The sequence below is a fragment of the Medicago sativa genome, chromosome 8, assembly GCF_051527215.1.
Source record: "Medicago sativa cultivar Bolivia chromosome 8, Bolivia_mono, whole genome shotgun sequence".
In the NCBI taxonomy this organism is placed as follows: domain Eukaryota; kingdom Viridiplantae; phylum Streptophyta; class Magnoliopsida; order Fabales; family Fabaceae; genus Medicago; species Medicago sativa.
The window spans coordinates 76,877,976-77,022,154 of NC_140756.1; the positions used below are offsets into that span (position 1 = coordinate 76,877,976).

A 144,179-nucleotide genomic window follows, 5' to 3' on the forward strand; every position below is an offset into this window, starting at 1 on the left:
TAGTGTTGGGAAACAATTGTAAACACCTTGGGAGAGTGAAAATTCATGAGTGTCTTGTTCATTGGTGAGATTGGGAAAATGGGTAGAAATTAGGGTTGTTCTTTGTGAGCTTGTTGAAGCTAATTTCTTGTAACCCATTTGTATCTCTTTGTAAGAACTCATTGATAGTGGATTGGAGAGATCAATCTCTCCCCCAGAGTAGGTCAAGTTGGACCGAACTGGGTGAACATTTCTTGGTGTTGTTATTTTTTTTTTCTTTACTCTCTTTATCTTGTTTATTCCTTGGTTGGATTGTGGTTTTGCTATGCACTTGGTTTATAGTTGTTGCTTGTGGTTAATTTTGGTTGTTGGTTGCCATTGATACTTGCTCCACACATCATAGTTTGTATTGGTGTGAAATTTGAGTCCCGAATTCACAACAATATGTACCACCAGTTGAGGCTAAGGGACGTCTAAACTCTAAAGGGTATGTCAACTATCGTCTGAGGCTTAGACCTCATTACCAAAAATGGTGTGTATGATCTGACCTCAAGTTAACAACACTGCATTTTCGAGGTATTGTCTATGTTGAACCTCGTGTGAGCTTTAGAGATTTTGTCCTTTATAAAATACGTTACATTGAGTTTAGAAGTGTGGGTAGTGTTTATATGAGTTGTGTTCACAACAACTATTCTAACATTTTTTCTTCTTCAAAATTTACCTTGTTATGAAGTATATGTGGGTCTTATCAGTGCTTGTGGTGTGCACAGTTCCAAAATGGTGGGAGTTAGCTGAAGTTGTTTTACACTAATTTCATTATCTATTCTATTAGTAATTCACCTCCTTATAGGGAGTTAGCTCATTACACTAAACTCAAGTCAACCACCGTTATGGAGTTTGGCAAATTAGACAGTAAATGGTTTGAAATGCACACAACATGTCTTGTCCGAATGAATCCAGGATCGGATGAGAACTGATCAGCATATCGCGGCCATCAGTAGACTAAGTGGAGTGTAACATAGATCCTTCTTTTTCTGTCTAGTTTAGTCATATGTGTGTGTATTGATCTTTAGTTTAGAGATGAGTTTTGGTTTATTTATGGGCTAAAGGCAATTGAATAGATGCGGGAACTTAGCTTGAGGAATGTTATTTTTGAGATGCATGTTAAGTTATTGCCTTATTGGTAGGTCATTTTAAGCACTCTCAAGAGAATATCACCAAGTTTGCTAATTTGATTGTTGAGTGTATAAGAGACTTTCGTTATATCGATTAAATTTTATGGTTAACTAATATGATTCGCCATCAATTACAAAAAGCGGTCATTTCTAATAGTAGTCGTAGTTGTTAATGTTATCAACCTGTTCTCATTTTTCCATTGATAGTAAATAGTACTATGAGTGAATAGTAGTATGGTTCTTATACCTATAAATAAAGGCTTCTACGATCGTAGAAAATAAGTTGTAAAAAAATCTTTGTAGTATGAAGTTTCTCTAAGAAACTTAACCTAAATCCATTAGGATTTAGTTTTGACACTGCTTTTCTTGTAACATTATTATTTTTTCCTTTTCAATTTCTAATCCTAAATAAAAATTAATTTTATTTTGAGCTATAATGACTTTTTTCTTACTTAATAGTAATACTACTCCATGCTCAAAACATCTAGTTGTAAAAAAAAAAAAAATCTAATAGGTACTAATTCTACTTTTCGAAACAATCATCTAAATCTTTACTTGAAAAAAACAATATATCATCAATATGAATTAGAGAGAAATCCTTAAATTCCTTATGTATTATATCCATTCTACGTTACCCATTTGTATTGTGCATCTTATTTTTATGAAATGCATTAGCAATGCGACAAATATGAGTGAATTGTGGTTCGCTTGCTTGCTACGTCCACCCAATGCAAAATGAAAATGCATTTGTGTTTGGATATGCAAAAATATTAAACACATTTTTTTTTTGTCGTTTTTTATTTCTTTGTAGTTGTTGGCCATTTAGCTGTTTTAAGTTAATGTGAATATCTTATCTTACTACAAAATAATAATCAGCCGACAATAGTATATGGAAGGGTGTGGGGGCTCCAAGAACATATTGACTCCAAAAATAAAATGACTCAAATAGTTGCTAATAATTCGAGAGTCCAATAATAAAAACATTAAGCCTCTCAATTTCAATCCACGCTACTTCCCCTCATTTTTGGTCCCAATGTATGATACTATATTCTCTATCTTTGGCACTTTTACTATTTTCTACAATTTTCATTACTAAATCTTTCCTCAAGGGGTTTGGCCATTCGTGGGAAATTATTTTTTTTTATAGAGAAGTTCTTCTTGAAGCAATAATAGATCATGTATGACAATACTGCCCAACGCAGATTGTTATTTGTTAATGTGTTTAATTGATATTTTAGTTTATAATACAAGTTGTTGATAATTCAATGATTCTAAATTTTCAAATGAAAGCTTCGATATCTTACCGAGAAGATTTTTGTCGCTATGCATGGAACAAAAAATTGAACATTTTTTTTTCTTTCATAATTAGCCTTGACAATTGGCATAGAATAATTAGAAAAGATTGTTGTCAATGTTGCCAAAATATCCTATTTTTGACGCTTTATTAGGAGGAAAAACTTACTCTAAATTTATTTTCATTTATTATAAAATTAATTTCCTCAAAAAAATTATTATAAAATTAATATCCGTCATCAATTTTTATAAATATCAGCGGGTCCCAAGAGACTTTTATGTGTCATCAATTGTGTGTTAGCAAAAGTATATAAACCACCTTTTCCATAAACATTTTATGCATGTTATAATCATTTAGGCTTTCTCTAAAAAAAAATGGGAAATGCTAACCGGTGCCCTCGGGCACTTGTTAAAGATATAAAAAAGGAAATTATATAGTAGTTAATGCATTAAAATTGTGTAATTAATTTATAATAAAGTCAAAAACAGTTTCCTTTTATGGTAATAATTCCCTTTTATGGTATGTTTAACCAGTGCCCCAGGGGCACCGGTTAGCAGGACCCAAAAAAAATAAATCATTTAGGCTTATTTCGATTGATCGAATAGAAGAGAATAGAACGGAATGAAATAAAACGGAATGGAGCTTTGGGAAAAGATGTGTAATTAATTCTTCATCCATGTTTCACTTTAGAGCATTTCTAATGGTTCTCTTATTAAGATGTAGCTAAAGTGGCCTCCACACCAAGGTTAACGAGAAGATAATTACAAGCCTTCCTAGCACTAGGTGTGCTAAGAAAGAAACACCAAGGTTCAAACAATATATGTACAATAATTACAAGTCACCACAAGATTAACCAGAAAGAATAACTATTAACCAATGCCTAATATCGCAAACGGGCTAAGCCACCAACCATGGTAGTTGAAAGGCAGACTAACATATTTCCCTTTCAACCACATAAAAGTCGACGACTTTATTTTGTCCACCACTTGCAATATAGAGGAATTTTTGTTCTTGAAAATCCTGTTATTTCTTTCCTTCCAAATTTCCCACACTATTGCACACAAAATAACCTGAAGGATGAACCGCCTTGACTTGGCCGCTCCCCCAATAAATATACACTGATGAAAAAAACTTGATGCATCACCAGGCATAACATTAGCAACATTAATCCACCTGTAGATATGATTCCAAACAGACCCACAAATATTACAATGTAAAAAAAGATGAGAAGATTTTTCCACCTCCCCACAACCTCCGACACAAAGCTGATCATCGACACCAATCACGTTACGACGATAAAGGTTGTCCTTAGTAGGCAACCTATCTCGTAACAAACGCCAGACAAATAACACCACCTTCAGGGGAACTTCCTTGAGCCACAAATTATGCGTAGGCACCTCAGTGCCGACAGTAGCATTATCATTAATAGTCAAAAAATTATAGGCACTTCGGACAATATAAACGGAAGATGTTTCCAACCGCCAAAGTCTTCTATCGACCCTGTCAACCTGCAAAGTGACACTAAGAAGTAAAAGCCTAAGTTCCCCTAGAAGCTCCTCTTCCCACGCAAACAACCTACGCCTCCAACTCCACGCCGCCCCCTCCGCCCCCCACCCTAACAAATGTATGTCAAACACTGACACACTCTTCACCACCGCCAACTCATATAATCTATTAAATCTAACATTGAAAGACACTCCCCCCACCCATACATCCGTCCAAAAGAGTATTTTTGCCATTGCCTAAAGAACGACAAACGTTACCACGGAACCACTCTTCCGAGCGCATGGAAGAGATAACCTGCCACCATGCAGAGGCCGCTCGACCACCCTCACACACCTGGCCATCCTTCACCCTGTACCTAGCCGACAACACCCTATACCATAAACTATCTCTATCAATCAACAACCTCCAACACCACTTCCCTAATAGTGCAAAATTAAAATCCCTAATTCTCCTTACCCCTAATCTGCCAACCTCCTGACTCCGACAAATATAATTCCAATCAATCCAAGATATTTTCCCGTGGTCTACACCCCCCCCCCCCCCCAGAAAAAATTATTAAAAAGAGATTCAATAGAGGAAACGATACCTGACGGAGCTTTGAAAAAAGAAAGGGCATAAACAGACAACGAGGACATGATGGACTTCAAAAGAACCAACTGGCCACCAAAAGACAAGTATCTCGAACTCCACCCTGACAGTCTAGAGTTAATATGCTTCAAAAGAGGATCCCAAAAAGCCAAACGACACGAGTCTCCACCAATAGGCAAACCAAGATACAAAAAAGGAATAGAGCCAACTTTACAATTCAAAACCGTAGCTGCTTCAGCCAACCAAGAACCAGAAACATTCATCCCTACCAATAGACTCTTTGTAAAATTTACCTTCAACCCAGACAAGTCTTGAAAGAGTAAAAGATTTGCGCGCATAGCACGGATATTTGCCCACGACTTTTCACCCAATATTAATGTGTCATCCGCGAACTGTAAGTGAGGGACCGAAACTGTAGCATTCCTCCCAACCGTGTAACCATGAAATAAATCGATATCAGTCAAAGTTTTCATTAAAACATGAAACCCTTCTGCAGCTAGGAGAAAAAGAAAGGGCGACAACGGATCACCCTGCCTCAACCCCCTTCTCAAAGGGAACTCATCTTTGGGAGACCCGTTAACCAATACCGAAGTTGTTTATGTCCCAATACATTCCTTTATCCACTTCCGCCAAAGCGACGGGAACCCCATTTTCAACATAACCTCATCCAAATAGTTCCAATCAATTGAGTCGTAAGCTTTCTCGAAATCAACCTTAAAAAGAATCAACTCTTTCTTGTACCTTCAAGCCTCATCCACAACCTCATTAGCCACCAATATCCCATCAAGGATATGACGACCTTTAACAAAAGCTGACCGAGTCTCAGAAACGACTGAACCAATCACCAAACGCAACCTATTTGCGAGAATTTTTGCCAATATTTTATACAAACTCCCCACCAAAGAAATGGGACGAAAATCAGTCAACCGTTGCAGGTTATCGACCTTGGGAATAAGCGAAATGAAAGTGCTATTAATTCCTTTAGCCAATTTTCCGTTCCTAAGAAACTCCACCAAAAAACGCATAACATCATCTTTCAGAATATCCCAAAAATCCTTTATGAAGCCAAAAGAAATTCCATCTGGACCCGGGCATTTGTAACTATCACAATCCCACACTGCAACCTTCACTTCATCCATCGAGAAAGGCTTAATTAAGACCGCCCCTTGCCGACTAGTGAGAGTCCGAAAGGGCACCATGTCCATGGTAGGCCGATTCACCTGACAAGCTTGGAAATGATTAGAAAAATGGTTGAACACAGCCGCTCGGACATTGTCAACTCCTTCAACTACCACGCCATTCACCATGAAAAATTGGATTGCATTCCTGCGAAGCCTAGAAGACATAATGCTATGAAAAAATTTAGTGTTCGCATCCCCTTCACATAACCACTGAGTCCGCGACTGTTGCCAACAAATGCTAGAATTAATGCGAGATAACGAGAACAAATCTTCAGAGTACCCATGAAGCTCTTCTACTTCCTCGTCCGACAATAACGTTGACTCTCCCTTTAATTCAAGTGTGGAAATTTGATCCTTCAAAATTGATATTCTAACTGGTATATTTTTTGAATGCCGTTGGTGCCAATCTCTTAAAGCCAATTTGATGAGCTTTAATTTTTCTTTCAAGACATAACCACCCCAACCATCCACCTGAAAGCTACTCCACCTATCACGGACAAAATCATGATAACCTGAGAACTTCTCCCAACACTTTAACAAACGCGTCGGTCTCGGACCCCAATTCTCCTCAATGGGTAGCTAATAAGCTCTACATGCTATTAGGCAAAAACGTCTTCCATTGAAAATGCTATTAGGGAAGACTTGTAATTAATTTTGTTGATTTTAATAAAAAAAACGGCTAACATTCCAAAATTATTCTTTATTAATAACATTTGTAAACTAAATTTAAAAGAGAGGTTTAAAAAGTTGAAAAATAATCAAATGTAATAAAATACAAATTAACATTTCATTGAGATACCGTAAAAACAAGTTAGATTTTTTTTTTTTTTTTTGCTAAAATGGATTGAATTTTAGGAAGGATGTATTGTATAATATGGTAGAAGTTTTTTTTTTTTTATTGAAGCTTCTACAAACTTTTTATTGAGATACTATTTTTTGGTAGTGGTCTGTGTTTGAACCCCGGACCTTACATATTTTATGTATTGTCCCAACCAACTGAGCTAAGTTTACGAGGACTTTTATTGAGATACTATAAAGCAAGCTAGATATTTTTGCTAAAATGTCATTTTTAATTTAAAGTAGTAAATGTAATTTCCTGTTGAAAAAATGGTTTGACCCAATTTCTAGGCGAAGTTAAGAAAAAGGCCAAACATACCCTAACCCCAAAAAAGACCTAAAGTCCAAAAATAATTTCTTCCCCTTCAATTCTCACCTCCCTTACTGCTTACGGTCATTGTTACTCTCAAAGTCTAAGTTGGGATTATATTGAAGATTTTTGCTATTCAAAACACGTAGTTACTAAGAATTTTAAGAGAAAGATATAAAATGGAGAAGGTGGAAGAAAGAGTGAATGGGAGAAGGATAGGATTCAAATATAAGATTTTTGTTATTTAAAACATGTAGTTACTACAAACTTTAAGAGAAAGACACAAAATAAAGAAGGAGGAAGAAGAAGGAGAGAATGAGTGAAGGAGAGGATCTAAATTCGTAACTACGAACTTATATCATCTCATTCTCTCCTCTCTCTCTCTCTCTCTCTCTCTCTCTCTCTCTCTCTCTCTCTCTCTCTCTCTCTCTCTCTCTCTCTCTCTCTCTCTCTCTCTCTCTCTACTCCCGGAGATCTTGTCTTTAAAATTTAGAGAGAGAAAAACACCAAATGGAGAATGAGGTAGAAGGAGATGATCCAAATCAAATTGCAAGATAAAAAATGACGCCACATTCCCAACTTATATAAATTCACATATTATATGTTCACAAGAAAAATACAGATTCACATATCATATCATTTTACATTTATCAACTAGTTAAATTGTTAATTTTACTATTTAATTAGCTAATCAATTATAAATCATAGGCTATCAACCATAAATTTTCACTATGAGTAATCTCCTATAAGCTAGTTTATAAAAAAAAAAAAATATATAGGTTCACATATTTTCTAGTATCAAAAACAAATATAGGTATATAGATTCACATATTATGATTTATCCTCCTTGCAGGTGCGAGAAAACAAGAAAGAATGTGGATGGTCCTATCTCCCTCTCTTCAAACACAAATCCAAAACACAATCACAACACAAACCTATCACCATCATCTCCAATTCAAACCCAAGACAACAAGAATCAATTTCCCTTACAAACCAAAATGCCAACAACAAAAACAACCCAATTCCTCTCTCAAACCCAAAACCCAAGAAGACTTCATCCCATTCAAAGACGTAAAAACATTAGCAAAATTCAAATCTAGACACAACTACATCCGCGTTCTAGAAGTTTCTAGAAAAGCCGACCACCCATTCCGCGGTTCCCGCCTTCTCCTCCTCGATAATCCTGGAAACATCCACAGCATTTCCTTTCTATTCAAAACCCTAACAGACACTTACTTCGACGTCTTCGCGACACTCCCGCCAATCCTACCACCAGGACCCATCGCTGTTCTTGGCTTCGGCGCCGGCTCTACTGCCAGTATCATCCTCAAGTTTTACCCTAATGCAGTTGTCCATGGTTGGGAACTTGATACTTCTGTAATTGATGTTGCACGAGAGTTTTTCAATCTTGAAAAGATTGAAAGAGAGAATAAAAATAGACTTTTTGTTTATGTTGGAAATGCTTTAACAGCGAGTTTGGTAGGTGGGTTTTCAGGCATTCTTGTGGATTTGTTTTCGAAGGGAAGTTTGATACCGGAGCTACAAGAGGCTGCTACGTGGGAGAAACTACGCAAGTCTTTGAGAAAAGGTGGGAGGATAATGGTGAATGTTGGAGGGAGTTGTGTGGAGGCTGAGGATAAGGGTAGAGATGGGAATCTTGTGATGGAAGAAACGTTGAAAGCTATGAAGATGGTTTTTGGTGAGAAGCTTTTTGTTCTTAGACTTGGGAATCGTGGAGAGGATAGTTCTCTTGCTCTTACAGGTGATTTTCCTGATATTGATTCGTGGAAGAACGCGCTTCCGAATTCATTGAGATGTTATGTTGATTTATGGAGACCTTATTCTGGTTAGTATAATTGTTTGTGCTGAAATAACCATGCTCACCAAGTGTTTGTGTTTATTCCTATGTGAAATTTAAACTTCGTTCCCTAATTTTTTTAGTGGTTTGAGGAAGGCCACGGATAAATCATAAATCCCATTTTGTGCAGAATATGATGGTTGTAATGTTAACATGCAATTAAATTATGAGCAAAATGCTTAATTGTTTCACATTTAATTTTCGACTTGCAGATTGTTTTAATTTACAGAACTTAAGTAGTGGTAGTAGTATAATCTTATGGTCAAGTTCAACGAACAATATTTACTCCCAAATGTTCTTGTGGGAATAAGAACAGTACTTGTACAATTGTCTATATGTTTTCCTAAGGTGAATCCAGGTTGGGTCCTTGGCTTGGACCCTATTAATGGAAGTATGGAAAGTCCACCCTCTTCCATCCTTTAATCAAGCTCGAGACATAGCTAAAGAGAAAATGGTTCAAACCAAATTTAGATTATCTAAGCTGTAGCTGATTACTTTGTACTCAAATTCAAATATATATTTCTTGGATGAAAATCTCTCATCACGAAGCATATGTTGGTTGTGTCAAAAAACATATATGGCGTTGTTGGAGGGAGTTTTTTCAGTGAAGTCATCCTACACTAAGTTGGAGCATTTGGTGTTGTTCGAAGACTTGTGGCGAGAGGAGGAAAATGGTGTTTGTCAATATGTGGAAGAGCCCGTCACCTTCAAAAGTGGTAGCGATTTCTTGGAAGCTACTACTTAATCGTGTCCCAGCTAGAGAGAATCTTGCTTTGAGGAATGTTTTATGATCAGATGCTTCGAAATTGTGCGTGATGTGTGAAAGGGTGGATGGATCGTTGGTACATCTCTTTTTACAATGTGATGTAGCGTGTAGTGTTTGGTCGAAGGTGATGAGGTGGTTGGATAGGTCTTTTCTAATTCCTCCTAATCTTTTCATTCATTAGGAGTGTTGGAGTTGGGGGTGAAAGAAATAATAGAGTCCGGTATGGATTATGGCTTATATTATATGGCATCCAACCAATTGGTTTTTGTGGAAAGCAAGGAAAAATAGAATGTACAACAATACTAATTTTGATGTTGAAGATATTGTGGAAGAAATCAAGGTGTTGTCTTGGCATTTGACGTTGAATCGTATTTATATCCCGGCATGCCTCTACGAATGGTGTTGGAATCCAAATGATTGCCTTGTGAGGGTAGCTCGGAGGAGTTTGGAAGTAGCTATAGGAAGGTGGTGGTGAGGTTGGGTGCGGTTATAATGGCCGTTTTGCTGGGATCGGTAGTTTTCGTGTCTAGGTATTACTGATGTTTTGGAGTAGCTATAGGAAGGTGGTGGTGAGGTGAGGTTGCTGTGTTTTGGAGTGTTTAGATGGGGGTGCTGTGTTGGTTTTTTGTTCTGGGCTCTGTTATTGGGTGCAGATATTACTGATGTTTTTCTGTTGCAGCTGCTGTTTTTGGTGGGTGGTTTTTTGGGTGGGTGGCTAATTGACTTTCTGTAAAGCTTTGTAGTATTGTTTTTTGCTGTGTTGGGTCTTGTTTTTGGTTTTTTAGACCGTTTGGGTGGCTGCCTTACTTGGCATTGTTACAGTTGTATAGCTGATTACTTTGTAGCCAAATTCAAATACATACTTTGTAGCTGAGAATCTCATCACTAAGCATGTGTTTGGTTAACATATGTGAAATGTGCTGGAAAAGAAATATAATAATAAGAAGAGCACTGCTATTTAACACCAATTTTCTCAATGGAAAAGCTACGATCTTGTTTTAACAAATCAGTGTGGGTTGTAACAGTACATGATGGTTGGAATTGGACTACATGGAAGATAATTAAAAGTAAACCACATTTTCATGCAATTTCAAACTAGATTTATTCTTGTTGTTCAACATTTTTTAAGTGGAATTATGAGCGAATGGTGTGTGTTCAGGTCCCCGTCACTATAAATTTATTTATAATCTGAAGACAAATGAGGCTAGGACTCTTTCACAATTTCTTCATTTTCATCCAGATCGAAAGTGTTTGAAGCCTTTCATTTTGCTCTCTATAATCAATCTTGGAGTAAAATCCGATCTAAATTTGGCCAGCAATTGGCATGTCCTTAAAATAATGAGTTAAGCACAATTGGAAATATTACTTTACAGAACTTTTAATTCCTACCACATACTCCACTAAACAGTTTTATTTTTCTCATGAATTTGGCACAAACATGAAATCGATATCTATTATTGTTTTTTCTTTTCTTTTCAAATAGTTAGTGGTAAGATTTCACAGTTAAAGTGAATAAATAGGGTGTCCAAGGTTCGAATTTGCTCCTGCATATTATAGTGCATTGTCTCAATCAATTGAACTATACTCACGGGACCAATACCTATTATTGTTAACATCTCCTTCTTTAAAGAATCTAAATGTATGTTTGATTCCAATTCTAGAGGGACTAAACTTAATTACGTAGATGTATAATTGATTATAATATATTTGGTTGTTTTCGACTTGAACAGATTTTGTCTCTGAAATTGATTATACTTGAAGCTATGGTTTGTAACTTTTAATTCAAGAGTTGATTTTGTTATCCAAATTTACAATTCAACTCACTTGAATATATCCAAACACGAATTTTTTTATTTTCAACTCACTTTTAGTCAGAATCAATTTTATATAATCAATTCTTCTAACTACGTAATACACTAAATAATCATATTTCTTTGATTCCTTTCCTCCGAGGAGAAACCAACATTCCTGATCTTGAAATCAGCCACTTTAATATTCCTATTAACATTTTGAACTTTCACAACAAGACTACCAAAATATCCAAATTCCACTAATCTCTTAATTTTTCATATTTCTTTCAACACAAATCCTTTCTTGCTAGAAACAACAAATTTAGCCCAGAACTCACTAACCACATTTATAAAATAAAAATGACTAGCCAAGCATTATTAAACCTAAATAACTCAGCCTTACACAGAGGAGCGTTACGTCACAATCGGCTTTAAGATCAACTACGTAATAAAATTTAACACTACATTTTCACCTAAAATCTTAAGCTGGGTTGTTTATGGTTCAATTTGGTAAGGAAACCAACTGTTAATGGTTCAATTGCCATTATTAATTGACTAATGGAATGATGATGTATCCGTCCACCCGCTTTTTAATTACGCTTAATTGTTTATATTATTATCAAATATTGTTTAGTTATTCATATTATTATCAAATATTGTTTGTAAATAAGGTTAAAATAAACTATTAAAATGAGATTTAACTAATTTTTTAGTGATAACTTACATTTCTATTGAAGTGGTGTTACTCTTGTTTTAATGAGATATACTTTTTTTTAATTAATAATTTAAATAATAAAGTAAAAGAGATAAAATGTAAATATAATAGTTTGAATGGAGGATATAATTGAAAGTGAAAAAGCAACCTAAAAAAAACACTTAAAACAACATTTTTTTTTTTCCTTCAAGAAAAGCTAGTTTAAATGTTAAAATACATCTAACAGCCTTTTTGGCTCTTGAAATCGTAGCAAGAGCCACAAAAAAGAAGTAAGATGGAGATGACTTTTTTTTTAGTTTTCATTAAAATAAAATTTAGAATAAATAATGGTTTAAATGTTATTTTTTTGTAAGAAAAACAAAGCTTAAGCGGACCAAACCGTAGACTTTCTGATATAAAGAAAGGTTTAGATAACTAGAAGATGATTTAGTTTGGTTTTTTGGTTTTATTGAACAGCCTTAAAATTTAGACATTAATTATTACGGTCATCACTTATATATCATTCTACAACCACTTTTTATTTAATGCGAGGCTTTAACGTGATTGATTAGGAAAATGCTACTTCTCAAGAAAAATAGCTTCAAGAATTTTTCAAGAAATAGTTGGCAAATTTTAATTGGATGATTTATTTGTCCACTTCCTATTTTTCAGCCACACCTCCTTGAATTGTGGCAAATAGTGCATTGTGATTGGCTATTCTTTATTCTTGAAGAATTCTTGATGTTATTTTTCTAGAGATATAGCATTGCTCGATTGATTATTATGAGAAGTTTAAAAATTGAAAGGAAAATGTTACTTCTCAAGAAAAATAGCTTCAAGAATTTTTCAAGAAATAGTTGGCAAATTTTAATTGGATGATTTATTTGTCCACTTCCTATTTTTCAGCCACACCTTCTTGAATTGTGGCAAATAGTGCATTGTGATTGGCTATTCTTTATTCTTGAAGAATTCTTAATGTTATTTTTCTAGAGATATAGCATTGCTCAAATTGAAAACGTTTTACTTGGATAATTCACATGTGACAAGAGTTCTCTACTGTTTCTAATAATTTTATGCTATACAGCTGTTGCTAAATTTGAATTGTTGATTATGCTTGAACCAAGGTGTCTGGAAATTGTTGGTTCAGCTAAAGAATGCGACACACACATGGATTCTAATTCTCTGAAAACAGGAATCAGAATCTTGTTGAGTTAAAACTTATCTGCCTAGCTATGATAAACCTTACACGTTTTTGATTGCTTAGCTAGTCTAAAAACTAGTTGCTCTTATTCCTTAACACCTTCAATTAATCACTTCACTCATAAATCTTTTCATGCACATTCTGTAAGCTTGCATTGGATCACTCATAAAGGTACTGGTACGGGTGACTGGAATTGAATTTACTTTTGTTATGATGATAAATGATGTTTTTGTAGATTTGTTAAAATGATACTGTTTAAAATCACTCTCATCATGTGTTTGTATAGTGAAGATATCTAGTCGATAGTGTTTTTTTTTGGAAAGGAACGAGTAGTAGTAGTAGTAGTAGTAGTAGTATTAGTATTATTATTATTATTATTATTATTATTATTATTATTATTATTATTATTATTATTATTATTATTATTATTATTATTATTATTATTATTATTATTATTATTATTATTATTATTATTATTATTATTATTATTATTATTATTATTATTATTATTATTATTATTATTATTATTATTATTATTATTATTATTATTATTATTATTATTATTATTATTATTATTATTATTATTATTATTATTATTATTATTATTATTATTATTATTATTATTATTATTATTATTATTATTATTATTATTATTATTATTATTATTATTATTATTATTATTATTATTATTATTATTATTATTATTATTATTATTATTATTATTATTATTATTATTATTATTATTATTATTATTATTATTATTATTATTATTATTATTATTATTATTATTATTATTATTATTATTATTATTATTATTATTATTATTATTATTATTATTATTATTATTATTATTATTATTATTATTATTATTATTATTATTATTTTGATCATTATTATTAATTATTACATAGGAAATTTTCATCTAATGTCTCCCGGGAATGTATGAAAAGGAAAGATCAGCAATGACATCTCGTATCATGCGATCTCATACTTCTTCTAAACTTATTATAACATTGCAACAAATTCAACATGATCAAATTAAAACTGTTGGTAGACATGTACATAGAAGCGGGGTTTCCAAAACATTCAGTAGTAAAGTCAGCCAATATATAATTAATTGAAATATATACATGTTCATTTTTTACTTACAGTAGTAAAGTCAAAAGACTGGAGGCTCTGATACCAGTTGTTGAATCACTAAACTAATAGACGAGTATGTATCTATCTATAGGGGTGAGATACCCCCTCCCCCCAATAAAAAACAAAATTTGAAAAAAGGTTTAGCACGCGGAAAGGCTTTTATGCGAGTTTATCGTATTTGATTGATTTACGAAAATTTGAACCTACATGAGAATGATTGCAAAACACACAAACTTGAGGTAATGATAGTCACAATGATGCAATTAAATTATTTGATTGATATAATAAACAATACAAATTAATTTGAATAGATACTTGATAAACCCTAATTACCAAACTTATTCAAATATTATGGAAATTGATCAACTAATAACAAATTGATTCAATTGAAGGTTTGTGACTTTAGAACCCCGTTGAGAAAGTTTCAATATTTAACAAGATTCAAAGCTCACTGTAATATCCCGCCTGTCAGTATCAGAATATTACCAGTCGACCGTGCCAGAGGATTAAAGTTCATGGAAAGTAAGTGTAATGGAAAATAATTATTATGGAATGTCAGCTTAATATGAGTTAAGTATTAGAGTCGTATTAAACACGCTTAAGTCAAGGGCAATTTGGTAATTACACACCAAAGAGATATTTATTTGATGTTTGGCCCAAAATATCTCACTTTCTCCTTTCCTTTCTCACTCTAGGTTTTTGGGAAAGACTTTCCTCCTCCTTCTCTCTACTCAATCGCCACCCTCTCTTCCTCAAATCTTCCAAGACTTTGATGCCAACACTATCCATACTTGAACAATATTTCTTCGAGATCCTAGAGAAGTATGAAAGCTTGGGTTTTGTTTGAATCTCTCCTTCACCTCTCTAGAAACTCATTCCATCTCTTCCTCTCCATCACATCAATTCCTCCAAGTTTGTAGAAGAGATGAATCAAGCATGAATTATGGTAGCTTAACAAGCAAGAAACATTTGAAGGAAAGGATTAAGGCAAGGTTTGGTTGAAAAGTCTAGAATCAAGGATGAAGCAAAAGCTAGGGTTTGAGCTTGATGCTTGAAGAATTGCAAGAAACTTGTTTAGGTGAATTCTTAGATAGTTTAACCTTCCTTTGGGTTGTGAAATTTTAGCAAGAAATCAAGATTTATGTTAGTTTAGGCATAAAGAGAATTTTAGTACCCCAAAGAAATTCTTGTTGATTATGTGTTAGATTGCCATGAAATATGTTTATAAATGCCTATATATGTTCCTGGATGTTCATAGTGCATTGCAGGATCGAATTTGACGTGTTTTGGGTCAAAATTGCAAAATCAGCACCACAGACCCCGAAGAAACTCGCTATTAGCGAAATTATTTCGCTAATAGCGAAATTTGCCTGAAGAAAGTCGCTCCAGGGTCGCTGATAGCGAAATCCTCTGGACCAGCCAGCATGCATTTGGCTTGTTGGCTCTTTGTGGGGTCGGTGGTGCATTCCGAAGCCTTTCTTTCGTACTTTTACAACTTTATAACCCCAAAACAACATCTAAGCAATGCACATAACATCAATTGATCTTTGAATCAAGAATCATGGCAATCTTAGCATGTACATCAAGGAAGAATAAGAGAGATTAAGCCGAATTACTTGGGTAGCGATGAACTAAGAGGGGAAATAAATGTAGAGCCTTGACATAACGTGTCAAGAGCTAGAATAGCTTGTCAAGAACTAGAATAGTATGTAAGAAATAGAATGTTAGACATGAGTTTTATGCTTGATTAGATGCGAAGTGATATAGATTGTCTCCTTCGTATATAAGCTAGAGTGCCATACGAATATGACAAGAAGTGAATTGATTAGATATCTCTTCACATAGAAAGTTAAGCAAGCATATAGTTTACCTCTAGTGGGATCGTTTAAGGATCCGAGGTAGAAGAGTTAGCAAGTTTAGATCTAATACTCATACATGTATAGACCAAGACTTTAATAATGATGTAGGTGTCGTGTCCCTTGTGGTTCACACTAGGTTGGCTCAGGGGTTTTCCACTAGAGGAAATGGGGTTAGCCGTAAGGATCCCGCACGCCACTGAGGGAGTGCCGTTGGTTATACCTTAGATAGGTTTCCATCGGTTAGATAGGGATTGTGTTCGAGTTTACTCCGCCCGGGGCTTTTTGTAAAATGAACTCAGATATTATTTGTTTGTTAAACGCTAACCTAATGAATTTGACTATGCATATTTATTAGACATGTTTATGATATGTCGTAGAGCCTTGGCGTAGATCATCAAGAACTAGTAAGATAGCAAGATAGAATATGTTGTTAGACACAGCGTATTTATGCAATAGAGCAAGTAGAGAAAGATATGCCGAAGATGATCTTAGGTTTCCCCTAATCATCCGGTCTAGAGTCGTGTCATGATTATGTTATGCTTAGGCCTCGATACGTAGAGCGTATTCTTGGCAATGCGATTTTAGATTCCCCTTAACCACCATGACACGTATAAGAAGTGAAGCCTATAACAAGGTAAGAAGAATCTTATGACGGCTCTAGTATGCACGACCGTCTAAGTATGCAAGTCCCCACACACGTATAATCAACCGGCAGGTTGTATTGTAGACACGTGGTAACCGAGCTAGTAGCCGAATGGATGTCTCAGCAAGTGTTCATTCGTACCCGCTGCAGGATGTTATGGATATGCAATGATGCATTTATTATACTTTAGAAAAGTAGAGTTGTAATCTTTTTGTACGAACACATTTGGTTGTATATTATATTCATTCGAAGTTTTATAAGTTGTAAATTTTTAATGTATCCAGTACTAAACTAACGCACATGCTAAACTTTCTAGATACGTTTAGTATGGGTGTTACATTTGGTATCAGAGCAGGTCGATTCAGATCGTGCCTTGGGTCATTAAGTTACAACTAAGGTAGTGGGACCATTGGGTTCTGGGTAAATGTTCTAGTTGTTGTTGTTAGTTGAGCCTGATCAACTCAATTTAGCATTCGACGATTAGAACGGATGCCTGAGAGCTGAATAGGACCCAGGAGGAACGAAGTATGTGATGAAGATGCCATGGAAAGTGTGAACTCAGAAGTAAGGACTTGGAATGAGTATTAGTAAGGGTTTGATCGTGCCAGTAGGTGGCAGGTGAACTAAGCAAGTAGAAGTGTGAATCCTCCGGGAATGTAAGGCAATGTTAAGAAGGAACGTTTCGACAGCGTTGGATAAGATGTTAAAGATACTTCGTATACCCATAAGTGAAGAATTTGGAAATATCTAAGTATGACCAGAAGCTTCGGTAAGAGTCGTTGTTGGAACGGGATTGTTGTATAGAATGGAATTTTATTCTGGAACGTAAGTGCAAGGCTACAAGATAGGGAGAAGTCGACTTATGTTGAAGAAATCAGTAGGCTCTCAGGAATAGCGTCATGTGATTGAAGCTAAAGACTTGTATGTTCAGAGTGGACAAGGTTCTAGTGTTCGTGAAGTTGCGTTAAACGGCAACGTAACGAGGTAAGCTACTCGTAGTGTAAGAAGTTAAAGTTTTATGTTATCAGGACTAAAGCATTACTTTCTGACGTGCCGAGAATTGTATCGAATTAGGTTGATGCTTGCCATGCATATGTTATAGAATGTTTTATGATGTTGGAATGAATGATGTGCATTGGATTACTTGAGAAATAAAAAATTTATGCAAAGTATGTTTTCTAGAAAATTGAGTTGAAGAAACTCGCCAATAGCGAAATTTTCGCTATTAGCGACATTACTCCAGAGGATTTCGCTGATAGCAAACCTGGGGCGAAATTTTCAGTTTTTCCGAAAACTGTCAGTTCGTCCGTAGGGTCCGCAGTGACTATTGGGGGTTGTCTTCACAATCTTTTATGCAATAAACACTCTTTACAACATCAAGTAACGAATGCATATCACATCCTAAGGTTTCCAAAGGAAAAAGGCATGAGCAACCATTAACGAAATCGATTCGGTTCAAGGTAACTTTGGAAGTTAATGTATCAAGAGTCGAGAATGAGCTTGGATCCAGAGTTTAGAGGTTCCGGTATCTAGAGTGGACGTCACGGATGTGGAGACATGAAGAAAGGAGTTATAGTAGTGTGAAATCGCAAGGTTATTGGATTTTACGGAGTTCTGAGTACCCCTCGAACCTATGTTTTGTTTAATTGACTTGCTAAGTTAGGATGTTGATTCATAAAGTTTACCTGAGTTTAGAAAGATGTACGCAAATGGGTGATTGAAGTTGACATTTTTGAAATTAAAATGAAAATTTTGTAGGTACCGGTCTGTTACGACTCGCGTAGAGTGGGCCACTAGAACCAAGATTTGATGGCACGTATGTGTTATCAACTCGTTCTGTGATTTTAGAGTAACGACGGGGGCCTAGGTTCAGTATATGATTATATATATAGTGGAAAATCATCAACGTCAATGACCCGTGTGCTAATTTACGAAATTTTCTTTAAAAGAAAAATTAACGAGCAAGCATAGAAATGATTAAGCAAAACATAGTATGCGAGAATGCGAAGATACAAAGTTAGATGTTTAAGGAAGGTATGCCCGAGTGCAAGATGAGTCTACCATGGGAAGTCAGAAGAACGATTCATGGAAATGGTAAGTAAGTAGTACGAAGGATGTATACTATGATTTAAAATTGCTCAAGAACAAGTGTAAATATGGCATTGATATGTCCAGAGGTAAGTCTACCCTGAGATTAAATCTTACAAGCAAAGGGTAGTGCAAGGTTGCAGATTAGATTGCAACATAGAAAGTCTTGAGCAAAGTTCAAGAAGATATTAATGTAATGATAGAAAAGGGTGAAGTTCACTCGTCTCAACGGATCAGAGTATTGGTTAAAATCAATCGGTGGGAATCAGAATAGCGCAACGGAAGTTAATTAATGAAGTCGTGAAAAATAACCATGGAACATGGAATTTGGTAGTAAGAATCTTCGTGAAGAATGTTCAGGATAGTAATGCAGTTTTAGTGAGAAGTATTATGAGACAAGCAAGGAGTTCTCGATATGATAAGAAAGTATTGATGCTCATACAGTCAGTGATGATTAAGGTAAAAGTATAGAGGATGTATCTACACTTAAGTAAGACAAGGAAGACTAGAGCCACCACAATGAAGTAATTGAATTGCCTAATTATTGATGTCGAATGCGTAGAAGAGCTATTGGTTAGTCAGAAAGAGTATGTGCTATGATAAGGAAATCTTGCTTATGAGATATGTATGATGAAGTACATACCCTCTTATACCATCTTTGTTAAGTGATAACGATACTTGCTAGAATAATGTCAAACTATGAATTATAACTTTTAAAGTTAGGATTGGTATTAAGGAACTTGGGAACGATGTTGTTTTAAAAACATGAAATTTTACATTGTTATAACTAATGAGACGCGTCGTAAGCGAGCAAGCTCACTTAAGATGTACAGACTTCAGGACCAACTTGTTATAGTCAAGTTTGGGGCGAGTTGTAAAACCTTTTTCAAGATATGGAGACTCGTCCTGTGTTTCTGCAGTACCATTACAAACTTGGTTTTAAAATGATATTTTTCTAGTCATGTATCTATTCGTTCCAGGAACCTATGTACCAATGTTTAGAGATTTCTAGAAGCAAATGCTAGAACGAGTATCGTTATTAACTAACAAGAAACGATATTAGGAAGTATGCAGAAACTATAGAAGATAAAGTTTTATGAAGAAATGACAATGTCTATGTGATACCAATATCATACGGGATGCACGGATTTGTGCTTAGAGTGTTCAATGCAAGTGCAAATGGACTTAGTAGAAAGTTTCAAGAGCATGTGAACCGCAAGATTGGCTAATAGATTGTCAGATGAATCGGTGTAATTGATTTCGCCTCTCCAAGACAAGTTATGTGAGTTACCCTTGAATTCGGGTGCAAAGAGATTATGAAGAGATAGAAAGGCTTATTAAGATTATGATAAAAGATAAGAGATGAGTAGAATCATCAAGATAAGTATCATAAGTAAGAGACAAAAGTCGCAAGGTGCGGTAAGAAAGATTATGTATGCATGATAAGATGTATGCATGAAGGATGTTTTAGATGCAAGTGAGCACTGCAGGGCAAACCTGGATTCCAGTAGGACCTCAGTCTAAAGGCAAATCCTGAGTGTTTTAGACAATGAAAGGTTACTTAGATGTATGGTTAATACTAAGCGGATAAGTTATGGACCCTAGACAACCAATCCTCATGTAGTAGAGGTAAGTTCAATCACTATGTTCTGAGATAGTTCTGTGATTTTGAGGAAGATATTAAGAAAGAGAATGAGTTACGTGTTTGATAAGGAAAGTATACATCGAACTCTTTGGAGTGGTTTTTGATCAGATATTGTATAGCTGAAACCAAAGGAGGCAGATTTTAGTTACGGTAATTGGTAGATGATTTCTAAATTTCGAGGACGAAATTTCTTTAAGGGGGTAGAATGTAATATCCCGCCTGTCAGTATCGGAATATTACCAGTCGACCGTGCCAGAGGATTAAAGTTCATGGAAAGTAAGTGTAATGGAAAATAATTATTATGGAATGTCAGCTTAATACGAGTTAAGTATCAGAGTCGTATTAAACACGCTTAAGGCAAGGGCAATTTGGTAATTGCACACCAAAGAGATATTTATTTGATGTTTGGCCCAAAATATCTCACTTTCTCCTTTCCTTTCTCACTCTATGTTTTTGGGAAAGACTTTCCTCCTCCTTCTCTCTACACCGTCGCCACCCTCTCTTCCTCAAATCTTCCAAGACTTTGATGCCAACACTATCCATACTTGAGCAATATTTCTTCAAGATCATAGAGAAGTATGGAAGCTGGGTTTGTTTGAATCTCTCCTTCACCTCTCTAGAAACTCATTCCATCCCTTCCTCTCCATCACATCAATTCCTCCAAGTTTGTAGAAGAGATGAATCAAGCATGAATTATGGTAGCTTAGCAAGCAAGAAACATTTGAAGGAAAGGATTAAGGCAAGGTTTGGTTGAAAAGTCTAGAATCAAGGGTGAAGCAAAAGCTAGGGTTTGAGCTTGATGCTTGAAGAATTGCAAGAAACTTGTTTAGGTGAGTTCTTAGATAGTTTAACCTTCCTTTGGGTTGTGAAATTTTAGCAAGAAATCAAGATTTATGTTAGTTTAGGCATAAAGAGAATTTTAGTACCCCAAAGAAATTCTTGTTGATTATGTGTTAGATTGCCATGAAATATGTTTATAAATGCCTATATATGTTTCTGGATGTTCATAGTGCATTGCAGGATCGAATTTGACGAGTTTTGGGTCAAAATTGCAAAATCAGCACCACAGACCCGAAGAAACTCGCTATTAGCGAAATTATTTCGCTAATAGCAAAATTTGCCTGAAGAAAGTCGCTCCAGGGTCGCTGATAGCGAAATCCTCTAGACCAGCCAGCATGCTTTTGGCTTGTTGGCTCTTTGTGGGGTCGGTGGTGCATTCCGAAGCCTTTCTTTCGTAGTTTTACAACTTTATAACCCCAAAACAACATCTAAGCAATGCACATAACATCAATTGATCTTTGAATCAAGAATCATGGCAATATTAGCATGTACATCAAGGAAGAATAAGAGAGATTAAGCCGAATTACTCGGGTAGCGATGACCTAAGAGGGGAAATAAATGTAGAGCCTTGACATAACGTGTCAAGAACTAGAATAGCTTGTCAAGAACTAGAATAGTATGTAAGAAATAGAATGTTAGACATGAGTTTTATGCTTGATTAGATGCGAAGTGATATAGATTGTCTCCTTCGTATATAAGCTAGAGTGCCATACGAATATGACAAGACGTGAATTGATTAGATATCTCTTCACATAGAAAGTTAAGCAAGCATATAGTTTACCTCTAGTGGGATCGTTTAAGGATCTGAGGTAGAAGAGTTAGCAAGTTTAGATCTAATACTCATACATGTATAGACCAAGACTTTAATAATGATGTAGGTGTCGTGTCCCTTGTGGTTCACACTAGGTTGGCTCAGGGGGTTTCCACTAGAGGAAATGGGGTTAGCCGTAAGGATCCCGCACGCCACTGAGGGAGTGCCGTTGGTTATACCTTAGATAGGTTTCCATCGGTTAGATAGGGATTGCGTTCGAGTTTACTCCGCCCGGGGCGATTCAAATTTGAATTGTTGGTCACAGCTAACAATAAATATTGTTAGAGATAAGTGTTTATTCTCATATATTAGAGATCTACCGTCTTTCTTAAGCACACTGCTTATATGGTTGTTTCAATGTTTTAGATTCGTGACAACCACTTTTCCTTCATGCTCTATATGCTTTGTTTTGGTATCGTCACATACTTTATGTTATGATTATTTGTAGATAATAAAGTTTATGAGATTATTTTAACCGAAAATATGTTGTTTTTGCAAATATTAAATTCGCACTTAAGCAACTTCAGTTTGATCTTACCAAAAACTTTAGTTAAACCAGTTGTAAATAAACATGATCTAGAGATCACATTGCATATAGTTTTCATACCACTCATTTAAATTAATTTTTGTCATCAAGTGCTTTGATGTCGTAGTCGTCGGGATTTAGTCACGTTAGACATTAGTTACAACAACATGGTCGTCTCGTTATTGATGTATAAGATGGATCATGTTGTAACCTAAAGAAACCATCTTTTTAATAGTGATATAACAAGAAGCTAAGATCAACTAAAAAAATTGCGGTTAATCCTCACCTACTTAGCTAAGGAGAATGATTAATATGTATGAAATGGGCCATTAGTTTCATGCTAAACAGAACCATTTAATTAAAAAGTCAGATTTGATGTGTCCCCCAAAAATGTTTGTAGGATCTGTTTGAGTACATAGTTAGAGAAAGACTGAGAATGCAAGACATCCTCACATTCTTGATATTATTATTAGATACTATACAACAAGGTCATAGGTTATTCTCTCTAGTCTATATACCTCCATTTATTAGCTTTGTCTTTTGCATCCATTCCTTCTCCATCCACTCACTGCTGTTTCTGTTTGCCCTTCTACTAGCTATCACCTTTTTCCACTAATTTATATCACCTTTCACATCTCTCTCCGCCTCTCTACCTCTCACTATCACTCCTCTAAATTTCCTCTCTTCCAATTAGGGTTTCCTCATAGAGGTGCTTCTCCTTAGCTTAGACTACTTTCTCAAGGGAGGGGAAAAAGAGGAGCTTCTCAAGGATAAAAGGTACTTCCCTTTTAGTTAATTTGAATCTAAGAAACCTACATCACAAACAGGTAAAATCATGTTTATGTGTCTTCCTTTTTTTTTTTTTCTTTCCCTTTTCTCTTTTCCTTATGCATGTATAGTTCTTTTTCTCTGATTTTGTTTCTTTCAAATAAAGTAATAGTTGATACACACAACAAAAATGATATACTTTTGTGGGACTTTTCCATTTTTAAGTTTTGTATTGTAGCAATTGAACTATAATAAGCCAGATCCCTGACTCAAACTGATTAAATTTCAGAAGGTAATTATAACCTGGTACTTCTGATCATGCAGCAAAATTCTAGCAGAAGAGGAAAGGCAAAGTGTTGTTATATCTGTACGGTAGTGTATGTTTCCTAATATGGAATTAATGAGATGAAAACAACCTCTTAAACTTAAAAGACAAATTCAGATCAACACTTCACAAAAAATTTCATGTTTGAATGTTGAAACTACTTAAGAATTCTTTGATGATTTTCTCAGGCAAATGAATCTAAAATGGTAAAGAGAAAGAGGAAAGAAAGAAAATATATTATTTAGAAAATTTAAAAAAAAAACTAGGAAAGGAAAAAAAAATACTATTAATTAAAGTGATATTAATGACCATTTCGTCTCACTCCTGAGTGGATTTGAACTTCGTTTATTGAAGTTAATAGGTCAAACTTTAACCGTTGATCTCAAACCTCATGGACAATTTATATAAAAATAAATAAGAAAAGAAATGATAAATATAGTAGTACAATATGTTCCTCAAACGATTGTATCGGCCAGCATAATCTCTTTGCATGTATAGATGTATGTTAAAGATTAAGGAGGGATATGTAAATATTATTCTAATTCTAATTCATTAGGAAAGTTTTTGATGATTGGTAGTCTTATTATACCAAATACCAATATATATTTTGAAATTAGTTTTATTTTGATATATTCTAGTATAAACAGTTTTGATTTTTTTTACCTTCATCAAGATGATGTTTAAATCTAAAACTGCTTAGTGAAGAACTTGGCATGTTTTTAGATTGATAAAGAGTTCAAAATCCATATATGATGAAGTCTCTCAATATCTTAATTATGTGCAGAGAATTAATATAAATAAAAATGGCATCATCATCCAGCGCATACAATTCACCTTGTGCTGCCTGCAAATTCTTGAGGAGAAAATGCATGCCAGGTTGCATCTTTGCACCTTACTTCCCTCCAGAAGAGCCTCAAAAATTTGCAAACGTACACAAAATATTTGGTGCTAGCAATGTCACAAAGCTTCTCAACGAACTCCTCCCTCACCAAAGGGAGGATGCAGTTAACTCACTTGCTTACGAAGCCGAAGCACGAGTTAGGGATCCAGTTTATGGATGTGTAGGAGCCATCTCTTTTCTACAAAGACAAGTTCAAAGGCTTCAAAAGGAACTCGACGCTGCTAACACCGATCTTCTTCGCTATACCCTCACCGATATCCCTCCACCTCCTCCAGCCTCTCTTTCTGTGCCTCAAGGAATGATATCAGTCCAACCAATTCCACAAAGACAGTTTAGTGGAAGAAATGAAGGGCTTTATAGACAATCTCCTACTACTACTTATTCTTCTTTACCTTATTCTCTTCCTTGGACTGATACTTCCTCAGTGGATATGAGTGAAGGTGGAGGAGGAGGAGGAGGAAATCATATGTGAATTAAGTTTTGTATTAATCTATAATAACCCATCCAAGGGTTTATACTTTTTGAGAGGCATGGTCTGCAATATTCTTAAGGCTTGATTATCTTATATATGCATCTATTCTGAACTTTGGCTATAAATATGTAGCCTTAATTATTGGACTCTTTTATCTATGTGATTGAAGGTCTATTGTGTGTCATTAATAAAATTTATTTGTTTGCTTCTCTTTTCTACAATAGGAGATATATATCTTTAACCAAATGTCACTGATTAATTTGTTAGTGGGAAAAAAATTTGTTACAAGGCAGCAGAGGTTGAACTATAATCTTTTCGTATAATCAAAGTGGCTTTAGAGACTAAATAAGGTAGTATACATGCAAACTAATAATGTATGGCTACTAGTAGACCTCTTATTGTGTGTTCATAATGCAAACACTATGCATGTGCAATGTGAAGTGGATTGAGTTGACAAATTTGTTTGTCATTGTTTATGATGAAGCCTGTGTTTGGAGCATTCAGGATTACTTTTGTATGTATCCATAAAATTGATTTTGATAAGTTCTTTTTGTCGGAGTTTGAATTCCGAACCTTGCATATATACGTTGTTTCTATCAACTGAGCTAAGCTCACAAACACGATTTTGATAAGTTTGATTGTTCTAAGTAGAATTCATTTTGTTTTTTGAATTAATGTTTCTTTAAAATTAGAAAATCAATTTTACCGAATAAATTTACAACATGTTTGGTTTGGCTTTTCAGAATTGCTTTTATCCTCCAAAAGCAATTCTCCATGAAGCTACAAATTCTAGCTTCTAGCTTTTCTAGAATCAATTATAAACAGTAAATTGTATATTTTATTATTACAACCTATTATTTTCTTTTATTACCCTTTATCAATTATCCTTCTTTATCAATTCTCCTTTAGCTATGTCTATTTTAGTAATTATACATTCAAAAGTAATTTTGATCAAAATCATCCAAACAACATTCAGTTTGTTTAATCAATTCTACATAATTGTATCCAAACATAAATCAATTCTCTCAGAATCAATTCTATCAGAATCAATTTTGTCAGAATCAATTATATTCAAAACTGAACCAAACACACACTTAGTCGAAATCAATTTTCGTTATCACATAGCCAATCATGCACTAAGAATATGAGACCAATATATAATATTACTTTAATTGATTGAAAAGCCTGACCCTATGGTTTAGACCTAAGCTGTATATTCTACCTCTTCTTTTTTGTGGACCAGCCTTACTTTCATTTTCTGTTTTGAACATAATTAATAAATACCCTAATTAGATAATTATAAATCTAAACTTCTGTATTTTATCATGTGTAGAATTGTATGAACTTAATTTCATGTTAAAAAAAAAGGTCTGTGTTTCGTATCATAATCCGACAAAATATATATTGTGTTGCTAGATTTTTTTTTTTTAAGTAGTATAGTGGTTAGAGCTCACATATTTTAAATGTGAAGAAGTTGAGTGTTTGAGATTCGAATCCCGAGTTTTACATATAATATATAATATCTCTATCAACTGAGCTAAATTCACGGGGATGTTGTTGAATGAACTATTCAAAAAACAGGAAAAACGAGGAGTATATTTCTGAACTCATGTTTATGCTGCAAAGCAATCCATAGTTTTGAATTGTAGCTTTCATGATGTCCAAAGAAATAAAAAGGTAGGGAGTTGAATTTTGTCTTCAACATTATCTTCTGGTGAGAATACTGAGGCTGATCTTCATCCCCACATTTTCTTTAATCATAAAAAAAAAATATCTCAAATAGTAACCACAGTTTCTATCCTTGTTTGATTCCTCAACTCAATCAACACAGAAAAAATAGTAGTAGACAGTTGTTCATCCTTAGGGTTTTCCTTCTCTCTTCAAATATGTACCCTAGCTAGACCTTCAAAACTGTTACTATCTTCAACCACCAACACTCATTCTTCAGACAATACAGTGCAAATAGTATGCCCCTCTCATCCTTTTCCAAGACTGTAGCACTGAATTGACAACAACTTGCATACATTACACCAGAATTAATGATTGTGAAATATCAATTATTTTATCCGGGTAATCATATGAGAAACAAAGTGGCGTGGTTTCATTATGTAGGCAAATAGAACTTGAAAACCTTCTTAGACTTTCAACATATTTTTCATTGAAATTGACTTTTTATATTTTGTTATTTGTAAACAGGTGAAATTCTAAACAAACCCTGGTGAGGTCAGAGTCCCACACAAGTTGCAGTGTTAAAAAAACAAAATATCTTAATCAGAGTAAAATTAAAGTAGGAATGGAATTAGGGTTTTTTCCATGGAGAAAGTAACAGTGAAATGAAGCCTTTTATCTTTCAAAAGAAAAGACACATGTCCCTCACTTTATTATAAATTAAGGTTAATTAAGTTTTTAGTCCTTATAAATATTCACAGTTTTGTTTTTAGTCCCTACAAAATAAAATCACACTTTTTAGTCCCTGTAACATTTTCCTTAAGCATTTTAGGGACCAAAATGTTGATGGAAATTTTTGACATGAACTAAAAATGCTGATGGAAAATTTTTATAGAGACTAAAAATGCTGATGGAAAATTTTCTAGGGACTAAAAAGTGTGATTTTATTTTATAGGGACTAAAAACAAAATTCTGAATATTTTCAAGGACCATTTACTTAATTAACCCTATAAATTAAAATGATCAAGTTAAAGCTTTAACATTACCTTATTGTATAAATTTTTTGTTTAAAAGAAAGAAGGAAAAAAGTATAGAGGTTATATATATATTTTAATCATATTAATATAGCCATGATCATAATATGTATTTTTTAAGCAGCAAAATAGTATGCAATTAATTATAGTATGTGGGTACTCAAACTCAATGAGATATCTTAAACAATGAAGTCCCACACTAGCTTTCTACATCCTTAATAAACAATTCATAACCTCAACAAACCACTCATACATGGGTGTTCTTTTTTTGAACAAGATACATGGGTGTTCTTTCTTTTGCTCTTTTGGTACTAGTTGTTGTTTTTGGTCATTTTTTATGTTCTTTATCTTTGAACATTATTTTTCATTATTACTCAAAAATACGAAGGAGTAAGTTAGCAAGCATACTCCCACTTGTTTTTGAGTTTTGATCAAATAACTAATTCTCTCTATTTTTTTTTGACAAGTAATTCTCTCAACTTAAAATATGTTTTAAGCAAAGGATAAATTTATTTTAATTTTTAAATAAAATATTAGAAACTTGTTTCCTTAATGTTTTGTTATGTCTTACGTTTCTGAACTATGTAAAACAAAATTGTGCTAGCTTCTTAATTTATTTATTTTTGGAAAAAAAAAAATTTTCGTGAAGCAAGTTACTTTTTTTGTAGATGAAGTTACTTCTAGGGACCAAAAACTTAATTAATCATTTGTTTTTTTGGTGATGTTTAAATTCTCTAGCTTAATAAAAACGTAAAGCAGCACTTTTTTATAGCTTAAAAAAATACTTTTTATATAAGATCTAAGAATGCTGAGAAAATTCATAAAAAAAAAAAAAAAATCATTGAAAAAGTGTATGGGTATAAGGACATCACCGAAAAACAGCAACATTTTGAGGGGTGTAATAATGTTTTTGGGGGTGGACGACGTTGTCATGTTCCAACAAGAAACTTGTTTCTAATTAAAAAACAACATAAAATCCAATTTATAAATTTATCCTTACACTTAAAATTGTTTTAAATAGATAATAGTTGGGTTTTTGGTATAAAACAAAACCAGTGAGAGTAGGTTGTTAACTTAAATTCTTAAGTGAGAGTAGACTTGCTAACTTATTTCTTCATGTATTGTAGCAGCCCCCATATATATGGGTTATGATAGAAGACACCTTTTATGAAAGTGTCTTTTATCAAGTTACTCTATGAGCATTTGCGAAAAGACACCAACTTACTTTTACGAAGGTGTCTTTTATCAAAGTTATAACTAAAAAGTGAAAATCACACCTTAAGGTGTGACTTGATAAAAGACACCACCAAAGGGTGACTTGTAACATAACTCTATATATATATATATATACTCTTTCCCTGTGACAGCTCCAAGTTTCTAGCTCAAGCAAACCAAACCCTAGCTCTTGATCACTTGTTTTCTTTGATCACAACATTCAATCTTGTTATTCTATATATATATATATATATATATATATATATATATATATATATATATATATATATATAACTCTTTCCTTGTGACACTCCCTTCTTCCCTTTGCTAGGGTTTTAGGGAGAATGGTGTATAGCGCCTCCCATATCCGTTTTGAGATCTATTGCATCTATTGGTGTTTTTTCTCATTTGGTGAAGGACGCTCTTGAGTTTTTCATGGATATGCCCATTAAGTCAACACACAAACCATTGTGTGTGCAGAAAATCGTATGGCCGAATCTTTTTTTGGTTACTCTCCTACAATGGTTATTTATCAAGGTTTAAACCAAAAGTTCCATCTAATTAAACCTTAGAGAGGACTAAACTCTTCCACTATCCTACCAACATCGATATTCCATATCAACTGCTAATTCCTTTTCTTTTATAAGCAAAGAAATATATAAATAGAGGTACAAGGAGTACACTAACCCATTAATTATAAAATGGGAGAGACAAACATTTTGATATGAGGTGTGACGTAGATAGATTCGAGCAGAACAAGTGTACCCTTATTTTACTCCCTCCGTCCCATATTACTTGACCTAGTTGACTCCGTCACGTATGCCAATGCACAATTTTAAGCTTAAATTTCTTTAATAATCTAGTAGAAAAAATTAAGAAAATTTGATATTTTGAAAATATTAATCGAGACGAATCTAACAACATCTTATATGCTATATTTTGTTTTTATATATTAGTAGAAAAATAGAGTCAAAACATGTTACATGAATAGTGCAAATATTCTAAATAGGTCAAGTAATATGGGACGGAGGGAGTATCAAACAACATATTCCCTATGTGAAAGATATAGATAGACAATGAATCATATAATGTATCTAACCGTGAATAATCAATCCCTAAAAAAACGGTGATTTATAAATAATTTGAGTCGGACAATGTGTTGGAGTACACAATGTGAATTCTCATTTTTCAATAAAATTGAATCCTAATTCATGCGTGTTTGCGATTAATATGAGAAAGCAAGTATGCAAATTCAAATGTTGAAGGCTATTATGTTTGTCAGCACACAGCAAAAACAACTGTACATGTTACAATCACAGTTCAAAATGATAAAAAGTCAGAACCCAGCTCTTCTAACAATACACACAAAAGAATATGGGTATGAGGATACATTACACGAGGGCCTGGCAGAAGCTACCCCGGTTGATACAGTCACGTCCATATTAATTAACACTTCCAATTCATCACCACCCTGACCCTCGAAATCACCAAAATCCTTCATCCACTTTTTCTTTTTAGGAAATTTTTTGTAAACAAAACCTATTCTCATAACTTCCCCCATCAATTATATATACAAGGAGTGATATGAACACTCTTTTTCATAATCACTCTAACATTTATTTTCTTATTAGATGAGATTCATGCCGGTAACCCACTATAAAAAAGGATATCACATAAAGTGGTGAGACTCACATGAGTTTCATTTAATGAGAGAGTGAATGCTAGATAGTGTTAGAAAAAGAGTGTTCGTAACATTTATCTTATATATATATATATATATATATATATATATAGGGGTTTGCTAGAACACACCCACTAGTTTTTATGTGGGAGTGTTTTAGCAAAGCTACACCTTAGGGTGTAATTAACCACTTTTTAGTTATTTACTTGCTAAAACACTCCCACATAAAAACTAGTGGGTGTGTTCTAGCAAATGCCTATAGGATTTGCTAGAACACACCCACTTGTTTTTGTTAGAAGGTGTGTTATAGCAACATACACCTTAGGGTGTATTTAACCACTTTTTAGTTATTTACTTGCTAAAACACTCCCACATGAAAACTAGTGGGTGTGTTCTAGCAAACCCCATATATATATATATAAACACGCACAACGACTAAAGCTTAGTTGAAAAGTTGATGCATGTAAACTAAATTTTTAACTACATACATTGCCTTTCAACTAAGGGTGGAAATAGTCTAGGCCTAGCTAAGCATTAAAGGCCTAAGTCTAACATGTCAAAAATGTCAAGTTCTACGTCTGATTTACGGCGTCTTATATAGGTTTATTTTTAAGGCATGAGTTTGACATTTTGAAACTCTGATCGATATGACATGTTAGCATGTTTAAAAACTTATTTTATATCAACATCTTTAAATAAGTAGTGTGATTTAAGTCTAAATAGACTAACGAACTAATATATCAATATGAATAAACTCTCCTTTGTTTGATATTTAACATGAAATTTTAGAGAATTTGACTATACATTATTTAATTCCAGTTTATAATAATAAATTTAAATATGTAAAAAAATTATAATTAAATTCAAAGTTCACAATATAATATAATAATATTAATAATAAATAATATTACTCATATTTACTTAAGTATGTTGGTTGATAAGGCTAAGAGACATTTTTTTTATGGCTCGTGACCTAGTCTTTTTAACTAAATAAACTTTTAGAAAAGTCTAAATTTTCTTTATTTAAGAATAAAAATGCGGTCTGACCTAACCTATAGTATGCTAGGTAGCATGCTCTTGTACTTATTCATATCCCTACCTTCAACTATCATTTTTGTTTATATTTTATTCTAGAGGAAATATATATATATATATAGAGAGAGAGAGAGAGATTGTATTAATTGGTTTATTAGTTAACTAGAATACTATAATTTAATAAATAAAGGGTGAGATAGTAATAGGGGCAGATCCATCTCATGGCCATGTGTGGCTATAGCCACACATGGATTTAAAAAAAAAATAGAATTTTTTTAGTTAGCGATTGGAAATAATGAATTAAAATCAGTCGCAAATATGTCTAGCGACAGAACAATGACTAAAAATTCAGTTGCTCGAGTAAAAATCAGTCTCTAAAATATTTAGCGACAGAAATAGTGAAAAAAATTCAATCGCTAAAGTATAAAATATTAAAAATTCATCATTTTTTCGGTTGTTACTTATTTAGCGACATTTGAAATTGAAATGTATTCCTAAATCCGTCCCTGAATATTAATATGGGTCGGGGAAAAGGTGAGTATGGCATTCTGAACTCAATGTTTGTGTGAGAATGAATGAATGCAATTTTGAGAATCCATCAAACACATCAATCTTGTGTACACTCTGCTGCAGTAAGACGTAGAGAAGAAGCAAAGAGCAGATAAAATATTGGCAGGGCAGGGCAGGGCAGGGCAGGGTGAGGTTATTAAGAAAAGGACAAGCCATGTGAGTGTGAGGGGAGGGGTCCTGTAAGTATATACTATATCTCTATTTATTTATGCCCTTCATCAAATTCTTTATGTCCTCGTGGACCTATGAAAAGCCAACAATGGGTCCTGCAGGGACTTGTATCTTTTGCGTTGCATACTGGTGGTGGTGCTATAATGTACATGTACTTATAGCTTGTGTCATTAATCACATTAAGTATTATATATAGTCAAGAGAGACAACAAGTCTGTTGTTATGATGGTTTTTACTATTTACAGACAAGTATACGTGCACATGTGATGTGTCAATTTTAATTGTGTGTACCCAAAATATTCTAGACTCTGAAAAAGCTTGACTCTTCTATTATTTTCTGCTAATCAAATTAATTTGTCATGCATTCAAGATGTAACCGTGAGTCGTGATAACAACTTATCACCACCGGATTTTTTTCAACTTTGCCATGACTTTTTTCACTTTTGTTTGTCTCATTTAGGACGGTCAAATGGATTGGTGTAGCTTGCTTTACCCTAATTTGATGGATTTCTTTTCAGTAATTTTGAGTTTGATGACTTTGTTTTGTCTCTTTGTTAAGCAATCATTCTCTTTTATCAAAGTGATTTAGTTTAAAAGAAATTCTACGGTGCAGTTATCCAAATGACTTTTCCAATAAAGTCAAATCTTTTAAATCAGTTTGTTCAAAAACCGGCCTTAAAAGTCTAAAGTAAATAATGGAAATGTATTTTATTAAAGGACCAACAGGGAAGTGTATTTTACAACCCTTTATATTATGTCCAAATTATCAAGATATTACACTAGTAAAAGCACAGATTAGATGGTGCGATAAAACGGCTGAATATTTTTTAGATAAATATTTATATGAAAGCCATGAAAATGAAGATCATTTTTTATATAATGAATATAAAGGATTAGCTCAAGATTTAAGAGATAAACTTAAAGAATTAGCTAGATGAGTGAAGAAAACAATACACTCACAACCAGAGTCAAGGCTTTGCTTGACGAAACCAAGAAATTAAATGAGAGATTTGAGAGACAAATTTCTTTTCTTGAAACCTTACCTCAAATCTTTAAACAAAATAGTTTATTCACAAAAGATTATGAGCAAGGATTGGAAAGACCCCATGAAACTTGGGTAAATATGGAAAGAGATTTTCCATGTTATAACAAAAATGATAATCATAAATATCCTCATATATATCATTCTTTTAATCCTCAATTAAACAATATAACTGACATGATTAATTATCTAATAAAAAATTGTTGTAAACAAAATCTTTCTCTTCAAGAAGGGGGGAAGAATAAGGAAAAGATTGAAGAAATTGAAAAAACTCTATTTTTTAACTATAAGAAATGAGTATAGAAGAAAATATAGAGTATCAACTCGAAAAATTAGACCAACTTATGGCTACCTTAGACATAAGTGAAAAAGATTCCATTAAGGAAGAACCTGAACCTAAAGATTTAGAAGATTTTGTCTACGACTTTAGTTCTGATGATGAATCAAAAGACGATGAAAATTTCGTTAAAATAGAACAATTAGAAATGGGCGAAAGCTCAGGAACAAAAAGAGGACCCTCTTATAATTGGAATACAGAATTCCATAGAGAATTTTCTCAAGCTAAATTCCAAAGAATTCCTATGAATTATATTCCCAAACATAGTATAAATGATGGAAGTGGAATTCTAAATATTGATTGTGTTGACAATCTTGTTCAAGCCATAAGAAATTGGTATAATAAAAATACTATCCAAATACAATTAGATAGTGATTTAAAAGGTTTAAGCCCAAAACAGATTTTTAATTATCTTTTATGCAGAACAGAAGGTAATGCATATAAATTTCTGGCTGAAAAACCTGAAGAAGAACAAACTGCAGAAAATAGTATGGGAATGATCAATAAAATCTTTGAATGGCTTTTAAATGAATTCAAAGGATGGCAAGATACGGTAGATTCAAATACCGCCTTTAACACTGAAAAATTATGGAGAATAATGAATTTATCCATATGTAATCCTTGTTACATAGAAAATTATATTTGTGAATTTTCACAATTATATTATGATCTAAATAAGGACATTAGAGAAAACCAAAAGGTTGTCGAATTATTCTACCAAAAATTACCTATGTCAATGTCCCAAATAATTCAAACTGAATTTAACAGTGCAGTATCCTCAGGAACGGTTAAAAATACTTTAGGAGCTAGAATTTCTATCCTTAGAAATTGGATGCAAGAACAGTGCCTAAAGAAACAATCAAAACGAGATGCACGAATAGGATTGTGCTGTGATAGAATCCAAGGGAAAATTGGAGCATATGGTTGTGACAAAAATAGGAGAAAAAGAAAATATCCTAGAAGAAAGAAATTTAAAAGATTTTCCTATGATAAAAAGAAACATAGGAAGAAAAGATTCTATAGAAGAAAAAGGGAGTATCCTAGAAAAAATAAAACCTGTCCTAAAGGTAAAAAATCATGCACATGTTGGCTATGCCATGAAACAGGACATTATGCTAATGAATGTCCAAAGAAAGTTTCTAAAGAAAAGAAACAAGTTTTAAACATGATCTATAGAATAGGTTATGAACCAGTAGAATCAGATTCAGATTCTGATTGGGAGCAACAAAGTTTCTATGAACTTTGTACAGATTCCGAAGATGAGCAAAACCAAGATTTTGAGTAAAGGAAACCCTAGTGCTACCTTTATCAAAGTAAAACTTCGCAAGAAGGAAATTTTAGCCTATTTAGATACAGGCGCAACGTTATGTTTCGGAAAACGAAACATATCAAGAAATTGGGAAGAGCTACAAAAACCCAAAGAAATAATTGTTGCAGATAAGTCAAAACATCAAATATGGTTTGTTTTGAGAAACATCTCAATTACTATAGAAGGTCATGAATTCTTCATACCAACAATTTATCTCCATGATTCAAGATTAGATCTAATCATTGGGAATAACTTTTTAAAGTTATATGCACCATTTGTGCAAAATGTAAAAACTATTTCTTTACTTTGGAAAAATTTAGCAAACCCCAAAGAAAAGACAAAAGTTATAACTACAAAAATTATAACTAGAAATGAGATTATTCAATTAATTTCTGAAAATCTTATAAACCTAAAGAGTATTTGGGAAGAAGGAAAATTCTTTTTAAATCTTGAAGAAATTGAACAAAAACTTGATGCTGTATGTTCAGAAGATCCTTTGGATAAACTGAAAAATACAAATCATAAACTTGTTACAATTAAATTACGAGATCCCAATAAGGAGATTAATGTAAGATATAAAATGCCTTATTCGGTACAAGATAAATTAGAATTTCAAAAAGATATAAAAGAACTTCAAGAAAAGAAGTTAATTACTCCATCTGCAAGTCCACATTCAGCACCCGCTTTTTATGTGACAAACCACAATGAAATAAAAAGAGGAAAAGCAAGAATGGTGATAAATTATAAGAAACTCAATGATGCTACAATCGGAGATTCTTACAAATTACCACGAAAGGATTATATTTTACAAAAAATAAAAGGTTGTGATTGGTTTTCATCTTTTGATGCAAAATCAGGATACTATCAAATCAGACTTTCAGAAGGAACTAAGCCTTTAACAGCTTTTTCATGTCCACAAGGTCATTACCAATGGAATGTCCTTCCATTTGGACTAAAACAAGCACCATCTATATACCAAAGATTTATGGATAATGCTCTTAGAGGATTAGAACATATATGTTTGGCATATATTGATGATATTTTAGTTTTTACAAAAGGAACTAAAGAACAACATCTTAAAGATGTAGAAATTGTTTTAAACAGAATTTCAGAAAAGGGAATTGTTATTTCAAAAAAGAAATCACAATTAGCCAAAAAAGAAATCGAGTATTTAGGTCTTATTTTTAAAGAAAATGGCACTCTCGATTTATCTCCACATGTTCAGGAAAAGATTCAAGCTTTCCCTGATGAATTGAAAGACCGAAAACAAATTCAAAGATTTTTAGGATGTTTATATTGCCAATGAAGGATTTTTCAAAAATTTGGCAACTGAAAGAAAGATTTTACAGAAAAAGATATCTGAAAAGGTTCCATGGTCATGGACTGAACAAGATACTCTAACTGTAAAAACTATTAAAAGAAAAATTAAAGTTTTACCCAGCTTATACAATCCAACAGAAAATGATTTTTTAATTGTTGAGATTGATGCTGATAAAACAACCTGGGCAGGTTGTATGAGAGCTCTACCTAATGGTAAAACGATACTGAATCTTGATGATTCGGGAAACTATGTTGATGATGTAACCCATCAACAAGGAATGAAAGATACTGGAGCAACCCAGTACGCTAAGTCTAGTAGCTCGAAAGAGAAATTGGACAAACTATTTGATTTATCAGAAAAATTAGTATCAAAAGATACTAAGATTGATTATTCTTATGAAAATATTAAAAATAAGATAAAAGATGAAGATCTTTTACTTTGTAAATATGTTTCAGGATCATTTACAGATACCGAAACAAGGTATCCAATTCATGAATTAGAAACATTAAGTTGTGTTAAAGTTTTAACAAAATGGCAAATGGAATTAATTCCAACCAGATTTTTATTAAGAACATATTCCAAATATGTAACCGGATTTTGGAAATATGACCTTCGTGTCAATTATAAATATGGAAGACTTATAAGATGGCAGATGAAACTCCAACCGTTTCACCCATATATTGAATATATAAAATCTGAAAAGAATTGCTTTGCAGATGCATTGACAAGAGAATGGAAGCAGCTATAAAGACGCTACAGAATTCTCTCAGATAAAAACAGGAGCAAATTGCCTCTGCAAAAAATCGTCTAGAAACTCTTCTTTCTGAAGAGGGGGAGATGATATTAACAATTCAGAACCTTGAAAAACTTTGTAAAAAAGAAACATCAACAGTTTCAGAATCTAAAAATAGTGAAAACTGGGATCTGCTAGGTCAAGATTCTGGAAAATTCAACTACTATGTAAAATACTCAGCTTCAAAAGAGTCAAACACTCCAATTGAGTCAATAGAACCAAAAGGATGGAAATCTTCAACAACCCCAACAACTAACCTTGCAGATTTACCAAAAACATCTTGGGCTGATAAAGTCGAAGAAGATGAAAGAAAAAATGGAAAAGAAAAAGAATCCATTGATCAACAAACAAGCCAAAAGATTGACAGTCAACTTGGAGGCAAAAAGAAAGCTTATGTGATTTTTGATGGACCTATGAAAGGTATCTACCAAAACTGGGAAACCACAAAGTTACATACAAACGGCAAAAATGTCAGATACAAAGGTTATGAGACCCTTGAAGAAGCAAAAACAGCCTACAACGCTGTTTACAAGGAAGTTGCAACAGCAAACAATATAGTCCAGCCATCAAAAATGGAGACTAAGAAGAAAATATCTGTAGATAGAATTATCTATGGAGAAAGCAAATTTGTTAAAGAAGTCACCATTGGAGACTACTACAAAAACTGGAGATGGTTAACCAACTACTCAGAAGAATTAAAAACAGAATGTTTTTATCCACTACAAGAAATGTTGCATATTGCCAGGGAACAATGCCAGGAGCAAGAACTCCTGGCAAATTTGCCAGGAGCAATGCCAGGGATGCCCCTGGCAAAATGTCATAGGAAAATACGGGACCACTTTTTCGTAAACCAGGGGTAAGCCCCTCACAAATTTCCATAACCCCTGGCAAAATTTAAGGCCCAAAATCAAATTCAAAGAGGGAACAGGAAAATGCAGGCGTTGCAGTGGAAAGAACATGGGGTTGCCCTTGTTTATTATTATTATTACCCTTGTTGTCAAAAATATTCTGTCCTTATACTCTTCTCCCTGCTGCTGCTGCCTTGCGACTTCTTCTTCTTCTTTTTGCTTGAACCCCACTTCCCAATTCTTTCAGCTACCACAACTTCACCATCATACCTCCTTCCACCACACCACAGCCACCATTGAAACCCTCTCCTTCCCCTCTTCAAAAACTACCCATTTATTTTATCGATTGGTTAGATTTGAAAAACCCCAATCATCACCTTCTCTCTTAATTTCTAGTCACTATGATCCTCTTTTTGAGAAACCAAACCCACCATCTTCTTCCTCATGATGTTAGCAACAAAACCAAACCCTCTGTTTCTTTAATAAAAAAATTTGTATAGGTAAGAGGCAGTGTGAGGATGAAGATGAGAGGCAAGTGATTACAAAGAAGCAGAAGATAGATGAGGTTGTTGAAATGAAAGAGATTAAGGAAGAAACTGATTCAGATTATTTGAAAATTGGTAAATTTTTTATTTTTCCCCTTTTTTATTTGCTTCATTTTGTCAATTTGGGTTTAGGATTTAGATTTTTTGCACTAGGGTTTAGTTTATCATGTACTGTTTCTGTTTCATTTAAAAATAATTATGTAATGTTACATGGGTGAGGATGAAGATCGGAAGGAAGTGATTACGATGAAAGAGATTAAGGAGGAGATTATTTCAGATGATTCTGAACATGATAAGGTAATGTTATGACAGAAATCATGGCGATTGCGATACAAATTAATATGATTGGCTATTTAACACAATTATCTACCGTGTTTTCCACCAAATCTGGGAGTAAAACGGGTTGCTTTGCCTCGTGAAAAAAAACGTATATTTAGCATTTCAATTTCTAAATTATCAAAGCTTCAATATCATTTAGAAAAGAAGATCTTGTGTAACTGTTTTGTTAATTCTGGGTCTGATTTATTTTTTGCTTGTGTTCAGAAAATTGAAGCTAAAAACGATTCTGCTACTGGTTGCGGTCCTTCAGAATCATTGGATGATGGTATCTCAGATTCTGATTCTCACAGAAGCTCTGGCTAGGATAATGTAAGTACTGAGTTATTGACTAATGTTAGTGGTTGATTCTTGTGCTGTTATATATGTGTAAAGAAACATTGGTTAGTGCTTTGAAAATGAAAATCAATGGTTTTCAATGTTCATGCATAATTCAATGATGTGCTACTTAAACCCATCTGACTTCATCAAGAGTCACACAAGACTCATTAATGTGGTAATTTTAGCTTTTGGCCTAACTATGTTATTATTCCATCAGTCACTGAATTTTGAGTTTGAGGTTGGTTCGCTTACATTATACTTTCACTTAATCATCTTCATAAAAACCTTAAGCACACAAGTCTTTGCAGCATAGGGCTCCAAATTCTTTATAATAAACTTATAGGTTTCATAGTGATGTAACATGGTAGGCACGTTTCAATATTGCAGAGATAGATCTGATTTATATCAGATTGTGCTAACCTCTAAATAATGCACTGCTATGTACAAAATTGAATTTTTGTGAATGTCTTTTGTCTTATCTTGTATTTTGATGCTCATGAATCACTGAACTTGTGTAATTTTGCATTGTTTCATGTCATTTATCTATGTGTACCTGAATTTCCTGTGTTAAACTTGAACTAAACATATGTTATACCATCTTCCCGCATAGAACACATCGCAACACAGTTATGCACCACTGATGCACCACAGTTATGAGGATTCGAAGAGTTTTTGTATGCAATTGGACTGATACGGACATCTAATACTCAAGAGTTGAAGCACTTGATTTGGTACACATCCAATGGCAATGATTTTAAGTTAATATTTTCTTCCTTTTTCTGTAGCTATTTCAATTAATAAATCAACTTTGTTATTTACCAATGGAGTTCTATAGTCCCCATACATTTGTGTTGTTGCAATCATATATAAAAAAAATTGAATATGTTTGATGTCTCCGTTATCCATAATTTATTTTATTCATAAATGAATGATGTTATACTATTGTTTATATCTTGTAATTTTGTAATATGTATTTAGGTTTGTATTTTTGTTTTGTTGAAGTTAATTTTAAAATTATTTTAATTATTAAATTTTAATATTTTGATTTTTTAAACATTTAAAAAAATGTTTTTAAAAAAAAAATTCGTACACATTTTGCCAGGGGTTAACCCCTGGCAATTTCCCTGGCATGGTTTGAAAATGACTGATGTGATCATCTGCAAAAGCCTGCATTGACCAGAATACGTCAGTAAAGCATGCAATCATGCAGACACAGTTTGCCAGGGGTTGAGCCAGGGCCTGTGCCAGGAGCGCATTTGCCAGGAGCTAAAGCCCTGGCAGGGTCATTTGCGATGAGCAGATTTGCTGGTATTCTGCTCCTGGCAAAACTCCTGGCAAACGTCCATTTGCCAAGGCTTTCTGCATTTTGCCAAGGCTTCTGCCCCTGGCAAAATGCAACATTTCTTGTAGTGATCCTAGCAACAACGGGATAAAAGTAAAAGCTGTAACAGTTCCAGGCATAGGCAAGGAATTGGTAAGATCATTCTATGATTGTGGAATGATTAAAACAATGTATCTTCAAGAAGATGCAGGAAGAAAAATCCATGAACTAGAACTTCTTCCAAAAGATATAGGCGAAATCGCTTATAAATTCAACAATAGCTTCGCAAAAGGTAAAGAGTTCTTTTTATCTTTTACTTCAACTTATCCATGGTTTGAAGACGATGAAGTTATTAAAGCCAGACACTTAATCAAGATTGGCATTTCAAATCATTCATATCCAACAAATGATGGAAGAGATGTAGATCCAAGACCAGAATGTTTTCTGCATCAAATGGAAAAATTCTATGATACTCTCATTAGATTTGGATCAAAATTACCTAACTTCAGGGTAATTACTGCAAAAGAAAGTTTTCTAGTCTACAGTGACTCAAGGAAACAAGCAAGAGAAGAACACCTTCAGCAAATTCTAAAGTTCGAAGAAAACTTTAGTGGGCTTGAAGCAGACTTGGGCCGTCTACCCGACCCAATCCAACAGGAGTGCTGCCGACACTTTCAAAAATACAAAGGACACCAATGCAAGTGGTGTGCAAAAGACATAAATAACGTGGCAGACAAAGAATCGTTGTATGACAGTGATGTTTCACCAAACAACGAAGAAAATGTAGAAAATTAATGGGCATGGGACCCATTTAGAGATAAGCCTTATCTCTAAGGCAATTATGTAATATAATTTTCTTTGTCGTTTTCTTCTTTCTGTCATGTCATTTCTTTTCCGTGTGCTGTAAAGGAAAGAGACGTTGTGCCAACTTTGAAGGCCAACTTGTGAGTCTCTCATCCTATAAATAAGGGCCTCGAAGCTCATTTGTATTCACCATGAATTGAAGCAATATAAGTTATATCGTTTGATATGAGCTTGCCTCTTAGTTTTAAGAACTAGTGGTCCTATAGTGGTAAAACACTATAGCTGAGAATTCTTGAGGTAATACTCTGGAGGAATTCGCCCTGAGTTGGGAAAAACTCAACACAAGCAGAAAAAACTGCTGAAGAAATCAACTTGCTGAAGCAAAAATCAACCATATTTCTGAAGAAATAATCAGGTATGACTTTATTGCATATTAAACATGACTGAGATTTCATATTTTGAAGGAACATCTAGTTATTATGCTGATAGCATAATAGATAATAAAATAGAAGAAGCAGATTTATCATTAACTGCTGAAGAAAATTTTAAAAGAAAATTTAGTAAATTGAGAGAATTTCTTTCAAGAAAAAATATTCTGAAATTTGGAATAGTAACAGGAGAAGAAGCAATTCCTATTGAAACAACTAATGGGAAAATAGCTATATCTACTATAAACAAAGAACAAATCATAAAGAGACTTGAAACGTTTTCCGAAAACGAAAGAAGAAAAATTGGTTATATTCATATATCAACCATTCAATTCTTAATCAAAAGTACCTTCATGAAATGTATTAATTCACCTTTAGAAATAGCCCTAGAAGACTCTAGGATTTTAGATAAAAACCATGCAATGATTGCAAAAGGAAAATGTAATCTTAAAGATGGAAAAATAAAATTTGATATAAATTTACAAATAGGATTATCCCTAAAAGATATAGATCTAGATAGATCCATAGTTTTTCATTATAAAATGGAAAATCCAAAATTCATGAAAGAAGGTAATCATCCTTTTACAATTTATTATAGAATTAATTATGCTCTGAGTAATTCACACCATAGCATAGAATTCCTAGGAAAAGATACAATTCATATTGATGAGTTGTTTAAACCATTAGTTTCTTTGGAATCACCAATCTATAAAAATTTCGCAAGAAATAGCTTTTCATTAATAAAAACAGAAAAGAATCTGTTTGAAGAAACAGAAAAACCATTGCTTAAAAGCCAAAGTCTTCGAATGACAGATTTTAATAAACCATTAAGTTCTCAAAACATATTTGAAGATGATGCCTCATCCTTAAATAAAACTTCATTCGAACCTCCTAGGAAGGATTTCGAAATAAGCAGAGAAAAGGAGCTTAAGGATCTGCATGATTCTATAAAAACTCTATCGATACAGGTTAATAAGATTAATCAAAGACTATAAAAAGTCAAAATGCCTGGATTAAATCTAAAAACAGAGTTACAACTTTATAAGCAAAAACTAGAAGAAATAATTTCTGAAATAAATTATCAAAATACAAGAATTATGTTAAAACAAATTCTTTTTGCTTCACAAGATTTAATAATCTACCATGTAGATTCTATTTCTAAGTTATTAGAAGAAATAGAAGATTTGAATACTCTTACAAGTATTCAGCAAGAAAAAGCAAAAATGCTTTTAGAACCCTTTCAAGGTTTAACAAAAATCGAGAAAATGTTAAAACAAATAAAAACCGAACAAATGTTAGAACAAGAAAATCTCCACTGGAGAATCCACCAATAAATATGCCTGGTTTAACTCTTAAATCAGAATTAATACTTTTTAAAACTAGGTTACAACATCTAGTAAGTGATATAGAATAGTATTATGATCTAATAACATACAAACAAATAATATATAAAGCTCAAACTTTAATGAGATCTCATATAGATTTAATTGAAGATCTGGTAGAAGAAATGCAAGAAAATCTCACGGAGATTCAAAAGAAGAGAGCAAAAATTCTTTTAGAACCTTTTTGGGGTTTAGAAAGAATTGAACAACTTATAAATGAAGCTCGAGCTCGAGAAAATTCCGCGAAAAACCCCACTCCAAATCTGGTATCAGAGCCAGGAACACAATCCTAAGGGATAAAAATGAAAACAATAATAAAAAAGAAATTAAAAATATCTTTTTTCTTAAAACAAAAGCTTTTTAAAATCGTTTTTCCAAATAACCGATTTAAAAAGACATCCACGTGGCACTCTCCAATTAAGCCACATAAGCGACTTTTTCAAAAAAGTCACAAAAGTAACTTCACCATAGAAGCCCCCTTATTTTATTCATTCATATATCAATTAAATGCATTAAAGTCATGTTTTTCTTATTCGATTGGTCAAAGGTCAGATTGATCTCACATGCTTGTTAAATGAAGCTACAAACATTAAGGGTGTGTTTGGTTTAGAAGAGAAGTTGTGAAGAGAGAAATAGATAAGAGAGAAGTTGTGAAGAGAGAAAAAGGTGAGAAATAGAGTAGATTTGATGGGTTGTTTGGTATAAGAGAAAGAAGAGAGAAATAGAAGAGAAAGAGATGCTACTTTTTTTTGAAAAGACAAAAATACCCTTAAATTAAAACTAAAATATAATTTATTATGTTTAGTTAAATTAATTTATTGGTTCTATATAATTAATTTTTTTAGGATATAATTAAATTATTATTAACTGATGTAATTATTAATTTACTTTAATTCAATCTTTGACAAAATTAGTTTATTTCATTTAATATAATTTAATTTAACAATTTAATTTAAAGTATATTATATATTTTCAAAACACAAATTTGAGAGCAACTCTGTCTTGTTGCTAGTCCAGCCTCATTTATTTATTTATTTTTATAATACACACGCAAAGTTTTCTTTTTTCTGTATTTTTAGGAACAAAAAAAAATGGGCTTGGCATGTTTAGCCAAAAATTTATTGAAAAGAATTAAAATTGCACAAGTATGAATTTGCAGGGGCATAAAGGTGCATTTGCTATCTCCACGTCACTCCCCTGCATTTCTTCCCTTAATTGAAGAGAAACAAAAAGGTTGTAGGGCCCACCTATTTTTATTCTCTCTTCACAAACTCTTTGCTCTAAACAAGAGAAGTTTGATACTTCTCTCCTATTTCTCTCTTCACTAACTCTCTCTTCTTTAACTCTCTCCAACCAAACAGACCGTAAGGGTTGTATGTGCCAATGGACCATTGCAGACCATTTTTTAGATTACCATCTTTTATTTAAAAAAAATGTAAAGTGAATATTAGGCTTATAATACTACTCTTTCCGTCCCTAATTATAATCACTCTTTAAAAAAAAATTGTCTTTTAGTATAGACTTTTATCCAACTTACTAGATATATTTATTAGTTTTTCCTAAACATACCTCAAATTAATATTAATAACTTGTCTTCAAATACAAAAAGTCAAATTTAATACACATACAAAAAAAAAAAACAATTTGATAATATTCATACACAAATAGACACATTAATTACAAAAAGAGTTTTTCTTAAAAAATAGGCTAAAGTGCAACTTTGGCCCCCTATCTTTCAAAAAATTGCGATTTTGGCCCCCTAAGTTTGAAAACTACAATTTTGGTCCCCTATGTTTTAGCCCCTTTGCATACTTGGTCATTTTGGTCAATTTTGACCAAGTCAACGCATGCGTGGCATGCCACGTGTGTAATTAATTAATTAAAAAAATAAAAAATCGAAAAAATCAATTTTTAAATTAAATAAATGAAAAAAATAATAAAAAAATATTAAAAAATTCTGGAAAAATGAAAAAAAAAAATTAAAAAACGAAAAAAATATTACAAAAAAATGAAATAAATTCTTGAAAAATAAAAATATTAATAAAAATGATTAAAAAAACGAAAAAAAATTCACATAAATTCATGGACAATTCCAAGAATCACTTATTCGAAAAAGTAATGTCATGGAAACATTCATTTCCCTAAAGAAGAAATATGTACCAAATTTGTGGCCAAGTTGTATTCTCGTCGGTGTTTTTGTGTATACTTTTTTCGTTTCCTTGCGCCTTTAGAATGTCAAATTTTCAACATTAGAAAATTCTGTAAAAGATTCTGGAAAAAATTTGAAAAAAAAATTCTGAAAAAAATTCGATGACATTACTTACTCGAAAAATTAATGTCATGGAAACATTCATTTCCCTAAAGAAGAAATATGTACCAAATTTGTGACCAAGTTGTATTCTCGTCGGTGTTTTTGTGTATACTTTTTTCGTTTCCTTGCGCCTTTAGAATGTCAAATTTTCAACATTAGAAAATTCTGTAAAAGATTCTGGAAAAAATTTGAAAAAAAAATTCTGAAAAAAATAATATCAAATTTTCCAGATTTTTTTAAAAAAATTCTGTATTTTTTTTGAATTTTTTAAAAAATCTGGAAAATTTGACATTATTTTTTTAATTTTTTATTATTATTTTTTTCATTTATTTAATTTAAAAATTGATTTTCTGGATTTTTTTTCATTTATTTAATTTAAAATCTGGAAAATTTTTAAATTTTTTCATTATTTTTCATTTTTCCAGAATTTTTTAATATTTTTTTATTTTTTTCATTTTTCCAGAATTTTTTATTATTTTTTTATTATTTTTTTCATTTATTTAATTTAAAAATTGATTTTTTTGATTTTTTTTAATTAATTAATTACACACGTGGCATGCCACGTATGTGTTGACTTGGTCAAAATTGACCAAAAGGACCAAATATGCAAAGGGGCTAAAACATAGGGGACCAAAATTGTAGTTTTCAAACTTAGGGGGCCAAAATCGCAACTTTTTGAAAGATAGGGGGGCCAAAGTTGCACTTTAGCCTAAAAAATATGGAAAAGACAAAGGTTGCTTATACTATACTAATGGTAGAGTAACCATGAGACCAAGTTTTCTAGTAACTTTAAAAACAAAAACTAGTCTATCGAGCTAACCATATTCAATTGGCAAGAAGAGGGAATTAATATGATATTGATAAATGTGAATAGATTTTATTTGGCTTTCATAACATAGACATTAATAAAAAAATATATATATATTCAACATACTTTTGATAGCTTAACCTTAATATGAGATGTTTTTTTGTTGAAGGAAAACCTTAATATTAGATGTTGTTGATTTAACAAAAACAAAGGGAATTACAACTGTTTTATCTTGGTTTTCGGGTGTCAAACATTGATTACGTTTGAACCTTTTTAACCGGTGATATCTTATTTTTTCTTGGGAAGGGAAAAAGTAAGCAAAACCCTTGAGAATCGAGGTCCGGGAGTTGTTTTCGCTACGGGAAGGTGTTAGGCACCCATAACGACTATAGTATCCTATAGGAACCGTCTTTAATTTCTACGCGCGCGCTTTACTTTTAAATGCTATTTTGAAAGTGTTTATTTAAACCTAAAGGTGTTCTAAGTGAAGAATTGGAGGGAGAAGAATGTTTTTGAATTTTTATTTTAGTTGAATTGAAGGAATTTTGTTCCTTGCCTACGTACCCGTTTAAGGGATCAAATCCACCGTAGTTCTCTTCCAAAAATGTTTTTGTTTTTGTTGGTTGGTTTTAAAGTTGGAAATTGGAGTTTGAAGAATAGAGATTGAGAGGCCTCAAGGGCATGAGATTATGAAAAGAGTGAGGTTTGATTAGTTATTTGCAAAAACAAGTCAAAGTAGGATTATTTTTCATTGAAGTTTGATTAAGAAAATGAAAAAGGAAAATACAATGGGATTTTGATCCCAAGGTTTATTATGAAAAATGTTTGAGTGAAGTTTGTTCATATTTTTTTGGAAATTGATTTTTCTAAGTATAAAGCCTAAACATACATCTAAACATACAATCCTAAACATACATCTAAACATGCATATTCTAGCTATATATCTAAAGTGGTGTGTGTGCATGTGTCGGTGCTTGTGTCGGTGTACATTATTAGAGTCCATTGTCCTTTACATCATGCCCTAGTTTACATTCTATGGTCTTGCAAGAATTTAAAAGCATAGGAAAAATATTACAAAATTCCTAAGTTTTACATTCTAAGTATTGGTATGAGAATTAAAATGCAAGAAATGAAACTAAAATGGAAGGATGAAGTATGCTTATGAAACATGAAACAAAAGGGTTAGTAGAATAAGATGTAAAATGAAATGGAAGCAAGCAAAAAGAGCATAGTAAAGTAACTAGAATTTAACAAGGAAATAGCCAAAAAATTTAACCAAAAGACATGATGAAATTGTACTTGAAGACTACTAAAATTCTAAGGCAAAACCAAGGCCTATAATCCTCACATTAAAGGGAAAATTCCAAAGGTTTTAAATCCATCATGATGTGAGAAATTAAGGGACATTAGCATGCAATACAATCATGGTAGTTCCAAGCCTATTTGCACTTTATTTGACACAAGAAATACGCATTATTCACATAGTACAAAATCCATGATAAGAAACCAAATCAAACAGCAAGTGTATACAAAATCAAGAGGCCAACTTACTCAAAAAAATGCATATTCAAAGTCACTATTATGTGCTAAATTCAAGAACCAAAATCACTTCAAAATTGCACAAAGTTTTACAAGAAAAAGTGAGCCGAAAGCACAAGGAAGTTGCACGTAATCTTGAAGTGAATTTCAACATGAAATCACATCCCAAAAGATGGGTTTCAAAATGCTAAAATTACTACTAAAGATTCACAAAAGCTTAAAAAGTCTTTACAACAAAAATTTAACAAGAATCAAGATATTGAGCTAACAAGGACACAAAATATTTTCCACACTCTTTCAATCAAAATTCAACTGGAGAATAGCATCAAGATTCATCAATAATCACAAGAAAAACGTTAGAAATTTTGTGGAATTTTCAAAGAGTTTTTAGGCATGGCAGGGGTGCAGTAAGCATGCAGATGGGGTGCAGCTAGGAAAACTGTAGAGCAAATGCAAGTAGAACAGAAATATGGCTGGGCCTAGAGCAAATTCACAAACGGGCTGGGTGATGGATTAATGGATTATGGGCATGGATAATGGGTATGGGTCAAACCATGGGTTAAACAAAAATTGAAGGAAGCATAAAAGGGAAGTTGCTGTGTTCAAAAAGAAGACAATTTCAATTGTCTTTCTCAACTGTTCCACGTTCCATTCTCTCTCTCACACAGTGCCGCCTCTAACCTTCTTCTCAGGCCGGCAATGATTTTCCGACGCGGTGGCCGGCGGTGGCACCACCGCGTCGGAGTTTTTAAACTCCTCCTTTTCTAAATTTTTTTACACCAAATTAAAGCTCTCTTCCTCCTCTATTACTTTCTCAAAACATTTTTCACAAAGAAGTCATAGAATCCTCTAGATCGGGAATTTTAGATTCGAAATTTCTTCAAGAAATAAGAAAGAGAACGAAAGTGATTACCTCTACGATGCCTTCTCCTTCGTCGATGATTCTAGCCTCGAAATTCACATCGCTTGCTGCATCTTCCTCACTACGATTCTGTTCCAACCAATTCCGTTACCGCTGCGTTTGATTCGGTGCAAGGCTGATCCAATTGAAGCTGTTGTTGCAGGAACTTAGTGATTTTGATTGCTCGATCTTCTCTGTTTCACGTTTCCGCTTCTGATTTGTTTTTCGCGTCGGATTCGGTTTGGTATTGGTGGTGAAGTGTTCACGTGAATGAATGATGATTGTGGCTTGAGGATGGTGAATTCGAGTTTGTATGTGATGAGTGTTGTTAATTTATGGAAAGAAACGAAAAATTGGGAGGTTTATGGTGGTTATGGAGGTTGAAGGTGGCGGTTATGGAGGTTAGGGATGAAGATTGGAGGTTGTTATGGTGGAGGAAATTAGTTAGGGTGGTGATGTAGGTGGAGAAAGTTAGTTATGGTGGTGGAGATAGAAAAGAGGGCGGTTAGAGAGAAGAGAAAAAAAAGAGAAAAATGATTTTGTGGTTTTTTTGTATTTTTGTGGAAAATGATTGAAAATAAAATTGGTGAAAGAAAAAAAATGATTAGTTGTTTATTTTGACCAAGGCTTTGACCTATTTATAGGTGATGTGGGAATGTATGGACCAATGAAATAATGCCATGTGGCACTTGACTTGTAACAAACTTTGACTTGACTCTAACAAACTTAAAAAGGGATTAAAATGCAAATAACAAAAGTACGAGGACCAAAATGAAAATTAAACTAAAATCGAATTAAAAAAGTAAATTGAAAAATAACGTAAAGCGAGACGATTAAAAACAACGAAGCAGACAAGAGATTTTATGTGAAATGACCAAAACGCCCCTGGGGCTAAAACGACTAAAAAATGACTCAACTGATATTTTTTGAAATGAATTTTGACATGAGATTGAAACAAGGACTTATTCAAACCAATTTAAAAGACTCAAACAATTTTCAAGGATTAAAATGAGTTGAATGCAGGAAATGACTGAAATACCCTTTTTCATGAATTTTGCAAATAACATTGAAATAAAATGCAGAGAAAGATGCAATTGATCAGAGACATATTAGATGACTTATAATGCAAGAAAAGAAGAATTAAACAAGTATTTTTAGGTCCAAAATTAGGGTATAACAGCTGCCCCTATTTAAGTTTCTTTGTCCGGGGAGTCAAGAGACGAAGTCTTAGAGTTGACGGGACGAAGATACTTAAATATTAACATTTGCACTGCTTTTGGACATAAAAATACGTTTTCAGATTTTCAAAAAAACACGAATGCCATGCAACATTTCGTTTATGAATACAAGACAATCGAACCGGAATCTACGGGCTGTGTCACACCACCAAGGGATTTATAGACATCAAGGTAGAAAGAACGGGCAACAAATAGACAGGTACAAGCTGTTCTTTGGATCGAACTTGCCACTTGACCGAGAGATACAAACAAGAGACGGGTACAAGCTGTTCTTTGGATCGAACTTGCCACTTGACCGAGAGATACAAACAAGAGACGGGTACAAGCTGTTCTTTGGATCGAACTTGCCACTTGACCGAGGAAATACAAACAAGACACGGGTACAAGCTGTTCTTTGGATCGAACTTGCCACTTGACCGAGGAAATACAAACAAGAAACGGGTACAAGCTGTTCTTTGGATCGAACTTGCCACTTGACCGGGAATATAGACAAAAGGTAGATACAAGCTGTTCTTTGGATCGAACTTGCCACTTGATCAATACCACAACATGTAAGTTGGTGCAAACTGTTCTTTGGATCGAACTTGCCGTTTGACCGATAACAAAACATAAGCAAAGGGTACAAACTGTTCTTTGGATCGAACTTGCCGTTTGACCGGAAACATAGACATATAAGCAGGTACAAGTGGTTCTTTTTGGATTGAACCTTGAACTTGACCAGTAACGAGATACAAATTGAAAGTCTGGTTTAACAAGATACCAATTGAGGGTAAATTGTCATTGACTTGATTTGAAAATAGACATGACCATTTTTATTGGCCCAAAGGTAAATTGACATTAATTTGAAAGTTGAATTTGACATTGACATTGACATTGGCTTGGAAATTGAAATTGACATTGACATTGACATTGACATTGACATTGACATTGGCATTTGACATTAACACTGACATTGACATTGACATTGACATTGACATTGGCATTTGACATTAACATTGACATTGACATTGACATTGGCATTTGACATTAATATTGACATTGACATTGGCATTTGACATTAACATTGACATTTGATATTAACATTGACATTGACATTGGCATTTGACATTAACATTGACATTGACATTGACATTGACATTGGATATTGACATTAACATTAGCATTTGACATTAACATTGACATTGACATCGACATTGGCATTTGACATTAACATTGACATTGGCATTTGACATTAACATTGACATTGACATTTGACATTAACATTGACATTGACATTGACATTTGACATTAACATTGACATTAACATTGACATTTGACATTTGACATTTGGATATGCAACATGTATGTATAGTATAGCAAGATTATTGGATGTATGAGCACATAAAATGCATGATTATGCATGTATGGATGCTTGAGATGCATGATTGGTTGGCAATTTGGCAGAGAAATTTCACAAAGGAAGACAAGACACTGGAAGATTGGGCACGTAGTGGCTCGTGCTACAACATATTCACAGGGGGAAACCTCTTTGGAGAGACCGTCGTTGAGAGACGTATCAAAACCATGGCTGAGGGCAATAAAACTTGTAAAGGAGGGACCCTTGGTAGGTTCTTGGATACAGATCGCCGTTGCTAGGCGTGTCAGTGCTGGGTAACATTGGATGTTCGCATCTGTGGTCAATGCTTTTCAATATTCCATTCTTTCCTTTTTCATTTTCAAACCCCACTTTTGCCTGAACCGCCCTTACGGGTTTTCGATTCGCCGGGGAGTAAAGATTCTTTTCATTGCCCCATTTTTGCCTGAATTGCCTTCATAGGTTGTCAATCAGCGGGGTGCTCATTTTTGCCTAAGCCGCCCTTTCGGGTTTTCAACTTAGCGAGCTTTTTATTTTCATTTTTCATTTTTTTTTTCACTTTCATTCTGTTTTTTCATTCTTGCCATTGACCACAGATCATCCTGGGGGGTAACCTGCTTGTAACATGTATTGAAGTAGACATTGACACTCATTCATTCATGCATGTTTCATTGAAATGTACCCTGTTGCTCAGGTTTACTTTTCAAAATAGACAGGAAAAGGTTTTTTTTTAATTTTCAAAAAATGTTTGTTTCAGACATTGACATTACCAAATAGAAAAGAAATATTTTGTATAAAGCATTGAAAGTAGAAAGAAAATAGAGTTTCAAACAATAGAAAGGCTCAAATTGATGTAGAAGAGTGAAAGTCAGCCGAAGGCATGACTTCACGGATTTGCAAAGCTTGGAAAATGGTAATTTTATTGGTTGGTGATACATTGAACACGATAACCGCTACATTTCATAGAAATTTTGAATTCACAAGTACAGAAGCCTTTGATGAAGACGATCATTGACAGTTACAGATGCCCCAAGGGGTGATGGTGATTTGCCAGATATAGTTACTTGTCTTTTATCAACCTCATTTTTGCATGAACCGCCCTTTCGGGTTTTCGGCTCATCGAGGCGCTCATTATTGCCTGAGTTGCGTACAATCTCAGCGAGCTTTTTCATATTCATTTTTTTTTTGTCCCTAACTTTTGCCTGGATCGCCCTTTCGGGTTTTCGATCCACCGGGAAGCGCATTTTTGCCTAGGCCGCCCTTTCGGGTTTTCGACCTACCACGCTGTTCTTTTCTTTCTAGACAAAGTATTTCTTGACTATATCGGCATTAACAGGATTTGGAAGCTCAACACCATCCATGTGTGTCAGAATCAAAGCACCACCAGAGAAAGCCTTCTTGACAACATAAGGACCTTCATAGTTAGGTGTCCACTTGCCCCTTGGGTCGGGTTGCTGACTTATTCTTCTTTTCAATACAAGTTCGCCTTCCTTGAATTCTCGAGGTCGGACTTTCTTGTCAAAAGCATTCTTCATTCGTACTTGATACAACTGTCCATGAGTCATAGCATCCATGCGTTTCTCTTCAATCAAATTCAACTGATCATACCGACTTTGACACCATTCAGCCTCAGTCAACTTTGCTTCCATGATTACTCGAAGAGATGGAATTTCCACTTCCAGAGGGAGAACTGCTTCCATGCCATATACCAGAGAGAAAGGAGTTGCCCCGGTTGAACTGCGCATTGTAGTACGGTAACCATGCAGGGCGAAAGGTAACATTTCATGCCAGTCTTTGTAAGTAGTGACCATCTTCTGAACAATCTTCTTGATGTTCTTGTTAGCGGCCTCAACTGCACCATTCATCTGAGGTCTATAAGGAGAAGAGTTGTGATGTTCAATTTTGAATTCTCCACATAAAGCTTGCATCATGCTATTGTTCAGATTGGAACCATTGTCAGTAATGATCTTGTTGGGAACACCATATCGACAGATGATGTTATTCTTGATAAACTTGACAACCACTTGCTTGGTCACATTTGCATAGGAAGCAGCTTCAACCCACTTGGTGAAATAGTCAATTGCCACTAGGATGAAACGATGTCCATTGGAAGCTTTTGGTTCAATTCTTCCGATCATGTCAATGCCCCACATAGAGAAAGGCCATGGGGAAGAGATAACATTGAGAGCGTGTGGAGGCACATGAATCTTGTCAGCATAAATTTGACATTTGTGGCATCTCTTAGCATGTTTGTGGCAGTCACGCTCCATAGTTATCCAGTAATAGCCGGCTCTTAACAGTTTCCTTGACATGGTGTGACCCGAAGCATGGGTCCCAAAGGTACCATCATGTACATCGTGCATTAATTTCTCGGCTTCTTGCTTATCAACACATCTCAACAAGACCATGTCATAGTTCCTCTTGTATAGGATTTCTCCGTCCAGAAGGAACCTGCTAGCCCATCGTCTCAAAGTCTTTTTATCCCTGTTGGAAGCACCAGGTGGATATTCACGATTCTGCAAGAATTGTTTGATGTTGTAATACCAAGGCTTTTTATCATTCACATCTCTATCAGCTTGATCTGGTATATTTTCAACAGTAAACACATGAGCGGGTCTATCAAGACGCTGTACTTTGATTACGGGCACATCATTCCAGTGATTGACACGAAACATGGAAGACAAAGTAGCAAGAGCGTCAGCCATCTGATTTTCACCCCGAGGGATGTGGTGCAGCTCAACCTTTGTAAAGTATGTCAACAGACGTCTTGCATAGTCACGGTAAGGGATCAGCTTCTCATGACGAGTCTCCCATTCACCCTTTATCTGATTAATAACAAGTGCAGAATCTCCATAGATGTCAAGGTGTTTGATTCTCAGATCAAGGGCTTCTTCAATGCCCAAGATGCATGCTTCATATTCAGCTATGTTGTTTGTGCATTCAAAAGTTATTCGAGCGGTGAAAGGAATGTGGTGCCCCTGCGGAGTTACAATGATGGCTCCAATTCCTTTACCATAAACATTAACAGCACCATCAAACACCAATCCCCATTTGCTATTGGGATCTGGCCCTTCATTGATCAGTGGCTCTTCACAGTCTTTTGCTTTCAGATACATAACTTCTTCATCAGGGAAATCAAACTTAATCGGCTGGTAATCATCAAGAGGTTGACAAGCGAGGTGCTCAGCAAGGACACTTCCTTTGATTGCTTTCTGAGCTTTGTACACAATATCATATTCGGACAATAACATTTGCCAACGTGCGATCTTTCCAGTAACAGCAGGCTTCTCAAAGATGTACTTGATTGGATCCATTCGGGATATCAACCAAGTGGTATGATTCACCATATAATGACGCAGGCGTTTGGCAGCCCAAGCTAAAGCACAACAAGTTTTTTCAAGCATTGTGTACCGAGTCTCACAGTCGGTGAACTTCTTGCTCAGATAGTAGATAGCATGCTCTTTCTTACCAGTCTCATCTTGTTGACCGAGAACACAACCCACTGAATCATCCAACACTGACAGATACATAATCAAAGGCCTTCCTTCCACTGGTGGGACAAGGATAGGTGGTTCCAACAGGTATTCTTTAATGCTATCAAAAGCTTCCTGACATTCATCATTCCATACAACAGGCTGATTCTTTCTGAGCAGTTTGAAGATTGGTCCACAAGTAGTGGTCATGTGAGATATGAATCTTGAAATGTAGTTTAGACGTCCGAGGAAACCTCTGACTTGCTTTTCAGTTTGAGGGGCCGGCATCTCTCTGATGGCTCGGACTTTGTCAGGATCAACTTCAATGCCTCTCTGGCTGACAATGAAGCCTAGCAACTTCCCAGATCGTACACCGAATGTGCATTTGTTAGGATTCAACCGCAGCTTGTACTTTCTTAATCTTTCAAACATCTTTTTCAAATACACAACATGCTGCTCTTCATCACTTGACTTCACAATCATATCATCAACATATACTTCAATTTCCTTGTGAATCATATCATGAAACAGAGTGGTCATACCCCTTTGATAGGTAGCACCAGCATTTATCAAGCCAAACGGCATTACTTTATAACAGAACGTTCCCCATGGAGTGATGAAGGACGTCTTTTCTCTATCTTCAGGAGACATTCGTATTTGATTATAACCAGAGAAACCATCCATAAAGGAGAACACTTTGGATTGAGCAGTACTGTCAACAAGCACATCAATATGAGGCAATGGGAAGTTATCTTTTGGACTGGCTTTGTTCAGATCTCTGTAATCAACACACATTCGAACTTTCCCATCTTTCTTGGGTACTGGTACAATGTTGGTAATCCACTCAGGGTATTCAGCTGTCATGAGGAAACCCGCATCAATTTGCTTCTGCACCTCATCCTTGATCTTAAGAGCCATGTCTGGACGAGACCTTCGCAATTTCTGTTTGACAGGAGGACATTCAGGCCTTGTCGGTATCCGATGTTCCACAATCTTGGGATCTAGACCCGACATATCTTCATAGGACCGTGCAAAGACATCTGGATAATCATGGAGAAGCTGAATAATCTTCCTTTTCACTTCTGGCTCAAGTGCAGCACCAATCTTGATCTCTCACTTGTTCTCTTCAGTACCCAGGTTGATAAGCTCAATCTCTTCCTGGTGAGGCTGAATGGCTCTTCTTTCTTGCTCAAGCAGTCGAGTAATCTCATACGGTATCTCTTCCTCATCATCATCCTCATCTTCAGCTTCGTATACAGGGAATTCAAAATTTGGAGGAACCATAGGGTCACTGTGTTCAACGGGTTTATTATGGTTCAATCTGCATAATATGATTGGGATGATTTTAAAAAAAAGTTTTTCATGCAGATTTTTGAAATTAATAAGAAAATAACAAATGTTTTGGTTTTTTCTGGCATTACCATTATTTCCAAGAAAAAGGCACTAAAAAGTAAAAAAAAACAAAGAGTCGTGAGAAAAACGACAACTTTTATTGATAACGGCAATGCCGAAACAAACACGCCCTTACAATGATATCACTTTCGCCTTGGGCAGAGCGAAAGGATTGTTATTTTGTAAACAAAAAACATGAGCAACAAGACACATTACACGGAAGCATGCATGACTAAAGGAACATCAATGGCTTCCCAATTTCTCACAGTGCCTCCTGGTGTAACAAACGTAGGCACATGGCTTCTTTCAGCAGCATCTTCAGTAATAGCATTGATGAACCCAGCACTGTAGAAGGTTCCCTTTGAAACAGCAGATGTCGGGGAGAATCCAAGGCCCTCTTTACGCTTGTTTTCCAGAATCTGAATCACTTTGCCCCAGCCAGCAGCCTGCCCTTCTTGACCCGGAGAATCCTGAAGCACTGGCACAATCACATATACATCACTGACGGTCAAGCGTTTGTCATCCATCAGACTCTGGATATCACCCTTCACCACACAACAGCCCATAGGGTTTTGGAGACATTCTGAACAAGAATCATGATCATGTTTGAACAAAGAAGCCTGGCAGAGCTTGACATGTAGCGGTACCAAGGGAGTAACAACATTGCGGACATCCAACATGGGATCCTCTTGAGGAACGGGGACTCTTTCAAAAGCCTCAATCATGTTGACAACAGCATGGTTTGGAAGCGGGTTGTCAAGAACATGAGGAGCACTATTCTCAAAAGTCAACCGTCCCTTTTCTATTAAATCTTTCACAATATACTTCAGAGCAAGGCAACCCTCAACATCATGGCCTTGAGCACCCTGATGAAATTCACATGTTAGATCCTGTCGGAACCTGGGAGGCAATGGATTAGGCGGAGGCCTGCCTGGTCTAGTGACACAGTGTCCCTTGGCCAGTAGAGTTGGGAGCAGCTCACCATACCGCATTGGTATTGATGGAAAGGAAGGTTTGGGTCGGGGACCCTGTTGTTGCTGCTGTTGAGCAGGAGGCTGTTGTTGCACTTGCTGGGCGATGGCATTGACGGGCACTGGTGGTTGGCCCGGTGGCAGAGGATATTGCTGGTAGAATGGCGGGAAGAAAGGATGCTGAGAGTACTGCATGTAATGATAAGGCATAGGTAATTGTGTGGCAGCTGCAGATGGGTTACCAGACACCATCCCCACATCAGATTCTTTCTTCTTATGATGACCATTACCATACTTCTTTGATGCACTATTTGAAGATTCACCTTTCTCTAGGACAATAATACCATCTCGGACGGCCTCCTCTAGACGCGTTCCCATTGTAACCATATCAGAGAAGTTGTTTGGGGCAGAGACTATCATTCTCTCCTTATATTCCTTCTTCAGAGTCTTCAGGAATGTCTGTGTTAACTCTTCCTCATCAAGTCGAGGAGAAACACGGGCAGCTGCCCCTCTCCACCTCTGAGCATATTCTCGGAAGGTTTCATCTGATTTCTGAGACAAGGCTTTAAGAGAGTCTCTATTTGGCCTCAGACGGGTATTGAATTCATATTGACTCTCAAAAGCAGCATCCAGATCCTCAAAAGTATGGATGTTGTCTTTGCTCAAACTAGTGTACCAATCTGCTGCATCATCTGTCAAGCTACTCTGAAAGCAGTGGATCATCAGTGCATCATTGTCGGCGTAGTTAGCCATCTTTCGGACATACCGGATAACATGGTTGTGTGGACAAGAAGTCCCATTGTATTTGTCAAATTCTGGCTCTTTGAATTTCCTAGGAACCTCAAATCGGGATACCAAGCATAGATCACGAGCTTTAGCAAGAGCACCATTGTTTCCCAGGCTAGCCTTGACCTCACGGAGTTCTCCAGCCAACTCCCTTAACTGTCTTTTCATAGCTTCCATTGCGGGATCTTGTCCACGCGGAGTATCGACATCAATCACTTGTTGCACAGTGTGGACAATAGGGTCGGTGACGACAGTAGTTACCTGAGGCATAGCAGTGGACACAGGAATCTGTCCTTGACCAGCAAAACCAGAGACACCAGCAGCAGTATTAGGAGAGTAGTAAGCTGAGAGGCCATAAGGACGGCCGTTGGGCATAACAAAACGAGCATCAGTAGCCACAGTAGATAGTGGGATAGACGGAATTGCTTCAGTAGAAACTGGGACAGATGTGGCTGGTTGTTCTTGTGCAGCCATCATAGCGGACATAGCGTCATGAGCCTTAGCCAGGTCTTCTTTCATAGCAGCCAATTCGGCACGGAGCTGAGCATTTTCTTCTTCAAAGTTAGCCATCATTCTTCTCTTGTGAAATCTTGTTTGATGAATTCTATCTGGTTGGTAGACTTTGCGAACACGAGCCACTTTTCAGACTGCGGCGGACAAAACCAGGAGGCAATGAGCACGAGAGAAGTTTTTTGTGACCGATGAATGCATATGATGCATGAAATGTGTTAATGCATATGCAAAAAGACTCTTTTTATGTCAGAAGACTTGTCAAAGTGATTGTGAACATCACGGAGAAACATGGTTTTATTTGAAGAATCTTGAGCAAAACTAGAAGTTTAGTTGAGATTGTATCACTTGGTGTTCACATTCGTGATGTTCAAAAGATGACTTGCCTAAGTCCTCCGATAAATGCATGGAAAAAAGTTTATGCATGTATGCATGAATGCATGATTATGTTCAAGTTCGGAGAAAACATGGTGGGTTGAAGTTCAAAGTCGAGGAGTCATGGGTGGACACGGTGTCCGGTGAATCTAGGGCTTTAGGATAATAGTAACCGGGTTCTAAAAAGGTTCCCAAGCTGCAACCTCTCCGACGTATATCACGGTGTCACGAGACAACACTCGCTCCATGATTATCCGTGGAAGGTCTAACTTGAGTGTAGTATCGCGTGACGACTAAAATTCGAGACAACACTCGGTTTAGCCTCCGCACTACGTCCTAGAAAATGGCCATGGATGGGTTTGGTTATCTACGGTTCATAGCGTCATAGAACAATTAGAGGCAAAGTGCCTAAACGCGACAACACGCGCCGACAACATCACCCCCAAAATGCCTCAGCTATGTGGGATTGATCGCATAATCCAAAACACGAGGCAACCCCCGGAATGAATTGTCGATTATATCCCTCCTAAATCCTAAGTTCACTCAGCCCGGGTGCAGGACTTTTGATGTTCTCACCCCACACGTTTGCAAGAAATTAAACATTTATTCACATAGGAAAGCAAGTAAAAGAAGCAAGTAAAAATACAAGCGCAAGCGTGGAAATAAAGACTAGGCGTAACTCTCGAATCTCCCCAGTGAAGTCGCCAGCTGTTTTATCTTGGTTTTCGGGTGTCAAACATTGATTACGTTTGAACCTTTTTAACCGGTGATATCTTATTTTTTCTTGGGAAGGGAAAAAGTAAGCAAAACCCTTGAGAATCGAGGTCCGGGAGTTGTTTTCGCTACGGGAAGGTGTTAGGCACCCATAACGACTATAGTATCCTATAGGAACCGTCTTTAATTTCTACGCGCGCGCTTTACTTTTAAATGCTATTTTGAAAGTGTTTATTTAAACCTAAAGGTGTTCTAAGTGAAGAATTGGAGGGAGAAGAATGTTTTTGAATTTTTATTTTAGTTGAATTGAAGGAATTTTGTTCCTTGCCTACGTACCCGTTTAAGGGATCAAATCCACCGTAGTTCTCTTCCAAAAATGTTTTTGTTTTTGTTGGTTGGTTTTAAAGTTGGAAATTGGAGTTTGAAGAATAGAGATTGAGAGGCCTCAAGGGCATGAGATTATGAAAAGAGTGAGGTTTGATTAGTTATTTGCAAAAACAAGTCAAAGTAGGATTATTTTTCATTGAAGTTTGATTAAGAAAATGAAAAAGGAAAATACAATGGGATTTTGATCCCAAGGTTTATTATGAAAAATGTTTGAGTGAAGTTTGTTCATATTTTTTTGGAAATTGATTTTTCTAAGTATAAAGCCTAAACATACATCTAAACATACAATCCTAAACATACATCTAAACATGCATATTCTAGCTATATATCTAAAGTGGTGTGTGTGCATGTGTCGGTGCTTGTGTCGGTGTACATTATTAGAGTCCATTGTCCTTTACATCATGCCCTAGTTTACATTCTATGGTCTTGCAAGAATTTAAAAGCATAGGAAAAATATTACAAAATTCCTAAGTTTTACATTCTAAGTATTGGTATGAGAATTAAAATGCAAGAAATGAAACTAAAATGGAAGGATGAAGTATGCTTATGAAACATGAAACAAAAGGGTTAGTAGAATAAGATGTAAAATGAAATGGAAGCAAGCAAAAAGAGCATAGTAAAGTAACTAGAATTTAACAAGGAAATAGCCAAAAAATTTAACCAAAAGACATGATGAAATTGTACTTGAAGACTACTAAAATTCTAAGGCAAAACCAAGGCCTATAATCCTCACATTAAAGGGAAAATTCCAAAGGTTTTAAATCCATCATGATGTGAGAAATTAAGGGACATTAGCATGCAATACAATCATGGTAGTTCCAAGCCTATTTGCACTTTATTTGACACAAGAAATACGCATTATTCACATAGTACAAAATCCATGATAAGAAACCAAATCAAACAGCAAGTGTATACAAAATCAAGAGGCCAACTTACTCAAAAAAATGCATATTCAAAGTCACTATTATGTGCTAAATTCAAGAACCAAAATCACTTCAAAATTGCACAAAGTTTTACAAGAAAAAGTGAGCCGAAAGCACAAGGAAGTTGCACGTAATCTTGAAGTGAATTTCAACATGAAATCACATCCCAAAAGATGGGTTTCAAAATGCTAAAATTACTACTAAAGATTCACAAAAGCTTAAAAAGTCTTTACAACAAAAATTTAACAAGAATCAAGATATTGAGCTAACAAGGACACAAAATATTTTCCACACTCTTTCAATCAAAATTCAACTGGAGAATAGCATCAAGATTCATCAATAATCACAAGAAAAACGTTAGAAATTTTGTGGAATTTTCAAAGAGTTTTTAGGCATGGCAGGGGTGCAGTAAGCATGCAGATGGGGTGCAGCTAGGAAAACTGTAGAGCAAATGCAAGTAGAACAGAAATATGGCTGGGCCTAGAGCAAATTCACAAACGGGCTGGGTGATGGATTAATGGATTATGGGCATGGATAATGGGTATGGGTCAAACCATGGGTTAAACAAAAATTGAAGGAAGCATAAAAGGGAAGTTGCTGTGTTCAAAAAGAAGACAATTTCAATTGTCTTTCTCAACTGTTCCACGTTCCATTCTCTCTCTCACACAGTGCCGCCTCTAACCTTCTTCTCAGGCCGGCAATGATTTTCCGACGCGGTGGCCGGCGGTGGCACCACCGCGTCGGAGTTTTTAAACTCCTCCTTTTCTAAATTTTTTTACACCAAATTAAAGCTCTCTTCCTCCTCTATTACTTTCTCAAAACATTTTTCACAAAGAAGTCATAGAATCCTCTAGATCGGGAATTTTAGATTCGAAATTTCTTCAAGAAATAAGAAAGAGAACGAAAGTGATTACCTCTACGATGCCTTCTCCTTCGTCGATGATTCTAGCCTCGAAATTCACATCGCTTGCTGCATCTTCCTCACTACGATTCTGTTCCAACCAATTCCGTTACCGCTGCGTTTGATTCGGTGCAAGGCTGATCCAATTGAAGTTGTTGTTGCAGGAACTTAGTGATTTTGATTGCTCGATCTTCTCTGTTTCACGTTTCCGCTTCTGATTTGTTTTTCGCGTCGGATTCGGTTTGGTATTGGTGGTGAAGTGTTCACGTGAATGAATGATGATTGTGGCTTGAGGATGGTGAATTCGAGTTTGTATGTGATGAGTGTTGTTAATTTATGGAAAGAAACGAAAAATTGGGAGGTTTATGGTGGTTATGGAGGTTGAAGGTGGCGGTTATGGAGGTTAGGGATGAAGATTGGAGGTTGTTATGGTGGAGGAAATTAGTTAGGGTGGTGATGGAGGTGGAGAAAGTTAGTTATGGTGGTGGAGATAGAAAAGGGGGCGGTTAGAGAGAAGAGAAAAAAAAGAGAAAAATGATTTTGTGGTTTTTTTGTATTTTTGTGGAAAATGATTGAAAATAAAATTGGTGAAAGAAAAAAAATGATTAGTTGTTTATTTTGACCAAGGCTTTGACCTATTTATAGGTGATGTGGGAATGTATGGACCAATGAAATAATGCCATGTGGCACTTGACTTGTAACAAACTTTGACTTGACTCTAACAAACTTAAAAAGGGATTAAAATGCAAATAACAAAAGTACGAGGACCAAAATGAAAATTAAACTAAAATCGAATTAAAAAAGTAAATTGAAAAATAACGTAAAGCGAGACGATTAAAAACAACGAAGCAGACAAGAGATTTTATGTGAAATGACCAAAACGCCCCTGGGGCTAAAACGACTAAAAAATGACTCAACTGATATTTTTTGAAATGAATTTTGACATGAGATTGAAACAAGGACTTATTCAAACCAATTTAAAAGACTCAAACAATTTTCAAGGATTAAAATGAGTTGAATGCAGGAAATGACTGAAATACCCTTTTTCATGAATTTTGCAAATAACATTGAAATAAAATGCAGAGAAAGATGCAATTGATCAGAGACATATTAGATGACTTATAATGCAAGAAAAGAAGAATTAAACAAGTATTTTTAGGTCCAAAATTAGGGTATAACAACAACCTTCCCTCAAATAAAAAAAAAAAGGAATTACAACTTTCGTTGATTATAGAAACACAATCGCAGGAGAATGTTCCACAAATGCAAATGCTCTCTCATATCTGTTGTTAATGTGATTCATGGCTAATGAATGACTAATCAATACTAATGAAAGACTAATCAATATTTACAAGTGAAACAATATTCTAATAGTTTTGACAATGCCCAATTCCTCTAGCTAAGTGATAGCCTCATATAATTTGACGACCTTAGGTTCCTCTGCAAGAGATAGACTCCAAATCTAAGATGTTCCAGCCTTCTCAAAATGTCCTTGTAAATCCCTCAAACACATAATGTTATAGGGGGTGCAGATCCTCTCCATTTTATGAGGAAATGACCATCTCAATTTCTTTTCACAGAAACAAGACATGTGAAAAATTAAGATATCGATGGCTCACATATTTTTCTTCACACATATCAATTAAAAAAAACTTTATATAAAGGAAAAAAAAAACTTATTTATACATCTTCCATAAAAAAAATTATTTCTTCATCTCGCGACCCAACCTTGCCTAAGGTTCAGCAGCCGTCGGCACTGAGGTTCCACTGCCACACCTTCGTCGTCGATACTGTAACCTTCACTGACCAAAATTACCGCTTGGCACTGTTTAACACTTCAAAGCTTAATTTTAATCTCTTAAAATCCTTTTCAGTGTTATAATCTTTCAATTCCCCTTTGTTTTCTTTTCTTTAACATTGAATGGGTTTTTCTTTACCACCTAACATGCGATTCGATTCATTCTTAATATTGTGTGATTGTTAATTGCAAATTTTCTTTTAATTATTGTCCATAGATACAGTCGCATAACCTTATGGTTAATTACTCATAAATCATAACCAATTTAATCAATATGAATTGGCATGGGTTGACCACCAATGGAAAATAAACAGAATCAATGATGATACCGATCAGATACAACTCAAGAAGAAGAGCCCTCTGACGGTGTCACCAAGACAGGACGACACAACGACGACGAGTTGGCGCGCATCGACGGCAATTTCATAAACAAGACTGGCGGTGTCGAAGCGGAATGAGAAGGTGTGGTTGGCCACGACAAGCACAACAAGGCGATGCAGTGGTGTGGAAGGCTGAACTCCGAATGAGAGAGAGAGAGAGAGAGAGAGAGAGAGAGAGAGAGAGAGAGAGAGAGAGAGAGAGAGAGAGAAAGGACATGGCTTTCTAATTTCTATGTTTTGTTTTGTAATGAATCAGAACCATTAATTTCAACTTATCCACGTGTCCAGTTTTTATTAAAGGAAATTGAGATGGCCATTTCCTCACCAAATGGAGAGGATCTGTACCCTATTATAGGAATCTACCATTGTTTTAGTAATTGGTAAACAACATATAAGATATCTGAAAGGCCTTCAATTTCATCCTCCGTCAAAATGCCATAGGAATCTACAATTCTCTACAACTAAAAAGGCTTTAATAAGTAAAGTGTGCGGTGTGGGTTTAGAATAAATTTCAACACAGCAAACCAACTCCAAGAGCACACTTTAATGAGGTCGAACATCTTGTACATATCAAAATAACCACAGAAAACCAATTTATAGAATGGCAAAATATATGTATAAAAATTTATTTGTAATCTTGTAAACAGAGTAAAAGGATATGTGCATATATCCTTTTGGTTACTAGTTTCCATTACAAAAAAAAAAAGTGATTGCAACATTACCAAACTCTTAGTAAGAGATATTAGATCAAAGCTCGCATGAGAACTATCCAAAATGTTTGTTTTACTCGGCACTAAGATAAAGAGAGTAGATATTACCAATATTGAATCCTCTTTTAAATTTAGCACATTCGCTCGTCCTTCAAATATCCTTTCTTTTAATTCAAGATCCTTCATTCGGCTATCCAAAATTTAGCCAAATGAAGGATCTGGAATTAAAGGATAGTCAATTAGAAGGGCGAGCGAATGGGCTAGATTTAAAAGATGAGCAACTCAAAAGCCGAGTAAAGGAGCTTGATTCAGTACTCTTCAAAATGCTTGTGACTATTGGAATACACAGCACTGAATCCGCGCCGGAAAATCTATATTATCACTGTCCAACACAATTTATTTATGGATGTAGGTGAAAAGAGACGTGATTCAGGACATCAATATCTTCACTTGCTAACAAAATAAGAAACAAAATCTTATTTTTTGTTGCCTTTAATTTAAGAATCAAACAGACGAAGATGAAAACTTTTTGGGTAAACGTGTGTAATATCACCTTTATGAAACTATAACAAGCTCCAGATTTGATAATTTATTGGGGAAATTAAAACAACTAGCACAATGAACAATAATAAACAAACATCTTTAGTAGATTTGGCGATCTTGATATACATGCATAAACTCGTAAAATAAATTACAAAATAAAACAATTTTGAGCACTGACCACAACATACATTAGAACTCAATCATGTTACAAACACATAAATATCAGTAAATCTCTTAAAGTTGTCAATATTTCCCACATACATAATACATATAGTTGACCAATAAACATAAAACAAGACCTTATTCATTACTGCAACCCAATAGATAAAATCAGAGCTAAAAAGAAGACCTTATTCATACTCCTAATTAGCCTTTAGGCCTCCCACAACTTCTCCCTCGTCAAAGTCTCGTCAGCCAACTCGGCATATACAATGGCATCGGTGGCTCTGATGATCTCCAACGAATCATGCATATCTATGGCATGCTCCTGCGCAATAATCTGCTCCTAATTCACTGGCCTAGGATGAGACCCATCAATAGGAGGCAGAATCTTTGGATGAGACATCCGGGCATACCAAACCACATATCCTGATGTGTATTGCCATGTAGAATCAGCCACCTCACCCAACTGATCTTGTGGAATGACATGCACACGATAGTATAGGAAAGCATGTACAACCTGGTAAGGATGAATAACATGCACATATGTTGAAGGTCTAGGGATGTTCTGCACAAACCCGTACTGCCTTTTAACTCACTTAGGCAAGTGAGGGTACATCATCCACTTTCTACAGAACACCCATCAAGAATAATAAGAGATCTCCTCAAATCGATGGACCTCCCTATATGGTCTTTGTACGACTTCCAGACGACATCATCAACCTCCATACAGTCAAGTGACAACCAGTATATGTTCACACTAGAATGCCCCATGTTGGGGTAAATGAGTCTTTTCAATGTATTTTTAAACAATTGTTCCCATGAGAAAAGCAATTGTCTTATTATATTCTTCCAACTATGTTGGGATCGCCATGTGTTGGAAGAGACATTTAGTTTTAGCCAAGGCCTCTATGTTTCTTGCATTATAACTTTTAGTGAAATTCTTTTTCCACCTCTCACCGTTCTCGTACGCCCCTCGTTTGTTTTCAATAAATAAATTTGTTCCGATTTAAAATCTGAAGTGTATTTTTCAATCAGAACATGTTTTTCTCTCATTTAGAAATGGAAAAATATTAGTCATGATGAATTTAGTCACGGTTGAACTGTAGTCCGTAGCTATATGCTTTTTCATGATTTTTACATATCTGAATTTCAAATTCAGACGTAAAAAAGCACATATAATGAATAGAGCAAATGCAATATCTTAAGAAAATGTAATCGATTAAACCAAAAGAGATTTTCTACACCTCCGTCAATGAAGGATCAAACCAAAACAGATGTATTATGATTATTTCCAACCATCTTTAAAAGAAGCTCTAAAAATTAACTACCAAAGCTTACGCTTTCCCCACTCACAATTCCAAAAACATCCTCCACAACATCGAATCTTTAATATCCCACTGCGCACACACCTATTTTGATTTCCAAACAATATTTTATATTCTAAAATTTTAAACCACAACTCTCTCTCTCTCTACCATCCCATAAAAAAAAAAGTTATGTGTCTTGTTTTTTTTTTGGTTGGACAAAAGTTATGTGTCTTGTTAACGAATGCTCTAATGATACTATTTAATGATCTCAAATTTAAAAATTATTTCTTTAAAAAATCAAATATTACGAACTCAAATTTAAATGCATTGAATACACGTATTTTTATAAATACTTAATATTAAACGTCTTTAAAAAGTGTTACGAAGGCACTCGTTAATATTTCTTAAAATTAAATATAGACTCAATTAAATAGAGCTTCTTTAAAGAAATAAAGAAAATATACCACATCAAACAAAGAAGCTTTACAGAGAACAAGTGAGCGTCACATAGATAAAATAAAAAATTGACAACTCAAATACATAAATTTTAGTTCTTCCAAGAGGAAAAACAAATTTATATTTTTTAAATACCAAGGTTAAAAAAAAGTCAAACAAAGAGGATTATCACCAATAAGAAACTCAAATACTTGAACCAAGTTTTACCCATCTTGCAATTTAGCACTTTAGGTGATAAAAAAAAAAGGGAGATAAAGGGTATATTAGTGACGGCTTCTACCTATAGTGAACTCATGTGTACGGCCGACCAACTGAGCTATACTTACGGGGATTGTATGATCTCTATTTACTAACAATGATTGATGTATCCCTAAAAAAAAAAAAAAACATTGATTGATGTAGTCGCTAACTCAAACATTCAAATATCACCTCCATATCGTCGGAAATTTCATTCTTACCAAAACTGAATCAAAGGTAACCCCACTCCACTAAGTCTTATGTTTTCCCATAATCATCTTGAACGTTAATAAGATCATTATTTTATTTTTCATCCACCAATTCATTTGCAACTAAAACACCGTACACGATTTGTTTGCCTTTGATGAAGGCGGTGTCTCATCTATAACTTGATTAATATTATCTTTTAACCTATCGGCCAACAATGTTAAGAACACCTTGTGTATACAAACAACTAAAGAAATAGGTTTGAAGTTCAACAAGGATTGTTGACTATCCTTTTTCAGAATCAACACATAAATGTACAATTTAATCCTTTGAAAAGTTTTCCGCTAAAATGGCGCGGGTTCAAACATGCACCCCAAATTAAATATTTATGTATCAATTTACCATCTATTCTAAATTGTACTAACAGAACTCTTCAATATATTTTATGCAAACAAATAATTCACATTAAGACTCTATTTCAAAAAAAAATCACATTAAATAATATGAATATACACTAAATAAATTACAATAACTTCACAATTTTTTTTTAGGGAAATAACTTCACAACTTTTATAATAAAAAAAAGGCTACCCCAATAAAAATAACTATGTGTATGTAGTGTGAAACTCATTAAAAGTTTTTTGAAGGAAAATAATAATTAAGAGTTTATCACTACCTCTACTCATTAGAAATTTGTATCTGTTTGAAAATCACTTCTATGTTTTAAAACTTGAACAAAGTTACAACGTCACCATAATATATTCTAGTATTTTTTAATTCCAACATGCATTAAGTCATCAATTCATTCAATAAGTAAGTTGAGGTGTTTTTAATGGTTTTCTGATGAAAATTTACTTTAGGTTAGTCTAATTTGACATGGATGAGAAACAGGGTTCAAAACACGAAGCTAAATAAGACAGACAACACAGCACACTCTCCTGAATATGCACCGTTGAAACAACCAGCACAACCCCATTCACTGAAGCTCACAGTAAAATTCAAACACATTTCCACACAATCAAACGACATCTATTTCTTCACATGCAACACTCACCCTCTTCTTTAACCAAGTGTTCACTCTCATATCCATGTGTCATCACCTCCTACCTCCTTAATTAAATTAAATTCTCACATTTTTCTCATTACTATGTCACAAAAACCCTTGTGAACAGAACTGAACCAAACCAAGAGTCTAAGGTTATACCTTTTTCATTTCCCTAATTCAATGGCTGAAACTCTCAGGGATGACTCTTACTACAGTTACCAGCAGCAGCAGCAACAACAACCCATAACATTCACCCAAACAAGAACAAGGAAGGTAATTCATCCTTCTACTTCACAACTCATAGTGCTAGCTACTCTTGTACCTTTTGGAGCAACTCTTCTCATTCTTTCTGGTCTCACACTCACCGCCACCGTTGTCGGCCTCGCTGTCACCACCCCTCTGTTCATTTTCTTCAGCCCTGTGTTGTTAGCTGCGGCCGTTGTCATTGGTTTGGCCATCGCCGGATTCTTGACATCCGGAGCTTTTGGTGTTACTTCGCTGTCTTCCTTTGCTTGGGTAGCATCATATCTCCGTCGTTCACGGTTTCTGGAGAAGGTTAACGTTAAACATCATCATGCAGTTGCAAAGCCACCGCCACGTTTGGATGTGGATGAGACTTTGGGCAATGAGGCCCAGATAACTGAGGAAGCTCGTGATCGTGTTGAAAGCGTGGCCAAAGATACGGTTCAAGAGGAGGCCCAAAATGATCAACGTGAAGTAGGAAAAACGAAGAAACAAAACGTGAAAAAATCTTCATGAGTGTAGTTCGTTGAGTGAATAAGAGTTTTACCATGACGTATGAGGAGTCACTATTTTCTCTGTTTCCTGACGCATGTTTATCTCGTAGAGTAGTGTGTGTTTTTAGAGAGAAAAAAAAAATTAGTTGTATGTTTTGTTATTGTTAGTGTTTAAATATGTATGTACTAGTACTTTGTAAGAATGGTTTATGTTTTGGCATCTATATATGAATAAATTCCTCTTGTCACAAAAAATTTATGAATCAATTTTCAAGAGGCGTCTTCTCAAGAAACACAAGTGTTCCGAAATGTATAGGATGTGCGAGAAACTTAATAGAAGGGAAGAAAAGGTGCCTTTTGAAGCGAGTTACTTTTCATATCCTATGACTTTCTCAAGTATCATTTTCGTATTGTAAAATCTAAAATGTTTTAATATGTTTTAGAGGATTTTATAGGGTGTTTATGCCGTTCAAATTTTATAATCTAAATTGCATAAGACGAACGAGAAACTCAATAGGGTGGGAAAAGAAGGTGCATTTAAGGTTGTGTTTGGATGGAGGGTTTCGGAGGGAAAGAGAGGGAAAGTTTATTTTTCGTTTCGTAATTATGAACATTATGAATTATTATTTTTTAAAAACTAAAATAATAACACTACAAACGATCATATATACTAAATCACATTTTATTTATTTTAGAAAAGCATGTTATATAGTATTTCATTTAAAAAAGAAAAGGAAACTATCACACCTCTTTCCCTTCTAAACCCTCAATCCAAACGTACCTTAAAAGAGTTACTTTTTCCATCCGAAATATTTTAACGTGTTTTAGATAATTTTATAGGGTGTTTATGCCGTTCGGATTTTATGATTCAAATTGCATAGGATGCGCGAGAAATTTGATAGGGTGAAAAAAGAAGGTGTCTTGTTTAAAACAACACTTAGCTTTGATTCTCAAGCAATCCGAGTGTATGGCCCCCTAGTCAAATTTAAGGGGCTGAAGGTCAAGTAGCTTATCCCCCTCCTTCTAGAGCCAATGTTCCTCCTTCTAGAGCTAATGTTCCCACTTGTTTTTTAAACTTTTGAACTTGAGTAACCCTTTACAATTGTGTCTTTTATAAAAATTTAAAAAAATAAAAAGTCTCATTGAATGAAGTGTGTGTTGTATATGGACTACCTTTGACGACCTCGATTCTCAAAGTAATGAGTTTTTTGGTGTGCGGAATACAATGTATCGACACTGTATATTTTGAAACTGATGAGATGTTGGATTTTGGTGTGCCCAATCGAAATGTCACTTCCTTATCTTAGGGCGGGGTTTGATTCGCGCTCTCGGGTGAGAGCCCTCCTCCTTGATTCCAGAGCACGAATGTTGCCCCGGAGCTCTTGTATCCGCGTATATTTTGAACATGATGAGATGTTTGGTTTCGAACCACGTGGTTGGATATCCAAACCAACTTCAAATTTTTCTGTTTTGATTGGGCCTAACCCCAAATGCTCATTAGGCTTCACCATAAAAACGTAGTACCAAGACGGAGATTAGATGCTGAAATACTGATGATATGACCTCATCAACAAATAATCACAAGTCCCTTCAAAAAAGTAAACAATCATTTGCATTGGGAGAAAGATGTACATTGTACACACTTTATAATAAAATCCTCTGACTCATCTTATTCAGAAGCTATAATTGAGTGTTTGCATGTACTTCTCTCTTCGATGGGCTCAATCAACGTCGTGCACCATCAACTCTTATCATTGATCTAGGTCTACTTCAGATCATATGCTTGAGAACTTCCCAAATGGAAAAAATATCCAACACCTAAGAGAAAAGCTCGACCTTCTCGAGGAAATGAGAGATTAGACCTCCCTTAGTGAAGTCGTAGTTAAGTAGGACCGTGGCGAGGTACAACAAGAAGGTTATTTCTAGTGAGTTTGAAGTTGAAGATCTCTTTCTATACAAAGCTAATGTAAGTCAAAAGACGAGAACAGAAACCTACATCCCTGAAACCTTCCTCAACAAGTCAATCCCTCAAACCTGGAATGCTACAAAACTTCAGAAGTACTAAAGTTAGCCGAAAAGGGTTACTAGAGTTTTTTTTTTCATGGACTTATTAGCCATTTTTATTTAGAGAGATGGATAGAATGATTTTTCTTTGAACATACCGAATCTATTTAAGCTAATTAATCTTTTACACGAGGCTGCCTAATTCCATTTTCCAGCATGTATCTACTATCTACCCATAAATTTGTGTTGGTTTGAAGGCCATTTACATATTGCTGAAATTGTGGTAAAATGGAGAGCCTTCTATTTATGCATATATGGATAAGCATAATCACGTTACTACCTTTTACTGCACACACATGAGTATTATATCCGAACTATCATTGTTTATTTATTGTTATAAATACATGTCATTGTCAATAACAAATTTCCATTTTCACTTCTGTATGGTTGTTAACCTATCTATTAACTGCATAAAATGTTCATCTGTATCCAACATGCTGATTCTTACATATTTTGGGCTTGCCCCAAATTGTTTACCACTTCTAGTCAAAATCTTGTGTCCTCGAAGGAAACTGTCACAGTCCTCTATATCCCCTTCACACTTTAACCAAGCAAAAGCTGCAAGGAATTACAAAAGATTGTATGAATTCATATCTAGAAATGAAAATCTACTTGCACACATGCATTAAATTACTAAGAATTCATATCTAGACATAAAAATCTACTTGCAAACATGCATTAAAGTTATTAATTTCCCCGATAATAATAGTCTGGATTCTCTGCTTCAATAATACCATGCAGTTACACGATGTAATCAATCTCCGTCATTAATGATTTAAGATAGGACAACTTAGATTAGACAGACACTATTAAAATTAAAAATCTCGACCATCAATTGTGACCTGATAGCAGATGACCAAATGATTCTTGGATAGACTCTGATACCATTTTAAAATATGTGTTTGTACTTAAATTTGTTAATCATTTGTTTACCTGGTTGAGTCTCCGACTCTTGATTGAGAAAGTTGCAGAATGCAGAAGAAAATTCAGGCAAACTGAATAATTCACCGCTACCAACTGCTGCTCTCAGTAGCTCCCACCTTTGCTCCAGGGCCTTGTAGCTGTACTTGAAAAATGATTCTTCTCCCCCTTGAGAATCTTCTTCGCAGCTGTCAGACACTGCTTTCAAAACCTTGGCAGCTCTGAGTTGAGAATCCTTTGAGACTCCAATTGTATTTAGCTCTATGAACTTAGTCATTTTCTTTGCTACCTCAGGATCTTTGACAAGAGCCCACCTGCATGTGAAAACCATAAGAAATTCATATATCTGATCTATTAAGTTTGAGTTTTTTGATAAAATGCTTAGCACTATTTCGAATCATGTGTCATTTGTTGAATAGATGACTCATGACAAAAATTGTGTGTAAGTTATATTGGACTGGTACAATTCATGACTGATTTTCATTTTCCTAAGACAGGGTTATTCTTAGAATTTTGATTGGGTCTAACACAAAAATTACAAAATCGGTTAGTAAGGTGAAGACCGCCTCGGCTTACAAAGTTATTTTCAGGTTTATCTCATTCAATGTGAGACTCTTAACACGTACCCCTCATTCCCAGAATTGGGCATCTCGAAATGTGACCTCACCCCGATTTCCATCCTCCATCTTAATCAATTCCGAAAGTGGTTATCCATATCTTATTTTTATGCTATTAACCAATTAACTGTGAACTTAATTTACCAAAAACCACTCCACATACATAATTGAGTGTGACCAAGTAGTATTATGAGCTTACCCTATGCGCGTTCCAGCATGACCAGTGCTTTTTGAGACAGTGAAAAGAGTAAGATCATAATCTGAAGCAAACGATATTGGAGTGTATTGTGGCCAATAATAGGCAAGGTCATGGATTAATAGTCCTTGGTTTCGGTTCACTACTGATTTCCTTGTATATCCATCAGGGTTATTAGGAGAAGTAACAAGCTCAATGTAAGGACCATCTTTGTTAAAACTCTCTGCATCTCCAGCCCATTTGTAAAGTCCTGATTTCTGGAAATCTGTCATTGATGGATAGGACTGCAAGTAAATTCACCAATTCCATGTTACAACCATCAACTGATCAAACCAAAAACCAGTAATAAAATTATATGAAGCACACACACATACACGATACAACATTGACACGTGTTACACATCTTTATTTGAAGTGTCCATGCTACATAGATAAAATTATATTTTAAGTTGAAGACACAGATCCTAGAGTTATGCTACATCTTCCTAATGATTATCCCAACACTACAATTTTAGAAGCATTAATAAATATAAAAGATTATATTCATTTAAATTTTTTTAGAAAAATTTATTAGGAAAATCTAAATTATCTTCCCCAATATCATTACAAAATCAGGGGCATATGGGCTACCAGAAAGATTAGTTTTAAATTACAGTAATGATCAATCATCATAATATTCTCCCCAATTATATTAATAAAAGATATTAAACACCTTTTATGCTGTCCATATCTTAAATACACTTAAATTTGCCACTGATGTATTGCTGATTCCTTTCTGAAAAATGAAGCATGGTGACCTTTTTTCTTTCATTTTTTAATAATGAATAGACATAAATCATAATGACCATGTAGTTTGGGTTCAAAATCATGGACAGTATGAAAGCTAAACTTTAGGATATTTTTCAACTGAGAACATGTGACTGTTTCATGTGATCGGTTGCAGGCATGCGAGGGTATGTGAAAGAGAGGAAGACATTGATGAAGACAGACAACTATAAGAGCCAAAGAGGAGGCAGATTCGGTAACCAACACATGCAAAAATTCTTTTAGAATTTGGGTCAATTTTATAGTGCACGTGAGACAAGTCTTGCATCAAACACAAACTAGTTTTCATCATTTGATCAATAAATTCCACCATTTAATTAAATGAGACATGATATGACTTATTGATCCGATGATGAAAAAGCTACTTGTGCATGGTGTAAGAACATTTTGTTTGTACATGGCCCCTTATTCAACCCTACAAAATTGTAAGGCGAGGACCACCCATCATTTATACACACATTTTTGGGCCATCCAATGTGGACCACCCACCATTTATAAACATGCTTTCGGTTCATATCTCATCAAATGTAAGACTCTTTACACATCCAACACTTGACATCTAAAGTGTGACTCGAGTGACTTGGTGGATCGTTCAACAGATTTTAATATCATATTAGAATTTAGGTTGTATCCGACTCAATCCTACGAAATTGGGCGACAACCATCTACCATTTACAAACATATTTTCATGTCATATTTCATACAAATTTAACTCCTTTAAAACCAAACAATTACAAAAGTTCTCTCAAACAATCAATCCCCAACTGCATGCTTTTGCCTTTTATTCATTAAAATTTACTACTTTTGGTTAATGAGCACATGACAGGATTCCAAAGCGAAGCAAGTTCAAAGTTTAATATTGACATAATAATAGCATAGTTGCATATTTTGGTAAACTAATAAATGTAGAATGACATTATGGAATAATGGCACATGAATGACTCACTCACCGAGTAATAAGGTACGGCAGATACAACGCTGATAGGTTCAGTAGAATGAGGGGAAGAGAGAGCATAAAGAGCAGCAAGAATCAACTGAGATGAACCTGTTCCAACAACAACGTGTCGACCTTGTGTTACTGCATTTCCAACCACATTATGTAACCTCACTACTTCCTTAGAAAATTCTGGCTCAAGAAACCAACAAATGCTTGTTGGATCAGAAAAATAACTCATAGATTGCCATCCTGGTATTATTATTGTGGTCTTGTCTCCCATTTGTCGCCAATAACGTTCGTACATTGTTGGGTCGCCACTGCAAAATTATTAATTTATTATTATTAGCTTTCAAAGTCAATTTTATTTCAGGTACAGTTTCATATTCAACTCAATGTCAGAATTGTAGTGAACTTCATCAATATCATTAATTATTTCCAACAAAACTCTTATTTAAAAATTTAATTTCATGATTGGAAAAGAAAAGTATACTTATATGATGTGTCACACTGTCACTTCACCAACACTCGCTCTATATTTTGAACACTTACTTTTACTTAATAAAATTCATGTGAGTTCCACCGTTTTAAAAATAACTTCACGTAAAGTGTTGGAACCCAGGTGAATTCTACTCTAGAATGAGCATCAATTAATGCTTGTTTGGATGTGCGGTGGAACAAGTTTTCTCGCGTCCCAAGGCAAAAATTGCGGTGATTTGAAAAAGCTATTATATGTAGCTTCACTACAAACGTGAGTTCCTGCTGTGATTTTGGCTTGATATGGAAATAGCACGCACCACCAAACATAGGATAACTCTAAAATGGTTAAGAATAACCAACTTTGATTTATGATTGGAACAATCTCTAACTATTTTTTACTCATATCTCAGTTGACCTCAAATCACTGAGCTCATTTTTTCTAAAAGTTGGCGGGTTAAAAAGAAAAGATCTATCATAAATAAAAGTAGAGGTACTAGCAACTTTTAAATATAATTTATATACGGAAAATGTTAACTTGTGCCCTTAAGACCAAGTTAATGAAACAAATATATAAATAACTTATTGGAATGTGTGCATTACATCTAATCTTTAACTTTTTAATGAGTTGAATGCACAAAATTTTATAAAATATTTCTTCTTTTAGGTTTCATGTGCCCTAAGGGTACAAGTTAACACTACCCTTTATATATTTATCATTTTGTATTATTATTTTTACTTTTTAATAAAGTTTGGACCAGAGGTAGCATATAACGTGGTGTATCTGTTTAACTTCGCACTGTAAAGTGTGACAGTGTCAAGAATAATATAATCGACCCATAAGTAGATGTAGGGCAAGCATGATCTAACTGAGATCAAAATTCTGAAACAACATGGTGCTATCCTGAGCAATCTTGAGTAGGGTAGATTGCAAGAACAGTGAAATCACAGTGGGGCAGGTAAGAAAATGAAGGAGGAGTAATGAAGGAAGGACTGCAGTAATGAAGGACTGCATGGTGCGTAGTGGGCAAGGTATTGAAAATTGAAAGGGAATAGAAAACCTAGAGAGTCCATGTATATCAGCCAAAAATTATTAGATATGATTGTTGAATTTTACATCATCAATTCAATGGGCAGACCTATCCCGGATAGCACTTTTGTATTATAATGGTATATACCATTGTTCAATTAGAATGTGTCATATGACACATCTTTAAAAAATATATCAAATAAAACATTTATAAAGTAACATTGGTAAGTGGCGCTCACTAATTGGCCAATGATATATATCATTGGTACCTTAATGGTGCAGAAGTGGAATCCGACCTATACCATGCTAATGCTTTAGGGTTTGTTTGGTTCTAAGGAAAGGGTATGGACAGAAAGCAGCAAGGAAAGAAAGTTTACTGATAAGTATTCTTTCCACAGTTTGGATGGTCTGTCAGAGTGGAAAGATAGTGTTATTTGTGTGGGTCCCACGTTGGAAAACCTTCTCCCCTATCATGCGAAGAAAGCACACGGAAGGAGCATCAAATTGATATATTGACAATACAACCCACACTTTTTGAAGTATATTTCTACTTTACCACACATGCATTTTCATCAATAAATTGCTTCTGACGTCATCGTAAGGCATGACACCATTGTTCTACCATTGTTCTATTTTAATTTGTTTCTCAGACCGTCACCTTTTTTTTTTTTTATATCTCCATTTTTATTCCATTTTTTTATAACTGTCTATTCTATTTCAATATAAGGGCATTTATGTCATTTGAAAAATATAAATCTTTCTTTCCACTCACTTTCTTATCACTTTCATTCATACCAAACAACCTAACAAATCATCTCACTTTCCATTCACTTTCCTCATACTTTCTTTCCTTTAACAATCTTTCCTCTTACAATCTTTCCTCTTACTTTCTTTGGTGATCCAAACACACCCTTAGGGAGAGAGACAGAAACGATAGACTTGGACTTCAATTTATAGAGGGCCCACGATGTATATACTATGACACACATGGAAGGAAACAGGGAACTACAACAGATATTTTCCAGTTCCACTATAGAAGTCTTTTTTTTTATTTAACAGGAAAAAACACATGTTACAAGTATATGTAAAAGTATAAAGAGAAGGTTAACGAGTGTCATTATAATATTGATTACAGTATTAAAATAAGTAAATTTGTATAAAAAAATGATGTAATTATTGGTAAGATAAAAGTAAAAAATTATATTTTTAAAACAAAGTGTTTACTAATAAATTTTTTAAGAGCATCGGTTAGCAAAACTCAAACTACAAATATAAATATATACTGCCACATTTGAGACTCGTTGGGGCGGCCAAATATTTTAAAGAATACTGCTCCCTCCGTTTCAAAACGAGTGTCGTTTTAGATGTTTACACACATATTAAGAAATGCAATGATTAAAAGAAAGAGAATTGTTATTTTACCAAATTATCTTTATTAACTATTGGTTAGTTTTAAAAGTAACACTTTAGAAGTAGTGTGCAGAGTATTAATTGGAGGGTACAATTGAAGAAGAAAAAGTTATTATTGCATTGGAAACTGAAAGTGACATTCATTTTGAAACAAAGTTTTTCGGCTAAAACGACACTCATTTTAAAACGGAGAGAATATCTCTCTTCAAAACCCAAGGAGCACTTTCACTTCACTCATAATAGTCTTTTGGTCATGGGAAGGCTAAGCCTTTGATTCTGTATGTGCATCAGGCGCATGGCCCTCGCTGTATTAGGTATTCTTCCAAGAATGCTACTAGTACTATTGTTGCTTTATACTATGCATTGTGCTCCAAAAACACATTGATTTTTGAACAATGATACTCCCTTCCTTCCTATATGTAAGCACCATTTACATCTAATAAAAGGGTGTTTAGATATAGAAACAGATGGAGTATTTATCTTTAGTTTTCAATATTTCATTCTCTCATATCTCTTTCTTTTAAATACATTATTTTCTCTATTTCTACCACATGTGAAAAAGATGTATGAGCATCTATCAAATATTTTCTTTAATTTTAAGTGTTTTAAGTCAACGGTTACATTTTTATTACTATTTTAGGGAACATAACAATTACGTTAATACATAGTTTAAATTTTGTGTGCATAAATTAAGCACATAATTAAAAACACTCTCTTGTCAATATTTACTATTTTAGTATCTTAAGTGATGAAATCAACATGGGTGTCATTACTTTACAAAAGACTACTTTTAAATTGTAACGTCAACATTGATTTTATTCAATAAAATAGTGAATTTTAAAAATGTAGTGTTTCTAATCCTCCTCAAATCAACCAATTGTAAGTAATATTGTAACATTTTTTATAATATTGAAAATGAGAAATGCTAACATATGTTGTGTCCTAAAAATACAAGTTCGTATACCAAAAATAAAAATTACTAAATATAAAAATTATGTCAATTTATTTCCCAAAAAATATTGATTTTTCTCTATAATTACTTGTTATTTGTGCTATCATTAACATGTAAGGCATATCTTAACAAGATCCTATTGAAAAATATTGTTGATAGTCTTTCTTTCTTTTTTGAGAATAAAGGATTCAATGCATTTCATTTCATTCAATAATAACCGTCTATGGTGCTGCACTTTACCAATTACCTCTATAGACAAAACAAGCTAAGCTAGCATTAGTTTATAGCAGTAGTGTCTAGGCATGGCAATGGGGCGGGGTGGGGACGGGTTTTACATTCCCGTCCCCATATCCGATTCTCATATACTTACCCGTTACCCTACCCATACCCAACGGGGATGAGAAATTGAATCTCATCCCCGTCCCCGACGGGTTCGGGTATTCCCGACTCATCCCCGTCCCCGCATTGAATATTTTTTTTTGCATCCCCAAGAGCAACGTTGTAATACATTATCAAACAATACGATCACTTTAAAATTTGTTAGACGAAATGATTTAGTTGATCCTTTAAATATCAATGGTAGTTTTATTAACATGACAATTATCAAAAAAAATAACATGACATATCAACATAAAATATTTTTTTTACATTTGGGACTAGTTTGGGTATGGGTTCGGGGTGGGTACCTATATACCCGTCCCATACCCGTTTTTTGAAATCGGGGAAAACTCATACTCATACCCAAACCCAGTCAAAACGGGGAAAACCCGTCAAATTGGGTTTGGTTCGGGCGGATAACCACGGGTATGGGTTTTGTTGCCATGCCTAGTAGTGTCTAGTGCTTGATAAAACAACGAGCCTGTTTGGTTCAGCTTTTGGCTTGCCAAAAGCAATTATAAACAGTGCCAAAAGCAATTCTAGCCAAAAGCAACATGTTTGGTTTGGCTTTTCAGAATTGCTTTTATCCTCCAAAAGCAATTCTCCATGAAGCTACAAATCCTAGCTTCTAGTTTTTCTAGAATCAATTATAAACAGTAAATTTTATATTTTATTATTACAACCTATTATTTTTCTTTATTGCCCTTTATCAATTCTCCTTCTTTATCAATTCTCCTTTAGCTATGTCTATTTTAGTAATTATACATTCAAAAGCAATTCTACATAATTGTATCCAATCATAAATCAGTTTGTTTAATCAATTCTACATAATTGTATCCAAACATAAATCAATTCTCTCAGAATCAATTATGTCAGAATCAATTCTATCAGAATCAATTCTGTCAGAATCAATTATATTCAAAGCTGAACCAAACACACACAACATCATGAATTCTGCTATTTATTTTAGGATACTTTCTTAGTTTTACAATAAGTGACAATTTCGAGCATAATAAAAAAAATGTGTAAAAAAGAAAGAGAAAGTAAAAAATATTTTTACTAAAATACTCTTGTCAAATATAACTTCAAATAAAAATTATTTAAACATACAAATATAAAAAATATGATCATTTCACTATTTTCTTTTTTAATTTTTATTTATTTATGTATAAGCCTTAAATAATTTTGATTTGGGATTGAAAGTAAGACCATGTTCTCATCTCTAACTCTCATCACATCCCCCAACAAAATTTCCGACCCTCCAACTCGGGAACAGAGAGATGACAAAATACCATCATTAAACACTATGGTTTGGCATGCTTCGGTTAGCAGTTACTCCATTCCCCCTAATGGACAAGTCCCAACATGCAAACTGCTCACTCCGTTTTATACAACTAATAAAGGATTTTTTTTAACTAGTAAAAACTGAAATTAAACTTTTTTTGTTAGAAATATTAATAAGTTTCTAAAAGTTTCTAAACTTTTTTTTTTTGGTCAAAAAATAAGTTAACATATGCATGCAATATATAGAATATTAATACACTAACAAAAAAAATATAGAATATTAATAATTTTTATTAAAATAAAAATATATATTTATATTTAATGAATATATTGATACATTTAATTTCCAATTTTAATAATTGAAGTCATTATTCATATCTTTTCTTTTATCGGTCAAAAATATTTTTAATTTCTCAAATAACGGAGGCTCCACTTATTGGAGGGATCTACGAATGAGATCATAAAAAGACACAATTTAAAATTAATATTTTTAAACAAAATTACTGCTTAATTAAAGATGATATTTGGTCTTTTATCTTTTTTGCATGTTATTTTGGTCTTCTAACCATGCTTGCAAGTGGATTCTTATGTTTCAAAATGAGAGTTTGCAAGAACCATATATGTGAAGTTTAAAATTCATATCCAAATATGAATGGAAAATCAAAAAGACTTTGAGAATCATAAACAAAAGCGAGTAAAAATCTTTTGTGTTTGTCTTGTAAATACGATTCATATGGTAAAAGGTTACTTGAATATTTGATACATTGTATCGCATATTTGAACTCACAATTCTCAACTTCTCTACACTTTTATGCAGCTAGTGTGGATAAATTTCGTTGCTAGACTCTTAAGAATATAAAAAAACAAATTGTCCATTTAACGAATGAAGGACTCTTCTTTTTTTAAAAAATAAAATTCTTCTTGTATCGTGTCTGAAATGTTAAAAATAAAAATTCAGGTGAGAGACTATGAGTTGTCCCTATCTCTCCCAGGAACTAGAGCTGGAAGCAAAGCACAGAAACCAGCAACGTAAGCACAGGCCCCCTATAAAACAAAAATGGCAATTCTCTCTTTCTCTCCCTCGCAAAATAATGTAAACAAACAAGATGAAAATTTTGATCATAGAATTTACTAGTGTTTACATTAATTTAGTAGGAAAGTATATGGTATTAAGTCCTAAAAAAAAAACTAATTATTTCCCCATTACCTCCTAAAATACACAATAAGGGCCATTAAGTTAAGAACAAGATTAAATGTTAACTTTACTTGGAAGTGTAGATCATAATTTCAAAAAGGTTGTGCCAATAATCTTAAGCAAAAAAGAGCACCTCACTAATAAAAAGAAACCTTTAATGCAGATATTGATCATATGATGAAGAAAACAATAATTAAAAGAATTAATCATAGTAACTTGCACTTACTGGTCTAAGTTGATTATTTTATCCATGACTTCAGAATGATCTTTACGAGTAGAGTTGGAAGAAATTGTAGAGGGCATAACCAAACGTGATTTTTGAACAATCCTAGTATACCCTTCCATGTTTTTGGTATTGCTTCCTTGTTGATCACCTTCTTCATACACCATTCTAAGAATCAAGCTAACATTCAAAGCTATAGATAAAACTAGTAAGTGCCTCAAAGAAAGCATAGCTGGAAAATTCGCCATCATCTACAAAACAACGCAATCCAAAACAGAACACAACCTTATTAGAAAAACATCATAGTATATAGTGTATATATATATATGTGTGTGTGTGTAGTGAAACTGTGGAAGAGGGTGAAGTTTGGTCAAAGTTTGAAAGTGTTATTTTCAAAACCAGTGGCAAAAAATTTAATGCTTACCATGTAATCAAAATCACTTTTTGTGACGAGTGTTTAAAGGTTAGAGACCACAGTTCACTCTTGCTGAAATTCTGAAACTAAAATGATTATTTTGGGCAATGAAAGAATATTCTAATACCTATTATCAGAGGTAACGTCTTGGAAGATTATCAATTCAATCAGCAAGGTTGTCATGTTTCAGAAAACCACTTGGTTTCTACTCCCTCCGGTCCTATTTATAAGAGAAAATTGGGTCAACAAAAGTTGATGGATCTGGACCAAATTGTTAACCAGATACATCAACTTTTGTTGACCAAAATTTCTCTTATAAATAGGACCGGAGGGAGTAAATAAGTAAAAAGGGTGGAACTCTGAATTTGAGTCTAAAAGGCTCAATCTCGGTTTCCATGGACATAAGTAGCAGTGAACAAAGAAAATTTTATTTTAATGAAAGAGCTTTTTTTAATGTTTTATTAAAGTTGAGTGATAAAAAATTAACTTAAATTAATGAACTTTATTTAAAAGAAGAATCGTTAAGGAAAATTTAAGTTCAAATCTCATATAAGATAATTATTGGTCAAACTTTGTTTACTTATCAAATAAGCTTCTAACTATGAAGTATTTTCTCCATAGAATTGGATGGTTAAGCTTAGGGGTGCAACGGTTCGGTTTGGACCGGTTTTCAGTCAATAAAATGTCTGAACCGATGAATTCTTCGTTGGATTGGTTTGGTTCGGTTTTCACTCTTTTAAAAAAAGTAACCAAACCAAACAAATCGGTTTGGATTGGTTCGATTCATCGGTTTATTTGACAATAGAATTAAAAAAATTCATATATTCCCACAAATTCGTATCTCATGTAAACAACATTCATCATACTAAAATATTTCATGAAACTTTGCATTTCATAGTGTTTTTTCATGTTCTCTATTTTTCAAACAACTTTTTATAACCAACGGAAGAACGATGGGTTAGATGTAGTTGACGGCTAGGGTTTCTTTTTTAGAAGAAATGAAATAGAGTTTAAGTGATGAGATGAGATGATGATGGGAGAAAGTGAATGGGGATTAAGGAGTATTTTATGTTGGACTTTAATGTTAGGCCTAATCATAAGTGTGTGAGGAGGGATAATATTAGTAAAATGGGGTGGGGTTACCACCGGTTCAGTTCATCGGTTCCTTAGATCTCAAAATGAAAAACCGAGAACCGAACCAAACAAGGTCGGTTTAGATTGATTCAGTTCGATTTTGAGCTGAACCAAACAAGTTCAGACACTTTTTTCCGTTTGGTTCGGTTTAGAGTTTCGATTTCGTCGATTTTGTCCGAACCACTTACACTCCTAGTTAAGTCCAAAAAATATTTAGTTTTTTTTAAGCGAAAAATATTTAGTTTTAGTGTAGTATGTTTTCTTCTAATTATATTATTCATTTAAACTATTGAATTTACATATTATGAATCTAAATAACGAATTATGTATCCAAAATTTTATTATCTCAATATTTGAGTGAATATTTTAGATAATAAAAATATTATGAATTATGAAATGCAATACAACTTAAACTCAACTTTTTACAATTCAATGTATATATGTTCCGTAAAAAAACTCTCAATGTATATTTATTTAAGTATGAGATATTCGACTTTGTTTCTTGTTTTCTATATGTTTTCTTCATAAGAGGTAAGTCCATTTGGATCATCGTTAGCGTGAACCTATGACAAACTAAAATAAATGAATATTATAAATAAATAAAAAATTGGTCTATGTAACCAGTCACACTTAATGAGAAAATATAATAAAACAATAATATGAAATAATATAATCTTAATATTAATAATTTGATGGTAAATAAAAAATAAATTATAATAAGTTTTGAATTAGATGAAAACAAAATTAATAAATAATTTTAATTATTTTCAACAAAGTTCATTTACTTCGTGTTGAAAATTTAATGAAATTACTATTTATTCATCTTTAATTTGGTTCTTTTATAAAATGTAAAATCGATAATTGAATATTTAAAGGAGTGTCAATTTGCGTTTCTTAGAATTTTCTTAATAATCCTTTCAAAAATTCAATTAGTCTTAGAATCTTTAAACTTTGGGGATTTCTCAATGGAGTCCCATTTTTTTGTCTTTAAAAAAATTGTCATTGGAGTTCCTAAATGCATGTTTGGATTGAAGATTTTGGACAGTTTAGAAAGGAGAAGCTTTAGGGGGAGACATTTATATTTTTATTTCTAAAGGAGCGATTCATTTATATGTCGTTGGTATATGTTTATGATTTTTAAAAATTGAAAGAAAAAAAATCACATGTACATAGATGAATAATATCATTATAGTATAACATAGGATTAAAAATGTATTCCTCCCTAAATTAATAGCTACATAAGAAAGAAATAAAAAATAAAAAAAATTAATAATGTTTGTTCTTTGACAGGAAATTAATGATGTTTGGTCATTAATTAAAATTGTTGAGATATAAAATGCTAGCATTCCAAGGTGTTGTAGCATATTTTAGTTATATCTTTTCTTACATGAGTATATTAATGGTAAAGTGCCAAAAAAAAAAATTACTTATTCTTATTGGTCATGTAGTTATTCTATGAGGTGTTTGCAAGGCAACTAATTCTGATTCTTTGACATGATGATTTGTAACATTCTTTGCATAAATAAAATTTTGCTTTTAGAGGCAACGATAGTTGGTTTTATGGGTAAGAAGTTGTTCATACACTGCAAAAGCGTGGTTTGATTATAATTGTCAGTGTGGGCTGTGGGGTTTTTGTTGATAGTAATTTGCAAGTGTCTTTGATATAGCTCATGAAACCTTGAGGCATATTGTAGCCCTATCGAGCCTCTAAGATTCACGAAAATGTCCTCTTACCAAAAAGAGAGGATTTTTATGGTAGATTTCAAAAATATAGCATTTTTTATATAGGTTGTTGATAGAGGTGGCAATAGGACAAACCGTCTCTCGGAGGTGTATGGCCTGATCAACTTAAAGTTTGGTTCGATCTAACTTAATTTAAATAGATCAGACTAAGATTTATTGAAAAGTCTCTTATTTCGGCTCATATATGTGTAATTAAATATACTCCATTATATTAATAAATTTCCTTCAAATTTTCATTATCACAATTTTTCTTTTTGCAATTTGGAATTTCAAATGTGTTACAAAACTCTTGGTATTACTCCTATTTCAATCACAATTTTTACTTTTTTTATATACATGAAATATATATTTATAAAGTGGAAAAAAATTGATGTATAGGCTTTACAAATTTCATTCACCTGTTAGTCTTTTAAGAAATATATGTGTTATTACTTATTAGGCTTTTTTTAAATTGGTCAAATGTCTTATTTAAAATTTGTAGTATAAATAGGTCTGACAATGAACTGAACCAACTCAAAAATAGTTCAAGACGCGATTCGGTAATTAATTTGTTGAATATGGTTCGTGAACCAAATGAGATGAACACGAGTTGGAAATTAAGTTCGTTAAATAAATAAGCTGAACTAAAACTATGTTTAGTTCGACTCGTTTGGTTCATGAGATGACTCGATATATAAAAATCTATCAAAAAAAGTATGTGTGTTAGTGCACAAATGATACGTGCTTGAAAGTAGTTATTTTCATGTTGTATTTGAGGCATTTTTGTTACTTGTTTCACAAGTTATCCAAGGAAAAGTCAAGAATTAATGAATAAATGCCAATTTAAGCTTTTTATATCTTACTCTATCCCATTGTGCAGGAAAATGGATGCCAAGACACTGAGAAAGAAAGAAATCAACAAAGATTTGTAAAGGTTAGCTCGCCACAACAAGCTGGGAGCGAATAGAGAGCAAGCCAAGTCAGAGAGCATCATTTCCAGAATTATCAAAGCTCGCCACAGCGAGCAATAGGTGAGGAGCTCCAGAAAGCTTCCATTTTCAGAAGTCTATGCCTGGCCACAACGACGAAGAAGTGAGCTCTCTCGTCATGGCGAGCTCATAGCGAGCCTGCAACGAAGAGTTCAGAGAGCACCAGAATGGAGAAGTCCCTTGCATGCCACAACGAGGCCATGGCGAGCTCACAATGAGAAGGAAAGCGAAGAGAAGTCAGAGAGTTCAGAATCCAGGAAAATAGGGCCTCACCATAGCGAGCCTAGCCTTCGCTATGGCGAGATAAGGCGGTTTCAGGCTGCTTGCTTACGTGGTAGAAACCCACTGGTGAAGAAAGCCTCGTTCGCCATGGCGAGCATCTCTTCGCTCGGCAAGCAGTCACTTATCAGAAGGACTATAAAAGCTTTTCTCTCATTTTTTATTTTTAGAGAGAGACAGAGGCGAAATTTAGAGAGAAACACAAAACAAGAGTGTTAGGAAGTGGATTCATCAAGATTCATTAGAAAATCAAAGATCTTGTTATGTATTTCACTCATTTCTTCCATTTTTGCAAGGCTACCATGAGAATGAGTAGCTAAATCTCACCTTGTTGGGATTAGATGTAACTGATCAAGCACAATATGTATTTCTATTGATCCAAGCAATATATGATTCTAGTTTTATTTGATATTGATGTTGTTCTTCTGATTTATGCTTTGATTTTATGGATTTAGATTGTTATTGAAAAAATACTTTTTGAATCTAGGTTAGAACATCATCTATTAAACCCTAAATGCTAGAAATGGTTTTAGATTTTAATAATCACATTATTTACCAAAGCTTAATGTTATTGGATTGTTTAATAGGCTGAGAAATCGTCGATTAAACAATCTGATTGAGCTCACGACATTATTTAGACATAAATAGGGTTGTTGAGAATACGTGGTAATATCGGATAATAACTAGAATCTATATGCACGATCATGAGAATATATGCGACGTTTAATCAGTGAAGTCTAATCCCAGCAGTTTTTAATCTCTGTCAAATCTCTGTTTACTTATCTCATTATAGTTCGAATATGTTTTTATTACAAACAATCAATTAAACCCTAACTTAAAATGATGATTAATGTTGAATGGCTTATAATATCGCACTAGTTCATGTGGAAACGATACAAAAATACTTATTTTGATAAATCTACATCAACAAGTTATATATACACAGTGTGTGTTAGTGCACAAGTTATTTAAAAAAGTATGTCAAAAAGAAGTTATTTATAAAAAGTTATATGTGTGTTAGTCCCACATCGAAAGGCTTGTGGATGATACTTAGCAAGTTATTTATAAAAAGAGCGTTTGTTCAATGAAACAAATTGTATTGTGTACTGAGTGCTATTATTAGTTGTGTTGATACTAATTTATTAAATTAAATGGCTGTGAAACCAACTAAAAATTATATTTTACAAGTTATTTTTAGTTTGAATTATGTGGTCTTAGTTTTTTATTTTTTTTTAAATTACATGTGGTTTTTGTGGTTTTTTGTTTTTTGGTTTATTTGATTCAAGCTATTGAGTTGAACAGAGTTGTCTGCTATAACAGCCCGATTTTTCGCTAGATTTATTTTATTTATTTATTTATGTGTGTTATATGTGCTCTTATGTGATTATTCCCTCTGTGTGTTTTTTTTTTGTGATTGGGAATCGTAGAATTCGGTATTAGAGGGGTATTTTAGTCATTTTGAACTTAGGGGCATTTTGGTCATTTTGAGAGCAGGGGTAATTTTGTAATTTTGCCGGAATTTATTTTTAGTGCTTAGTAAGAGTATTATTTTACCAAGTTACTAGAAGGTGTAGTAATTATTTTATTTACCGTAAGTGACCGTTAGTGTTATATTTTACCGTTAAGTTAGTAGTGACATTTTTTAGGTTTAAATAGAAATGGGTTAGACCCATTAAAGTTTGTGAGATAAGCCCAATTAAGTGAGCCTATATATAAACTAGTGTTACTAGAGAAATAGGGTTTTCTTCACAACATTTTCATTTGAGAAGAGAAGAGATAGATGCTAGAGGGAAGAACAAGAACAAGGGTTAGAGGCAAGAGGGATTCATCATCTAGGAGCTAAATTGAAGCTTGGGTTAGAGATTCTTGGTGCTAGAGGTAAGAGGGTTAGAATTCAACCATAATTCATAACTTTTCATTTTTACCCATTTGTGAAATTGATGAATTGAACCTAATTGATTGTAAATTCGTGTTCATGTTTTGATGCAATGTTTGAGTATGCAAATTGGATGTTAATTGAGTTGTTGATGATGAAATTACATGCTTAAATTGTGGTTATATGTATGCTTTGCATTTTTGTCAAAAAAAGGTGATATGAGGTGTTGTTGTGATGAATTGTTGATGAATTCATGATAGTTAGTTGCTGATGTTGTTGAGAGATGTTGTTGTTGATGATTAAAACCTTGGGTAATCATAATTGTGGAGTTTGCTATGAACTTGTGTTGTTTTTGAAGTTTTGATGAAAAATGGGTCAAATGATGATTTTTGTTAAGAGAATGTTTTGGGACAAATTTTATATGGATTTGTGTGTCTTTTCATGTTTAGAAATGTTTGGATAAACCTTGGAATCAAATTTGGGCATTGGGAAGTCAAAGTTGGGGTTTTGGGGTGAAAATGGCTCTTTTTCCCGAGATTACTGTCATAACTCGCAACGGCACTCGCAGTTGCGAGTTGGATGCGAGCAACAGGGGCTCCCTGGAACTAACTCGCAACGGCGAGTGAATTTACTCGCAGTTGCGAGTTGCACAGGGCAGAACCCCCTGTTTCGCATTCTTTCATCTTTTTCCCTCGTTTCTGTCGTGAACTGGTTTTTGGTACAAACATGAAAATTGTAGATAATATTTTTAGCTTTCTAAGGGCGTTGGTTTGACTTGAATATGATTCTTGGTTTTCAAGTTATGGGGAAAATACTCTTGAAAAGTTTTGTCGAAAAATCCCTCATAACTAGTTCTAAGTCGACCCGATCCTTGTGGAATGTCTTTAATCTTTGAAACTTGATTTTTATGAGTTCAACTAAGGTAGTTAAATTGTGATGTAGTGAACCTACTTGCTTTCCTTTGAAAAATGGGAATTTTTGTGAAAAGTGGTCAAGTGAGACGAACTTCGGAATTTTTGGTAATTCTCCATGTGTGGCCGATGAAATGTTTATGTAACCTCTACTGCATGTATAAGTGACTTGTGAGGGTACATGGCATAGGCAATTGAGCTTGTAGAATTGGTTTTGGTTCATAACCTCTAATTATTTTATGTTGTGACTTTGAGAGACGAACTTTGTTGAATATGACTTTATGAGCTAATTGTCTTGTGAATCCTTTATGGATAGTTGTTATATCTTATGTGAAGATGATTGGTGGTGTATATACTTATGTGACAACTATATGTTTCTTGAATTATGGATGTTGTTGATGATTGTATATATGTTAAGTGGTGGTGAATTGTTGTTGTTTGCATATATACAAGTATTGGTGGTGTTGAGGTGATTTGTTTGTGTGAACATATGCATTGTTGTCGAGTCATATGTTCATGCATTCATGACTGATGGTGGTGGGTTTTATATCCAATTGAGGTGATACGATGTTTTTGTTGCATCGGAGGTGACGACCTTGAGGTGACTTGGTACCACATGCATCTAGATGAGTCCAGAGCCATTGCATACTTTGTTGGTGAATTGAAATGCATTTGAGTTGTGAATGATGATTGAATTTGTTAACTATTGATTAACATGGTTGATGTTGTGATGTGTGTATGACACACTTGTGGATATGAACTTGAGATGATGATATTGAATGATGTGAATGTTAAGAATACTTGTGAATACATGTATAGTTGGTTATCCATCGTTCTTAAATGTATCTTTCATTCTCAAAGTTTCTTGTTAATTTTAATTGGATTATGATGATGTAATGCTAACCCTCAGTGGTTTACCACCTACCTTTCCTTATGGACGGGTAGATGGAGTGCAGGATGCTTAGACTTGTGTTGTTGTTGCCGAGGAGCGGAATTCCTCTTTTTATGTGCAGTGTCTAGATTAGGGCTCTGATCTAGGGTAGTTCTTGCACATTGGATTTCTATTTGATTGTGTAGTTTTGGTGTTGAGACATTATTATGTTGAGATTTGAGATATTATTGTATCTGAGATTGGAGGATATTATTTTTCTATCTTTATTCTGAGATTTGTTGTTGTTATGGATTATATATATGTTCCGCTGTTATGTGATGTAACATGATCTTTTTGCATGCATGTTTTAATTTGGTAGACGTAGCATCTATTTCTAGAATATAATTGTATATTCGCGCGTTTTACCTCTTAATAGAAGTAGGGTGTTACATCTGCGAGTTTGAGTCGAACCGAGTTCGAGCTAAAAATAAAGTTTATATCGAACTCCAGTCGAATTTTGAGCCGATCTAATTCTTATTGAGTCGAACTGAATCAAGTTCAGTTCGGTTTGACTCATTTCCAACCCTAAGTACAAATTAGGTTTTTAGATAGGCTAATAGATCATACCAGACTTTTAAAAAAGACAATCTTTAATTTTTTTCAACTAGGCCTGACCTATAAAACAAAGTTTGGCTCTACCCGGCCTATTCTCTGTAATTACTCAATTATGGAACTTTAAATTATCCTTTGAATATAGTTGATTACTCTGGTTTTATTCAATTATCCTTTCATTATTAGATGACGATCTCAAGGAGAAAATTGATGACGGCTCATCATATGATGTTTTTAGGTATGTTTTGGAGTCTTTTTATATGCATTTGAAGACATTCTAGATGTTTTAGAGTGTTGATGAGTCAATAATTAGTGTTTTAAATATATTATTTGAGTCTATTTTATTTAGATTTTATTTGTTTTTATTTCCTTTCTAGAACTATTTTACTTCAATTGCAAGATATTTAATTTCAGGAACAAATATTCTAAAGATTGAGTCTTGGAGCAAAAGAATGGGATTTGGAGCTGATTCGGGCTGAAAATACGAAGATTCAATACTAAAATATGATGTCCCCCAAGTCAGAAGCTTGGCACGGCCCGTGCCACCAGCCACACGGCCGTGCCAGCTCCCATGATCTCTTTTGCTGCTTTCTGCTTCACGGACAAGCTACCTATTAGTTTATTTCTAACCTAAAAGCCCATGGTTTCTTGTGGAACATTCTAGTGATATATTTCTTAGGTCTTAAGTCATTGTAAACTATAAATAGAGTAGCTAGCTATCACAACAAATCATCTTTTGTTCTTGGAATTCAATAGTGACAATTGTTTTCTCTTAATAAAAGTTCTTCCTTTTATTTTATGTTCATCTCCTTCTTCTCTTCTATGTCTATGATGAACATGAGTGAGTAGACTCTTCTTGTCTTGGGATTGTTGGATAAGTCTAATGACATAATCCTAATCAAACCAAGCCTCGAACCCTAATTTTATATAAATATACTTTCTAATCTAATTTCACCGTTTTTATAATGAATTAACAAGTATCAAATTCATAAAGCGACAGCGGAGGGTTAGTACTTGTTAATTCATCATCACAAATATTAAGCGATGGATCGAAAGATGAAGTTTTAATATTGGAACAAGTGAAATTAGACAAGGATTGCGAAACATGAGAATAGTCTAGCAAACCTTGAGACAAATAAAGTTTCGTTCTTCAAGGATTCCAATAGCAATCAACCATGAGAATAGGCGTGGTTGCTAGAGGAACACACTCACTGAGACCGAAAGGAGATGTGATAGGCTTAAGAGAAACTTGTCTTTAGAAAGTGGGTCTAATATAAAGTTCTAGGTTTAGGGTTTGGTTTGTGAAGGATTTGTCACCATGACGAACCAATAGTCCCAAGGCACTTTTATTATTATTGTTATTTTCTTTTAAACAAAAATCCAAATTTTTAACTCTTGAACTTTCAATCTAATCATTGTTAAAAGTAAATCGAATTCATAACTCCATGTCGGAACGATATCTTTTATTACTACATCGGTAAACCGTGCACTTGCGGATTTACTACATCAAGTGTGTTGGTCATGGTTTATGAAGTGTTTTGATTTGAGTCGTTGTGACTCTATTTACCGAACAACTCAATAGGTATTTTGAGTCTTTTATGATACAAATCAAGTAATTTAGCAAATTAAGACCTCTCATGAAAGTTATGGAAGCTAGAAAATCACGCATGATGAAGGTTTGAAGACAAAACAACTTGGAGGAATTCCCCCAAGCTCATTTCAAGGGTGAAAAGTGCACGATGAATGAAGAAAACAAGGAAAAATGCCTCAGATCCATGCACCACTGCACATAGACCTATGCACTGCATAGGGAAACATGTAGAGCACATTTTCTCTCTAGCTCACGCACCATGCGCATCCTGAACACAAATAAAACAACTTTTTGTTGTTTTGTAGCCATGCGTTCCAGACGCAATGAATGAATGTTTTTGTCTATTTAAAGGTTGTTTTGACCCAGGAATATTCATTCAAAAGCTTGGCGGATCATAGGCAAAGGAGTGCGGTCGGAACATCAAAGATGGGTGTTTTGCAACCCCCTTCCACTTGTTTTGGTGTATTTCTTTTCCCTTTGGTTATGTATTCAACTACGATGAGTAACTAAACACCTTAGAGTAGGGTTCAAAGATGCACATATATTATTTGTTGGATTATTTTACAAGTGAAAGACAATTTCCTTTATCAATACAGTTTAAATTATGCTTATTTTATATGTATTGTTCTTAATGCTTGTGAGTTCCTTTGATCTTGAGTTATGTTTAATTTACGTTTACGGAGAGATTGGAAATTCCTTTTGTATGACTAGGTTTAATGCTCTCAAGCACTCATGAGAGTATAAGTCCCTACTAGCACTAATAGAACAATATTTAATGAAGGGGCCTATAACCGAAGACAAAGTAGGTCTTGCTTTGTTAGACGTCATAAGTATAAATCTTGAATAGTATTTGTCTAGAAACATGCACTAATCCAACAAATACATAAAGGAGATTTGAAGAACCTCAATCATCGTCAAAACCCTGTCTCGCGCCCTTTTCAATTTCATTACAGCGAACAATCTTTCAAACTCCCCTCAATTTACTATTTTTAATTATTGGTTTAGCTACACTCACATCAACATTGCGACATGTATTTATTCTATAGAAAAGAAGACAATAGAAGTGTCGATCTTTTTGCTTGGTTTGGGTCATTCAGATCCCTTTAGTTGGACTTTTTTATCCAGCTCAATTGCATGGGTGATGCTTGAGATGGCTTGGTTAATTTCACTAGAACCGTTCGTTCCTTTTATTGTAAGAAATGGAAGTTGGCATAAAATTTGAGTCTATCCAATCCAATCCAATTGTCATTAAAGGAATAATGTTGTATAAAGTTTGAACAATTAATTATTCACCAAAAACATTGGGAATTTGGAGGCAAGTTGTGGTGTTGGCCAAGTGAGGTCCAGTTTTGAGTATCAAATGAAAGATTTCGAGCATTTGTTGCGACTTTAATCCACTCCTTCCATTTATTCTTTCACTCTCAAGAATTATGATGATAGAGATAAGACAACTGCATTCCTAGAGAACAAAGAGCCTGGACCTATGGCAGATTTAGGGTCCACGAAATCAGCTCTTTGGATGGAGGCGTACAAGCCCCGGGACCAATTTGATTCTGGCTACGCATGAGTGTTAAAAGCCTCAATCATGGTAATCAATCTACGGGACAAAATTTTGTATTAATTGTCTTGCTAACGAGTGTCCTAAGGGCACTCTTTAAGGTTTCTCAATTAAGAAATTATTTTTTAAAAAAGTTTAACACTTCAATTTCCGATGTATTGAATGCACAATTTTCCATAAAAGTTTACTATTTTAAGTCTTTAAAGAGTGTCCTTAGAGTACTAGTTAGTATTTCTCTTGTATTAAACCCTTACTTTATTTCAATTCAATTGTGCTGCAATCAAGACTGGTCAGTGTCTTCCCTCCCAAGTCCCAACTAGTGGTCTTTCAAAATAAAAAAGTCCCAACTAGTGGTCCATTTTCTTGGACAACATAACTTATAAAACGACTCATTAGAAACTCTTCTATTGGTTTGTTATACCAAATAAAACCGTTTATTATTTTGTATGTACAACTCATATGATAAAAGGTTGCAATGACATATGATATGATAGGCATATGTTCGAACTCTCGATTCGTCACTTTTTAGTATTTATTGTGTGTGAATTTTACCGCTAAACTCTTTAGATCTAAAAAAAAAAGTTTTTTTTTTCTTCCTTAAAATTGAATTTGTACGACTCATTCATGTAGAATGACATGCTAAAGTTCAGAGGGAGGAAACATCTTCAGTGGTAACTTATTGAAATTTTTCCTTGATCCAAACATAACATGCATGTTTAATTACATTTTTGGAGAAGTGGAATTGATTTTAACATATATTAAAAAAATCAAGTAACACATGTATTAAATTTAAGTTCTGACTAGAGTATATAAAGAGTGTCACCCCTTACATAAATACATAATATGGTATTAGAGCAGGTGATTTTTAAATCACTCATCATTTATATATCCACCTACAAAGTTCAATAGTTTTATCGGTGATTGATAAAACTATGTCCCGCATATATTAAAGATAAGGTCTCATTATAGTGTATAAATAGACAAACCCTTTGCTTTACAAGTTGGTTTTGTAAGGATAAATTTTTGAGTAAAAATGATTTTGCCTCCATAGTTGATTCTAAATTGAAGATAAGATTTGTAGATTTTGACTCAAAACATGATTTTTACACTTAAATTTATTGTTCAACTCGTATTTATATGAATGTATTCAAATATAAATCACATGACATTCAATTTACTTATAGGTTAAGTTACATATTTGGTCCCAATTATTAATCGACTGCTATGGAAGAATTTATAGAAAATAGAATATTCAACTAAGAGATAGTTACCTAAATTTTTAAAAAGAATTGAATTATTAAGAGTAATTTTGTAAAAAAAAAAAAAAATCAAGAAAAGTAGTTAATTGCCGGTTAACTTGGAGATTTTTAAATAGAGGTATAGATAATTTAATAATCTATAAATAATTAGAAAAACAATTCTATAAAGAAATAAATTTAGTAATACGGACTAAATCTAAATAATTTTATAAATAGAAATAAAATCTATTTATATATATAAACCATTTTTGGCAATTTTACATTTAAAATCAATTTTTATTTAAACTACGAAAACATCATAATTGGAAAGAATCACTTTCATATTGATGATCCAAACATAAATTAATTTATGTTCAATTCACTTTTAATCCATTTCAATTATGGTCACCACATGATCAAACAAATACTAATCAATTTACAAAATGAATTTTGATCATTGCGGAAGCAAACACACAATATACGAGTTTGTGCGTTTTGATCATTGGGTCTTTGTTCAATGGCAAGACATCAAATAGGGTGAGTTCTCTTATTTGCACTGCAGCTGTTTGGAGTCTCCGGGGATGAGAAATTAAACAAAATTCTATTTAAAGGAGACATAGTTACACAAATTTAAATTTTCTCTTAGGTGTTGTTAATAAATAGAGTAGATAGACAATCTGAACTACTTTATTTAGATTGGTAAGGCAATCATATTTCTTGGTTAATAAATAGAGAAACCCTTGCCTCCCTTAATTTTGTATATAATCTTCACTTTGGATTCCAGCATGAAAAAATGTCACTTCTTCCACTCATGTGGACTGCGCGGGGATTAAATTTTATTAAGAAAAAAAGTTTGATTAATTGTTTAATATAGAGCCGATCTAAGTCAACTAAACCATGCAATTTATTTTATATGCATGTGAAATTATGTTAGTTTATATTAGTATTTTGAGTTGACATACCACTAAAATCTTCTACGTAAGCGCATACAAATGATAGCCAACAAACATAAAAGAAAATGCTAACATTGAAAGTGCTTGTTAAAAAACAAAATATAGTAAAACTATCGTCAAATTTGTCTAAACCTCTTAAAAAAAAGTGTAAGAAGTATAACTTTTTGTATAAAATGTATTTTTTTTTTGTTGTCTTAACAAATTTACCAATAGCGCTAGTTAGCATGAGGAAATTAAAAGAATGTGAAGAGGCAAAGAGAAAAGGAAAGGAGAGGAGGGTTGGAAGTGGACATGATATATATATTCTCATTATCATATATGTCAACCATGTACTTTTCTAGTTTAATGTTTAATTCCCATGAGTTATAAACATGTGGCATGAGCACAAGCATTTCTTTTCTATTATTCGAAAAAAGGACACAAAAGAGTGGAATGAGCTCATGAACTTGAATGGTGTGACTCATTTTGTGACTTTTATTTTTTTTTCTTCCGGCCTTACATATTTTATGTATTGTCCATACCAAGTATCAACTGAACTAAGTTCACGAAGACTCACTCATTTTATGACTAATTTACTGACCAACATTTCAGAAATTCAAAAGTATCATATAAATCCTTTCAAAAAAAAAAAGTATCATATAAATATTCCTTCTATCCCAACTATCTTCTTTTTAATATGATGAGTTTTTTCCTTTTTTGTTTTAGTGGAATGTGCATTTAAGATAGACTTTAGATCACGAGATTCTGTAGCCACTTACCAACATGGGAAGTCATTCAAAAGAAAATGCAAATTATTTGTTTCGTTGAGATTGAGCACTTCGTATTAGTGATCCGTTTTTTTATTCCAACTTTAGGAGACATTGTAAATTTTCATATTCATCGTCAATTAAATCGAGAAAATAAGAAAGTTTATCTCAAGTATCTTAAAGCGTGTATAAGTAATTAGAAATTCGAAGAGTTTAGAATTATAGACAATTGAATTAATTAAGTGAATAAGTTCCGTCAAAAGATAATTTTTTTGAGAGATTCTAAATTTGGTTTTTGGGTTTGAACAATTTTTAGATTAGAATACGTATCTAACATTGTTCGTTCTTTATCTCTTATCATCATCTACTTATCATATCTATCATTACTCTATCTTGGAGGAATCGTATCAGAAAATATAAATCTGTTTCTGAGTTTGAACAATTTTTATTTTGAAAGAGACATATAACACCCTTCAATCTCTATCTCTTCCCATCATCTACTTATCATATTCATCACTACTCTCAAGATGTAGACTACCACCAGATTCTTGAAGAAAAATTTCCAAACACTTTTCATAATGACACATGTTTTTTATAAAGAAAGAAGATATGTTGTCCTATCCGAAATAAGCACTTCAAAAGACGTTGAATATATGTCATCATTTTCTTTATGTATTGACCTTAACTTTAAATAATTACAACATAGTTTTGACTCCAGTTTTTCATTAAGAAAAAGTATGATATTGATCCCCCATTGAGAACGAAAACTACATTGAATATATATCCACGGTGATTTTAAGTGGTTGCTTTATATTTAGAGAGAAATGTTAACAAGTGACCCCAAGACATTTGTTAAGAAATCCAAAGAATAAACTTTGTCTTGAAAAAATTACATTCAATGTATTGAAACTTTAAAAAGTAATTTTTTTTTTACATAAAATTAATCACTTATTTCTATTCTTGAATCCTTGTTAGCAAGACCCTTGTATTTAATCTAAAATGTCGATTAAGGGGACATTGTATCAATGCAGTAAATAGACACGTGCTAGTCACTTTTTGCAAAACGTAAATCAGTGACAAGAATTCTAGTAGTTTTTTATGGTCATAAGTGGCATAGATATCCCACATATCTCTGGAACACTAAATATTTAAGGAAAATGCTTAATAACCCGACAAAAAGCAACCCGACAATTTCCCGAATGAATTTGACCAAAACTAACACCCATGACTCCTTTATTGTCGGCCAAAGCAATTTTTGATTGGACGACGGCATTTCGTGAAACAATCGGGACATATTTTCTCGCGTGAAATAGCAGTCCTCAATTTTTAAATGTACCTTATCCTGTATGCTTAAATCTATCAACAACAAAAAAAATACACAAATGTATTCCACATAAAAATACACCACTGGAAACATGTTCCGGTAAAATGTGAAGGAAGGATTGAGAAATTATCCTAAAACATATGACAAATTAAGCTCGGACAACGGGTTCAAGAAATTTTGGTTGTATATTCATGGTTAGTAGATATCTTATTAGGCAAACAAATGAATGGAGATTGAACATTTTTAATGGAGTTCACAACCATGCGATGGAGTCGGCTTTAGAAGGACACATGCTTGCTGCCGGTAGATTAATGGAGGATGACAAGAAGATTGCACATGACTTGACCAAGAGCAAGGTGCTTCCAAGAAATATTTTGTTAAATTTGAAGAGCAAAATACAAGATTGCATGACAAATATCAAGCAAGTATCCAATGAATGTCAACAAATATGGAAGTCAAATAGAGGTGACAATACGGTGTTGTAGTTTCTAATCTCAAAGTTGGAAGAGCACAACTATGTTTATTTCTCAAGAACGCAAAGTGAAAGTACTACTATTGAAGACATATTTTGGGCTCATCCAACATCCGTTAAATTGTTTAACAATTTTCCAACGGTTTTGGTCATGAACTCCACCTACAAAACAAATATGTACAAGATGCCAATGTTTGAGATAGTTGGGATCACCTTGACCGATTTGACATATTCGGTTGGCTTTGGATTTGTGACACATGAGAAGGAGGAAAATTTTGTTTGGGTTTTACATGATTATTGAAAAGGGAGAGAATCTGCCCCCACCAAAAAAGGAGTCAAACGAAGCAGAACCTATTTTGTGCGACACTCCCGAAAATGCAAAGCAAGAATTTTTTTCATTCTAATGTATGATTTTTTTTTCATAAAGTTTTTGTAAAGTGAAACATGTCTGAGGTTGCAAAAATTGAAGGCCGTGTTCGGTACTCCGCTTTTAAAGAGACAATTAGGGTTATAATAACGCCGACCGACTCTCTTGATGATTTGAAGACACAAATTAACACATATTTTGAGCATCTTGGTGAAAATCAATATACACGCCACTTATTTGCTCAAATGCCTTGCATAGACCTAGGAGAAGATAAAGATGAACACGCGTGGAAAACGGCGAATTATATGCCTTGGCTTATTCGCGACGATAGCAACGTCGGATTTATGTTTTGGAATATGGTGGAAGATAATATATTATATATGTGTGTGTTTGTTCCATCTGCAGGTGCGTAGAATGTCATTAGACATTTAATTTAATGATATGTAATGTGTTGTTTAATTATGGACACTCTTTAATGTTTTGATGAATTTCAAACATTCGTGTAATTTTAATGAAATGTCAGATTGATTTAATTATGGACAACTTTAAAAGATAATGTATTTTTCTTATTTTTGACTGAGTATAAATGTTGTATGAGTTGTATTGCCTCTAGAAATGCTCTGGTTGAATTACAGGTAAAAACAGGTCGAAAAATGGCTTGGTTGAATTATGCAGAACCCACTGTCTGCATAATTGCTTTCCTCGGCAAATAACTGCGGCAGTTAACTGCCGAGGAGTATTTCAGTCATATACTGGTGTGTTTCAGCTTAAACACATGTATGAACATCAAATTTCTCGTTTCCATGTATCGAATTTGGCAACACTTGGTGATTTAAGTACCAATTTCCACTTTGATAAACAAACACTCACTTTTCAACACTCTCTCTAGCACTCACTCTTTTATTGGATGAAATCAATGTATGTCACATCACTTTGTGTGGGTTCAATTTTCAAAGTGTAAACCCACAATAATTTAAACCAATAAAAGAGTGAGTATTAAAGAGATTGTTTAAAAGAGAGTGTTGCTAACATTACTAATTTAAAATTCAAATGTTTAACAATAAAAATAGCACTTACAGTATGTACATAACCCTTGCCAACAATAAAAACAAATTAACTCAGTTATGGTGTCGGTATAAAAAAATTACGATAGCCCAATGCCACTGATTTGTATCTGGTATATTCCTCTGAAGATTAAAATTTAATTGTGAGATCTTGTGTTCTCACATTAATCTAGTGTGTTAAAAAAAAGCTCCAACCACCCACAATTGTTCATAGTAATAAATTTATCTAAAAACTCCCTAGCAATAACATAATCTCACAACACATGCATAATAGTCTCAAAGTTGACCAAAGTTTCAAATTTAAAAATACATGTCATTACATTATCTTGTTGAACCAAAGTTTCAAATTTCTACCATCTTGTAGAAGCACTCACATCAGCTAAAAGCTTATATAAACCAATCTCTATTACCAACTTACTTTTATTTGTTTAGGCAACAAGCATTTAACATATACCAGTAAAGTCACAAATCTTTATTTGATCAATCCTTTCGTAAAATATTGTTTGGTCTATAGTACATAGGTAAATGTACCAAATCATGGTTCAGATTGAGAACCTTGCAGAACAAGGCCAAGGGACATGGAGCATTACCATGCTATCATCATAATCAAATTTCACAGCTTCTCCATCAATCATACAACTTATCGGCTTCTCGGATGCGAACACCCTCATTTCTCCATGACCTCTCACCCCAATTCTCACCAGATTTTTCTCTTCATCAAACTCCAATGACATAATTGAACCTCCGGAGTTGAGCATGTTAACCAATCCGATTGGAGCAAATTGAATTGAATTTTTCGGTATGACCATCACAGGAGAAACTGTCATTAGCTCGAAACTAAAAGGCTCAAGTGAAACTTCTATAGTCTCTGTGCACTTCAGCAGCTTCAATTTTTCATCTTTAAACATGTAGACAGCAAATACATCAACACCTTTCATGCAAATTGGGTTTTTCCCTTTGCTCCATTCAATGTCTTTAGGACTTGCAAAACAAGTCACAGAGTGCGAAAACTCAGAGGCACTTTTGTTTCTTCTAGTCACAGGGCACCACCCTCCTCCTTGGCAATTGAATAGACCCAAAACTCCACTATACTGTTATAAGCAGCAAAAACACAAACAAAAATCAGAGTAATGATTTACTTGCAACCGAAGTAACAAACAATATGAAAATTGAAAAGACACCTAATCTGAGGAGTGTACATGTTTCAAAGATTAAGAGGAGTGAATCAGCACTTAAGTCCTCAAAATTCTAAGGATCGAGACATTTAGTTCTTCAAATTTACGAAATACTCCATCGAATCAATTTAGTCTCTTAAATTAGAAAATATTGATCAATTTAGTCTCTCCATCAAAATATCACTATAGTAATCATCCATCGAATCAATAAAAGAAATGCATATTGACTTGAATAGTCTTTCACTACTGCATATAGACAAACATAGAATGTTCAAAATTGTTATTTCGTAAATTTGAAGGATTGAATTAACGGAATAGGTAGTGTTGTGTCTTACTTTGTTGAGATTCCAAATTTTGAGCATTGTTTTGCCATCATGTAAAGGGTCTACAAATAAAGAGTCTCTTGTTGGAAGTGCATAATGTTGACACCGCAAAATCGATCCATCCGGCAAAACCAGCTTCTTGAGTAACTTGAAGTTGTGGTTTCCAACAGAATCGCTAACATATATCGGTCCACCAGAGATTGCACGAGAAGCGGCATGAAATTCAGAACAAGCATGATGAGATTGAAACATGTCCCAATCTGGTTGTATAAAATTTCCCATCCATAAGCTGTTATAGGCACAATGCACCATGTGACATCCTTGCAACCAATAGGTACCGTTTGGATCCCCAGCTGGGTCCGTGCACCAAAAATCATCACCTGCAAAAATCATTTTATGATAAATGTAATTCTCAGATAGATTGTCGTTAATTAAGATATATGAAGTACTGACATGACACGGACATGGGTAAAATTTGAAAAAATGAATCAATTGAATTTAAACATATGTATGAGTGTTGTGTTAGACACAAACCCATATCAAACATCGGGCACATCTTCCATTAGAAGTGTGGGTGTTACAAAGGTTAAGGTTTTTGAACTTGAATTTAATGTTTACCATATCGATTTCAAGTGGTTGTAACTAGTGAAAGTTTAAAAAACGTACCAACTCGTCCAAGTGAAATGGTTTCTGTACCAAGGAACATGAAATCGTTGCACTGTTGCATACTGGAAATGACACCATTGCCTTTGAAATGTTTCCTCACGGATTCAGTTAGTGCCTTGTAGTACGCTTTTGCAAGCTCAACTCGACCACCATATTCCTCTGACAGCATCTCTAGAACCTGTCATATGCAACAAAAATAGAGTATTAACTTCTGGAGTATTATTCATATGTGCTTCTAATTTCTAGTATTAAAAAATCAGGGACTCCAACTTGTATATGTTAAATTTAGAAAGTTGCTCTTTAGGCACCCTCTAATTGCTAAAAAAATACAAACTTATTGTTGGTTGAGTGCGGCAGTTAACTACCGTTAGCTTTAAAACGGTGGTTAAGTATCGTTTGACACTTTTTAGATCCTTCCAATCAACTTTTAATCGGTTAATCAATTTGAGAAGTCCTCTAACAGTATTAACACCACCGGATGCATTTTCCTCAATTCAAAGTGCATGAGATTGAGAGCAAATGGTGATGCTAAAGAGAAACTTTCTTAAATTTAAATGAAGCCCAGATAAAAAATACTTTCATCCTTGTCAAGAATAATTTACATCACATAAAAAATTTAATTGGTATATATTTGGTTCGTGTATAATTTAATTCTATTGTCAATTAATCACTATCCTTAAATCAAGTGCCTAGTCCTAATCCTTATATATTAAATTTTTTTGACTTAATTCCTTATATTAAATTTTAAATATTTAGTATGTGTGCCGCCTAAATTATATTTTTGCATATGTTATGATATAGGCATCAAACGAAAATATTGAAGATCAACCAAAAAATATATGTTATGATTTAGGCAAAATATGGAGAATTAATCAAAAGCTTACGTGTGTGACATCAATCTTGACACCATCAATACCAACAGATTTCAAATGAGAATGAAGTCCATCATACAACCGACATGCCTCTTCTGGCTTCACCAATCCAACTCCAATCTCCATTATCTTCACCACCGCCAAATCCGTCATGCACCTCTCAGCCCCAGGTGACAATTTCGCCGGAACCACCACCGACTCCGGCATCCCTTCAACATTAGGTCTAATCCCACCCCAATACCCACAAAAAGCATGCCACACATAAACCTCCTTTAATAAACCCCTAAATTCCTCCTTTAAATCCCTCACAAACCCACCCATACCTAAAGATTCATCATACTCCTTAAATTTTTTATTTTCTTCAAAACTTATTAACCTTCCCAACATTTGTTCACCAGGTATAGAACAATTCAAACTTAAACAATCACCACCGTTCAAAAAATCTTCATCATCACGACAAAAGTTTTGCCAACCATCATCAATGATTACAAAACTTGGAGGACACCCACCTTCTACTAAACCCTTAACACCTTCTTTCACTCCTTGAGGGTCCACCTTAAGGTAAAATGCATCCCATGTACACCATCCAAATTTATCAACTATATCAGGTATTGTTTTTTCTTCAAGAAGTTTAAATGTTCCTAGGTGGTCTCTAACAACCTTAATCGCTTCGTTCATTAAAATATAAGGATCGAAGTTTGCATGAATGTATAAACATGTTTTGAAGGTTGATTCAACAACACGTGTGGACCCACTTTCCATGCAAATGTCCACGTTGTTATTGTTTTGTCCTGGTTGAAGACAAGCTCTGAAAGAACCTTCGATGAGTGGTAAAAGAAGAACGTAGGGACGTTGTTTAACCGTGTCGTTTTCGAGTATTATCATTTGAGTTTCATTTTCTATGTCACTGCCTTTGGTTCCTGTCCAGTGAGTGCTCCACCATAGTTTGAATCTAAATATGCTGGTGAATCTGATTCCGGTGAGGTGGCCGATGGAAACTATGTGTCGGCTGCTTGGTCCGTCGGCATTGAAGCCGACGAAGCAACCAGCAACGGTGGTGTTTGAAGAAGAATTTTCATGTTTGTGAGGTGGTGGAGTGATGGTTATGTTTGATGGGACTTGAGTGAGGATTGGGTGGTTATTGGCGAGGAATGTTGAGTTTTCTAGTTTTATGGTGGGATGGGAATTGGCATGGGAAAGATTTGTTTCTTTTACGGTGGTTAAGCTTGGCGCCATGGTGATGATGAAGAGAAAGGTTTGAGAGTTTCATTAATGAATGGGAGTTACATATATGCAATTAAATACATCACTTTTTACTATAGAAAAAAGCTCGAATGAATTTTTTTTTTTTTTTTTGACAAGACGGATGATTTTTTTTGTTAGAGGAAAAGTTCAAATGAATTAACATTGCCGAATGATATGATATATTCAAACCGTTGGCTTTTGATAATGATTTTTAAATTTATATCATTTTCATATATGTAACATGTTACTTTTTTTTTGTGGTGCGTAATATGTTACTTCTAATAATGTAGCATTTCACTTTTGTCAAAAAAAATAATGTAGCATTTCACTTGTAGTTTGCAGTATATCAAACTTTTTTATTGTTGTACAAAACTTATGTGTATTTTTTAGGTGTTTTTGTATGAATTTAGTTAAAAGTATATCTTATTTTGTTATAATAAACTTTGAGAATGAATTTGAAAAAATCATGGATAATTTATTTAAGTATTATACGAAAAGTATCTAAGAAATACATATAAGACCATCCACAACAGAGCACCCAAAATTGGATGCTTAAATGGGTCATCCGTGTCTACATCATTAATTTTACTGTAATACTTAATAAACACTAATTTTCTCCAACTCAACACCTCAAAAGAAATTATTAAATAGGTCCCACAAATAATTCCATATCATTATATTTCAACAAAATTAACTTAATTTATTAAGATTTATTAAATAGGACCAACAAAAAATGAAGAGAGAGAGAGAGAGAGGGTGCTTCCATAGCCACCCTTCTCCATAGGCACCAATATATTTTACTCCACAATGGAGGTGTCTATCTAATGTGGTGCTAAATAGGTTAAGCACCCACCATTGTGGATGGTCTTAGGCAATACACATAAAAAATTTCCTATATTTTTATCTTCTTTATCTTAATTGAAATTGTTATAATATCAATTTAAAATGTCGTTTATATTTATGATTTACACCGTCCACAATGCAACACCCCATTTGGGTGTTTAAATGGGCTCTGACTGTACACGTCATTCGTTTTATAATTAATAATTGATAAGCACTCAATCTCTTCAACCCAGCACCTTAAAATAATTATTAATTTGGTCCTAGCAATAACTCTACATCATTAAATTTTAACAATAATTTATATACTCATTCATAATTATATATTTTAAAATATTGAAGTAATTTAATTATAAATTATAAAAAAAAAGAACATTTTTTATTTTATTTTTATTAATAATTCAAGAAAAGGTTAAAACTTGAAAAAACAATATAAAATGAATGATGATAAATTACATATCTAAATAACAATTAATCTTGTTGACTATCACTCCCAATAAGCGTTGCCAACTATGCTCCACAAGATCATATTGAAGTTGAAGATGAGTTTGTCTATCTCAAATTCAACTTTTTTTAGGGAATCAAATTCAACTATTATTCACAACTACTATACAATTTATTTTTTAATATCAAAATAATACAATAATTAAATATATAGAGAAAAATTAGAATTAATTGTACATGTGGGACCCATGAGTAATAGGAGAGAGAGGGTGCCTATAAAAGCACCCATTTTTTTAAGCACCATATTCATTGATGTCACAAAGGGGATGCTTATTTAACTTGGTGCTAAATAGGGGAAGGACCCCCATTGTAGATGGTCTTACTTCAATTTCTATTTTATCAAACAAATAAGTTCAATCATGCTGATTTACCGGCTATCAACTAATTAATTTATTCGCTTGATGGCTGGCTTGACAAACCAAAAACAAGGTGGTTGCAATGCTCAATTAGTTACCAGCAATCAGTTAGTGTGGGAATTCAGGACCCACGCAACAATACAGATTCCTCATGACAAGGGCGGAAGTGTCCAACGCGTGGGAGATACAAGTGCAAAATGCATCTTTCTCGAGCACCTGTATCAAGAGTGTATATTGTATCACGAGTAAATAGGTAATTACTCCCTTGAAATTGTAAGTTTCGTCAATTACCCCTATGAAATTAACAAAACGTTAATTACCCCATAAAATCGCACAACGTTAATCAATTTACCCAATCCGTCAAATTTTTCTGTTAGTCAACATGACGTTTTGCAAATACCCCCCTGAAGTTTTGCACTTATGTGCAAAATGCCCCCTAAACTTAAAAATTTATATGTTTTTTTCTTATCCTTGACTCAAAAGATATTAAAGACAAACAATTAACGGTTATCTTTAATATTTAAGGTTACAATAATAATATATCCTCTAAAAATAATGCAGAATTAATAACTTCATATTACTTTAGCAAAATGCATGTTTAGTTCAATTTTTAAGATAAAATAATTTTATTCAAACTTATCTTAAGAAACTGCTAGAACTAATTATTCATGAGGAATGCGTGTCTCTAGCTTACTTTGTTGTGAATTGGCGTGTCTCTATTTAAATAAGTCATAAGTTATGGAGAATTGAACAATCAAATGGCATAACAGAAACAAAATAAAATAACAGACCCCTTTAAGAATGAAAGAGCAATGTAAAGTATTGAAGTTAACTGTTAATTGTTTGTCTTTAGTATCTTTTGAGTTAAGGATAAGAAAAAAAATATAAATTTTCAAGTTCGGGGGGCATTTTGCACATAAGTGCAAAACTTCGGGGGTATTTGCAAAACATCATGTTGACTAACAGAAAAATTTGACGCGTAAATTGATTAACGTTGTGCAATTTCATGGGAAAATTGACGTTTTGTTAATTTTAGAAGGTAATTGACAAAACTTACAATTTTAAGGGGTAATTGTCTATTTACTCATTGTATCATGGATAGTCCTGTCTTGAGCGCTATCATATTTGTATCCACATGTCGTGTCATATATTTTATCACGCTATAAGCATGTTAAGAAAAAACAACAAAATTATTCGGTTTTTAATAAAAAAAAAACTAATTTGTTTGATTTTAGTCAAACAGATTAATTTATTCGCTATCCTAATAGTAAAGATTATCCGATCTAAATATGTAACGCATATTTAGCGTGTCTAATTTGTTTTTTTTTTTTTAAGGAACCGTGTCCAAAAATTAAACATGTCATTTTATATTTCTTTGATAGTGAACTTTTTTTTTTATAACAGAAAAATGTTTTCATTTTACGGAAAAATATGTCATTGCAATGCACCATTAGTAGTTTACTTTTCATAATCCGATCTAATTTATATATGTCACCCGATTAATCTGACATAAGTCAGTCCTATGAAACCAAGATACAAAATACGACACGGATACGATATGACATCGATACGATGATACGGGAAAATTTTAAAATATTGATTCCCACTGTCGTATCCTTCATGTATCTCATACGTATCTAAAACATATAGGGCAATCATTATTTTTTAAAATTTAATTTAATTTAATTATTAGATACTTCTCTGATACGTATCGGGCAGGTATCGATATAGATACGTATCAGATATAGGTGTGTCATCAATTTTAAAGTATCCGTGCTTCGGAAGCCACTCGAATATAAGTTTAATAACCCACACGATAACATACAGACACGTTACTCATCGTTTGTTTTTAGATATGTAACCCATCGTTTTTCATGACTCAAAATTATAATTTAAGTGGTATTGACGGCCATTTTATAGCCGTCCTTAGAAGGGATTTTAATTTAGTACCTTAACATTAAGGTACCGTTTGACCCGACTTTTTTATAGGTTAAAAGCTACTTTATAATTAAGGCAATATATAAGTCCTTTAATAATAAAGTTAAAGTTGTTTGGCAATTTAATATTTTTTTAACTTAATTAAAAAGCTATCCTTAAACTAATATTTGTTTATTGATTTTTTTTATAATTATTTTATTGAAAGTCTTGATCATAAAAATATATAATAATGAATAAAATATTTTACAAATTCAAAATTGTTTAAAAAATATATTTAAAAACTGACTAATTTTTTAATGATTTTCAAAAACAAAATAAGGAAAAGATTATGAATTTTGTTTAAGTGGTAAATAAAAATAAAAATTAATTTTATTAAACACATACAAAATATTTTACAAGATTAATTATTTGAAAAGAATTCAATAATGTATTACCTGTAGACTATAACTATAACCAATATAAAATGTGCTTACGTTGTAAAAAAAATGTCATAGAATAAGACAGTGGTCAGTGGATATTGTCGTTCGCTAGCACCGTTTTCAATATGTAAAAGATTAAAATAAAAATATGAATGGTTGGGGTGGGTATCGAAGGGGGATCCAAGAAAAAAAGTAGGCGAGTCTTTGAAAAAATAGCTATTTATAACTTTTTTTTCCAGGTTTCTTATGCATTGTTTTTCTTCATCGAAAAAAAGTCCTTAAATTATGTAGAGCTTCTTTCAATTTGTGTTTGGACAAACTTCTCCTTAAAATTAAAAGTGAAGTTATAAAAAAGCTGGGTCAAACGGTACCTAAAAAGTTAACTACATACCATTGAGCTAAGACATCAAATGTGACTTGAAGTTTTTATCTTTTTTTTCCTTATGGTGGCTGGGGTTCGAACCCCGGACCTTGCATATTTTATGCATCGTTTATACCAACTGAACTAAGCTCGCGAGGACCTTGAAGTTTTTATCTAATCCGACAATAGTCAAATGTTTAATTATTATTATTATAACATGAAATATAGAATTCAACAATAATATCTCAATTCAAAGCAGAAAAGACATTTAAATTTAACTATAAATATTCATGATTATCTTCCTTCAAAGACACAAGCAGAACAATGACTATTTATCATTTTTATTTATTTAAAATACATAACGTAGTGATGACAAATGCTTATTTTATCTTTGCAATACCATCAAATAAAATTAGTATAATAGATAGATGCCAACGCTTACGTGATAATTTACTAAGTCCGTATTCTACATAGCCCAGTCTTATTACTTGGATCGTACTCCATATCATAGGAGTTTTTTTAGCATTTAAGCTTGAAATCGAAGGTGAATTTGACCTAATAAAAAGTTTAAAATAAATATATATAATTGTATCATGCCCTTAGTTAATGTTGTGCTAGTTTATATATTTTAGACACATTTACGGCATTTTTTATTTCAAAAATAGTCTCACACGCTATTTGATGTGTATTTTTTTTTTCTTCGAATGAATGTGAAATGTGGTTGAAAACACGCAGAGAAAGGGAGAAATATAAAAATATTCCTATAAAAAAGAAAGCAAATATAACAGTTTTTTTTAAATAAAAAAAACTACAATGTTACAAAGTGCTGAAAAAGTATAACTATTAGTAATTTATTACTTATTAATAACAGCTTTAAGCAAGAAACATATATTTAATTTTATATATCTTGAATATTATTTCCTTAAAAAAAAAATATCTTGAACTTTATTAAGTGGATTGCTATAAATTATCTGTTAATGTATCAATCATACCTATTTTTAGAAGGAGGCTGTTAGTAAGAAAACTAAAAAATGGTTTAAAAAAAAAAAAAAACTACTCCTTAAAACATAAGTATATAAGCTTTTAAGCATTTTTCTTACCTGCACCCGTTCATTTTGTTAGAAGTAAACATTAGTAATGTGTGCATTTGGTTAAATACTCATTTTTAAAAAACTAATAGGACTATTTTAGCATTGTTCATGATTCAATAACAAATATCCAAGTACTTTTTATTGTTCATAATTCAATAACAAGTATCCAAGTACCTTTTAGAAGGAAGAAATTAACAAGTTCTAAGTAAAAAATGACTAGATTGTTTTATCTTGATTGGTCATCATACATATTTAACTAAAGGTCCATAGATATGCTACACTTCACCCAAAGGATCCAAAGGTTTTTTTTTTTTTTGAGGGGAAAAGGATCCGAAGGTTAATCGTGCTAACATACTCCTCTTTGTTACATTTTATAACAACATATACCCTCTCATTTTTTAGAAAAATCGTGTTAGCTATTTACATACAGCCAATGTGCATAAGAAAAACTCTTTCATAAAAATTAGTAAAGGTTAAAAAATCGAATTGACGACGGGTAACTAAAGAACAGTCAATGACATTGAAAGGAAAACAAATTTCGTAAGGAATTGAAAAGTGAAGAGAGTTCGGGAAAGGGTATATAAATTGAATAAAAGGATAAGCATAACAGCAAACAAAGTGATACGTGTGTCCGTTTGAGTGTACATACGTGACGAAGTCAATACAGCAGAAGGCAGAGTTTGAGAGCCACCCACGTCACAAGCTTCATGTGACTTCCAAATGAACAAGTTCCAACCTAAATTTAGTCGGTTAATTCAACATAAATCTCTGTTTTTTCAAAAGAGAACCTTTTCCTCACAAAATAAAAAACGTAACCAACAATTTGATCGTTATCCTTGTGTGAGAGATGTTTAACTCCTTGCAGAGTCTTCTTTTATAAAGAGGAAGGGGAGGCCTAATTTACTGTGAACCTCCATTTGGTCCACACAAGATGGTGACCGTATTTTTGAACAAAAATGTTAAATTCAATTGCCTATACACTTGTTTTCGTATGTCGATAGTCGAAACTAATCCTTGACTTGAATAAGCGAGGAGAAAAAATCATACCAAATATTACTCCCAACATAAAGCTTCTTGCCATACAATAACTTTTTGTTTTTTTGAAAGACCATGCAAGAACTATATCATATCATATATATATATATATATATATATATATATATATATATATATATATATATATATATATATATATATATATATATATGAGGTGCTCATGCAAAAACAAAATACCCCCTTGTTATGAGAAATGAGAAAATTTAATTATAACCGTTTGATTATATTTAATGACTTGTTTTGTATCCGAAAAAAATTAAAGATTTATTGACTCGTCTGAATTGAAAAAATCATGCGCCAACTTTGGCAAACAGATTCTGTTGCTTTGTGTGTGTGTGACTGTCTCCTCAACAATTTTCTCAAATCCAGCAAAAAATCCTGAACATATGGAGTTGAACATGGTACTCATGATTCAGTCACGGTGGCGTATGGGTGGTTAATACGATAGTTATAATTCTTATGGACCACCTAGCAATAGTAAATCACAGTTGCACATCAAGAAAAATTCGAACGAACAAATTGAATACAATATACAGTTATGAACTTCAGTGAAAACCACAGAAGTAATTAACCATTTCCGACAACAAAAAAATTGAAGTCCAGTGATATCTGTTTAAAATCTTCTGCAGTATCATCTCGTCGATCCCTGGCATTACGTGCTGCATTTGCTCTCCCGTTCTCTCTGGAGCTTTTTTTGTTGCAACTCATCTTTCAGTCTTTCAATCTCTAAATCCTTCTCGTCTAATTTACCTTGCAGCATGAAAACCTGCAAGAAAACCCAATGACTAAGACACACATACAACCTTGGACAATTAAACAAGAATACCATGGTTACAGACACAGTCTATTTGAAATAAGTACTACGAAAGATTTTAAAAGAATGAATATCAGAGTAAGTAAACGAAGCCCTTGAAAAATAACGGCATAAAAAAAATGTATAAACCACATTTACACAATACAAACATGCCTAACGCCATAAAAAATGCGAAATACAATTAACAAAGCTTAGGGGCAGCATTGGTTTATCTACTCTTTTTTGTTAAAATGTTCAACCATATTATCTACACAAGCACTTTGTTATTATTTCGCCAGAGGGGTAAGTTGAACCCATGATTTTCTTATCACTCAAACACTATGTTCCTCCCCCAAACCACCAAGTCACCTTATATCACTCTGTATCTGCACAAGAATTTTGCCTATTTCATATTAGCATTTGTGACCAATATAAGCCTTTTCCCTAAGACAAAAGTTTTGTTGAGGTCCTTAAAGGGTTTCCTAAAACAATGCTTATCTTCATTTCTCATAAACATTGTTTAGTGAGAGAAAAAAAAGTAGAGCATAATAGTGATGCAAACATGCAGTGAAGTTTTTTAAATCACGGTAAAATATGAAAGTAGGGATAAGTGAAAACCGTTTCATTTGATCTTTCCACATCATTGGTCAATCCATCCATATGTTTCTGCAACTCTGTAGAAAATGCTAAGGGTTAAGATTACACAAATTGCTAATGCATAAAAATCAACCAAAAATTGCATAACTTTTAATCCCTAGTTTTCAATCTTATAACATGCAAATAAAAAGATTCCTGCAGAACATTTAACATTTTGAAACATCCCAAGTCCCACACAATAATACTATTAAGTGTTAGATAATAAAGTATTGGGCTTAAGCTATTGGGCCTTTATCATTACTAAGTTAATAGTCTGTTAGGTTCTATATATATTCTCTTAAAACCTTTTGTAGTATTAAGCTATTGTTAATAATATTGAAACCCTAGCCGTCATTATTTTATCTTTGATTGTCTATATTGTTAACATCAAGAATATTAGCAATACACTCTAAACTCTGGGAAATAATTCCCTATTTGAGGTACCCACACATGTAATTTTCTCAATAACAGTGTTTCAAGCATTTTTGCAATATTATTCTCAATGTATGTTTAAAAAAAGGGCAACCCGGTGCACTAGAGCTCCCGCATATGCAGGGTCCGGGAAGGGGTCCCACCATTTGGTGTATTGTACGCATCCTTACCCTGTTTTACACAAGAGGCTGTTTCCAGGACTTGAACCCGTGACCTTTCAGTCACATGACAACAACTTTACCAGTTGCGCCAAGGTTACCCCTCTATTCTCAATGTATGTTTATTTCAAATAAATAATATGTATTTACAAATTAACCTGTTTGATGAATCCAATATAGTAACAGAAGAAACAAATAGTCACCAAGTAGCCATGTAATGATATAAAGGGTCATTAGACAAAAAATACCAAACCATAATGTGATGAAATCACTCAACAACTAACCTTCAAATTGATTTCTGAGCTCTGAATTCTGATCTTTCTGCAATGAAAGTTTCATTGCTAATTCATGCATCTGCAGACCAAGCAAAAAGAAATAAAAAAGGTGATATCAGCAATAAACAATATTGACAAATTAGGTAGAATAATTTGTGTAGATTTATAGTTAATGTGTGTAATGTCACGTCCAGTCAATAAATACCATAAACTTTGTTTTCTCAGTTCAACATATGAAATGTTTATTAATAATTTTCTTTCTCTCATACAGCAGATATATAGAATGTGGGGAGGGGAAAACCAACTTTGAAATGAATGAGGTAAAGAAAAAAAAAAAAAGTTGACAGTTAAACTGAGAAGCATGAAGCAAATAAGATAGCAACACCTTTCCCTCAGAAGCTTGAAGCCCAATCTCTTCATTTTCCTCTTGCAGAGTTTTACATTTAGCCATTAGCAACTTCCCCATCTTGCTTTGGGAAGTAAATTTTACAGCAGACATTTGATCTTGCAACTCCTTTAGTCTTGTGTCCTTTTCCGCAACTAAATTCTATGATGAGATCAGAAGTCTTGTAAAAAAGAGTTGGAATAAACACCAATGTGAATAATGCGTCTATAAACTAATAAACCAATTCCTAATATATGTAGGAAATTGGGGCATATGATGTATAATTGCAATAAAAAAACACATTAAAGAATAAAATATCATAAGCCACAAGAAAAAGAAATCGAGACACAGTAAATGTGGGCTATGAAGGCGTCAATATTAGGCATGTCCAAAAGCCAAACACAACTCAGAAACTTATTAAGTTTCCTTCCGATTCATCACTGAAATTAAAGCTAATAACAGTAGTCAACTGAAAACCTGTTATACATTTAACACCACCCCAACACCTAGAAGTTATCATTTTCATCTGTATGGTCTGCATTTAAACCAGATAATCAAACTAGAGAGAATGCTTACCCATTTCCACCTTTCTCTTTTTTTCGCAAAAAAATTTGATTCCATTTCCTTCTCTAATGTACTCCCTCCGTCTTTAATTAATATGAAGCACGGACACCTCTAGGACTAAGAGTGTCGCAGTGTCCGACACTCCTATGACACTCGTACGACACGTGTCAGACAACTAAGACTAGTGTCCTAAATAAAAGTGTTTTTTCTTTACTTCGACACTCCTAGACCGGTGTCCGACACCTATATAACACTCATATGAGCCGTGTCGGACAACTCATACAAAATTTCAGAAATATTTTTTTCTCTCTTGGTTCCATACACCGTATACACGAGATACATATGTGTTGAGAAACGTTGATCAATTAGGAGGTTATAGAAATTAAAGTTGATTACAGTGTGTTTAGCTTTTTTGATAGTAGATGAATAAATATTTTTTTTTCTCTTGGTTCCATACACCGTATACACGAGATACACATGTGTTGAGAAACGTTGATCAATTAGGAGGTTATAGAAATTAAAGTTGATTACAATGTGTTTAGCTTTTTTGATAGTAGATGAATAAATAAATGTCAAATACTATGATATCTTGTTTTAGAACTTTTTTCGATGAAATAAATTGCTCAAGTTAAATTCTTATGTATGTATTTTGATTTTCATTTTAGGCCTTCTATAAATAAATTAATATATATGTAGCGGTGTCGGTGTCCTATATTTTTTACATTAGCAATGTCGACGTGTGTGTCTGTGTCGAAGTATGTGCTTCATAGATTATAAGCCCCATTTGAAGAAAAAATATGTCCCTAAATATAATAAGCTCCTATGCAAATTACTAGGTGCGTTTATTTTTTTTTCCAAACATAGCCCTTATTAATGGGAGCCCCTAATAAGAACCCCAAATTAAAGGGACCATAGACGACCCTCATCAAATGGTCTAACATTAAAGGATAACAATATGTTTCTTCACTGTATCTCTGGGTTGATAAAACTATGACGACAACATGGACTAACATTTTACTAGTACAACCTGAATTAAAACATTTACCCGACTTCATGCCAAAAAATCAAAATTGATTTAAAGTTAGAACAGAAGTCAGAAGATGAGTAAGAAACCTTTAACCGCGTAAACTCTTCATGGATTACTGGATCTAATAAGAACCTTCTTGCCTGCAATTTAAATAGCAACCAAACATAAGGCAATAATTTCGGGAGCCCATAAGGGAATAAAAGCTTGGTAGTCAAATCCCGGACAGCGGCCGGCCCCAAAAGTGGGATAGCGTTAGTGGGATGACCGCTATTTGATAACTTTTTAGACAAATTACATAAATGATACCATAAACATATATTTAATGGGAGATTAAATAACTGAAAACGCTCGAAACATTTCACAAAAAGAAATAAAAAACCACAAGTCTTGATGAACACATACATTAAATACCAACAAAACTCAAATGAGGGAAGAGCCATGGTTCGGAGGCCGAGCCCCACCCCAGCAGTAATGGTGCGGCTTAGGTCAACTAACACAAAGAAGATACAGTTCACTCAACGATTGCCTTTGGGGTCTTCTCTCTACATGCCCAAACCACCTAAGCCGAGTTCCTACCATCTTTTCTACAATAGGTGCTAGCTTAACACTTTCCTTAATATTGATAACAACACATCTCTGGTACGCTTATTTTATTCTTGTCTTGGTTCTTTACACCCCCCCCCCCCCCCCCCCCCCCCCCCCACAACACTCCGTCCCCGTCCCACGCAACATCACCGGTCCTAGCATGAAATCATCCAATAATATTGTGCAATCACTTCTCCTATTAAATGTCATACAACATAAATGCAATAAAAAACTGAAATACAAGTAATGAACAAGTCATAAACAATATCTAAGTGGATCAACAAAGTTTGGAAATCTATTTTGCCCTTCTCAAATTAATATGCATGAATAAGAATGATGAATCATCAAGAAACAAATTTATCTAGAGATACACTCAAATACTTGTATGGTAAACAATACCTGCATTGATGTTGGCTTGAGTTGAGCTTTGAGGTCCCGTACAGCAGACTGAAATTGTTTAGAAGAAACATAAACAAAATTAAATTCTAAAAATAAACTATTTTATCATACATTGATATAAACCACTAACATCTGTAAAATAATAATAAACAAATTAACATTGAAATATTAATAAATAATTTTAAAATACAAACACCTGACATATGGAAAATGAAAGTAGATTTGAACTTTCTGATCAAGACTCAACAATCATATGGAAAGGTTATAATGCTGAGACCAGAATGAATTGGTTTCAAAATTCCTGACTCTTGGACTCCATACAGTTCCTATAACGAATTGTGAAATGTGTTGTAATAATAGGGTTTAGATAGAGGAAGAGAGAGAGAGAAAAAAAGGCTCTCAATAACATTGTATTAGAATCATTGGGATGACCAGCGAAATGACGGGCACGTTAATTTTCTGTTGTATATCATTGTATATGAGTTGTATTGTATAATGTTTGTTTTAATATGATTCGCTTGTTTCAGTTTCAAAATATCCATGTTATCAAAACTTATCTAAATTTCAGTTTCAATATTCATGTTTTACACTTTTAAATTTAAATTTTGTTCAAAACTGTGTTATGGGAAAAACTGTACAGAAAAAGATTCAATTAAAATACGGTGGTTACTTTTGGTAACAAAATACTATTAGTGATGCTACTTTTGTAATGACTAAAAGTTGGAAGTAGAACAACTCCTAGAGTACTGGTTATAGTATTAGTATTTAGTATTGGCAATACAAACTCATAAAATTGCTAACCCAACTGAATACAGAATCAAATAAAAATAAACAATGAAATCAATAAACTCATAAAATTGCTTCCTCGATAAATGACAAATTGAAACCACAATATATTTTAAAGATATTCGAAGATTTCTATTTTCTACTATATTTTCATTTACAACAAATATATAGTAATACTATATTTCGTAATGTTCCACTGCTTATGATTTAAGCTCATCATAAAAGAATGCTTTTAACAGGAGATAACAACAATAAAAATATAAGCTCCGTAAAACATGGCTGGAAAGTAAGCTCTATAAGTATTGCTTGAAAGATAAGATGGATTGAATGCACACTACGCCGAGGTGCTAGTTAGTATAACAAAATGATTACACACAAAATGATTTTTGGGAAAAGATTACACACAAACACAACTAAAACATGAAATTCCTCTCAAAAAAAAAAAACACCTAAAACATGAAAAATGATTTTTAAAAAATCTTAAACAAATTGAAAGTTGAGCACATAATATTAATTTGAGTGTAAATTTGAAGTAAATTAATTAATGTTGCATTGATAAAGTAAAACGACACTTGTTTGGGAACAAATTATTTTTGCTAAAGCAACGCTTATTTTGGACTGGAGGGAGTATCAAAGAAGCAAAATATAGTGAAACTCAAGTAGACAACGTGTTTGGGATAAATAAAATCATGTATAGAGAATGAATATCAGATATTCTAGTTGTTAGATGTAAATGAGAGTGAGAGAAAAGACCAACTACACTCCAATTTCTTCTTATTCTGTTAATTATATATTCTCTCCTGGGGGAAAAGGATTTACTATAGTTGATGCAAAATAAATAAAACAACACATCCAGATACTATAAAGAACAGTTTTGAATATTAACTACCTTCAGCTTTGCTATCTCTTGCTCACGTTTAGCAAATGTCACAATGAATGCAACTTCCTTTTTCTTTGCCTTTTCAAGCTGATAACAAATATAAATGTCGAAGGGATCAATAAATATGATCAATGTATAAGGAACCATTTTGAAGCAAAAAATAGAATTTTAGATTCTGAATGGCTGAACCTGATCCGCTAAGGACTCTACTGATGATTTCAGTGCTTGAAGGTAATTAATCACCAATTTGGGTACTAGAAAGCATAAAAAAGAAATAATTTCTCAGGTATATATTTAAAACAAAAAAACAACAGTAAATACAACTTGATCTTCAATAACTAGTACATCTATGACATATTACTAGCAAATAATTCACGTACAAACTAACCTGGTGTGGTCCCAGCAGGTATGAATGGTGCATTTTGAAATGCAGAGCGCCAATTCTGAATCTCGTATTGTGCATCCTCAAGTTCATTCTTAAATATACAATGATCCAGTAAACAATTTTAGGAAAGAAAAAGCTATAACTAGGACTGTGATTTTCTGCAGTCGAAAATCAACTGCAAGCAATCACAGACATTCAAAGATCTTATTTGATAAGAAAAGAAGATGCAAGTAAACAAACTACTAGATAATTTTCCAACCGTAGAGGATATGTTTACACCTAGACTGTTATATATGTAACTTTTTTAGAGACTCAAATCCAACAATTAGTTACGTGAACTCTCTCTCTCTCTCTCTCTCAATGTAGTCAGGATCGAGATCCTACGTAGGATCGGTCTGCCGGTGAACGAACGTAAAACACGAGGAACGTAACACGGTTCGTAAATAGGATCGGTAGGTTTTTGATAGAGTTGAGTGAAATAAATAGAGAAAATAGAGGAAAAACAGATGAACCAAGCGAAAAAAACAGAGAAAATAGAGGAAAACAGAGGAATCAAGCAAAAAAATAGTGAAAAAAGAGGGAAAACAGCAAAAAACAGAGGAAACAGGGCAAAGACGAACCGGAGTAAAGTCTAAGCACGGTCAAGGTGCTTTAGGATGTAGAATCGTACGATCCTAAGAGTCAGCACTCGATCCTGACTACAATGTCTAGGAGCATTTTATCCCACATGATTCATAGAGTTCACAAACATGACTTTGTAATGTGAGCCATACATGAATCTAACCCTAAATGGCCTGTTTGTATTGACATTTCGAGAGCTTATATGCACATTAAATTCCTTAGGCAACAAACATGTTTTGATACATGCAGCAAACGAAAAAGTAAAACGTATAAATCACATGACTTATAAGTTATAACTACAATCCATTTCCTTCAATAACATAATTTAAAAGAATAGTCCATCAATTTAGTCCCTAAAATACCACCCTTTCTCTAATTCAGTCCCTAAATTATATAAAATCCGTCAATTTAGTCCTTAACATCTTACAGAAGGACTAAATTGACAGATTTTATATACTTTAGGGACAACTTATTTTATTTACATAATTTAGGGACTAAATGGAAGTGAATGTGATAGTTTAGGACCAAATCAATGGTTTATTGGAATTTAAAGTTCTTTGAGCAAACAACATTCATTGTTAAAGAAAAACAAACTTACCAAGCACGAATCAAGCGTTTCCTTACAGTCTTGAAGACTGCAACATAACAAACAAACAATAAATCCAGTAAGAATTTTAGGCTGAAACAGTTTAATTGACGCAGTCTCGCAAAACATTCACATTTCAAACGATCTATACCTCTCGCGAAGAGACAAAATCATTCCGGTTGTAACACCAGAAGCAGCTTCTACTTCAGCTGTCGTTTTGGCCTAAAACATGAGCCAACATTACAATTTTCAATTTAAGTTTTCGATAAAACGAATACTCGAAAAGAAATTGAATAAAATAAAATTTTATTATGTTACCTTCTTTCCGTAAGGATCATTATCAAAATTTCCATCATCAAATTCAGCAGAAGACCTCTTATGACTTACAGTATCTAATTCATAACGGTGAAAGAAACAATAAGAAAATGTTGAATGAATTGAATAGCATTAACATGTGAATTTTTTGAGGAGAAAAGTAAAACCTGAACGTGTTCCGGTAAATCGTTCTCCGAAATCAAATTCCTGCTGTTGAGAAGAATGAAAGAGAAAAGTGTGAAGATGAGTGAAGTGTGAATGAGAAAGGAAAAAGAGAGTTGAGAATTACGTCGTCGAGAGTTGGGGAAGACATGGTGAAGCTGGAAAAACCCTAGAATCGGAGAGAAGCTGAGTGAAGTAGCTGTTGCTGGTACTTGGAGTAGAGGTTGTTCTGACGCGAAGTTGAAAAACGGTGAGTGCGAAATTACTCTAATACAATTGCTTTTTTGACATTCAGAAGTTCTGAACAAAGAAATGAAAATTGGGCTTCGGCTTGGTCTTGGGCTTGGGAGAGATGAAAATGAGGGGGAATTTCTTATCGCATCCCACCATACTTCTCGACCACCCTACTAGTTTATCATTTTATTCTGTTTGGATTCTATAATCTGAAACTTAAAAGTGTGCTTCGAATTATAGAATCTAAACCATGTCGATATATGATTCAGGCTCAGGCACCTTTCCCTAATTCTACAGTTGCGTTTTACAACCTAAAATACTCGACTCCACCCCCAAATTTGAATCTTGCTACAACCATTGAACAAGGTATTAATTTGCATTTGCTCAAACATTTGGAGTTTCATTTGCGTTTTTTGAGGGTATTGGATGTGTTTGGATTTTAGATATTGAATCGTGTTCTTCGACATTTCAGATTCTAAAATCCGAAAATAGGCTTGGGGATGCTGAGTTTTGATTTATCTAAGAATTTTGTTTAGTGTTTTGATTTGTCTCTGTATTTTGATTTATATTAAAGATATGGACGCATACCCCAACTATTTTAGAGGTAAATGGATGAGCATGATTGTCACAACTAGGTAAGAGTGTGCAAGGAAGACCATGCGTGACAGACTCAGACCATCTTAAGATTCAGAGCCTCACCATGTCCTTTATCCTGAGATAGAGTCAATACATGAGGAAGACTTGATACTTTCATGCTTACTTGGCTGTAAATATCTTAACTCAAAGCTTATTCAAGATAGCAATTATGTTATGAGCTAATTTTAGAGAAATGATATTTGTATAACCATTTTTTGACAATTTTCTCTCTCATACTCAATTTATTGAGATAGAGGTTGTTGAGTAGCAAACTTCAATAATTGATTGGAGTTTAGATGGAAGGTTAATCATCATACGATTATTTTTTATGAAGATCTTGTTTGAACGATCAAAGGTCTTTTTCAAGTTAAGCTTTATAATCATATGACCTTTCTTGCTTTTCAAGTGACTCATGGTATAAATTGCTTCATGTTAAACCAAAATATTGCTACCAGTGCGTTTTCTCGGGACAAAACTTATTTGCTGAGGAGATATAAGAAGAGAAAGATGTTTGCGGAGGCATTGGGAGATGATATTCATCACAATCTTGTAAATGACATTACAGAGGCACGAAGGTGAATAAGTCCTATTAAAAAAATCATTTATGATGCTTTTATATCAAGAAAACTCACATAGACTTGTCAGAGATGTCCGTTTCCTTTCTTCCTTCATTTCTATTTCTTCAAATCTAAATTCTCAAATCCAAAATTCTTAAAATTAAAATATCTAATTTTTCGTTGCAATATCTTCATTTAGGAGAAATGGTTCAAATCGATGATTCCAGAACACTTGATCATTAATTCTTCAATGTGAGTCATGATGAATGAACACATGAATAATGTTCATCTCTAATAATGGAGTCGAACTTATGGTTCGCACAATCACAAAGTATAACATGAAAGACAACAATGTAGCAGGAGCATAATTAAATTTAAAGGCTAACAGTACAATCAAAATGTAATATAGAAGACCAAGTTTTGGTCCAATCGATCGAGCTCATCTTATGAAGAATTAGTCAATTGAGTATAAAGTGAATGACAAAGTAACTAAAGACAGACTTATCATAACATTGAACAAACTTAATAAATATGTTATATGTTTTTTTTTTTTTTTGAGGAAAAATATGTTATATGTTGTTCTATGCTCAAAGGCGCTAGCCCCATTAATGTCCTCGACTCACTTTTGTATATAAGGAGCATGTACATGCCCTAATTAAGGTATATTTCTTCTTTCTACTCTTTTACTCTCTTACTATTTCGTATATGGAGTGACTTTGACATTAGCGTCTTTTGCATGTATCTCTCCCTCTTGTCAAACACCACATTATATAGAGGATATTCACCACCTTTGCTGGAAATTATTCACCACCATCAACCACCCTCGATATTGATTTGTCTTCTTAGACAAGAAAAGTCAATTAATTTGACAAATTTGTTTTCTTATTATACGCACCCTCCACATTCCACAGTAAAACCCACTCCGTAGTGGCAAACACATTATTTTGTCTCTGAATATTTTGTCCTCAATTCCCATGTCTCCTTTGCCCACACCACTCAATCTTCATTAGGAACAACTCACGTAATCATTCATGGGATTAATAAAAAAAGAATTATTATTACTATAAAATTATACTGGTTGATTTAATTATTATTTTTCTACTGTGTGCGGAAGCATATATCCTCCTCAATCAACTCCGATGTCCGAGACCAAGATACTAAAATCAACTATTGATCAAATTTTCTCCTTGGATTGTGCAACATATATATGCTTTTTATTTACACTTGCTTAGGAAAAAACTTGTCCAAATATGATCATGCATGGGTCCCCTGCTACATGAAACAAGCATTACTCTTATTATAGATCAAGTATCTGATATCCTCCTAACTCATAAGTCATACCAATAAATACCATGGTGTGCCACATTCGTTCAAACAAAGCTTCAAAGGAACCCTTAATCATCTAAATATATGTGCCATAAGTCTTGGCATGGTGCCCACCACCCATTTCTTTCATGGCTGGCTAGCTCGTGTGATGTAGGTCCAACTTTTTAGGGAAGACAAGGCTTTTGTCTTAGACCTTAAAAAAGTAAATTACCTCCTATCAAAATACGTTTCAATTGGCTCAGAGACTTGCAACCAAATTTTTTTTGGCTCTGAGATTAATTTAAAGTTGTTTGCTAATTTAGTTGGTAGATTTTAAGCTCATATAGAGTCACCATTTTCTTCAATTTAAAGGATATATGTTCTTTTTGAATGAGTTTCAAGGGAAAACGTTAAATGATTTCGATAATCAGTGGAAAACAATTTAATTTGCTATTTTATGTTTTAAAAATTATATATAAAAAAAATTGATGATAAAAATTATGAATATCGTCGATGCTTAATTTTATTTTTAATATATGATCATGGATTTTTAAATATTTTTTGTTAACTCTTACTTTTTGATGTTATTATCTTTCACATTCTTTGGTCAATTTTTTATCAGGAGTCCCTAATATGAACCTCTTTTTTAAAGGTCCACTCATGGTCCTTCATTCATGACCGGTTATAGTAGGTACAAACCCCTTTTCTATTTTTGTTTGTTGTACACCCTCTTCTTCCTTGTAAATCTATCTTAGCTGAGCTTTTCAATCGACGCCAATGAATCATTCAATTCAATTCTCAACAAATCTCTAACTTAGTATTTATTCCCACAACTTGATCAATTGCATCATTTATAGAACAATTTAATTTTAAATTAAACAATTCAATTTTGATATTTAAAATGGTGGTTCACCATCCTCTTGAACAGAGATTGCATGAAACAAGTGTTTGAACAAGGGCATAAACATGAATCGACTTGCTTGAATGGGTTTTCTGCAAACGCCATCAATATTTTCACAGCAATCAACTCTATTCCAAACCCGGACCCCAGTTCGTTAACCAAAACAAAAATTAACGTGTATTTTCTCTGATTAACGGAGTCAACCTTGGAAGTTATGCAGAGAAAACATCATAAATCCATGGTTCCAAAATTAGCGTGGGGAAGGTGACATACAGTAGCAGAAACAGAGGTCGTGATTGATCAATTATTCATGACAAACTGATTTCAATCTAGATTTCTTGAAACTGACCCAGTTTTTAAGGAGAGATCAATGAGTTAAAGGTACAAACTGGTTTCAATGACAAGGAAGAGAGGAACTGTACAGAGGGAAATTAAAGATGTGAAACAGAAGAAAAAAAAGTGAAAACTACCCACTATTATCGGTCACCAAGTAAGGACCATGGATGGACCCTAAAAAAAAAGGTCCATATTAGGGGCTCCCTTTTTTATCTCCTATTCAAAAACCTCATATTTCAAGTTTGCATTAGAGCTCCAAATTGGTTGGACCGATTTTCTGTTAGTACGTGTGGATGATACACATCAAAACAATTTCTATTTCATCACATATCCTTTTTTTTTTTCAAAATAAAATATTTTCTTCTTTGTTGTTGGATTACTAATATTTTCTTAATGTTCAGTGGATGGCTGACACATCAAATCAGCAATATAAGTTGTGATGATTGGTCGGAGGGAAAGGTATTATGAATTGTCAGCATCGTTAAATTTTAATAAGGTTTTCATATAAACTTCAAGAATTTGGTTTTGTACTATAAAACAATAGATCATATATTTGGAGATTTTCGGTTTAAATCTCATTAATGTTTTTGGTGAGAGTTAAATATAATATTTTGTAAGTGTTTTCGGAGCTTTAAATTTTTTTCTGTATTGAACTGAATTTTTTTTGTTAATTCTTTTCTTAGGGGAATAAACCTTAGTAATTTGAAGTTGGACGGGGAAGTACGAAAAGTCTTACCAGAAAAATATTTCAACCAAAAATTAAATTTAGGTTCCCTAAATAATTGCAGTATCATCCTCTCATCTTAATTTTTTTTTTTAAATATATATTTAGCGTATGAAATTTTGGCCTTTATTATAGTGGACAAGGTCGTGACACACGTTACTTTGTATTTTTGTATAGCTTTGTCATACTAAATTTCTCGTGCTCCAACAATTACAACTTAAGTGGCAAGTTTTTTTTTTTTTTTTTTTTAACTTAAGTGGCCAGTTAAAAATCTAAAGTGTAAGAAAATGTCATCCATATAGTTAGATTAGATGGAATATGTGGCACGTATAAACCTTCACATCAGCAAAAGTGGAGCTGTTGGTGATACTGATTTGATATCCAGTAATCAAAATAATTAGGGTTTTAAATATGTCGTTAATTAAGTATTATAGTATTGGAAGCTAGATAAGACAACCACATGTGTGTGGTGGGGTTTAACCTTTCTTCCATCATCTCAAAAAGATAAAGAAAAAAACCTATACAAAAATATGAAGATATGATCCCCCATCTCAAATGTGTGAAATTAAAGGTTTTCCACTTTCTCGAGCATCAAGTAAAGTGATTTTATAGACTCTCGAACAGGGACACAAATTATATAGATTGCATTTTCTTTAACAATTAATAAAAAGCTAACTTTTTTTTTTTTTGATAGAATTAAAAGCTAACTTATAATGTGACCACAAATTTCTCTAATAGTGAAAATCACAGCACAATTAATAATGTGATCACAAATTTGAAAGACTATAACAAAAATAACCACCTCTTCTAAATCAGACTGTCTATAATAATATAAACCATATACCTATTTAATGAATCTAAAAAGCTCTTAAGCATGGGTATTCTAAACATGGAGAAGTACCCGTACCGATATGTACCAGTACCGGGTACGCGTACGGTACTCATAATGTACGTACCGAACTTTATCCATTTTTACTTAGTTGATTTGCGGTAGTTGGTGCAGCAAAAATATATGGGCGTCGAAAAAATAACTAAAATTATTTTGTTTTTTTTATTGTATTTCAATTCTTTGTCTTGTTTTTGATGAAAAAAGTGGAGCCTTGGAGGAGGTGGTCCTAAAAAGTAAATGTATGAAACAACATGATAATAGAATTGTGGTTAAACACATGATATTTTTTTCTAAGCATGTATTTACAACAATAATATTGATAGTAATTTTTTAAAGTACCTGTACATGCACACATGATAAAATTGTGTTTATTGTTCTACATCAACGCACCCGTACATTCATTTTTTAAAATTTGTTGTATTATGTACCAGTACCAATACATATACATCATAATTAAAAAATAATTTTTTGTTTATAATATTGACCGGACTTTACCTTTAAAATCGGAAAGAGTATACATTTAAAAACAACATCGAAGAAGTTATAAGGCATATACCCAACAAAGACAGTAATTTATTACATTCCAACATTTACTTACTGAAACTCTCACGGCAGTGTTTCATGTATAGTTTTTAGAATCTTGGTACACAAGTCATGATTACCCACTTTAGCTTTTGAATAATGGAAGAAGCTAGGATCCTTTTTGTGTCTGTCATATCCAAGCATGTATGTCAGGCATATATGCATAATAATGCATGCAGTATATAAATTCATGTCATATATATGTACATATATACATAACTCAGACTTTACAGAACACTTTTTCTAGACGCATGGCAAGCAACAAAGATGAATTAGGAATATGAAGATCGCATGTGAATTCAAGAAAGAAAGAATACAACAACTACTACTAGTGCTTGAAACTTGAAAGATGGTGTTGGCAAGTTGGGAAACAAAATGGGACCCTTATGCACCACTCCATTGTTGAAGGGTCATTCTCAATTCCTAACTTTATGTTCGTCAAAGTCAAACCTCTCCAACATTGTACATCATTCTCAAAGAGCCACGGATGGATTAAAGAGAAATTAATTTGGTCCCTCTCTTTGTCTTCACTGTATGTGTTGTAAAAGAAATTAATAAGACTTGAATGGCACGCACCAAAAGCTACTTTGTCTGCAAACGCGTATATGTTTCTATGTGTTTTTGATTCCTTCTATCCAAATTCAAATCTTCATTGCATGCTTGCTACTATCATTTGATTTTCTAGATGCACACGTGCTAGGGTTATTTGCATTCATACTCCATCTATATCTTTACATTTTTCATGAGTACATGCAAGCAATTAGTATCATCTTAATTAATAAAGGGATGATTACTTAAAGACATTATGATTACTTATATTGATATGGATATATGAATGTACATTTTTGACAAGACTAATCATCTTAAATATATGTGGTGTCATTTTTCTTTTTCAACTATATGGCGTAGCAAATATATATGTGACATGTTAAACGGGCGCGAGAAAAACAACTAATATGAAAGTCTAATATACTCAAATAACAAATAAGTTTGCCTAATATGGACCTTAAAAAAAAGTTTAAAGATGGACGATTACCATTTTTGTAATATAAAAATGAAAATGAATGTTGTTATATTAAAAAGAGAAGAGATGTAATATTTTATAATATTTTTTTTTTGGGTGGTGATATTTTATAAAATTTAATAAAAATACTAAGGACCCATTTGAATTTTTTTTTAAAGGTTCATGTATTATCTTTAAAAAAAGGTTATTATATTAGATGCACTCTCATTTTTATGCATAAATAAAAATAAATGGGGGAGCCGTTAGGTGTGATATACACAAGTTGTGTGTCCTCGTGAGCTTAGCTCAGTTGGTAGGAACAATGCATAATATATGCAAGGTCCGGAATTCAAACTCCGACCACCACAAAAAGAAAAAATACACAAATTGTGTTTCATTTTACTAATAATACTCTTTTGGTTACATTATAAAAAGGAAAAAAATATAAAAAAGCCAAAATAAATTAAAAAAATTAGCGTGGCAAGGATGACATTGTATTTTGATTTTATTTATTTACTATTTTTTATAATAAATAAAATTAAACCCCAAAAGCATTTCAAAAAAGAGGTAGGAAAAGGAGATCACGTATCTTGCTGAGCAAATAAAGAGTGGAACATCTTGTCTATTACTCTTTGTCTCTTTAATTGGATCGTGCACCAGATAATATTATATGGTCTCTTTTTTTTCCTCACACAAGATCACGTTCCATATAAAAGCAATATTTATATAGTAGAAATATATAGTAATGAAACCAAAGTCAAGCCTACATATTCTCAATAATATGATTATTTATTTAATAATGCATATTATATCACTATTATTTTCACTAGTGTACAAACTGTAGATACGATAGCACAATTAAATGATGGCAACTTTTGCTTCTAATTGCTTTAGCTCCTTTTAGCCATTAATTAATTATTTCTAAAATTAATTTAATCTGTTAGAATTTAAGAGACGACTTTGGTGTCACACTATGGTAACATCTAACAACCCATTTTCTGGTGATGACTTGATATATATTTAGGGGTTCAACTTAAAATGTTTACTTTACTTATGAACCCCCTCCCTCAAAGCAAAAGTACTTAGCAATTAATCCCGTGGAAAGATGACAAAATGGAAATGATGATCAACATAGATCGAAAACAAAAACTATGGCAAAATGATGTTAACAAATTTATTACTACCATAAGAAAAAGTGAAAGTAAAAGAAATGAACAACTAATTATCTTTTTATTTTTTACTCAACTACCAAACAACCTTCACATGTAAGAATTTGGTTTTACTTCAGAAGTAATCTTCTCATTATAATTAATTGTGAGTCTCTTAACCATATGCATTATTACGTACTCGAAATTAAGTTTTACCAACAAAACACAAAAGTCCACACAGCCCACTAGAAGATGCAAGCCACTTAATAAAGACAAGACAGTAATTATGAGAAATGAGGACCAGAAAAGTAAATAAAGGGAAACAAATGCAATATCTAAAAGTAGATTACGTGCTAACTGTTTTAAAATGTAAACTCCATTTTAAAATATAAGTTTATTTTCTAATTACTAAGTGTGTTAATTATTTTTATTTTATTTTGTAAAAACTACTCCAATAGGTTCTCATGAGGCATAACGTAGGAACATTGCATAATATATGCAGGCGTCGGGGTTTAAACATCGGACTCATCACCTATTCATCTTAAATGATGAATTTTTAGCCACTAAATTACTTGACCAAAAAAAATGCTACTCTAATAGTTAATTTACTATTTTTTGATGTCATTTATGCTTAACAGAATCTTTTTTTTTTTTTTTAAGTAAACGGAATCATCATTTGAAGTTTAAGAACATAAATATACTTATAAAATAAAAACATTTCAAAGTTAAAGCCAAATTATATATACCGTAATGTTGTGTATACTATATATACATGGTTTTAAACTAGTTGGAGGACACGAATGGTTGGCAACAAAAGAAAAAGGGAATCATCGATGAAGGGAACAATAAGGTATTTGGCAGGCATTGCAGGGCCTAGTGGTTTTGGCTCAAATTCAACTGCAGAACAAGTCACTCAGCATTGCTCTTTATTCCTCCCTTCAAACCTAACAGCTCTCATCACTGGTACGTAACTCATTTAATCAAAGATATATAGTCTCATAAAACTGATATAAAAACAACACATAAATAATTAATTGTAGCATCATTGCATCAAAATGTTTTACTTTTCATAAACTCCAGTATTATGTATATACTTGCAAGTGATATATATAGTATGTGCTTAGTTTATTTAATGAATATATGTTTTGTTTTGGAATTTTCAATTGAAGGTGCTACTTCTGGTATTGGAGCTGAAACAGCTAGAGTGTTAGCAAAAAGAGGAGTGAGAGTTGTGGTTGGTGCCAGGGACATGAAAAAGGCTATGAAAGTGAAAGAAAAAATCCAAGAGGAGAGTCCTTATGCTGAGGTTATTCTATTGGAGATTGATCTTAGCTCTCTTGCTTCTGTACAAAGATTTTGCTCCGAGTTTTTAGCTTTAGATTTGCCCCTTAATATTCTCATGTAAGTGTTTTTATTGATTTTATTTTTCCTTATTGTCATTTCTTATGCTTTTGATTCATCAGTTGAGAAAAGGGAGATCCGGGTTTTAAATTGTAGTCAGATCGCAATTTTTACATTGTAGAGAATCGTGATCAAATGTGGCTGATGCAACCTCAATTGTGATTATATTGTATTGTGGTTCGACAATATAAAAAACTTTTATGTTGCACCCTAGATTGCAGTCGCAAATCTCTATCTAAATATTTGTTCCTGTTAATTCATGTTGTGCTAATAATTTATTGAAATTAATAAATTTGTTTTGCAGAAACAATGCAGGAGTGTACTCTCATAACCTGGAATTCTCCGAAGAGAAAATTGAATTGACATTTGCTACAAATTACTTAGGTACTTTTTTTCATTCTTACATATGAGAGGTTGAAAAGCAATGCTAAATCTTTGACAACACCAGCAGAATATGAATTCCACACCCTTTAGTTTGTAGCTCTTAACAAAAGACACAAATGCATTCACAAATAATAATAATAAAAAAAAAAAAGCCATGAATGAAGCATAGTAAAAATTAGGCTCAAACAGAGTCCTAGGTGACCTATGTATGAATAATACATTAAAGAAAACCTTGAATGATTTTGTCTGTCTCCTTCTAATTAGGTAGGTACATTCACTCACAATATAAAAAACTAAAGTAATGGTGCATGGACAGCCACTCTTTGTTAGAGGTGGATACTCTGGTTGGCCCGCCCCGTTTAGTCCGATATACATAAACTCGCACGTTAAAAATATCAAATTGATCCGTTCGTAAAATATAACGGGTTGGGGCATCTTGATCTGAGTTTGTACTGTGTTGATCCGTGGGTAAAACAAGCTAGTATGAGGACCATAACAAAAAAAAAACTTTTTGTAATAAGAAACTTAAGGTTTGTAATATAAAAATTCATTTTTCTATAAAAGCTAATTTTATTTTGCTATTGTTGATAATTTTATGTTATAACTTGTAAGTTGTATCTACCACATAAAAAAAAAAAAGTCACAAATGACACTTAAAAAAAACTTTAGCAGTCTAATTATGGTGGACAAAGTATTTAAAAATAAAATTTTATGCAGATTTAAACTCCATAATAAAAAGGTCTAAACGGTCCAACCACACGGACCAAAATTTAAATGGACGAAAAAAATTGGTTCAAAGCCCCTGTGGACCGCGTGTTAACGGACTTGTTCAAAGACGTATACACAACTTAATTGTTTGTACACTAGCATGACACCTGATTAATCATGTTAAAAAATATGGTTAGTTCATATGTGTTATTTGTTAATTCAATTGACACTAGCACAACTCTATTGTTTGTACACAACTATATGAATTAACAATTTTCAACTTGAGTTGAATCAACAATATTTTTAGTCGTGATTAATCAAGTATCCCAGGGGTACCAAAAAATGGCTGTCCATGAAACATTTTTGAAAGCTAATTTGGACAATTAGTTTGTTTCATTTTTATTGCTATATATCTTTTAATTTGTTTGAATTAGAAGAAGGACAAGAAAAGAATACCCACAGATAGGCAACAGAGAGGGATTTGGATTTGAAATTCAACAAAATTTTGATAATTTCTTGTGTTCTTAAATTGCAGGACATTTTTTGTTAACAAAAATGCTACTGGAGAAAATGATAGATACTGCAAATAAAACAGGCATTCAAGGAAGAATAATAAATATTTCTTCAGTAATTCATAGCTGGGTGAAAAGAAGTTGCTTTTGCTTTAAAGACATGCTCACTGGAAAAAAGTAAAATCACCATTTGTTTCCTTTTCTCTGCAAAATTAAGAACAAAGTTCTATGCATTAATTAATTAAATTTTGGATACTAACAAATTTTTAAATAACAAAAATGTAGTTACAATGGGACACGTGCATATGCTCAATCAAAATTAGCCATGATTCTGCATGTGAAGGAAATGGCTAGACAACTAAAGGTTAGAAATTAGAAATAACCTCTCAAATTGCCTTAATATTTTTGCTCTTGTCATATCATATATGATTAAGGGTGATTATATGCTACTAAAATAAAACTTTGTACTAATATTTTTTTGAATATTGGGAAATAATTATAGGCAAGGAATGCAAGAGTAACTATCAATGCAGTGCATCCAGGCATTGTGAAGACAGGAATTATTAGAGCACATAAGGGCTTAATAACGGGTTAGTAAAAATTCATCTTCCTTTAAATAATTTCGTATTGTTTCAAACAATTTTATATGGTTGAAGCCAATTAAGCCATATATTTTCAAAAATTTCATGCAGATTCCTTGTTTTTTATTGCATCAAAGCTGCTCAAAACGATATCACAGGTTTGTAAGCAACTACATTATTCTATGTTTTTCTTACTACATCCTTAGTTGGAGAGATTAATGATAGATGCTGTATTTAAAGAACTAAATTAATATGTATTTGCACTTTGCAGGGTGCATCAACTACTTGTTATGTTGCTCTAAGCCAAAAAACCGAAGGGGTGAGTGGGAAATTCTTTACAGATTGTAACGAGAGTAGCTGCTCAAGACTTGCAAACGACGAATCAGAAGCCAAAAAGCTATGGAACAATACAAATAATTTGCTTCATAAACGACTTAGACAAGCAGCAATTGGAAGTTCTTCTTCCCTCTATTCTAGACCATGTATCTAGACACCGTGCATGCATGTGTGTGTATATAATTTAAAATGAAAAATTAAAACTACATTATAATCAAGGGGAAGAGGCTTTAGAGTAAATAATACCTTAATTTCTTTCATTTAATGGACGATGCATACATGATAAATCATCATTTATTGTACAAATAAGAGTATAAATTATAAAATGGTAGTGTTGAAATATTGATAGTAAGACTCATTTAGTTAGTATATAAGGTAGAAGGTATATAATCAACGATCTTTCATTTGTATCATGTTCTATTATCTACAATACAAATTTATAAACCTTCCTCTCTCATCTCCTCTGGTATCATGTTTCTTAATTAACACGGTAATTTTTTCATTATCATCTGAGGTTGAAAAGCAATGCCAAATCTTTGACTACATCAGCATAATCTGAATGCCACTCCTTTAATTTGTAGCTCTTAACAAAAGACAGCAAATGCATTCACAAATCAGAGAAAGCAAAGTCAAGTAAAATTTCCCTTAAAAAAAAAAAGTGTAGTTAAAATTAGGCTCAAACAGTCCTAGGTGACCTGTGTATGAATAAAAAAAAGGAACATTAGAATGATTTTGTTTGTCTCCTTCTAACTAGGTTGGTATGATTTTACACACAATTCTAATATAATAATATTCATTTATAATAAAATAAATTATGTGGTGGTAACCATTAAAAATATTATATTCTAACATATCCACATATAGGCAACAGAAAAGGATTTGTATTTTAAAACGCAACAAAACTTTGATAATTTCTTATGCTTATTTCCTTCCTAAATTGCAGGACATTATTTTTTAACAAAAATTCCAACCTACTAGAGAAAATCATAGATACTGCAATTAAGACAGACATTCAAGGAGGAATAATAAATGTTTCTTCAGGAATTCATAGCTTGGTGAAAAGAACTTGCTTTTGTTTCAAAGACATGCTCGATGGAAAAAAGTACAATCACCATTTGCTTTGTTGAGGATGACTCAAAATTTGGTGTTTTGGAGTTTTGGAGGAACAGAGAAATCGTGACACGATTTCGTGAGCGTGGCACGATTTTGGTATGTCGTGAGCATGTTTTCTGGATGTTCAATCGTGACACGATTTTGGGAAAACGTGTCACGATTTTCGGCTTGCTGGGCAAGTTTTCAGGATAAGGTTGGTCGTACCTTGGGTCGTACGTATCAACCGTGTCACGATTTGGACAAACGTGACACGATTTTGACAGATCTGAAACACGTTTTAAGCACTCCATGACCCATTTTGTTGGGTAAGCTTGGTGAATCTCATGGAAACCAAAGGAGGGAACTTTTAGGGTTTTAGATACTAAAGGTTGAGGGTCTTTGGGTGAGGTTCAAAGCTTCAAGATGTGAATCTTGGAGAACCAAAAGAGGGGGCTCTTGGGAAAGGGTTGGTGCCTTTTGGGGAAGATTCATGGGGTTGGGAAACACATGAGTGAAGAGTCTTTTGTAAGCAACATGGGTGAGTCTTGTGAAACCAAAAGAGAAGATCCTTAGTGAAATCAAAGGCTAAGGGTTGGTTCTCTTTTGGGGGTTAGATTCTAGTGTTGGGAAACAATTGTAAACACCTTGGGTGAGTGAAAATCATTGAGTGTCTTGTTCATTGGTGAGATTGGGAAAATGGGTAGAAATTAGGGTTGTTCTTTGTGAGCTTGTTGAAGCTAATTTCTTGTAACCCATTTGTATCTCTTTGTAAGAACTCATTGATAGTGGATTGGAGAGATCAATCTCTCCCCCAGAGTAGGTCAAGTTGGACCGAACTGGGTGAACATTTCTTGGTGTTGTTATTTTTCTTTACTCTCTTTATCTTGTTTATTCCTTGGTTGGATTGTGGTTTTGCTATGCACTTGGTTTATAGTTGTTGCTTGTGGTTAATTTTGGTCGTTGGTTGCCATTGATACTTGCTCCACACATCATAGTTTGTATTGGTGTGAAATTTGAGTCCGGAATTCACAACATGCTTCCTTTTTCTGCAAAATTAAGAAAAAGTTCTATAATTGCATTAAATTATAGATACTATAATCAATCTAACTCCGTTTTACATAACAAAAATGTAGTTACAAACTTACAATGGGACACGCGGATATGCTCAATCGAAATTAGCCATGATTCTGCATGTGAAGGAAATGGCTAGACAACTAAAAGTTAGAAATTAAAAATAACCCCTCAAATTAACTTTATATTTTTGTTCTTGCCATCTATGGTTAAGGGTGATAATCATGCCACGAAAACAAAACTTTGTACTTATATATTTTTTTAATATTGGGAAATAATCATAGGCAAGGAATGCAAGAGTAACTATTAATGCAGTGCATCTGGGCATTGTCAGTCACACGACAACAACTTTACCAGTTGCGCTAAGGCTACCCTTCTGTAAGTACAAATTAATCTTGCATTAAATAATTTTACAAAGGGACCTCATATCCATGTTTCACTTTTATAAGGTTGAAATCAATTAAATCACATATTTGCAAAAATTCCATGCAGATTACTTCTTTTTCATTGCATCAAAGTTGCTCAAACAATATCACAGGTTCGTATCGTAAGCAACCACATAAACCGTCTATATCTTTAAATGTTTTGGTCTTTTCTTCCGATTTTTTATATACCAGATTAGATTGTCTCTTAAATTGATGACTCAAACAATTGATTTCGCCTTCTGTTAGAAACACTGCGTACCAGAGGAAAAAAGGACAGTTTTTATGTACAACCAATATGAAGTAACTAACGTATCTCTGCAGGGTGCATCGACAACTTGTTATGTTGCGATTATCCAACAAATAGAAGGGGTGAATGGGAAATATTTTACTGATTGCAACGAGAGTAACTGCTCAAGTCTTGCAAACAACAAATCAGAAGCTAAAAAGCTTTGGAACAATACTAATACCTTACTTCATGAACAACTAATGGCGTGTTTCGACTGACGATGATATTATCGAAGTCAGAGTGAGTCATTGTCATTTCAAACGGAAATAAAAGCTGCACTTTAGTATTTCAGGCCTACGTGATTTTAACAAAGTCACATTTGATTCAAACATAAATTAAGCATATGTTTGCATGTGCGGTGAGATCATGTTAAACGCATGTTTAGTCCTACACTACGATTTGTAGCTTTGGAAAAAGCACGGTAAAAGACTTGGGAACGCGAGAAATCAAAGACAAACGTAGTTACAAACCAAGCATAAGACAAACAGCATCTGGAAATCCTTCTTCCCTCTTTTCTGGACACTGTATCTGGGCACCTTGCATATGTGTGCATATAATTATGTTTATTTTAAGTAGAAGCCATTAAGCTAATACTAGAGTTTTGACAGGAAAATCAAAACTACAACATAATCAAGGGGAAGAGGCTTCGGAGTAAAATAATACCTTAATTTCTCTAATTAGCTGGACGATGCATGCATGATACATCATATCGTATTTACAATGCATGACATGAAAATTCTCAAAATGCCAACAAACCTAACTGTTTTAACTAACTTGAATTTAGTAAAATACAACAAATCCAACTGTCGAACACCCCCAAGATATTGCATTCGACATGAGATCAATCAACTTGCAACTTTAATTATTTTGTTTCTTCAGATTTCACATAGCAGTTTAGCACAATATTAAAAATATGTTTTCCACCTTCAAATGGGTGGAAGCAGACAAAACCGTAGTTTTTCCCTATCATAAGATTCATCCGAAAAGTGGAATTTTTGGACACGAGAGGAGGGAAACAAATAATAAAAAATCAAATAATAAAAAATCATGGAAAACCATTTCAAATACGTTGTCACAAATAATAAAAAATCATGGAAAACCATTTCAAATACATTGTCAATAAACTATATCACGCCCTAATGACTGACGGTTACATGATTTTGGGAAAAATTAAAAAGAACTATACACATAAAACAAGACATAACAAAACACAACCAGAACTACATTGACATCATGGTTTCAAAAATAGCTTAGCAACCGGAACATAGATACGTCTGGAATGTGTGAATTTGTTAGCAAACACTTGGCAACTTGAGTAATTGCCTGCAAGAGAACCTCGGGGAGCTCAGCATGTAGCATCAAATGAGGTGGCAAACATCCTTCGTATTTTATCTCCTAGTCTGTCACATATGATACATCAGTTTAGCCGAGTTCTGCACAAGAATCGTATAAATAAATCACGTAGAAAACTTGCCACCATAACTATTTACAAATTTAATGATGAAAGAACACATGTAATAATAACCCTGCACGCCTAAAGCACCCCAGGACCAGGAGGCCAGGACCCAAGAAGGAGTCATAAAACCTAGAAAAGGAACCCCAGGTTAAGTGCAGTTGAGTAGGTCGGAGCCAAGTTACCGTTCTTTTAGCATTTTTATTTTTCGCCACTCAATCATTTTAATCCAACATCTATAAATACAGAATTCAAAAGGGCATTATTTCGGATAATAAAGGTGCCTCCCCATTAGATAATGCCTCCATTTACACACTGACTGCTGACACTGAGCAGTCCTGCACTATAGTCATTAGCTCTCTATCATAAACTGATTTCAATTGTTCCCTCCCTGATAGTTGTTAGGCAAGGAAAGCTAGAGGATGTCTCTATTGCAGAAGCACAGCTACCAAGCATTTCTCGAAACATCAGTTTCAACAATAAAAGCCATGACCAAATCTGGGACTGCTAAGAGCCTAGGACAGACAGTTAAGTTATAGCTTTAATGCTTGGACAACATGTTCCATTTGTTTAGATCATTAGAGGTTATCTCAAGCAATTCAGTAAGCGGTTTGGCAATTAGCCTGTAGTTCTTCAGAAATTTTCTGTAGTATCCTATCAACCCCCAAAACCTTTTTAAGGCCTTCACGTATTTGGGGCAGGCCACTAATTTATTGATTCAGCTTTTACAGGTCTGCCTACAGCAACCCCATTTTGTGACGCAATTTGGCCAAAGACACTACAGCTTCTTCAGCAAGTTTACATCTTTACCCCCAGATATTACATTGGAACAGTCGAAAAACCTTCTTCAGGTGCTCAACGAGTTCTTGTGGCCCTCTATTACACCTTTCGTAAGCCTTCACAATTCGCCCATCAACTCTTGGAAGGTAAAAGGTGCATTAGCAAGTCCAAATGACATGCCAGAATCAGATAGCAGCTGACTGTATCAATTGCTGACAACAAGAATACAAGCTAGGGAATTCCATAACCCTTCTTTATTCTCTCACATACATTATATTGCTTCAGCTAACTACAGTTAATACATTATTAAGTTTTCTATCTGGTTATAACTTCCCTACCCCCTAGACATGATAGGATTAGGAATGACATCATTAGAGAGAGAGTGGGGGTAGCACCTATAGTAGAAAAGTTGGTAGAAAATAGGCTTAGATGGTTTGGACATGTAGAGAGAAGGCCCGTAGACGCCGTGGTAAGAAGAGTAGATCAAATGGCGGAGAGTCAGGTTAAAAGAGGTAGAGGAAGACCTAAGAAAACTATTAGAGAAACCATTAGAAAAGATTTAGAGGTCAATGAGTTGGATCCAAATATGGTCTTTGATAGAACATTATGGCGGCATTTGATCCATGTAGCCGACCCCACTTAGTGGGATAAGGCGTTGTTGTTGTTGTTGTTGTTGTTGTATAACTTCCCTACCCCATTTACCAATTTATTCTATTCTTCCTAAAACACACCCTCTTCAAAAAAAAGTGCTTGTCAAAGTACAATAGACAACACTGCAACTGAAAAGTATCAACATTCCAGAGTGGTGATCATAAACGTATACCTGGGTGGTTTAACAAAAAAATTCAAGAAATACAACATATAGTAATTCATACCTTCAAACGTGGAGACTGGCGAACAGATAAAGCAGAATTAGGAGATAAAGGTGCCAAACTTTTCCTTCTGCGAACTTGTTTTTTCTTTAATTGTGCACTACTGCCAGAGCGTTCCACTTCATGCTCATTTTCCATGGTTGTAGAATCACTTCTAACAGATGTGCCAGGAGCGGATGAAGATATAAAGGCAGATTCTCCAGGATTAACTGTTGTTAGAACTAAGCTCCCTGTTTAATAGCAATTAGATAATGTTACATTCATTACAAGCATCCCTTTCATCCAATTTCCAACAAGCGAAGATACTATTTAATTAGACATGTGAAGAAAATATATTAAGAACAATTACACTTATATTCATATAATAATAAGCTAATGAGAAGAATATCAAATCAACTAGAACCATGTTTGAACAGTTCAATAATACATATGAACTGGTATAACATTCATTCAATAAATTTTCTTCAAATAATGAATAAACATCATTATAATATGAAGTATTTGGAATTATTATTATTATTAATAGAATCACTTCATATTGGAGTTCTGCATATTTGGAATTATTATCATTTTACAATTCAAGCGGTCTTTTCAGTCTCCAATATGCAGAGCTACCGCATCACATGCATACACTCATTTAAAAGATAGAAATAAACATTGATACCTTGTGTCAATGCTTCTTGAAATTTTTTCCTCGTTACTCTGACAAACTTAAACAGACCATCTGTCTTGTTTAATTCATGGACCAGCTCTTCAATACCATCGAAGGAAGGTTCACAACGTAACACTGAAAGATAAAAGAGATGGTGTAGGTTTCATGAAGTGTGTATACACTGAATATTGTATATAAAATCATAAGTGCAGGCTGCTTACATGTATAAGTATTTTTATCATGGAAGACAGTAAAAGAGTACTCCTCATTTGGATTCATCAAATTTATATTCTTGAACGTGAACTTTACCCCTGAAGAGCATAACTAATAAGGATATCAACTTTGTAAAGAAGAATAAAAAGAAACCTTAAGCAAAAAAAAGTTAATTTTCAATTACCACGTCCCCCTTTGACATGAAAACCAAGTACCCTGTTATACCAAGAGATGGCCTCCTGTGTTTCATCTGTATGTTCAATGCCCTCATTCAACCTCCCTTCAGATGCTGCCAGAGTTTCATATGGATTAAAAGAGAAGATGGAGGAGGTGAGAGGATATCTTATAAAAGTACATAACATTTCTTTTAACGAAGTAATTTCAAGTTTAGTAAGTAGAACAAATCAAATAGAGTATATAATAGAGAAGAAACGAAAAAACATAGTTCCTCAATCAAAACATAGAATGCATAACATTTAAGCAACAGCTAACATTCACTTATGTCGATCATTCTTAAGCAGCTAAAAAAAACAATCATACTGTTTTTCTTGAGAAAATGTGTTCAGTATTTGTAAACTCTAGTTCATACATTCAAAAATAATGGAAGTGAGCATCATGATATCGGTCAAACATAAAATCTCCCGATTTTGTACAAGACAAGCTTTTTTGAAGCCCAATTTCATTAATTCTACCACTTTGATACATAAAAGGGACCAATGATATCCCATTACTTCATTACAACTTCAAAAAAAAAAAAAAAAGCTAAAAAATTTAAAAATACTGATGGTGCTTAAACAGATGTAGTAAACCAATGCCTGTCTCCCGAGAAGTCACTTGGTTGAGATTCTCTCTTCAACCTCGAGAAACTTGGTTCGAGACCCGGCACCAGAGATGTAGTAAACCAATAACCACCCAGCAAACAGAAACCCCAAAACGATCACAACATAGTTACAAGCTTAAGTACTACGACCACAACAGTTACAAACGTGTAAATACATGTTCTGTAAAAGCAATTAATGAAGAACATATGAGTTACGACAAACCCATTGTTAGAAAAACATCCTTCAAATCTTATTTTATAACAGGTGAACTTAAAATCTTCAAAAAAGATTTTAAAGGTTGCATGATAATCCATGTCTTACTAGTTCTATGCTTCCAGAAGAAAAACAGAGATTTACAAGTTGAAGTAGCTATTAAAAAACAATGTTAACGTCCAGACATGACAACCTCATAGTACATGTAATCTCAATACTTATGCAAGATGGCATTTGGCTACTTTATGTATTTGTTTAGAGAACAAGTTACAACCATGTCCAATTATGATGTCAACAACCATGGATTGGCTTATTTTTTATCTTATGAAAAATAGTTCATGCAAATAAATAAGCTTTTATGTTAATTCATAAGTTCTCACTAATGAAAATTGTATCTTCAATTCTTCATAAGCTGTTTTTTCATAAACTACCTTGACAAGCTTATGAATAAGACATAAAAGCTTATTTATTTGTTTAAGTTGTTGTGCATAAACTCAAAAATAAGCCAATCCAAACGGGCACTAAGTCAATTCTAAGTTCCTTCACCAAACAGAGTGTGAATCTGTATAAACATAAAATACTTAAATAGCTATAAATTGCGGCATTTGCAGGAAAAAGAGGTGAATTACAGAGTGATTGCTGCGATAGAAACGAATTATATTCTTGTTTCCTCGTTCGAACCTCTTGAATACTTGAGTTGAGATTTCCAACTCTAGCCTTAGCAGAAGCAATAGCATCCAACAAAGCCATTCGCTTAGCCTCTTTACGCGTCTTTTCTGAAAAATCAACAACAAAAAAAAGTTCACAAATTTTCCATTATTTAAAACAAATAAGGTAAAATTGAAAACCCAAATACAAACGAACCTGCAAGTACTTTAACCAATTCATCTTCCACTTCCTTCAATTTGTCTTTAACCTCATCTAATTGAACTGAGAAGGAAAAGTAAAAATGAAAACCCTAATAAGAGGAAAAGAGTGAAAGTGAAAATTGAAAAAGATGAAACCCTAAAGACCTTGAGTTTTCGCGGTTTGTTGTGCGGTGGTTTTGATGGATTGGAAGGATTTGGAAAAGGAAGCGGCGAAAGCGTCGACGGTGTGGATTTGTTGTGTGATTTCTGCTTCGCAGCGGGTTAAGGAGGTTGAGCACTCCATCTTTCTGTTCTCCTCCTCACTCGTATCCAATGTTTTTGAATTTCATGAGTCAAAAAAAAAGCTCGAACGTTGTTGTGGTGGGGCCAGTTTCTCAATTAAACTATGCAAACGAAAGTTAGAAAGTGTACTTAATCATTCAAAAACATAAATTAATCTCCAATTCATTTATATAACCATTTAAATAAGAGAAATGATATTCTAACAACCATTTTGTGACAACCTATGTGACAACTTTATCTCTCATACTCACATTATCTTTTTACTTTCCCTCTCTATTGCTTTGGTTTTCGTGTCACTATCTACTTTTCCTTTGAAAATTGGTGGTTGTCACAAAAGTTGTTGATTTTTGGTTGTTAGAATATCATTGCTCTTTAAATAATCACTATTACAATATCTAGTTTATCATAATTATCCTCACTTAATTCAAAAAAAAAAACTACCCTCACTTTTTGTAATTTTGTTTTTCTCAAAAGAATCTAATTTGAACCCTAATTCGTTGAACTAGTGAGAATCACATCGTGTCCTGAGTTTCATATTGTGTCTCTTACCTAGCTCTTACAACTCTCATGGATGAAAATGGCAATGGTGTTGTAAGTCATTATTCGTTGGTTCTTGAAGATGATGATGATGTACGATCAATGTTTTCGACTATTAGAGGTGAAGAAAGGTCGATCAATCTGCATGTTGACCCATTATATTATGTTTTATGTACTATCATTTAACTTGCGTTTTTATGTACGTTTGATCTATACTTGCATTTATTGTGCAAAAAATGTTTTTGATGATTTAATGTTCTAAAATGTTGTGTTTCAAAGTAAAAAATTTGTTTCAGTTTGATGTAGGAGCAGATCGAATCCTAACATCTAATCAGTTTAGTTCGTAAAATCTAATCGTACAAAAAACATAAAATTGAACAATCGAGTTCTAACTTCTAATCTAGTGGGGTAAATTTCAAAACTTAAAACTACTGATTCATAACTGATTAAGCTGGATCGGACTATAACTCCCAAAATGTAGCGAATGGGAGTTCGGATCCTATAGGTTCAAGAGTTAGAATCTAAGGGAGGTATTTTGAAGTTTTTTAGGGGGCCGTGAGCAATTCGAGAGGCCTCTAGAGCAATCTTTCTTCCTAACATATATGAAAGCAAGGCCCGTAGAAACTAGCAAAGGGCCATAATAATTGGGCATGTTCAATGTATATTATTTTATATACGCCCCCAATTGCCACACTGCTCTATAGAAACTGGAAGGTAGAAGATAGTACCTGTGAGTGAGATATAATTTGGGGGCATATTATACTTTTGTCATACAATTATATACTACTGTTTTTTCAAATACGTGCAAAGTGTGATTGTTAAAGCTCATTTGTCTCGTAAATATAGCATAGAAGGTAAAAAATAGTATACATGGATATTTAATATGTGGTGGTACATGCAATTATCTACTTCTCAATACTTATCTTGTGAGTTTTTCTGTGAGATTCTTTAAAGTTAAAAATATATTACAGTGCACTTAAGCACGATTGCACTCAGTTAATTCACAGTAGTAGTAAAATTTGTAGCATGGTTAGAAAACATAACATATATATGCTACAAATACTTGTTTTTTAAAGAACTTATGGTTCTTCATATGACAGAAACTTTGGGTATTGGTCAACAAAAGAAACTTTGGGTACGCCATTGCACACTCGCTCGCACCCAATGGTCATTTTAAACTTCAAGCTCCACCCCCTTATTTGTACAACGGTTTAGGCTTCTTTTTTCAACGTCGAAGTGAAAATATTGTTTGAAACTCACACACACAACTATGAGGTATGATGTTCGAATCTGAGTGAAAATGTCTAACTTAACAATATTACAATTGACAGTTGAGTTATATCTTATAGACACTATTTAAGCCAGTGGCGAAGCCAAAAAATTTACAGAGCCTGGGCTAAAAATACGTTACTTTCTTCATGCGAATAATTTCACATATTCTGCAGATAATTTCACATTTCCTGCTGATAATTTCACATTTCCCGCGGATCCTAAAATCCTAGTATTACCTCACCTGGGAACCTAAATCCTTGGCAAAATCTGCAGGAAATGGCTGGGCTGGCAAAATCTGCAGGAAATTAGCCCAAAAATCCGCAGGAAAAGCTTAAAGTTGTAGTAATGGTTGGGCTGGCTACAAAGGAAAGTTGGAGCTGAGCCTGGGCACTAGCCCAGGCTAGCTGGGGGTGGAATCGCCACTGATTTAAGCCTTAATTAATAGCAAATATATAGTGACTGAACAATTGCTTGAAGCTTCATTAGCTCTCATACTGAAGCAAGAATCAACCTTCAAATTAAAAATTGGTAGCGTAGGCCATGTATAAACATTTTCATATGCTTTCATCCATGTCTATACCTTTTTGACCCATGAAGTCTTTTATTAAATAATATATCTAGCTTTTGTCATACTCATCCTCGCAAGTAAATTTGCCATATCCGGGCGGTTTCTGTAATGAACTTAATTAAACTACTATTAAAAACAAATTAAACAATGAGTGAACGATTGCTTGAAGTTTCAATCAACCCTCAAATGTGCTGGTCTTGAAAAGATGTAGTGCTTGCCATGCATAAACAATTTCATATGCCTTAATCAATCTTTTAGTCTCGTGATTTTTTTTTTTAATTAATACTACTAACCCACTTTAAACTTTACAGCCGAAAGAATAAAAGGTTAAGTCATTAATCTTGAAACAAGAGAAGAACATTCCATATAACCAATGCAATTGAAAGCAAGGACGAAACCTTAATAAAGCACACAAAAGAGATGGAAAACCATTAAAGAATGAATGGCTTTTATAAAGGGTTTAGTTTTGAGGTTAATTTTCAAAAGAAAAAGTAAAAAACAGTGGTAAAAAAAGTTAAATTAAAATAAGAAATAAAGTTAATAAACATTT

General features: G+C 33.6%; 8 protein-coding genes, 2 long non-coding RNA genes and 1 pseudogene across 16 annotated transcripts; 6 read left to right on the forward strand and 5 right to left on the reverse strand.

Moving 5' to 3' along the window:
* The first annotated feature begins 7,719 nt into the window (after positions 1 to 7,719).
* Positions 7,720 to 10,462, forward strand: LOC146901698 (S-adenosyl-L-methionine-dependent methyltransferases superfamily protein). The gene has a single exon (XM_085736160.1). It carries the CDS (start codon positions 7,744 to 7,746, stop codon positions 8,719 to 8,721), a length of 978 nt encoding a protein of 325 aa, XP_085592286.1. The 5' UTR covers positions 7,720 to 7,743; the 3' UTR covers positions 8,722 to 10,462.
* Positions 10,463 to 23,184: 12,722 nt separating this feature from the next.
* On the forward strand, positions 23,185 to 25,418 carry LOB (Lateral organ boundaries (LOB) domain family protein). 2 transcript variants are annotated; one of them, XM_085735307.1, is made up of 2 exons: positions 23,185 to 23,558; positions 24,609 to 25,418. In XM_085735307.1, exon 2 carries the CDS (start codon positions 24,628 to 24,630, stop codon positions 25,195 to 25,197), a length of 570 nt encoding a protein of 189 aa, XP_085591433.1. In that variant the 5' UTR covers positions 23,185 to 23,558; positions 24,609 to 24,627; the 3' UTR covers positions 25,198 to 25,418. The 2 variants fall into 2 exon arrangements, with proteins under 2 accessions (XP_085591433.1, XP_085591432.1); XM_085735306.1 differs by having other exon boundaries at positions 23,188 to 23,508.
* Positions 25,419 to 38,369: 12,951 nt separating this feature from the next.
* LOC146901700 (uncharacterized) lies at positions 38,370 to 40,372 on the forward strand. Its single transcript, XR_015022006.1, has 4 exons — positions 38,370 to 38,840; positions 38,980 to 39,063; positions 39,310 to 39,414; positions 40,034 to 40,372. It is a non-coding gene; the product is annotated as an uncharacterized LOC146901700 (long non-coding RNA).
* A 25,505-nt stretch (positions 40,373 to 65,877) lies between these two features.
* LOC146901701 (uncharacterized) lies at positions 65,878 to 66,305 on the reverse strand. The gene is made up of 2 exons (XM_085737075.1): positions 66,165 to 66,305; positions 65,878 to 66,051 (listed from the first exon to the last, which is right to left on the reverse strand). The coding sequence occupies exons 1-2, from the start codon at positions 66,303 to 66,305 to the stop codon at positions 65,878 to 65,880; spliced, it is 315 nt and encodes a 104-aa protein (XP_085593201.1).
* Positions 66,306 to 68,881: 2,576 nt separating this feature from the next.
* LOC146901702 (oleosin H2-like) lies at positions 68,882 to 69,790 on the forward strand. Its single transcript, XM_085737442.1, has one exon. The coding sequence runs from the start codon at positions 68,967 to 68,969 to the stop codon at positions 69,543 to 69,545; it is 579 nt and encodes a 192-aa protein (XP_085593568.1). The 5' UTR covers positions 68,882 to 68,966; the 3' UTR covers positions 69,546 to 69,790.
* Positions 69,791 to 71,890: 2,100 nt separating this feature from the next.
* Positions 71,891 to 82,691, reverse strand: LOC146901703 (tryptophan aminotransferase-related protein 2-like). 2 transcript variants are annotated; one of them, XM_085735463.1, is made up of 6 exons: positions 82,572 to 82,691; positions 82,033 to 82,280; positions 75,097 to 75,400; positions 73,325 to 73,605; positions 72,521 to 72,822; positions 71,891 to 72,145 (listed from the first exon to the last, which is right to left on the reverse strand). In XM_085735463.1, the coding sequence occupies exons 2-6, from the start codon at positions 82,278 to 82,280 to the stop codon at positions 71,961 to 71,963; spliced, it is 1,320 nt and encodes a 439-aa protein (XP_085591589.1). In that variant the 5' UTR covers positions 82,572 to 82,691; the 3' UTR covers positions 71,891 to 71,960. The 2 variants fall into 2 exon arrangements, with proteins under 2 accessions (XP_085591589.1, XP_085591590.1); XM_085735464.1 differs by having other exon boundaries at positions 82,454 to 82,642.
* A 17,731-nt stretch (positions 82,692 to 100,422) lies between these two features.
* On the reverse strand, positions 100,423 to 104,461 carry LOC146901704 (galactinol--sucrose galactosyltransferase-like). Its single transcript, XM_085733507.1, has 4 exons — positions 103,200 to 104,461; positions 102,316 to 102,493; positions 101,662 to 102,029; positions 100,423 to 101,242 (listed from the first exon to the last, which is right to left on the reverse strand). Exons 1-4 carry the CDS (start codon positions 104,421 to 104,423, stop codon positions 100,694 to 100,696), a joined length of 2,319 nt encoding a protein of 772 aa, XP_085589633.1. The 5' UTR covers positions 104,424 to 104,461; the 3' UTR covers positions 100,423 to 100,693.
* A 6,738-nt stretch (positions 104,462 to 111,199) lies between these two features.
* LOC146901705 (uncharacterized) lies at positions 111,200 to 111,602 on the forward strand. Its single transcript, XR_015021255.1, has 2 exons — positions 111,200 to 111,423; positions 111,534 to 111,602. It is a non-coding gene; the product is annotated as an uncharacterized LOC146901705 (long non-coding RNA).
* On the reverse strand, positions 111,473 to 120,228 carry LOC146901706 (FKBP12-interacting protein of 37 kDa-like; annotated as a pseudogene). Its single transcript, XR_015021254.1, has 14 exons — positions 120,114 to 120,228; positions 119,992 to 120,031; positions 119,828 to 119,901; positions 119,661 to 119,731; positions 119,522 to 119,558; positions 118,306 to 118,393; positions 118,107 to 118,171; positions 117,927 to 118,004; positions 116,252 to 116,299; positions 115,354 to 115,407; positions 113,677 to 113,838; positions 113,301 to 113,370; positions 112,409 to 112,464; positions 111,473 to 111,763 (listed from the first exon to the last, which is right to left on the reverse strand). The product of XR_015021254.1 is annotated as an FKBP12-interacting protein of 37 kDa-like (transcript).
* An 8,869-nt stretch (positions 120,229 to 129,097) lies between these two features.
* LOC146901707 (short-chain dehydrogenase TIC 32 B, chloroplastic-like) lies at positions 129,098 to 132,680 on the forward strand. The gene is made up of 8 exons (XM_085731766.1): positions 129,098 to 129,264; positions 129,471 to 129,702; positions 130,007 to 130,086; positions 131,330 to 131,483; positions 131,592 to 131,670; positions 131,809 to 131,896; positions 131,999 to 132,045; positions 132,159 to 132,680. The coding sequence occupies exons 1-8, from the start codon at positions 129,102 to 129,104 to the stop codon at positions 132,375 to 132,377; spliced, it is 1,062 nt and encodes a 353-aa protein (XP_085587892.1). The 5' UTR covers positions 129,098 to 129,101; the 3' UTR covers positions 132,378 to 132,680.
* A 3,462-nt stretch (positions 132,681 to 136,142) lies between these two features.
* LOC146901708 (kinetochore protein) lies at positions 136,143 to 141,281 on the reverse strand. 4 transcript variants are annotated; one of them, XM_085731988.1, is made up of 8 exons: positions 141,115 to 141,281; positions 140,966 to 141,031; positions 140,731 to 140,877; positions 139,252 to 139,356; positions 139,076 to 139,165; positions 138,867 to 138,989; positions 138,206 to 138,432; positions 136,143 to 136,497 (listed from the first exon to the last, which is right to left on the reverse strand). In XM_085731988.1, exons 1-8 carry the CDS (start codon positions 141,251 to 141,253, stop codon positions 136,486 to 136,488), a joined length of 909 nt encoding a protein of 302 aa, XP_085588114.1. In that variant the 5' UTR covers positions 141,254 to 141,281; the 3' UTR covers positions 136,143 to 136,485. The 4 variants fall into 4 exon arrangements, with proteins under 4 accessions (XP_085588114.1, XP_085588113.1, XP_085588117.1 ...); XM_085731987.1 differs by having other exon boundaries at positions 136,143 to 136,530; XM_085731991.1 differs by lacking the exon at positions 138,867 to 138,989.
* Between the last annotated feature and the right edge of the window lie 2,898 nt (positions 141,282 to 144,179).

Excerpts from the sequence above, each read along its gene's own strand:
- LOC146901698 (XM_085736160.1), top strand. The coding sequence starts at position 7,744 with ATGTGGATGGTCCTATCTCCCTCTCTTCAAACACAAATCCAAAACACA.
- LOB (XM_085735307.1), top strand. The coding sequence starts at position 24,628 with ATGGCATCATCATCCAGCGCATACAATTCACCTTGTGCTGCCTGCAAA.
- LOC146901701 (XM_085737075.1), bottom strand. The coding sequence starts at position 66,305 with ATGGGGCATTCTAGTGTGAACATATACTGGTTGTCACTTGACTGTATG. Across the intron at positions 66,052-66,164 it reads TTATTCTTGATGGGTGTTCT|GTTGTACATGCTTTCCTATA; the intron begins GTAGAAAGTGGA and ends CATCCTTACCAG.
- LOC146901702 (XM_085737442.1), top strand. The coding sequence starts at position 68,967 with ATGGCTGAAACTCTCAGGGATGACTCTTACTACAGTTACCAGCAGCAG.
- LOC146901703 (XM_085735464.1), bottom strand. Across the intron at positions 75,401-82,032 it reads AAAATAATCAACTTAGACCA|TGGCGACCCAACAATGTACG; the intron begins GTAAGTGCAAGT and ends ATAATTTTGCAG. Across the intron at positions 72,823-73,324 it reads CATGCTGGAACGCGCATAGG|GTGGGCTCTTGTCAAAGATC; the intron begins GTAAGCTCATAA and ends TTTCACATGCAG.
- LOC146901704 (XM_085733507.1), bottom strand. The coding sequence starts at position 104,423 with ATGGCGCCAAGCTTAACCACCGTAAAAGAAACAAATCTTTCCCATGCC. Across the intron at positions 102,030-102,315 it reads CATTTCACTTGGACGAGTTG|GTGATGATTTTTGGTGCACG; the intron begins GTACGTTTTTTA and ends TGATTTTTGCAG. Across the intron at positions 101,243-101,661 it reads AAATTTGGAATCTCAACAAA|TATAGTGGAGTTTTGGGTCT; the intron begins GTAAGACACAAC and ends TGCTTATAACAG.
- LOC146901707 (XM_085731766.1), top strand. The coding sequence starts at position 129,102 with ATGGTTGGCAACAAAAGAAAAAGGGAATCATCGATGAAGGGAACAATA. Across the intron at positions 130,087-131,329 it reads ATTTGCTACAAATTACTTAG|GACATTTTTTGTTAACAAAA; the intron begins GTACTTTTTTTC and ends CTTAAATTGCAG. Across the intron at positions 131,897-131,998 it reads ACATAAGGGCTTAATAACGG|ATTCCTTGTTTTTTATTGCA; the intron begins GTTAGTAAAAAT and ends AATTTCATGCAG.
- LOC146901708 (XM_085731987.1), bottom strand. The coding sequence starts at position 141,253 with ATGGAGTGCTCAACCTCCTTAACCCGCTGCGAAGCAGAAATCACACAA. Across the intron at positions 139,166-139,251 it reads TCATGTCAAAGGGGGACGTG|GGGTAAAGTTCACGTTCAAG; the intron begins GTAATTGAAAAT and ends TATGCTCTTCAG. Across the intron at positions 138,433-138,866 it reads TCAAGAAGCATTGACACAAG|GGAGCTTAGTTCTAACAACA; the intron begins GTATCAATGTTT and ends GCTATTAAACAG.